This window comes from Podarcis liolepis (genome assembly GCF_965112155.1).
Source record: "Podarcis liolepis genome assembly, chromosome: 7".
Lineage (NCBI taxonomy): Eukaryota > Metazoa > Chordata > Lepidosauria > Squamata > Lacertidae > Podarcis > Podarcis liolepis.
The window spans coordinates 11,148,860-11,270,755 of NC_139561.1; the positions used below are offsets into that span (position 1 = coordinate 11,148,860).

At 46.0% G+C, this 121,896-nt stretch overlaps 3 protein-coding genes and 1 long non-coding RNA gene across 4 annotated transcripts; 2 read left to right on the top strand and 2 right to left on the bottom strand.

Annotated features, from left to right (window-relative positions):
* Positions 1 to 44,750: 44,750 nt before the first annotated feature.
* Positions 44,751 to 63,208, top strand: HTR6 (5-hydroxytryptamine receptor 6). The gene is made up of 3 exons (XM_083514702.1): positions 44,751 to 46,162; positions 61,141 to 61,299; positions 61,772 to 63,208. Exons 1-3 carry the CDS (start codon positions 45,431 to 45,433, stop codon positions 62,180 to 62,182), a joined length of 1,302 nt encoding a protein of 433 aa, XP_083370828.1. The 5' UTR covers positions 44,751 to 45,430; the 3' UTR covers positions 62,183 to 63,208.
* A 1,098-nt stretch (positions 63,209 to 64,306) lies between these two features.
* Positions 64,307 to 107,873, bottom strand: TMCO4 (transmembrane and coiled-coil domains 4). The gene is made up of 15 exons (XM_083514684.1): positions 107,564 to 107,873; positions 99,731 to 99,918; positions 97,682 to 97,856; positions 95,429 to 95,456; positions 93,140 to 93,275; positions 90,562 to 90,659; positions 88,704 to 88,847; positions 85,159 to 85,278; positions 82,617 to 82,781; positions 81,245 to 81,381; positions 79,256 to 79,340; positions 71,968 to 72,085; positions 70,796 to 70,913; positions 65,569 to 66,757; positions 64,307 to 65,134 (listed from the first exon to the last, which is right to left on the bottom strand). The coding sequence occupies exons 2-14, from the start codon at positions 99,904 to 99,906 to the stop codon at positions 66,329 to 66,331; spliced, it is 1,929 nt and encodes a 642-aa protein (XP_083370810.1). The 5' UTR covers positions 99,907 to 99,918; positions 107,564 to 107,873; the 3' UTR covers positions 64,307 to 65,134; positions 65,569 to 66,328.
* LOC310712106 lies at positions 69,672 to 76,971 on the top strand. The gene is made up of 3 exons (XR_014528764.1): positions 69,672 to 70,118; positions 75,011 to 75,079; positions 75,874 to 76,971. It is a non-coding gene; the product is annotated as an uncharacterized lncRNA (long non-coding RNA).
* A 6,635-nt stretch (positions 107,874 to 114,508) lies between the features above and the next one.
* Positions 114,509 to 118,061, bottom strand: RNF186 (ring finger protein 186). The gene has a single exon (XM_083512430.1). The coding sequence runs from the start codon at positions 117,744 to 117,746 to the stop codon at positions 116,706 to 116,708; it is 1,041 nt and encodes a 346-aa protein (XP_083368556.1). The 5' UTR covers positions 117,747 to 118,061; the 3' UTR covers positions 114,509 to 116,705.
* Positions 118,062 to 121,896: the final 3,835 nt, after the last annotated feature.

A 121,896-nucleotide genomic window follows, 5' to 3' on the forward strand; every position in this document is an offset into this window, starting at 1 on the left:
TTCAGGGGATCGTTTGCAACAGTTTGTCACCATTTTTGAGTTAATTGCAGAACGTCAAATTTTTGATGAAATTGTGACCGCGCGGCTTAGGGATTTTTTCAAAAAAAGTTCTTCAGATGTCGAGGGCTAATTCTGTTTCCGATGATAAAAACCCATCTGTTTCCACCGAAAAACCTTTCAGGGGATCACCTGCAATAGTTTGCCAATATTTTTGAGTGAATTGCAGAACGCCAGATTTTTAGCAGGAATTGTCACTGCGCGGCTTAGGGATTTTTTCAAAAAAAGTTGTTCAGACGTTGAGGGCTAATTCTATTTCCGATGATAAAAACCCATCTGTTTCCACCGAAAAACATTTCAGGGGATCGTTTGCAACAGTTTGCGTACATTTTTGAGTGAATTGCAGAACGTCAGATTTTTGCTGAAATGGTGACCGCGCGGCTTAGGGATTTTTTCAAAAAAAGTTGTTCAGACGTCGAGGGCTAATTCTGTTTCCGATGATAAAAACCCATCTGTTTCCACCGAAAAACATTTCAGGGGATCACTTGCAACAGTTTGCCAACATTTTTGAGGGAATTGCAGAACGTCAGATTTTTAGCCGAAATTGTGACCGCGCGGCTTAGGGATTTTTTTTAAAAAAGTTGTTCAGACGTCAAGGGCTAATTCTGTTTCCGATGATAAAAACCCATCTGTTTCCACCGAAAAACATTTCAGGGGATCACTTGCAACAGTTTGCCAACATTTTTGAGTGAATTGCAGAACGTCAGATTTTTAGCAGAAATTGTGACCGCGCGGCTTAGGGATTTTTTCAAAAAAAGTTGTTCAGACGTCGAGGGCTAATTCTGTTTCCGATGATAAAAACCCATCTGTTTCCACTGGAAAACCATTTCAGGGGATCACTTGCAACAGTTTGCCAACATTTTTGAAGGAATTGCAGAACGTCAGATATTTAGCAGAAATTGTGACCGCGCGGCGTAGGGATTTTTAACCCATCTGTTTCCACCGAAAAACATTTCAGGGGATCACTTGCAACAGTTTGCCAACATTTTTGAGGGAATTGCAGAACGTCAGATTTTTAGCAGAAATTGTGACTGCGCGGCTTAGGGATTTTTTTTTAAAAAAGTTGTTCAGACGTTGAGGGCTAATTCTATTTCCGATGATAAAAACCCATCTGCTTCCACCGAAAAGCATTTCAGGGGATCGTTTGCAACAGTTTGCGTACATTTTTGAGTGAATTGCAGAACGTCAGATTTTTGCTGAAATGGTGACTGCGCGGCTTAGGGATTTTTTCAAAAAAGGTTGTTCAGACGTTGAGGGCTATTTCTATTTCCGATGATAAAAACCCATCTGTTTCCACTGAAAAACATTTCAGGGGATCACTTGCAACAGTTTGCCAACATTTTTGAGGGAATTGCAGAACGTCAGATTTTTAGCAGAAAATGTGACCGCGCGGCTTAGGGATTTTTTTTAAAAAAAGTTGTTCAGACGTTGAGGGCTAATTCTATTTCCGATGATAAAAACCCATCTGCTTCCACCGAAAAGCATTTCAGGGGATCGTTTGCAACAGTTTGCGTACATTTTTGAGTGAATTGCAGAACGTCAGATTTTTGCTGAAATGGTGACTGCGCGGCTTAGGGATTTTTTCAAAAAAGGTTGTTCAGACGTTGAGGGCTATTTCTATTTCCGATGATAAAAACCCATCTGTTTCCACTGAAAAACATTTCAGGGGATCACTTGCAACAGTTTGCCAACTTTTTTGAGGGAATTGCAGAACGTCAGATTTTTAGCCGAAATTGTGACCGCGCGGCTTAGGGATTTCTACAAAAAAAGTTGTTCAGACGTCGAGGGCTAATTCTATTTCTGATGATAAAAATCCTTCTGTTTCCACCAAAAAACCTTTCAGGGGATCGTTTGCAACAGTTTGTCACCATTTTTGAGTTAATTGCAGAACGTCAAATTTTTGATGAAATTGTGACCGCGCGGCTTAGGGATTTTTTCAAAAAAAGTTCTTCAGATGTCGAGGGCTAATTCTGTTTCCGATGATAAAAACCCATCTGTTTCCACCGAAAAACCTTTCAGGGGATCACCTGCAATAGTTTGCCAATATTTTTGAGTGAATTGCAGAACGCCAGATTTTTAGCAGGAATTGTCACTGCGCGGCTTAGGGATTTTTTCAAAAAAAGTTGTTCAGACGTTGAGGGCTAATTCTATTTCCGATGATAAAAACCCATCTGTTTCCACCGAAAAACATTTCAGGGGATCGTTTGCAACAGTTTGCGTACATTTTTGAGTGAATTGCAGAACGTCAGATTTTTGCTGAAATGGTGACCGCGCGGCTTAGGGATTTTTTCAAAAAAAGTTGTTCAGACGTCGAGGGCTAATTCTGTTTCCGATGATAAAAACCCATCTGTTTCCACCGAAAAACATTTCAGGGGATCACTTGCAACAGTTTGCCAACTTTTTTGAGGGAATTGCAGAACGTCAGATTTTTAGCCGAAATTGTGACCGCGCGGCTTAGGGATTTCTACAAAAAAAGTTGTTCAGACGTCGAGGGCTAATTCTATTTCTGATGATAAAAATCCTTCTGTTTCCACCAAAAAACCTTTCAGGGGATCGTTTGCAACAGTTTGTCACCATTTTTGAGTTAATTGCAGAACGTCAAATTTTTGATGAAATTGTGACCGCGCGGCTTAGGGATTTTTTCAAAAAAAGTTCTTCAGATGTCGAGGGCTAATTCTGTTTCCGATGATAAAAACCCATCTGTTTCCACCGAAAAACCTTTCAGGGGATCACCTGCAATAGTTTGCCAATATTTTTGAGTGAATTGCAGAACGCCAGATTTTTAGCAGGAATTGTCACTGCGCGGCTTAGGGATTTTTTCAAAAAAAGTTGTTCAGACGTTGAGGGCTAATTCTATTTCCGATGATAAAAACCCATCTGTTTCCACCGAAAAACATTTCAGGGGATCGTTTGCAACAGTTTGCGTACATTTTTGAGTGAATTGCAGAACGTCAGATTTTTGCTGAAATGGTGACCGCGCGGCTTAGGGATTTTTTCAAAAAAAGTTGTTCAGACGTCGAGGGCTAATTCTGTTTCCGATGATAAAAACCCATCTGTTTCCACCGAAAAACATTTCAGGGGATCACTTGCAACAGTTTGCCAACATTTTTGAGTGAATTGCAGAACGTCAGATTTTTAGCCGAAATTGTGACCGCGCGGCTTAGGGATTTTTTCAAAAAAAGTTGTTCAGACGTCGAGGGCTAATTCTGTTTCCGATGATAAAAACCCATCTGTTTCCACTGGAAAACCATTTCAGGGGATCACTTGCAACAGTTTGCCAACATTTTTGAAGGAATTGCAGAACGTCAGATATTTAGCAGAAATTGTGACCGCGCGGCGTAGGGATTTTTAACCCATCTGTTTCCACCGAAAAACATTTCAGGGGATCACTTGCAACAGTTTGCCAACATTTTTGAGGGAATTGCAGAACGTCAGATTTTTAGCAGAAATTGTGACTGCGCGGCTTAGGGATTTTTTTTAAAAAAAGTTGTTCAGACGTTGAGGGCTAATTCTATTTCCGATGATAAAAACCCATCTGCTTCCACCGAAAAGCATTTCAGGGGATCGTTTGCAACAGTTTGCGTACATTTTTGAGTGAATTGCAGAACGTCAGATTTTTGCTGAAATGGTGACTGCGCGGCTTAGGGATTTTTTCAAAAAAGGTTGTTCAGACGTTGAGGGCTATTTCTATTTCCGATGATAAAAACCCATCTGTTTCCACTGAAAAACATTTCAGGGGATCACTTGCAACAGTTTGCCAACATTTTTGAGGGAATTGCAGAACGTCAGATTTTTAGCAGAAAATGTGACCGCGCGGCTTAGGGATTTTTTTTTAAAAAAGTTGTTCAGACGTTGAGGGCTAATTCTATTTCCGATGATAAAAACCCATCTGCTTCCACCGAAAAGCATTTCAGGGGATCGTTTGCAACAGTTTGCGTACATTTTTGAGTGAATTGCAGAACGTCAGATTTTTGCTGAAATGGTGACTGCGCGGCTTAGGGATTTTTTCAAAAAAGGTTGTTCAGACGTTGAGGGCTATTTCTATTTCCGATGATAAAAACCCATCTGTTTCCACTGAAAAACATTTCAGGGGATCACTTGCAACAGTTTGCCAACTTTTTTGAGGGAATTGCAGAACGTCAGATTTTTAGCCGAAATTGTGACCGCGCGGCTTAGGGATTTCTACAAAAAAAGTTGTTCAGACGTCGAGGGCTAATTCTATTTCTGATGATAAAAATCCTTCTGTTTCCACCAAAAAACCTTTCAGGGGATCGTTTGCAACAGTTTGTCACCATTTTTGAGTTAATTGCAGAACGTCAAATTTTTGATGAAATTGTGACCGCGCGGCTTAGGGATTTTTTCAAAAAAAGTTCTTCAGATGTCGAGGGCTAATTCTGTTTCCGATGATAAAAACCCATCTGTTTCCACCGAAAAACCTTTCAGGGGATCACCTGCAATAGTTTGCCAATATTTTTGAGTGAATTGCAGAACGCCAGATTTTTAGCAGGAATTGTCACTGCGCGGCTTAGGGATTTTTTCAAAAAAAGTTGTTCAGACGTTGAGGGCTAATTCTATTTCCGATGATAAAAACCCATCTGTTTCCACCGAAAAACATTTCAGGGGATCGTTTGCAACAGTTTGCGTACATTTTTGAGTGAATTGCAGAACGTCAGATTTTTGCTGAAATGGTGACCGCGCGGCTTAGGGATTTTTTCAAAAAAAGTTGTTCAGACGTCGAGGGCTAATTCTGTTTCCGATGATAAAAACCCATCTGTTTCCACCGAAAAACATTTCAGGGGATCACTTGCAACAGTTTGCCAACTTTTTTGAGGGAATTGCAGAACGTCAGATTTTTAGCCGAAATTGTGACCGCGCGGCTTAGGGATTTCTACAAAAAAAGTTGTTCAGACGTCGAGGGCTAATTCTATTTCTGATGATAAAAATCCTTGTGTTTCCACCAAAAAACCTTTCAGGGGATCGTTTGCAACAGTTTGTCACCATTTTTGAGTTAATTGCAGAACGTCAAATTTTTGATGAAATTGTGACCGCGCGGCTTAGGGATTTTTTCAAAAAAAGTTCTTCAGATGTCGAGGGCTAATTCTGTTTCCGATGATAAAAACCCATCTGTTTCCACCGAAAAACCTTTCAGGGGATCACCTGCAATAGTTTGCCAATATTTTTGAGTGAATTGCAGAACGCCAGATTTTTAGCAGGAATTGTCACTGCGCGGCTTAGGGATTTTTTCAAAAAAAGTTGTTCAGACGTTGAGGGCTAATTCTATTTCCGATGATAAAAACCCATCTGTTTCCACCGAAAAACATTTCAGGGGATCGTTTGCAACAGTTTGCGTACATTTTTGAGTGAATTGCAGAACGTCAGATTTTTGCTGAAATGGTGACCGCGCGGCTTAGGGATTTTTTCAAAAAAAGTTGTTCAGACGTCGAGGGCTAATTCTGTTTCCGATGATAAAAACCCATCTGTTTCCACCGAAAAACATTTCAGGGGATCACTTGCAACAGTTTGCCAACATTTTTGAGTGAATTGCAGAACGTCAGATTTTTAGCCGAAATTGTGACCGCGCGGCTTAGGGATTTTTTCAAAAAAAGTTGTTCAGACGTCGAGGGCTAATTCTGTTTCCGATGATAAAAACCCATCTGTTTCCACTGGAAAACCATTTCAGGGGATCACTTGCAACAGTTTGCCAACATTTTTGAAGGAATTGCAGAACGTCAGATATTTAGCAGAAATTGTGACCGCGCGGCGTAGGGATTTTTAACCCATCTGTTTCCACCGAAAAACATTTCAGGGGATCACTTGCAACAGTTTGCCAACATTTTTGAGGGAATTGCAGAACGTCAGATTTTTAGCAGAAATTGTGACTGCGCGGCTTAGGGATTTTTTTTAAAAAAAGTTGTTCAGACGTTGAGGGCTAATTCTATTTCCGATGATAAAAACCCATCTGCTTCCACCGAAAAGCATTTCAGGGGATCGTTTGCAACAGTTTGCGTACATTTTTGAGTGAATTGCAGAACGTCAGATTTTTGCTGAAATGGTGACCGCGCGGCTTAGGGATTTTTTCAAAAAAAGTTGTTCAGACGTCGAGGGCTAATTCTGTTTCCGATGATAAAAACCCATCTGTTTCCACCGAAAAACATTTCAGGGGATCACTTGCAACAGTTTGCCAACATTTTTGAGGGAATTGCAGAACGTCAGATTTTTAGCAGAAAATGTGACCGCGCGCTTAGGGATTTTTTCAAAAAAAGTTGTTCAGACGTCGAGGGCTAATTCTGTTTCCGATGATAAAAACCCATCTGTTTCCACCGAAAAACATTTTAGGGGATCACTTGCAACAGTTTGCCAACTTTTTTGAGGGAATTGCAGAACGTCAGATTTTTAGCCGAAATTGTGACCGCGCGGCTTAGGGATTTCTACAAAAAAAGTTGTTCAGACGTCGAGGGCTAATTCTATTTCTGATGATAAAAATCCTTCTGTTTCCACCAAAAAACCTTTCAGGGGATCGTTTGCAACAGTTTGTCACCATTTTTGAGTTAATTGCAGAACGTCAAATTTTTGATGAAATTGTGACCGCGCGGCTTAGGGATTTTTTCAAAAAAAGTTCTTCAGATGTCGAGGGCTAATTCTGTTTCCGATGATAAAAACCCATCTGTTTCCACCGAAAAACCTTTCAGGGGATCACCTGCAATAGTTTGCCAATATTTTTGAGTGAATTGCAGAACGCCAGATTTTTAGCAGGAATTGTCACTGCGCGGCTTAGGGATTTTTTCAAAAAAAGTTGTTCAGACGTTGAGGGCTAATTCTATTTCCGATGATAAAAACCCATCTGTTTCCACCGAAAAACATTTCAGGGGATCGTTTGCAACAGTTTGCGTACATTTTTGAGTGAATTGCAGAACGTCAGATTTTTACTGAAATGGTGACCGCGCGGCTTAGGGATTTTTTCAAAAAAAGTTGTTCAGACGTCGAGGGCTAATTCTGTTTCCGATGATAAAAACCCATCTGTTTCCACCGAAAAACATTTCAGGGGATCACTTGCAACAGTTTGCCAACATTTTTGAGGGAATTGCAGAACGTCAGATTTTTAGCCGAAATTGTGACCGCGCGGCTTAGGGATTTTTTTAAAAAAAGTTGTTCAGACGTCAAGGGCTAATTCTGTTTCCGATGATAAAAACCCATCTGTTTCCACCGAAAAACATTTCAGGGGATCACTTGCAACAGTTTGCCAACATTTTTGAGTGAATTGCAGAACGTCAGATTTTTAGCAGAAATTGTGACCGCGCGGCTTAGGGATTTTTTCAAAAAAAGTTGTTCAGACGTCGAGGGCTAATTCTGTTTCCGATGATAAAAACCCATCTGTTTCCACTGGAAAACCATTTCAGGGGATCACTTGCAACAGTTTGCCAACATTTTTGAAGGAATTGCAGAACGTCAGATATTTAGCAGAAATTGTGACCGCGCGGCGTAGGGATTTTTAACCCATCTGTTTCCACCGAAAAACATTTCAGGGGATCACTTGCAACAGTTTGCCAACATTTTTGAGGGAATTGCAGAACGTCAGATTTTTAGCAGAAATTGTGACTGCGCGGCTTAGGGATTTTTTTTTAAAAAAGTTGTTCAGACGTTGAGGGCTAATTCTATTTCCGATGATAAAAACCCATCTGCTTCCACCGAAAAGCATTTCAGGGGATCGTTTGCAACAGTTTGCGTACATTTTTGAGGGAATTGCAGAACGTCAGATTTTTAGCAGAAATTGTGACTGCGCGGCTTAGGGATTTTTTTTTAAAAAAGTTGTTCAGACGTTGAGGGCTAATTCTATTTCCGATGATAAAAACCCATCTGCTTCCACCGAAAAGCATTTCAGGGGATCGTTTGCAACAGTTTGCGTACATTTTTGAGTGAATTGCAGAACGTCAGATTTTTGCTGAAATGGTGACTGCGCGGCTTAGGGATTTTTTCAAAAAAGGTTGTTCAGACGTTGAGGGCTATTTCTATTTCCGATGATAAAAACCCATCTGTTTCCACTGAAAAACATTTCAGGGGATCACTTGCAACAGTTTGCCAACATTTTTGAGGGAATTGCAGAACGTCAGATTTTTAGCAGAAAATGTGACCGCGCGGCTTAGGGATTTTTTTTAAAAAAAGTTGTTCAGACGTTGAGGGCTAATTCTATTTCCGATGATAAAAACCCATCTGCTTCCACCGAAAAGCATTTCAGGGGATCGTTTGCAACAGTTTGCGTACATTTTTGAGTGAATTGCAGAACGTCAGATTTTTGCTGAAATGGTGACTGCGCGGCTTAGGGATTTTTTCAAAAAAGGTTGTTCAGACGTTGAGGGCTATTTCTATTTCCGATGATAAAAACCCATCTGTTTCCACTGAAAAACATTTCAGGGGATCACTTGCAACAGTTTGCCAACTTTTTTGAGGGAATTGCAGAACGTCAGATTTTTAGCCGAAATTGTGACCGCGCGGCTTAGGGATTTCTACAAAAAAAGTTGTTCAGACGTCGAGGGCTAATTCTATTTCTGATGATAAAAATCCTTCTGTTTCCACCAAAAAACCTTTCAGGGGATCGTTTGCAACAGTTTGTCACCATTTTTGAGTTAATTGCAGAACGTCAAATTTTTGATGAAATTGTGACCGCGCGGCTTAGGGATTTTTTCAAAAAAAGTTCTTCAGATGTCGAGGGCTAATTCTGTTTCCGATGATAAAAACCCATCTGTTTCCACCGAAAAACCTTTCAGGGGATCACCTGCAATAGTTTGCCAATATTTTTGAGTGAATTGCAGAACGCCAGATTTTTAGCAGGAATTGTCACTGCGCGGCTTAGGGATTTTTTCAAAAAAAGTTGTTCAGACGTTGAGGGCTAATTCTATTTCCGATGATAAAAACCCATCTGTTTCCACCGAAAAACATTTCAGGGGATCGTTTGCAACAGTTTGCGTACATTTTTGAGTGAATTGCAGAACGTCAGATTTTTGCTGAAATGGTGACCGCGCGGCTTAGGGATTTTTTCAAAAAAAGTTGTTCAGACGTCGAGGGCTAATTCTGTTTCCGATGATAAAAACCCATCTGTTTCCACCGAAAAACATTTCAGGGGATCACTTGCAACAGTTTGCCAACTTTTTTGAGGGAATTGCAGAACGTCAGATTTTTAGCCGAAATTGTGACCGCGCGGCTTAGGGATTTCTACAAAAAAAGTTGTTCAGACGTCGAGGGCTAATTCTATTTCTGATGATAAAAATCCTTCTGTTTCCACCAAAAAACCTTTCAGGGGATCGTTTGCAACAGTTTGTCACCATTTTTGAGTTAATTGCAGAACGTCAAATTTTTGATGAAATTGTGACCGCGCGGCTTAGGGATTTTTTCAAAAAAAGTTCTTCAGATGTCGAGGGCTAATTCTGTTTCCGATGATAAAAACCCATCTGTTTCCACCGAAAAACCTTTCAGGGGATCACCTGCAATAGTTTGCCAATATTTTTGAGTGAATTGCAGAACGCCAGATTTTTAGCAGGAATTGTCACTGCGCGGCTTAGGGATTTTTTCAAAAAAAGTTGTTCAGACGTTGAGGGCTAATTCTATTTCCGATGATAAAAACCCATCTGTTTCCACCGAAAAACATTTCAGGGGATCGTTTGCAACAGTTTGCGTACATTTTTGAGTGAATTGCAGAACGTCAGATTTTTGCTGAAATGGTGACCGCGCGGCTTAGGGATTTTTTCAAAAAAAGTTGTTCAGACGTCGAGGGCTAATTCTGTTTCCGATGATAAAAACCCATCTGTTTCCACCGAAAAACATTTCAGGGGATCACTTGCAACAGTTTGCCAACATTTTTGAGTGAATTGCAGAACGTCAGATTTTTAGCCGAAATTGTGACCGCGCGGCTTAGGGATTTTTTCAAAAAAAGTTGTTCAGACGTCGAGGGCTAATTCTGTTTCCGATGATAAAAACCCATCTGTTTCCACTGGAAAACCATTTCAGGGGATCACTTGCAACAGTTTGCCAACATTTTTGAAGGAATTGCAGAACGTCAGATATTTAGCAGAAATTGTGACCGCGCGGCGTAGGGATTTTTAACCCATCTGTTTCCACCGAAAAACATTTCAGGGGATCACTTGCAACAGTTTGCCAACATTTTTGAGGGAATTGCAGAACGTCAGATTTTTAGCAGAAATTGTGACTGCGCGGCTTAGGGATTTTTTTTTAAAAAAGTTGTTCAGACGTTGAGGGCTAATTCTATTTCCGATGATAAAAACCCATCTGCTTCCACCGAAAAGCATTTCAGGGGATCGTTTGCAACAGTTTGCGTACATTTTTGAGTGAATTGCAGAACGTCAGATTTTTGCTGAAATGGTGACCGCGCGGCTTAGGGATTTTTTCAAAAAAAGTTGTTCAGACGTCGAGGGCTAATTCTGTTTCCGATGATAAAAACCCATCTGTTTCCACCGAAAAACATTTCAGGGGATCACTTGCAACAGTTTGCCAACATTTTTGAGGGAATTGCAGAACGTCAGATTTTTAGCAGAAAATGTGACCGCGCGCTTAGGGATTTTTTCAAAAAAAGTTGTTCAGACGTCGAGGGCTAATTCTGTTTCCGATGATAAAAACCCATCTGTTTCCACCGAAAAACATTTCAGGGGATCACTTGCAACAGTTTGCCAACTTTTTTGAGGGAATTGCAGAACGTCAGATTTTTAGCCGAAATTGTGACCGCGCGGCTTAGGGATTTCTACAAAAAAAGTTGTTCAGACGTCGAGGGCTAATTCTATTTCTGATGATAAAAATCCTTCTGTTTCCACCAAAAAACCTTTCAGGGGATCGTTTGCAACAGTTTGTCACCATTTTTGAGTTAATTGCAGAACGTCAAATTTTTGATGAAATTGTGACCGCGCGGCTTAGGGATTTTTTCAAAAAAAGTTCTTCAGATGTCGAGGGCTAATTCTGTTTCCGATGATAAAAACCCATCTGTTTCCACCGAAAAACCTTTCAGGGGATCACCTGCAATAGTTTGCCAATATTTTTGAGTGAATTGCAGAACGCCAGATTTTTAGCAGGAATTGTCACTGCGCGGCTTAGGGATTTTTTCAAAAAAAGTTGTTCAGACGTTGAGGGCTAATTCTATTTCCGATGATAAAAACCCATCTGTTTCCACCGAAAAACATTTCAGGGGATCGTTTGCAACAGTTTGCGTACATTTTTGAGTGAATTGCAGAACGTCAGATTTTTGCTGAAATGGTGACCGCGCGGCTTAGGGATTTTTTCAAAAAAAGTTGTTCAGACGTCGAGGGCTAATTCTGTTTCCGATGATAAAAACCCATCTGTTTCCACCGAAAAACATTTCAGGGGATCACTTGCAACAGTTTGCCAACTTTTTTGAGGGAATTGCAGAACGTCAGATTTTTAGCCGAAATTGTGACCGCGCGGCTTAGGGATTTCTACAAAAAAAGTTGTTCAGACGTCGAGGGCTAATTCTATTTCTGATGATAAAAATCCTTCTGTTTCCACCAAAAAACCTTTCAGGGGATCGTTTGCAACAGTTTGTCACCATTTTTGAGTTAATTGCAGAACGTCAAATTTTTGATGAAATTGTGACCGCGCGGTTTAGGGATTTTTTCAAAAAAAGTTCTTCAGATGTCGAGGGCTAATTCTGTTTCCGATGATAAAAACCCATCTGTTTCCACCGAAAAACCTTTCAGGGGATCACCTGCAATAGTTTGCCAATATTTTTGAGTGAATTGCAGAACGCCAGATTTTTAGCAGGAATTGTCACTGCGCGGCTTAGGGATTTTTTCAAAAAAAGTTGTTCAGACGTTGAGGGCTAATTCTATTTCCGATGATAAAAACCCATCTGTTTCCACCGAAAAACATTTCAGGGGATCGTTTGCAACAGTTTGCGTACATTTTTGAGTGAATTGCAGAACGTCAGATTTTTGCTGAAATGGTGACCGCGCGGCTTAGGGATTTTTTCAAAAAAAGTTGTTCAGACGTCGAGGGCTAATTCTGTTTCCGATGATAAAAACCCATCTGTTTCCACCGAAAAACATTTCAGGGGATCACTTGCAACAGTTTGCCAACATTTTTGAGTGAATTGCAGAACGTCAGATTTTTAGCCGAAATTGTGACCGCGCGGCTTAGGGATTTTTTCAAAAAAAGTTGTTCAGACGTCGAGGGCTAATTCTGTTTCCGATGATAAAAACCCATCTGTTTCCACTGGAAAACCATTTCAGGGGATCACTTGCAACAGTTTGCCAACATTTTTGAAGGAATTGCAGAACGTCAGATATTTAGCAGAAATTGTGACCGCGCGGCGTAGGGATTTTTAACCCATCTGTTTCCACCGAAAAACATTTCAGGGGATCACTTGCAACAGTTTGCCAACATTTTTGAGGGAATTGCAGAACGTCAGATTTTTAGCAGAAATTGTGACTGCGCGGCTTAGGGATTTTTTTTAAAAAAAGTTGTTCAGACGTTGAGGGCTAATTCTATTTCCGATGATAAAAACCCATCTGCTTCCACCGAAAAGCATTTCAGGGGATCGTTTGCAACAGTTTGCGTACATTTTTGAGTGAATTGCAGAACGTCAGATTTTTGCTGAAATGGTGACTGCGCGGCTTAGGGATTTTTTCAAAAAAGGTTGTTCAGACGTTGAGGGCTATTTCTATTTCCGATGATAAAAACCCATCTGTTTCCACTGAAAAACATTTCAGGGGATCACTTGCAACAGTTTGCCAACATTTTTGAGGGAATTGCAGAACGTCAGATTTTTAGCAGAAAATGTGACCGCGCGCTTAGGGATTTTTTCAAAAAAAGTTGTTCAGACGTCGAGGGCTAATTCTGTTTCCGATGATAAAAACCCATCTGTTTCCACCGAAAAACATTTCAGGGGATCACTTGCAACAGTTTGCCAACTTTTTTGAGGGAATTGCAGAACGTCAGATTTTTAGCCGAAATTGTGACCGCGCAGCTTAGGGATTTCTTCAAAAAAAGTTGTTCAGACGTCGAGGGCTAATTCTATTTCTGATGATAAAAATCCTTCTGTTTCCACCAAAAAACCTTTCAGGGGATCGTTTGCAACAGTTTGTCACCATTTTTGAGTTAATTGCAGAACGTCAAATTTTTGCTGAAATTGTGACCGCGCGGCTTAGGGATTTTTTCAAAAAAAGTTGTTCAGATGTCGAGGGCTAATTCTGTTTCCGATGATAAAAACCCATCTGTTTCCACCGAAAAACCTTTCGGGGGATCACCTGCAATAGTTTGCCAATATTTTTTTGTGAATTGCAGAACGCCAGATTTTTAGCAGGAATTGTCACTGCGCGGCTTAGGGATTTTTTCAAAAAAAGTTGTTCAGACGTTGAGGGCTAATTCTATTTCCGATGATAAAAACCCATCTGTTTCCACCGAAAAACATTTCAGGGGATCGTTTGCAACAGTTTGCGTACATTTTTGAGTGAATTGCAGAACGTCAGATTTTTGCTGAAATGGTGACCGCGCGGCTTAGGGATTTTTTCAAAAAAAGTTGTTCAGACGTCGAGGGCTAATTCTGTTTCCGATGATAAAAACCCATCTGTTTCCACCGAAAAACATTTCAGGGGATCACTTGCAATGGTTTGCCAACATTTTTGAGGGAATTGCAGAACGTCAGATTTTTAGCAGAAATTGTGACCGCGCGGCTTAGGGATTTTTTCAAAAAAGTTGTTCAGACGTCGAGGGCTAATTCTGTTTCCGATGATAAAAACCCATATGTTTCCACCGAAAAACATTTCAGGGGATCACTTGCAACAGTTTGCCAACATTTTTGAGTGAATTGCAGAACGTCAGATTTTTAGCCGAAATTGTGACCGCGCGGCTTAGGGATTTTTTCAAAAAAAGTTGTTCAGACGTCGAGGGCTAATTCTGTTTCCGATGATAAAAACCCATCTGTTTCCACTGGAAAACCATTTCAGGGGATCACTTGCAATGGTTTGCCAACATTTTTGAGGGAATTGCAGAACGTCAGATTTTTAGCAGAAATTGTGACCGCGCGGCTTAGGGATTTTTTCAAAAAAGTTGTTCAGACGTCGAGGGCTAATTCTGTTTCCGATGATAAAAACCCATATGTTTCCACCGAAAAACATTTCAGGGGATCACTTGCAACAGTTTGCCAACATTTTTGAGTGAATTGCAGAACGTCAGATTTTTAGCCGAAATTGTGACCGCGCGGCTTAGGGATTTTTTCAAAAAAAGTTGTTCAGACGTCGAGGGCTAATTCTGTTTCCGATGATAAAAACCCATCTGTTTCCACTGGAAAACCATTTCAGGGGATCACTTGCAACAGTTTGCCAACATTTTTGAAGGAATTGCAGAACGTCAGATATTTAGCAGAAATTGTGACTGCGCGGCGTAGGGATTTTTAACCCATCTGTTTCCACCGAAAAACATTTCAGGGGATCACTTGCAACAGTTTGCCAACATTTTTGAGGGAATTGCAGAACGTCAGATTTTTAGCAGAAATTGTGACTGCGCGGCTTAGGGATTTTTTTTAAAAAAAGTTGTTCAGACGTTGAGGGCTAATTCTATTTCCGATGATAAAAACCCATCTGCTTCCACCGAAAAGCATTTCAGGGGATCGTTTGCAACAGTTTGCGTACATTTTTGAGTGAATTGCAGAACGTCAGATTTTTGCTGAAATGGTGACTGCGCGGCTTAGGGATTTTTTCAAAAAAGGTTGTTCAGACGTTGAGGGCTATTTCTATTTCCGATGATAAAAACCCATCTGTTTCCACTGAAAAACATTTCAGGGGATCACTTGCAACAGTTTGCCAACATTTTTGAGGGAATTGCAGAACGTCAGATTTTTAGCAGAAAATGTGACCGCGCGCTTAGGGATTTTTTCAAAAAAAGTTGTTCAGACGTCGAGGGCTAATTCTGTTTCCGATGATAAAAACCCATCTGTTTCCACCGAAAAACATTTCAGGGGATCACTTGCAACAGTTTGCCAACTTTTTTGAGGGAATTGCAGAACGTCAGATTTTTAGCCGAAATTGTGACCGCGCGGCTTAGGGATTTCTACAAAAAAAGTTGTTCAGACGTCGAGGGCTAATTCTATTTCTGATGATAAAAATCCTTCTGTTTCCACCAAAAAACCTTTCAGGGGATCGTTTGCAACAGTTGGTCACCATTTTTGAGTTAATTGCAGAACGTCAAATTTTTGATGAAATTGTGACCGCGCGGCTTAGGGATTTTTTCAAAAAAAGTTCTTCAGATGTCGAGGGCTAATTCTGTTTCCGATGATAAAAACCCATCTGTTTCCACCGAAAAACCTTTCAGGGGATCACCTGCAATAGTTTGCCAATATTTTTGAGTGAATTGCAGAACGCCAGATTTTTAGCAGGAATTGTCACTGCGCGGCTTAGGGATTTTTTCAAAAAAAGTTGTTCAGACGTTGAGGGCTAATTCTATTTCCGATGATAAAAACCCATCTGTTTCCACCGAAAAACATTTCAGGGGATCGTTTGCAACAGTTTGCGTACATTTTTGAGTGAATTGCAGAACGTCAGATTTTTGCTGAAATGGTGACCGCGCGGCTTAGGGATTTTTTCAAAAAAAGTTGTTCAGACGTCGAGGGCTAATTCTGTTTCCGATGATAAAAACCCATCTGTTTCCACCGAAAAACATTTCAGGGGATCACTTGCAACAGTTTGCCAACATTTTTGAGGGAATTGCAGAACGTCAGATTTTTAGCCGAAATTGTGACCGCGCGGCTTAGGGATTTTTTTAAAAAAAGTTGTTCAGACGTCAAGGGCTAATTCTGTTTCCGATGATAAAAACCCATCTGTTTCCACCGAAAAACATTTCAGGGGATCACTTGCAACAGTTTGCCAACATTTTTGAGTGAATTGCAGAACGTCAGATTTTTAGCAGAAATTGTGACCGCGCGGCTTAGGGATTTTTTCAAAAAAAGTTGTTCAGACGTCGAGGGCTAATTCTGTTTCCGATGATAAAAACCCATCTGTTTCCACTGGAAAACCATTTCAGGGGATCACTTGCAACAGTTTGCCAACATTTTTGAAGGAATTGCAGAACGTCAGATATTTAGCAGAAATTGTGACCGCGCGGCGTAGGGATTTTTAACCCATCTGTTTCCACCGAAAAACATTTCAGGGGATCACTTGCAACAGTTTGCCAACATTTTTGAGGGAATTGCAGAACGTCAGATTTTTAGCAGAAATTGTGACTGCGCGGCTTAGGGATTTTTTTTTAAAAAAGTTGTTCAGACGTTGAGGGCTAATTCTATTTCCGATGATAAAAACCCATCTGCTTCCACCGAAAAGCATTTCAGGGGATCGTTTGCAACAGTTTGCGTACATTTTTGAGTGAATTGCAGAACGTCAGATTTTTGCTGAAATGGTGACTGCGCGGCTTAGGGATTTTTTCAAAAAAGGTTGTTCAGACGTTGAGGGCTATTTCTATTTCCGATGATAAAAACCCATCTGTTTCCACTGAAAAACATTTCAGGGGATCACTTGCAACAGTTTGCCAACATTTTTGAGGGAATTGCAGAACGTCAGATTTTTAGCAGAAAATGTGACCGCGCGCTTAGGGATTTTTTCAAAAAAAGTTGTTCAGACGTCGAGGGCTAATTCTGTTTCCGATGATAAAAACCCATCTGTTTCCACCGAAAAACATTTCAGGGGATCACTTGCAACAGTTTGCCAACTTTTTTGAGGGAATTGCAGAACGTCAGATTTTTAGCCGAAATTGTGACCGCGCGGCTTAGGGATTTCTACAAAAAAAGTTGTTCAGACGTCGAGGGCTAATTCTATTTCTGATGATAAAAATCCTTCTGTTTCCACCAAAAAACCTTTCAGGGGATCGTTTGCAACAGTTTGTCACCATTTTTGAGTTAATTGCAGAACGTCAAATTTTTGATGAAATTGTGACCGCGCGGCTTAGGGATTTTTTCAAAAAAAGTTCTTCAGATGTCGAGGGCTAATTCTGTTTCCGATGATAAAAACCCATCTGTTTCCACCGAAAAACCTTTCAGGGGATCACCTGCAATAGTTTGCCAATATTTTTGAGTGAATTGCAGAACGCCAGATTTTTAGCAGGAATTGTCACTGCGCGGCTTAGGGATTTTTTCAAAAAAAGTTGTTCAGACGTTGAGGGCTAATTCTATTTCCGATGATAAAAACCCATCTGTTTCCACCGAAAAACATTTCAGGGGATCGTTTGCAACAGTTTGCGTACATTTTTGAGTGAATTGCAGAACGTCAGATTTTTGCTGAAATGGTGACCGCGCGGCTTAGGGATTTTTTCAAAAAAAGTTGTTCAGACGTCGAGGGCTAATTCTGTTTCCGATGATAAAAACCCATCTGTTTCCACCGAAAAACATTTCAGGGGATCACTTGCAACTGTTTGCCAACTTTTTTGAGGGAATTGCAGAACGTCAGATTTTTAGCCGAAATTGTGACCGCGCGGCTTAGGGATTTCTACAAAAAAAGTTGTTCAGACGTCGAGGGCTAATTCTATTTCTGATGATAAAAATCCTTCTGTTTCCACCAAAAAACCTTTCAGGGGATCGTTTGCAACAGTTTGTCACCATTTTTGAGTTAATTGCAGAACGTCAAATTTTTGATGAAATTGTGACCGCGCGGCTTAGGGATTTTTTCAAAAAAAGTTCTTCAGATGTCGAGGGCTAATTCTGTTTCCGATGATAAAAACCCATCTGTTTCCACCGAAAAACCTTTCAGGGGATCACCTGCAATAGTTTGCCAATATTTTTGAGTGAATTGCAGAACGCCAGATTTTTAGCAGGAATTGTCACTGCGCGGCTTAGGGATTTTTTCAAAAAAAGTTGTTCAGACGTTGAGGGCTAATTCTATTTCCGATGATAAAAACCCATCTGTTTCCACCGAAAAACATTTCAGGGGATCGTTTGCAACAGTTTGCGTACATTTTTGAGTGAATTGCAGAACGTCAGATTTTTGCTGAAATGGTGACCGCGCGGCTTAGGGATTTTTTCAAAAAAAGTTGTTCAGACGTCGAGGGCTAATTCTGTTTCCGATGATAAAAACCCATCTGTTTCCACCGAAAAACATTTCAGGGGATCACTTGCAACTGTTTGCCAACTTTTTTGAGGGAATTGCAGAACGTCAGATTTTTAGCCGAAATTGTGACCGCGCGGCTTAGGGATTTCTACAAAAAAAGTTGTTCAGACGTCGAGGGCTAATTCTATTTCTGATGATAAAAATCCTTCTGTTTCCACCAAAAAACCTTTCAGGGGATCGTTTGCAACAGTTTGTCACCATTTTTGAGTTAATTGCAGAACGTCAAATTTTTGATGAAATTGTGACCGCGCGGCTTAGGGATTTTTTCAAAAAACGTTCTTCAGATGTCGAGGGCTAATTCTGTTTCCGATGATAAAAACCCATCTGTTTCCACCGAAAAACCTTTCAGGGGATCACCTGCAATAGTTTGCCAATATTTTTGAGTGAATTGCAGAACGCCAGATTTTTAGCAGGAATTGTCACTGCGCGGCTTAGGGATTTTTTCAAAAAAAGTTGTTCAGACGTTGAGGGCTAATTCTATTTCCGATGATAAAAACCCATCTGTTTCCACCGAAAAACATTTCAGGGGATCGTTTGCAACAGTTTGCGTACATTTTTGAGTGAATTGCAGAACGTCAGATTTTTGCTGAAATGGTGACCGCGCGGCTTAGGGATTTTTTCAAAAAAAGTTGTTCAGACGTCGAGGGCTAATTCTGTTTCCGATGATAAAAACCCATCTGTTTCCACCGAAAAACATTTCAGGGGATCACTTGCAACAGTTTGCCAACATTTTTGAGTGAATTGCAGAACGTCAGATTTTTAGCCGAAATTGTGACCGCGCGGCTTAGGGATTTTTTCAAAAAAAGTTGTTCAGACGTCGAGGGCTAATTCTGTTTCCGATGATAAAAACCCATCTGTTTCCACTGGAAAACCATTTCAGGGGATCACTTGCAACAGTTTGCCAACATTTTTGAAGGAATTGCAGAACGTCAGATATTTAGCAGAAATTGTGACCGCGCGGCGTAGGGATTTTTAACCCATCTGTTTCCACCGAAAAACATTTCAGGGGATCACTTGCAACAGTTTGCCAACATTTTTGAGGGAATTGCAGAACGTCAGATTTTTAGCAGAAATTGTGACTGCGCGGCTTAGGGATTTTTTTTTAAAAAAGTTGTTCAGACGTTGAGGGCTAATTCTATTTCCGATGATAAAAACCCATCTGCTTCCACCGAAAAGCATTTCAGGGGATCGTTTGCAACAGTTTGCGTACATTTTTGAGTGAATTGCAGAACGTCAGATTTTTGCTGAAATGGTGACTGCGCGGCTTAGGGATTTTTTCAAAAAAGGTTGTTCAGACGTTGAGGGCTATTTCTATTTCCGATGATAAAAACCCATCTGTTTCCACTGAAAAACATTTCAGGGGATCACTTGTAACAGTTTGCCAACATTTTTGAGGGAATTGCAGAACGTCAGATTTTTAGCAGAAAATGTGACCGCGCGCTTAGGGATTTTTTCAAAAAAAGTTGTTCAGACGTCGAGGGCTAATTCTGTTTCCGATGATAAAAACCCATCTGTTTCCACCGAAAAACATTTCAGGGGATCACTTGCAACAGTTTGCCAACTTTTTTGAGGGAATTGCAGAACGTCAGATTTTTAGCCGAAATTGTGACCGCGCGGCTTAGGGATTTCTACAAAAAAAGTTGTTCAGACGTCGAGGGCTAATTCTATTTCTGATGATAAAAATCCTTCTGTTTCCACAAAAAAACCTTTCAGGGGATCGTTTGCAACAGTTTGTCACCATTTTTGAGTTAATTGCAGAACGTCAAATTTTTGATGAAATTGTGACCGCGCGGCTTAGGGATTTTTTCAAAAAAAGTTCTTCAGATGTCGAGGGCTAATTCTGTTTCCGATGATAAAAACCCATCTGTTTCCACCGAAAAACCTTTCAGGGGATCACCTGCAATAGTTTGCCAATATTTTTGAGTGAATTGCAGAACGCCAGATTTTTAGCAGGAATTGTCACTGCGCGGCTTAGGGATTTTTTCAAAAAAAGTTGTTCAGACGTTGAGGGCTAATTCTATTTCCGATGATAAAAACCCATCTGTTTCCACCGAAAAACATTTCAGGGGATCGTTTGCAACAGTTTGCGTACATTTTTGAGTGAATTGCAGAACGTCAGATTTTTGCTGAAATGGTGACCGCGCGGCTTAGGGATTTTTTCAAAAAAAGTTGTTCAGACGTCGAGGGCTAATTCTGTTTCCGATGATAAAAACCCATCTGTTTCTACCGAAAAACATTTCAGGGGATCACTTGCAATGGTTTGCCAACATTTTTGAGGGAATTGCAGAACGTCAGATTTTTAGCAGAAATTGTGACCGCGCGGCTTAGGGATTTTTTCAAAAAAGTTGTTCAGACGTCGAGGGCTAATTCTGTTTCCGATGATAAAAACCCATATGTTTCCACCGAAAAACATTTCAGGGGATCACTTGCAACAGTTTGCCAACATTTTTGAGTGAATTGCAGAACGTCAGATTTTTAGCCGAAATTGTGACCGCGCGGCTTAGGGATTTTTTCAAAAAAAGTTGTTCAGACGTCGAGGGCTAATTCTGTTTCCGATGATAAAAACCCATCTGTTTCCACCGAAAAACATTTCAGGGGATCACTTGCAACAGTTTGCCAACATTTTTGAGGGAATTGCAGAACGTCAGATTTTTAGCAGAAATTGTGACTGCGCGGCTTAGGGATTTTTTCAAAAAAAGTTGTTCAGACGTTGAGGGCTAATTCTATTTCCGATGATAAAAACACATCTGTTTCCACCGAAAAACATTTCAGGGGATCACTTGCAACAGTTTGCCAACATTTTTGAGTGAATTGCAGAACGTCAGATTTTTAGCCGAAATTGTGACCGCGCGGCTTAGGGATTTTTTCAAAAAAAGTTGTTCAGACGTTGAGGGCTAATTCTGTTTCCAATGATAAAAACCCATCTGTTTCCACCGAAAAACATTTCAGGGGATCACTTGCAACAGTTTGCCAACATTTTTGAGTGAATTGCAGAACGTCAGATTTTTAGCCGAAATTGTGACCGCGCGGCTTAGGGATTTTTTCAAAAAAAGTTGTTCAGACGTCGAGGGCTATTTCTATTTCTGATGATAAAAATCCTTCTGTTTCCACCAAAAAACCTTTCAGGGGATCGTTTGCAACAGTTTGTCACCATTTTTGAGTTAATTGCAGAACGTCAAATTTTTGCTGAAATTGTGACCGCGCGGCTTAGGGATTTTTTCAAAAAAAGTTGTTCAGATGTCGAAGGCTAATTCTGTTTCCGATGATAAAAACCCAGCTGTTTCCACCGAAAAACGTTTCAGGGGATCACCTGCAATAGTTTGCCAATATTTTTGAGTGAATTGCAGAACGTCAGATTTTTAGCAGAAATTGTGACTGCGCGGCTTAGGGATTTTTTCAAAAAAAGTTGTTCAGACGTTGAGGGCTAATTCTGTTTCCGATGATAAAAACCCATCTGTTTCCACCGAAAAACATTTCAGGGGATCACTTGCAACAGTTTGCCAACATTTTTGAGGGAATTGCAGAACGTCAGATTTTTAGCAGAAATTGTGACCGCGCAGCTTAGGGATTTCTTCAAAAAAAGTTGTTCAGACGTCGAGGGCTAATTCTATTTCTGATGATAAAAATCCTTCTGTTTCCACCAAAAAACCTTTCAGGGGATCGTTTGCAACAGTTTGTCACCATTTTTGAGTTAATTGCAGAACGTCAAATTTTTGCTGAAATTGTGACCGCGCGGCTTAGGGATTTTTTCAAAAAAAGTTGTTCAGATGTCGAGGGCTAATTCTGTTTCCGATGATAAAAACCCATCTGTTTCCACCGAAAAACCTTTCGGGGGATCACCTGCAATAGTTTGCCAATATTTTTGAGTGAATTGCAGAACGCCAGATTTTTAGCAGGAATTGTCACTGCGCGGCTTAGGGATTTTTTCAAAAAAAGTTGTTCAGACGTTGAGGGCTAATTCTATTTCCGATGATAAAAACCCATCTGTTTCCACCGAAAAACATTTCAGGGGATCGTTTGCAACAGTTTGCGTACATTTTTGAGTGAATTGCAGAACGTCAGATTTTTGCTGAAATGGTGACCGCGCGGCTTAGGGATTTTTTCAAAAAAAGTTGTTCAGACGTCGAGGGCTAATTCTGTTTCCGATGATAAAAACCCATCTGTTTCCACCGAAAAACATTTCAGGGGATCACTTGCAACAGTTTGCCAACATTTTTGAGTGAATTGCAGAACGTCAGATTTTTAGCAGAAATTGTGACCGCGCGGCTTAGGGATTTTTTCAAAAAAAGTTGTTCAGACGTCGAGGGCTAATTCTGTTTCCGATGATAAAAACCCATCTGTTTCGACCGAAAAACATTTCAGGGGATCACTTGCAATGGTTTGCCAACATTTTTGAGGGAATTGCAGAACGTCAGATTTTTAGCAGAAATTGTGACCGCGCGGCTTAGGGATTTTTTCAAAAAAGTTGTTCAGACGTCGAGGGCTAATTCTGTTTCCAATGATAAAAACCCATATGTTTCCACCGAAAAACATTTCAGGGGATCACTTGCAACAGTTTGCCAACATTTTTGAGTGAATTGCAGAACGTCAGATTTTTAGCCGAAATTGTGACCGCGCGGCTTAGGGATTTTTTCAAAAAAAGTTGTTCAGACGTCGAGGGCTAATTCTGTTTCCGATGATAAAAACCCATCTGTTTCCACTGGAAAACCATTTCAGGGGATCACTTGCAACAGTTTGCCAACATTTTTGAAGGAATTGCAGAACGTCAGATATTTAGCAGAAATTGTGACCGCGCGGCGTAGGGATTTTTAACCCATCTGTTTCCACCGAAAAACATTTCAGGGGATCACTTGCAACAGTTTGCCAACATTTTTGAGGGAATTGCAGAACGTCAGATTTTTAGCAGAAATTGTGACTGCGCGGCTTAGGGATTTTTTTAAAAAAAGTTGTTCAGACGTTGAGGGCTAATTCTATTTCCGATGATAAAAACCCATCTGCTTCCACCGAAAAGCATTTCAGGGGATCGTTTGCAACAGTTTGCGTACATTTTTGAGTGAATTGCAGAACGTCAGATTTTTGCTGAAATGGTGACTGCGCGGCTTAGGGATTTTTTCAAAAAAGGTTGTTCAGACGTTGAGGGCTATTTCTATTTCCGATGATAAAAACCCATCTGTTTCCACTGAAAAACATTTCAGGGGATCACTTGCAACAGTTTGCCAACATTTTTGAGGGAATTGCAGAACGTCAGATTTTTAGCAGAAAATGTGACCGCGCGCTTAGGGATTTTTTCAAAAAAAGTTGTTCAGACGTCGAGGGCTAATTCTGTTTCCAATGATAAAAACCCATCTGTTTCCACCGAAAAACATTTCAGGGGATCACTTGCAACAGTTTGCCAACTTTTTTGAGGGAATTGCAGAACGTCAGATTTTTTGCCGAAATTGTGACCGCGCGGCTTAGGGATTTCTACAAAAAAAGTTGTTCAGACGTCGAGGGCTAATTCTATTTCTGATGATAAAAATCCTTCTGTTTCCACCAAAAAACCTTTCAGGGGATCGTTTGCAACAGTTTGTCACCATTTTTGAGTTAATTGCAGAACGTCAAATTTTTGCTGAAATTGTGACCGCGCGGCTTAGGGATTTTTTCAAAAAAAGTTCTTCAGATGTCGAGGGCTAATTCTGTTTCCGATGATAAAAACCCATCTGTTTCCACCGAAAAACCTTTCAGGGGATCACCTGCAATAGTTTGCCAATATTTCTGAGTGAATTGCAGAACGCCAGATTTTTAGCAGGAATTGTCACTGCGCGGCTTAGGGATTTTTTCAAAAAAAGTTGTTCAGACGTTGAGGGCTAATTCTATTTCCGATGATAAAAACCCATCTGTTTCCACCGAAAAACATTTCAGGGGATCGTTTGCAACAGTTTGCGTACATTTTTGAGGGAATTGCAGAACGTCAGATTTTTAGCAGAAATTGTGACCGCGCAGCTTAGGGATTTCTTCAAAAAAAGTTGTTCAGACGTCGAGGGCTAATTCTATTTCTGATGATAAAAATCCTTCTGTTTCCACCAAAAAACCTTTCAGGGGATCGTTTGCAACAGTTTGTCACCATTTTTGAGTTAATTGCAGAACGTCAAATTTTTGCTGAAATTGTGACCGCGCGGCTTAGGGATTTTTTCAAAAAAAGTTGTTCAGATGTCGAGGGCTAATTCTGTTTCCGATGATAAAAACCCATCTGTTTCCACCGAAAAACCTTTCGGGGGATCACCTGCAATAGTTTGCCAATATTTCTGAGTGAATTGCAGAACGCCAGATTTTTAGCAGGAATTGTCACTGCGCGGCTTAGGGATTTTTTCAAAAAAAGTTGTTCAGACGTTGAGGGCTAATTCTATTTCCGATGATAAAAACCCATCTGTTTCCACCGAAAAACATTTCAGGGGATCGTTTGCAACAGTTTGCGTACATTTTTGAGGGAATTGCAGAACGTCAGATTTTTAGCAGAAATTGTGACCGCGCAGCTTAGGGATTTCTTCAAAAAAAGTTGTTCAGACGTCGAGGGCTAATTCTATTTCTGATGATAAAAATCCTTCTGTTTCCACCAAAAAACCTTTCAGGGGATCGTTTGCAACAGTTTGTCACCATTTTTGAGTTAATTGCAGAACGTCAAATTTTTGCTGAAATTGTGACCGCGCGGCTTAGGGATTTTTTCAAAAAAAGTTGTTCAGATGTCGAGGGCTAATTCTGTTTCCGATGATAAAAACCCATCTGTTTCCACCGAAAAACCTTTCGGGGGATCACCTGCAATAGTTTGCCAATATTTTTGAGTGAATTGCAGAACGCCAGATTTTTAGCAGGAATTGTCACTGCGCGGCTTAGGGATTTTTTCAAAAAAAGTTGTTCAGACGTTGAGGGCTAATTCTATTTCCGATGATAAAAACCCATCTGTTTCCACCGAAAAACATTTCAGGGGATCGTTTGCAACAGTTTGCGTACATTTTTGAGTGAATTGCAGAACGTCAGATTTTTGCTGAAATGGTGACCGCGCGGCTTAGGGATTTTTTCAAAAAAAGTTGTTCAGACGTCGAGGGCTAATTCTGTTTCCGATGATAAAAACCCATCTGTTTCCACCGAAAAACATTTCAGGGGATCACTTGCAACAGTTTGCCAACATTTTTGAGTGAATTGCAGAACGTCAGATTTTTAGCAGAAATTGTGACCGCGCGGCTTAGGGATTTTTTCAAAAAAAGTTGTTCAGACGTCGAGGGCTAATTCTGTTTCCGATGATAAAAACCCATCTGTTTCGACCGAAAAACATTTCAGGGGATCACTTGCAATGGTTTGCCAACATTTTTGAGGGAATTGCAGAACGTCAGATTTTTAGCAGAAATTGTGACCGCGCGGCTTAGGGATTTTTTCAAAAAAGTTGTTCAGACGTCGAGGGCTAATTCTGTTTCCAATGATAAAAACCCATATGTTTCCACCGAAAAACATTTCAGGGGATCACTTGCAACAGTTTGCCAACATTTTTGAGTGAATTGCAGAACGTCAGATTTTTAGCCGAAATTGTGACCGCGCGGCTTAGGGATTTTTTCAAAAAAAGTTGTTCAGACGTCGAGGGCTAATTCTGTTTCCGATGATAAAAACCCATCTGTTTCCACTGGAAAACCATTTCAGGGGATCACTTGCAACAGTTTGCCAACATTTTTGAAGGAATTGCAGAACGTCAGATATTTAGCAGAAATTGTGACCGCGCGGCGTAGGGATTTTTAACCCATCTGTTTCCACCGAAAAACATTTCAGGGGATCACTTGCAACAGTTTGCCAACATTTTTGAGGGAATTGCAGAACGTCAGATTTTTAGCAGAAATTGTGACTGCGCGGCTTAGGGATTTTTTTAAAAAAAGTTGTTCAGACGTTGAGGGCTAATTCTATTTCCGATGATAAAAACCCATCTGCTTCCACCGAAAAGCATTTCAGGGGATCGTTTGCAACAGTTTGCGTACATTTTTGAGTGAATTGCAGAACGTCAGATTTTTGCTGAAATGGTGACTGCGCGGCTTAGGGATTTTTTCAAAAAAGGTTGTTCAGACGTTGAGGGCTATTTCTATTTCCGATGATAAAAACCCATCTGTTTCCACTGAAAAACATTTCAGGGGATCACTTGCAACAGTTTGCCAACATTTTTGAGGGAATTGCAGAACGTCAGATTTTTAGCAGAAAATGTGACCGCGCGCTTAGGGATTTTTTCAAAAAAAGTTGTTCAGACGTCGAGGGCTAATTCTGTTTCCAATGATAAAAACCCATCTGTTTCCACCGAAAAACATTTCAGGGGATCACTTGCAACAGTTTGCCAACTTTTTTGAGGGAATTGCAGAACGTCAGATTTTTTGCCGAAATTGTGACCGCGCGGCTTAGGGATTTCTACAAAAAAAGTTGTTCAGACGTCGAGGGCTAATTCTATTTCTGATGATAAAAATCCTTCTGTTTCCACCAAAAAACCTTTCAGGGGATCGTTTGCAACAGTTTGTCACCATTTTTGAGTTAATTGCAGAACGTCAAATTTTTGCTGAAATTGTGACCGCGCGGCTTAGGGATTTTTTCAAAAAAAGTTCTTCAGATGTCGAGGGCTAATTCTGTTTCCGATGATAAAAACCCATCTGTTTCCACCGAAAAACCTTTCAGGGGATCACCTGCAATAGTTTGCCAATATTTCTGAGTGAATTGCAGAACGCCAGATTTTTAGCAGGAATTGTCACTGCGCGGCTTAGGGATTTTTTCAAAAAAAGTTGTTCAGACGTTGAGGGCTAATTCTATTTCCGATGATAAAAACCCATCTGTTTCCACCGAAAAACATTTCAGGGGATCGTTTGCAACAGTTTGCGTACATTTTTGAGTGAATTGCAGAACGTCAGATTTTTGCTGAAATGGTGACCGCGCGGCTTAGGGATTTTTTCAAAAAAAGTTGTTCAGACGTCGAGGGCTAATTCTGTTTCCGATGATAAAAACCCATCTGTTTCTACCGAAAAACATTTCAGGGGATCACTTGCAATGGTTTGCCAACATTTTTGAGGGAATTGCAGAACGTCAGATTTTTAGCAGAAATTGTGACCGCGCGGCTTAGGGATTTTTTCAAAAAAGTTGTTCAGACGTCGAGGGCTAATTCTGTTTCCGATGATAAAAACCCATATGTTTCCACCGAAAAACATTTCAGGGGATCACTTGCAACAGTTTGCCAACATTTTTGAGTGAATTGCAGAACGTCAGATTTTTAGCCGAAATTGTGACCGCGCGGCTTAGGGATTTTTTCAAAAAAAGTTGTTCAGACGTCGAGGGCTAATTCTGTTTCCGATGATAAAAACCCATCTGTTTCCACTGGAAAACCATTTCAGGGGATCACTTGCAACAGTTTGCCAACATTTTTGAAGGAATTGCAGAACGTCAGATATTTAGCAGAAATTGTGACCGCGCGGCGTAGGGATTTTTAACCCATCTGTTTCCACCGAAAAACATTTCAGGGGATAACTTGCAACAGTTTGCCAACATTTTTGAGTGAATTGCAGAACGTCAGATTTTTAGCAGAAATTGTGACCGCGCGGCTTAGGGATTTTTTCAAAAAAAGTTTTTCAGACGTTGAGGGCTATTTCTATTTCTGATGATAAATATCCTTCTGTTTCCACCAAAAAACCTTTCAGGGGATCGTTTGCAACAGTTTGTCACCATTTTTGAGTTAATGGCAGAACGTCAAATTTTTGCTGAAATTGTGACCGCGCGGCTTAGGGATTTTTTCAAAAAAAGTTCTTCAGATGTCGAGGGCTAATTCTGTTTCCGATGATAAAAACCCATCTGTTTCCACCGAAAAACCTTTCAGGGGATCACCTGCAATAGTTTGCCAATATTTCTGAGTAAATTGCAGAACGTCAGATTTTTGCTGAAATTGTGACCGCGTGGCTTAGGGATTTTTTCAAAAAAGTTGTTCAGACGTCGAGGGCTAATTCTGTTTCCGATGATAAAAACCCATCTGTTTCCACCGAAAAACTTTTCAGGGGATTGTTTGCAACAGTATGCCTACATTTTTGAGGGAATTGGAGAACGTCAGATTTTTAGCAGAAAATGTGACCGCGCGCTTAGGGATTTTTTCAAAAAAAGTTGTTCAGACGTCGTGGGCTAATTCTGTTTCCGATGATAAAAACCCATCTGTTTCCACCGAAAAACATTTCAGGGGATCACTTGCAACGGTTTGCCAACATTTTTGAGTGAATTGCAGAACGTCACATTTTTAGCCGAAATTGTGACCGCGCGGCTTAGGGATTTTTTCAAAAAAAGTTGTTCAGACGTCGAGAGCTAATTCTGTTTCCAATGATAAAAACCCATCTGTTTCCACCGAAAAACATTTCAGGGGATCACTTGCAACAGTTTGCCAACATTTTTGAGGGAATTGCAGAACGTCAGATTTTTAGCCGAAATTGTGACCGCGCGGCTTAGGGATTTCTTGAAAAAAAGTTGTTCAGACGTCGTGGGCTAATTCTGTTTCCGATGATAAAAACCCATCTGTTTCCACCGAAAAACATTTCAGGGGATCACTTGCAACAGTTTGCCAACATTTTTGAGGGAATTGCAGAACGTCAGATTTTTAGCCGAAATTGTGACCGCGCGGCTTAGGGATTTCTTCAAAAAAAGTTGTTCAGACGTCGAGGGCTAATTCTGTTTCCGATGATAAAAACCCATCTGTTTCCACCGAAAAACATTTCAGGGGATCACTTGCAACAGTTTGCCAACATTTTTGAGGGAATTGCAGAACGTCAGATTTTTAGCAGAAATTGTGACCGCGCAGCTTAGGGATTTCTTCAAAAAAAGTTGTTCAGACGTCGAGGGCTAATTCTGTTTCCAATGATAAAAACCCATCTGTTTCCCCCGAAAAACATTTCAGGGGATCGTTTGCAACAGTTTGTCACCATTTTTGAGTTAATTGCAGAACGTCAAATTTTTGCTGAAATTGTGACCGCGCGGCTTAGGGATTTTTTCAAAAAAAGTTGTTCAGATGTCGAGGGCTAATTCTGTTTCCGATGATAAAAACCCATCTGTTTCCACCGAAAAACCTTTCGGGGGATCACCTGCAATAGTTTGCCAATATTTTTGAGTGAATTGCAGAACGTCAGATTTTTAGCAGAAATTGTGACCGCGCGGCTTAGGGATTTTTTCAAAAAAGTTGTTCAGACTTCGAGGGCTAATTCTGTTTCCGATGATAAAAACCCATATGTTTCCACCGAAAAACATTTCAGGGGATCACTTGCAACAGTTTGCCAACATTTTTGAGTGAATTGCAGAACGTCAGATTTTTAGCCGAAATTGTGACCGCGCGGCTTAGGGATTTTTTCAAAAAAAGTTGTTCAGACGTCGAGGGCTAATTCTGTTTCCGATGATAAAAACCCATCTGTTTCCACCGAAAAACATTTCAGGGGATGACTTGCAACAGTTTGCCAACATTTTTGAGGGAATTGCAGAACGTCAGATTTTTAGCAGAAATTGTGACTGCGCGGCTTAGGGATTTTTTCAAAAAAAGTTGTTCAGACGTTGAGGGCTAATTCTATTTCCGATGATAAAAACACATCTGTTTCCACCGAAAAACATTTCAGGGGATCACTTGCAACAGTTTGCCAACATTTTTGAGTGAATTGCAGAACGTCAGATTTTTAGCCGAAATTGTGAACGCGGCTTAGGGATTTTTTCAAAAAAAGTTGTTCAGACGTTGAGGGCTAATTCTGTTTCCAATGATAAAAACCCATCTGTTTCCACCGAAAAACATTTCAGGGGATCACTTGCAACAGTTTGCCAACATTTTTGAGTGAATTGCAGAACGTCAGATTTTTAGCCGAAATTGTGACCGCGCGGCTTAGGGATTTTTTCAAAAAAAGTTGTTCAGACGTCGAGGGCTATTTCTATTTCTGATGATAAAAATCCTTCTGTTTCCACCAAAAAACCTTTCAGGGGATCGTTTGCAACAGTTTGTCACCATTTTTGAGTTAATTGCAGAACGTCAAATTTTTGCTGAAATTGTGACCGCGCGGCTTAGGGATTTTTTCAAAAAAAGTTGTTCAGATGTCGAGGGCTAATTCTGTTTCCGATGATAAAAACCCAGCTGTTTCCACCGAAAAACGTTTCAGGGGATCACCTGCAATAGTTTGCCAATATTTTTGAGTGAATTGCAGAACGTCAGATTTTTAGCAGAAATTGTGACTGCGCGGCTTAGGGATTTTTTCAAAAAAAGTTGTTCAGACGTTGAGGGCTAATTCTATTTCCGATGATAAAAACCCATCTGTTTCCACCGAAAAACATTTCAGGGGATCACTTGCAACGGTTTGCCAACATTTTTGAGTGAATTGCAGAACGTCAGATTTTTAGCCGAAATTGTGACCGCGCGGCTTAGGGATTTTTTCAAAAAAAGTTGTTCAGATGTCGAGGGCTAATTCTGTTTCCGATGATAAAAACCCATCTGTTTCCACCGAAAAACCTTTCGGGGGATCACCTGCAATAGTTTGCCAATATTTTTGAGTGAATTGCAGAACGCCAGATTTTTAGCAGGAATTGTCACTGCGCGGCTTAGGGATTTTTTCAAAAAAAGTTGTTCAGACGTTGAGGGCTAATTCTATTTCCGATGATAAAAACCCATCTGTTTCCACCGAAAAACATTTCAGGGGATCGTTTGCAACAGTTTGCGTACATTTTTGAGTGAATTGCAGAACGTCAGATTTTTGCTGAAATGGTGACCGCGCGGCTTAGGGATTTTTTCAAAAAAAGTTGTTCAGACGTCGAGGGCTAATTCTGTTTCCGATGATAAAAACCCATCTGTTTCCACCGAAAAACATTTCAGGGGATCACTTGCAACAGTTTGCCAACATTTTTGAGTGAATTGCAGAACGTCAGATTTTTAGCAGAAATTGTGACCGCGCGGCTTAGGGATTTTTTCAAAAAAAGTTGTTCAGACGTCGAGGGCTATTTCTATTTCTGATGATAAAAATCCTTCTGTTTCCACCAAAAAACCTTTCAGGGGATCGTTTGCAACAGTTTGTCACCATTTTTGAGTTAATTGCAGAACGTCAAATTTTTGCTGAAATTGTGACCGCGCGGCTTAGGGATTTTTTCAAAAAAAGTTGTTCAGATGTCGAGGGCTAATTCTGTTTCCGATGATAAAAACCCAGCTGTTTCCACCGAAAAACATTTCAGGGGATAACTTGCAACAGTTTGCCAACATTTTTGAGGGAATTGCAGAACGTCAGATTTTTAGCAGAAATTGTGACTGCGCGGCTTAGGGATTTTTTTAAAAAAAGTTGTTCAGACGTTGAGGGCTAATTCTATTTCCGATGATAAAAACCCATCTGCTTCCACCGAAAAGCATTTCAGGGGATCGTTTGCAACAGTTTGCGTACATTTTTGAGTGAATTGCAGAACGTCAGATTTTTGCTGAAATGGTGACTGCGCGGCTTAGGGATTTTTTCAAAAAAGGTTGTTCAGACGTTGAGGGCTATTTCTATTTCCGATGATAAAAACCCATCTGTTTCCACTGAAAAACATTTCAGGGGATCACTTGCAACAGTTTGCCAACATTTTTGAGGGAATTGCAGAACGTCAGATTTTTAGCAGAAAATGTGACCGCGCGCTTAGGGATTTTTTCAAAAAAAGTTGTTCAGACGTCGAGGGCTAATTCTGTTTCCGATGATAAAAACCCATCTGTTTCCACCGAAAAACATTTCAGGGGATCACTTGCAACAGTTTGCCAACTTTTTTGAGGGAATTGCAGAACGTCAGATTTTTAGCCGAAATTGTGACCGCGCGGCTTAGGGATTTCTACAAAAAAAGTTGTTCAGACGTCGAGGGCTAATTCTATTTCTGATGATAAAAATCCTTCTGTTTCCACCAAAAAACCTTTCAGGGGATCGTTTGCAACAGTTTGTCACCATTTTTGAGTTAATTGCAGAACGTCAAATTTTTGCTGAAATTGTGACCGCGCGGCTTAGGGATTTTTTCAAAAAAAGTTCTTCAGATGTCGAGGGCTAATTCTGTTTCCGATGATAAAAACCCATCTGTTTCCACCGAAAAACCTTTCAGGGGATCACCTGCAATAGTTTGCCAATATTTTTGAGTGAATTGCAGAACGTCAGATTTTTAGCCGAAATTGTGACCGCGCGGCTTAGGGATTTTTTCAAAAAAAGTTGTTCAGATGTCGAGGGCTAATTCTGTTTCCGATGATAAAAACCCATCTGTTTCCACCGAAAAACCTTTCGGGGGATCACCTGCAATAGTTTGCCAATATTTTTGAGTGAATTGCAGAACGCCAGATTTTTAGCAGGAATTGTCACTGCGCGGCTTAGGGATTTTTTCAAAAAAAGTTGTTCAGACGTTGAGGGCTAATTCTATTTCCGATGATAAAAACCCATCTGTTTCCACCGAAAAACATTTCAGGGGATCGTTTGCAACAGTTTGCGTACATTTTTGAGTGAATTGCAGAACGTCAGATTTTTGCTGAAATGGTGACCGCGCGGCTTAGGGATTTTTTCAAAAAAAGTTGTTCAGACGTCGAGGGCTAATTCTGTTTCCGATGATAAAAACCCATCTGTTTCCACCGAAAAACATTTCAGGGGATCACTTGCAACAGTTTGCCAACATTTTTGAGTGAATTGCAGAACGTCAGATTTTTAGCAGAAATTGTGACCGCGCGGCTTAGGGATTTTTTCAAAAAAAGTTGTTCAGACGTCGAGGGCTAATTCTGTTTCCGATGATAAAAACCCATCTGTTTCCACCGAAAAACATTTCAGGGGATCACTTGCAATGGTTTGCCAACATTTTTGAGGGAATTGCAGAACGTCAGATTTTTAGCAGAAATTGTGACCGCGCAGCTTAGGGATTTTTTCAAAAAAGTTGTTCAGACGTCGAGGGCTAATTCTGTTTCCGATGATAAAAACCCATATGTTTCCACCGAAAAACATTTCAGGGGATCACTTGCAACAGTTTGCCAACATTTTTGAGTGAATTGCAGAACGTCAGATTTTTAGCCGAAATTGTGACCGCGCGGCTTAGGGATTTTTTCAAAAAAAGTTGTTCAGACGTCGAGGGCTAATTCTGTTTCCGATGATAAAAACCCATCTGTTTCCACTGGAAAACCATTTCAGGGGATCACTTGCAACAGTTTGCCAACATTTTTGAAGGAATTGCAGAACGTCAGATATTTAGCAGAAATTGTGACCGCGCGGCGTAGGGATTTTTAACCCATCTGTTTCCACCGAAAAACATTTCAGGGGATAACTTGCAACAGTTTGCCAACATTTTTGAGGGAATTGCAGAACGTCAGATTTTTAGCAGAAATTGTGACTGCGCGGCTTAGGGATTTTTTTAAAAAAAGTTGTTCAGACGTTGAGGGCTAATTCTATTTCCGATGATAAAAACCCATCTGCTTCCACCGAAAAGCATTTCAGGGGATCGTTTGCAACAGTTTGCGTACATTTTTGAGTGAATTGCAGAACGTCAGATTTTTGCTGAAATGGTGACTGCGCGGCTTAGGGATTTTTTCAAAAAAGGTTGTTCAGACGTTGAGGGCTATTTCTATTTCCGATGATAAAAACCCATCTGTTTCCACTGAAAAACATTTCAGGGGATCACTTGCAACAGTTTGCCAACATTTTTGAGGGAATTGCAGAACGTCAGATATTTAGCAGAAATTGTGACCGCGCGGCGTAGGGATTTTTAACCCATCTGTTTCCACCGAAAAACATTTCAGGGGATAACTTGCAACAGTTTGCCAACATTTTTGAGGGAATTGCAGAACGTCAGATTTTTAGCAGAAATTGTGACTGCGCGGCTTAGGGATTTTTTTAAAAAAAGTTGTTCAGACGTTGAGGGCTAATTCTATTTCCGATGATAAAAACCCATCTGCTTCCACCGAAAAGCATTTCAGGGGATCGTTTGCAACAGTTTGCGTACATTTTTGAGTGAATTGCAGAACGTCAGATTTTTGCTGAAATGGTGACTGCGCGGCTTAGGGATTTTTTCAAAAAAGGTTGTTCAGACGTTGAGGGCTATTTCTATTTCCGATGATAAAAACCCATCTGTTTCCACTGAAAAACATTTCAGGGGATCACTTGCAACAGTTTGCCAACATTTTTGAGGGAATTGCAGAACGTCAGATTTTTAGCAGAAAATGTGACCGCGCGCTTAGGGATTTTTTCAAAAAAAGTTGTTCAGACGTCGAGGGCTAATTCTGTTTCCGATGATAAAAACCCATCTGTTTCCACCGAAAAACATTTCAGGGGATCACTTGCAACAGTTTGCCAACTTTTTTGAGGGAATTGCAGAACGTCAGATTTTTAGCCGAAATTGTGACCGCGCGGCTTAGGGATTTCTACAAAAAAAGTTGTTCAGACGTCGAGGGCTAATTCTATTTCTGATGATAAAAATCCTTCTGTTTCCACCAAAAAACCTTTCAGGGGATCGTTTGCAACAGTTTGTCACCATTTTTGAGTTAATTGCAGAACGTCAAATTTTTGCTGAAATTGTGACCGCGCGGCTTAGGGATTTTTTCAAAAAAAGTTCTTCAGATGTCGAGGGCTAATTCTGTTTCCGATGATAAAAACCCATCTGTTTCCACCGAAAAACCTTTCAGGGGATCACCTGCAATAGTTTGCCAATATTTTTGAGTGAATTGCAGAACGCCAGATTTTTAGCAGGAATTGTCACTGCGCGGCTTAGGGATTTTTTCAAAAAAAGTTGTTCAGACGTCGAGGGCTAATTCTATTTCCGATGATAAAAACCCATCTGTTTCCACCGAAAAACATTTCAGGGGATCGTTTGCAACAGTTTGCGTACCTTTTTGAGTGAATTGCAGAACGTCAGATTTTTGCTGAAATGGTGACCGCGCGGCTTAGGGATTTTTTCAAAAAAAGTTGTTCAGACGTCGAGGGCTAATTCTGTTTCCGATGATAAAAACCCATCTGTTTCCACCGAAAAACATTTCAGGGGATCACTTGCAACAGTTTGCCAACATTTTTGAGGGAATTGCAGAACGTCAGATTTTTAGCCGAAATTGTGACCGCGCGGCTTAGGGATTTTTTAAAAAAAAGTTGTTCAGACGTCAAGGGCTAATTCTGTTTCCGATGATAAAAACCCATCTGTTTCCACCGAAAAACATTTCAGGGGATCACTTGCAACAGTTTGCCAACATTTTTGAGTGAATTGCAGAACGTCAGATTTTTAGCAGAAATTGTGACCGCGCGGCTTAGGGATTTTTTCAAAAAAAGTTGTTCAGACGTCGAGGGCTAATTCTGTTTCCGATGATAAAAACCCATCTGTTTCTACCGAAAAACATTTCAGGGGATCACTTGCAATGGTTTGCCAACATTTTTGAGGGAATTGCAGAACGTCAGATTTTTAGCAGAAATTGTGACCGCGCGGCTTAGGGATTTTTTCAAAAAAGTTGTTCAGACATCGAGGGCTAATTCTGTTTCCGATGATAAAAACCCATATGTTTCCACCGAAAAACATTTCAGGGGATCACTTGCAACAGTTTGCCAACATTTTTGAGTGAATTGCAGAACGTCAGATTTTTAGCCGAAATTGTGACCGCGCGGCTTAGGGATTTTTTCAAAAAAAGTTGTTCAGACGTCGAGGGCTAATTCTGTTTCCGATGATAAAAACCCATCTGTTTCCACTGGAAAACCATTTCAGGGGATCACTTGCAACAGTTTGCCAACATTTTTGAAGGAATTGCAGAACGTCAGATATTTAGCAGAAATTGTGACTGCGCGGCGTAGGGATTTTTAACCCATCTGTTTCCACCGAAAAACATTTCAGGGGATAACTTGCAACAGTTTGCGTACATTTTTGAGTGAATTGCAGAACGTCAGATTTTTAGCAGAAATTGTGACCGCGCGGCTTAGGGATTTTTTCAAAAAAAGTTTTTCAGACGTTGAGGGCTATTTCTATTTCTGATGATAAATATCCTTCTGTTTCCACCAAAAAACCTTTCAGGGGATCGTTTGCAACAGTTTGTCACCATTTTTGAGTTAATGGCAGAACGTCAAATTTTTGCTGAAATTGTGACCGCGCGGCTTAGGGATTTTTTCAAAAAAAGTTCTTCAGATGTCGAGGGCTAATTCTGTTTCCGATGATAAAAACCCATCTGTTTCCACCGAAAAACCTTTCAGGGGATCACCTGCAATAGTTTGCCAATATTTCTGAGTAAATTGCAGAACGTCAGATTTTTGCTGAAATTGTGACCGCGTGGCTTAGGGATTTTTTCAAAAAAGTTGTTCAGACGTCGAGGGCTAATTCTGTTTCCGATGATAAAAACCCATCTGTTTCCACCGAAAAACCTTTCAGGGGATTGTTTGCAACAGTATGCCTACATTTTTGAGAGAATTGCAGAACGTCAGATTTTTGCTGAAATTTTGACCGCACGGCTTAGGGATTTTTTCAAAAAAAGTTGTTCAGACGTCGAGGGCTAATTCTGTTTCCGATGATAAAAACCCATCTGTTTCCACCGAAAAACATTTCAGGGGATCACTTGCAACAGTTTGCCAACATTTTTGAGTGAATTGCAGAACGTCAGATTTTTAGCCGATATTGTGACCGCGCGGCTTAGGGATTTTTTCAAAAAAAGTTGTTCAGACGTCGAGGGCTAATTCTGTTTCCGATGATAAAAACCCATCTGTTTCCACCGAAAACCATTTCAGGGGATCACTTGCAACAGTTTGCCAACATTTTTGAGTGAATTGCAGAACGTCAGATTTTTAGCCGAAATTGTGACCGTGCGGCTTAGGGATTTTTTCAAAAAAAGTTGTTCAGACGTCGAGGGCTAATTCTGTTTCCGATGATAAAAACCCATCTGTTTCCACCGGAAAACCATTTCAGGGGATCACTTGCAACAGTTTGCCAACATTTTTGAAGGAATTGCAGAACGTCAGATATTTAGCAGAAATTGTGACCGCCCGGCGTAGGGATTTTTAACCCATCTGTTTCCACCGAAAAACATTTCAGGGGATCACTTGCAACAGTTTGCCAACATTTTTGAGTGAATTGCAGAACGTCAGATTTTTAGCAGAAATTGTGACTGCGCGGCTTAGGGATTTTTTCAAAAAAAGTTTTTCAGACGTTGAGGGCTATTTATATTTCTGATGATAAAAATCCTTCTGTTTCCACCAAAAAACCTTTCAGGGGATCGTTTGCAACAGTTTGTCACCATTTTTGAGTTAATTGCAGAACGTCAAATTTTTAGCAGAAATCGAGACCGCGCGGCTTAGGGATTTTTTCAAAAAAAGTTTTTCAGACGTTGAGGGCTATTTATATTTCTGATGATAAAAATCCTTCTGTTTCCACCAAAAAACCTTTCAGGGGATCGTTTGCAACAATTTGCCAACATTTTTGAGTGAATTGCAGAACGTCAGATTTTTGCTGAAATTGTGACCGCGCGGCTTAGGGATTTTTTCAAAAAAAGTTGTTCAGACGTCGAAGGCTAATTTTGTTTCCGATGATAAAAACCCATCTGTTTCCACCGAAAAACAGCCGCGCGATCCCTGTTGCAAACTGTTGCAAACGATCCCTGTTGCAAATTGTTGCAAACTGTTGCAAGTGATCCCCTGAAATGTTTTTTGGTGGAAACCGATGGGTTTTTATCATCGGAAACAGAATTAGCCCTCGACATCTGAATAACTTTTTTTGAAAAAATCCCTAAGCCGCGCGGTCACAATTTCAGCAAAAATCTGAGTCTTTCCCAGCCCTACCTGGAGATGCCATTGGGATACGAACCTGAGACCTTCTGCACGCAAAGCAGATGTTCCACCCCTGAGCGACACAAGACTTTCAATTCCACCGCCCTTTATATCCGGACACACATTGGATCCAAATGAACGTCAAGGAGCAAATGTTGGAGCCAAAGGAGAAATAGATTTCTGGGATGTGTGTGGGGCTAATAAAACCCATTTTCTCCCCTCTATGGCCACCAGGTGGCGCTCTGGGACTAGCAAAGGTCCGTGGGATGGGAAAGGGAGTATTTTGTTGATACAAATGTTGATGGAAGGAATCTCTTCTTATTAAGGTCAAGGTGTGTCTCTTGCGAAACACCTGCGTGAAGCCAGGGACGATGTCCAGGGGGCGCAAGAGAGCACAGAGTTACAGGGATTTCTCTGCCTCCCCCCCCCCCCACCTCGCTGGGCATCACAACAACGACTCTGTAAAGAAGTAAAAAAATTCCTTCCAGTAGCACCTTAAAGACCAACTAAGTTAGTTCTTGGTATGAGCTTTCGTGTGCATGCACACTTCTTCAGATACACTGAAAGAGAAGTTGCCAGATCCTTCTATATAGTGAGAAGGTGGGGGAGGGGTATTACCCACCTTCTCACTCTGAGTAATACCCCTCCCCACCTTCTCACTATATAGAAGGATCTGGCAACTTCTGTTTCAGTGTATCTGAAGAAGTGTGCATGCACACGAAAGCTCATACCAAGAACTAACTTAGTTGGTCTTTAAGGTACTACTGGAAGGGATTTTTTTTATTTTGACTATGGCAGACCAACACGGCTACCTACCTGTATCTGTAAAGAAGGTAATGCTAAGAGCGACTGGACCAAGTTCATGGCTAAACTCTTGAACCGAGGGCCTAAAAAATCACGAGGACTTAAGGCAACAGCTTCCTTAGCCTAATAGTTACTGCGGCCCTGCCCTTTCCAAGGTTTCAAGCAGAAGTCTTTCCCAGAGGTTGAACCCGTTTACAAGTCCTCTTCATAGTGTATCTTCTGTTTTTATATTGTGATTTTATTTTGTGAACTGCCCTGAGAACTGCGGGTATACGGTGGTATACAAATTTAATAATAATAATAATAATAATAATAATAATAATAATAATTCAGTTTCTTCCCATGGGTTTGGACCAGGTCCAAGAGAGATGATTATCAGCTCTTTTTAATAGTTCTTTCTATGTATATCTCTTTATTAGAATTACTTTTTAAGGATTATGTTAGTTTTCCGGTTTTATCTGAAAGCCACCTTGACTCCCAGTCCTGGAAAAAAGGAGGCATATGCTATGGCTCTCAATGGTCACTGGATCCTGTATGGGGCAACTGCTGGAGGAGAGGATGCTGTACTCGGGGCCTGATCCTGCAGGGCTTTCTACACACAATCGGGACTCCTCTCCTCCGGAGCAGCCAAGAGGTTCCTTCTGCTTGGCTCCTACAAGTCCTCATCATGAGCTCCCGGAGGCTGCAAGCAGCGAAACAGAATTGCTGTTGCCTGTAGCGAGGGGGAACAAAGGCAAGAAGAAGAAGAAGGGGAGTTTGGATTTGATATCCCACTTTATCACTACCCTAAGGCGCTGTGGGTTAAACCACAGAGCCTAGGACTTGCCGATCAGAAGGTTGGCAGTTTGAATCCCCGTGACAAGGTGAGCTCCCATTGCTCGGTCCCTGCTCCTGCCCAACCTAGCAGTTCGAAAGCACGTCAAAGTGCAAGTAGATAAATAGGTACCACTCCAGCGGGAAGGTAAACAGTGTTTCCGTGCACTGCTCTGGTTCGCCAGAAGCGGCTTAGTCATGCTGGCCACATAACCCGGAAGCTGTAAACTGGCTCCCTCGGCCAATAAAGCGAGATGAGCGCCGCAACCCCAGAGTCGGCCACGACTGGACCTAATGGTCAGGGGTCCCTTTACCTTTACCTAAGGAGTCTCAAGTGATAGCCAGTGTTGTGGCAGAGGCAGCTGGGGCAATAAAGGCAAGCGACTGGTCTAGTTCGGGGAAGGGGAACCTCTGCCCTGTGGTCTCCAACTCCCCACAGCTTCAGGCAGCAGATCCAATGAGAAGTAGGAATCAGATTTGGGAACACCAGGAAGGTCTCAGCTTCACCATCCCTGACGCAGAGGCAGTTCTGGGCTCACTGGGCATAGCTCACTGGGCATTACAGATTTGAAAATAAGGGACCAGCAGCCTTGAAAATAAGGGACCAGCCACCAAAATAAGGGATTTTAGTCAACCAGCTGAAATACGAAGTTAAAAGGGACCAGATAATTTGGGAGAGGTTGCTGCTCAAGACACCTGCTGATGAAACACTGCAATTAAATAACTACAAGCAGCCACCACTTTTCGCACAAAACAAAGTCCAAGCTACGAAGATGCTGCTGCAGTTCTGTATCTTCTCTTGTGATCCATCTGCAGCTCTCAATTCCATCAGGTGGGGCGGGAGGAAGGGGGGGGGAATAGTGCCCGAAGTAAACCCGCAGATTAGACCATCTATGCTAGTCTACCACTACAAATCTATGGGAGAAGCACTTGCGGTTCTTCCCTTGTAGCCCTTGGAACACCTGCCCGGGCCTCCGCCTCCTCCTCTTCCTCCTCTCTCTGAACTGCTTTCTCTATGGTTGCCCTTGCTCTTCTCTCAAGGCTCCTCAGTAATTCATAGGCTATGCTAGGCTGCCCATCTCATCCGGGTCCTTTGGCGGTGCAGCCGCAGTACGGCCTAGTGGGAGCGGGAGTGGTGGCGATGGGCAGAGGGGAGGCCCCAGGCAGAGATGCTCAGTTCGGCGGCCACGAGGAGGATGGCGGCGGAAGGGCCCGAGGCTCCCTCCAGTCCCGGCAGGGAGGGGCTCCTGGGGGCTGAGGCTGGTGAGAGGAAGCCGGAGGGGGGCGGGCCGGGCAGCCAAGCAACACTGTTGGAACTTCCCTCCTCCCTGGCCGGCAGAGAGGGAGGGAGAGGAGCTGCTTCCTTTGAAACCTGGGAAATTTAAGGGACATCATCAATAAGGGACAGCAGCGGGATACTGCGCTGGGATAAGGGACTGTCTCTCCAAATAAGGGGCGCTTGACAGCTATGTCACTGGGCCATTGAGCTTGAGGAGGTTGCCAACGGGGAAGGTTGGCACCTCAGCAGCCGAGCAGGCATCTGCAGCCAGGAAAGGCCCGATTCTAGATGAGGCAGATTCAGTGACGTAGCGTGGGGGGTGCAGGGGGGGCCAGCCGCACCGGGCGCAACATCGGGGGGGGCGCTCGCACTCGCAGCTCTCTGCCCCTACCTGGCTCACTCTCTCTCTCTCACTGCAGTGCTGGCTGTGCGAATCCGATCCGAGCCGCTGGGTCGCCGCCCACTGTGGAGGGGGGTGTGTGTGCCAGGCTTGCGGTGCGGAGAGAGAGCGAGGGACTATCTGGGGGAGGGACAGTGCAGCGGCCGCCCAGCGCAGCGCTGAGCGCGGGAGAGAACCACACCAGACCAGACCAGGCAGCAGCAAGAAGAAGCTGGCAGCGGCGGCAGGTTAGGGGTTAGGGGGCGCAAATTACTTGCCTTGCCCCGGATTAGGGGGCGCAAATTACTTGCCTTGCCCCGGGTGCTGACAACCCATGCTACGCCACTGGGCAGATTTGTTTCTTGGTTACTGCAAGGAGGGAGAGATTTACAAGAGGCCACTGAGTCTGCTTCTCCAGGAAACGGGAGGCCAGAGCCTCAGGGCAGCCCTGGAGCGGTTTGAGCAGGATGCAAAAATCCGAGGAGAGGGCGAGTTAACACAGGTGGAACGGAGGGCAAGAACATCCATAAAAACGGCAGAAGGGCCAAGGCTCGTTTCGTAAGAGCATCATTAACGGCCTTGCCGGATCAGACCAGGCTGCATCCTGCTACGCCAGGATAGGAGAACCCGAGGCCTGACTGTTGGCCATTCCGGCTGAGTCTGGAGTGAGTTGGAGTCCCACCAATGCATGGAAGGTACAGGTCCCCATTTCTGAGCTGGGCCATCACTTGCCTTCGCTGTCCCTAGCTATTCCCCATCACAACTCTGACTTCTTTTAATGAAGGAATGTGGAACTCCTCCAGATATTTTTTGGGGGGTGGGTAGGCAATGACAAACCTAGACAGCATCTTTAAAAGTAGAGACATCACCTTGCCAACAAAGGTCCGTATAGTAAAAGCTATGGATTTCCCAGTAGTGATGTAGGGAAGTGAGAGCTGGACCATAAAGAAGGCTGATCGTCGAAGAATGGACGCTTTTGAATTATGGTGCTGGAGGAGACTCTTGAGAGTCCCATGGACTGCAAGAAGATCAAACCTCTCCATTCTGAAGGAAATCAGCCCTGAGTGCTCACTGGAAGGACAGATCGTGAAGCTGAGGCTCCAGTACTTTGGCCACCTCATGAGAAGAGAAGACTCCCTGGAAAAGACCCTGATGTTGGGAAAGATGGAGGGCACAAGGAGAAGGGGACGACAGAGAATGAGATGGTTGGACAGTGTTCTTGAAGCTACCAGCATGAGTTTGACCAAACTGCGGGAGGCAGTGGAGGACAGAAGTGCCTGGTGTGCTCTGGTCCAGGGGGTCACGAAGAGTCGGACACGACTAAACGACTAAACAACAACAACAACAAAGGCAATGTTGGCTGGAGCTCTGGGGATTGGGAGCCCAGCAAATCTGGAGGGCTGCACGTTCTCCATTCTTGAACCAGACCATCGCTTGCCTTCGCTTCCGCCACCCCCGGTCACAACTCTGCCTTCTTTTAATGAAGGAATGGGGAACTCCTCCAGATTTTTTGGGGGGGGGTGTATGCAATGCTGGCTGGCGCTGTCGGGAGATGGGAATCCTTGGAGAACTTCAGATTTGGAAAGCCTGGTCTATCACACCTCCTCCTTGCAGTGCAGTCCTGTACATTAGGGTCGGGGAACTTGTGTGTCTCCAGACTCACGCAAGGCATAGTTTAGCTATGGAACTCACTGCCACAGGAGGCAGTGACAACCACCAACTGGGATGGCTTAGGAAAAGGAAAGGGCTATCAGCGACCACTGGACAAGTTGGCTAGGTGCTGCCTCCACAGTCGGAGGCAGTGAATATCTGTTGTGGGAAACTGCAGTGGGGAAGGATGAGCTTGTGCTCAGACCCAATCAGGCACCAATGGATTCAAACCGCAAGAAAGGAGAGTCCAACTAAACATTAGGAAGAACTTTCTGAGAGCAAGAGCTGTTTGACAAGGGAAAGCCGAGGGAAGGATGGGATAGCCTTCTGCCATCTGCCAGGGATGCTTTAAAAAATATATATTAAGTTTTCCATATTTATCATTATCACATTCTATTACATAGCTCTGTAACCTGAGACCTTGCTCATACTGAGCAACGACCTCCTTCCCTCCCTCTTTCTGACTTCCAGATATCTTTCCTAGATTCTTAGCATTTCTATAACCACTTTTTAACCTTCTATCTTCTTTTTGTACTTCACCTCATTATATGTAAATCAGTTCCTTATATTCGCATTACAAAACATTTCAACTCAAAGCTACAAACGTTTTCAGATGTTTACAATGCTCTTTCATATATAATACAAATTTGCCCCAGTCCTTTTGAAACAGTTCGTCGCGCTGATTCCGGGATCTTCCCCGTCAGCTTTGCTAACTCCACATATTCCACCATCTTACTCTGCCATTCTTCCAATGTTGGAATTTCCTGCTGTTTCTGTGCCAGAAGTATCCAGCCGTTGTGGCATACATAAACAAATTCACATCTTTTTTTGGAATATCCTCTCCAACTAAACCTAACAGAAATGCCTCTGGTGTTTTGTCAAAATCTGCCAGGGATTCTTCAGCTGTGATTCCCGCATTGCAGGGGATTGGACTAGATTATCCTTGCGGGGGGGGGGTCCCCTTCCATTTCTGGTTGGCCACTGTGAGAACAGGATGTCGGACAAGGTAATAATAATAATAATAATAATAATAATAATAATAATAATAATAATAATTTATTTATAACCCGCCCTCTCCAGCCAAGGCCGGGCTCAGAGCGGCTTACAAGCAATAATAAAAACAAGTTGAATGAATACAACTTAAAAACAAGATTAAAATACAACATTAAAATATTGAAACATTAAAATATTAAAATGCAGCCTCATCGCAGGAGGAGAAGGAAAAGAAAAAAGAAAGAGAGGGAGGGAGGGAATCAAATTGGCTCCAAGCCAAAGGCCAGGTGGAACAACTCTGTCTTACAGGCCCTGCCGAAAGAAATCAGATCCTGCAGGGCCCTGGTCTCATGAGGCAGAGCGTTCCCCCAGGCCGGAGCCAGTGTTGAAAAGGCCCTGGCTCTGGTTGAGGCTAATCTAACTTCCTTAGGGCTCGGGACCACTAGGGTGTTGCTATTTATGGACCTTGAGGCTCTCCGTGGGGCATATCGGGAGAGGCGGTCCGGTAGGTACGAGGGTACTAGGCCATGAAGGGCTTTAAAGGTCAAAAGCAGCACCTTAAACCTGACCCTGTACTCCACCGGGAGCGAGTGCAGCTGGAAAAGCACTGGGTGAATATGCTCCCATGGCAGAGACCCTGTGAGGAGCCTCGCCACAGCATTCTGCACCCACTGGAGTTTCTGGGACAGTTTCAAGGGCAGCCCCACGTAGAGCGAATTACAGTAGTCAAGCCTGGAGCTGACCGTCGCATGGATCACTGTGGCAGGGTTGGGGTAGGCCGTAGGCCTGATCCAGCAGACTCCTGTTACATTCCCTGCTTCTACAAATATTCCGAGGGAATGACTCCAGGATTCTGAAGAGTTTGGAAAATGTTAATTGTGTGTGTTGTTGTTTTTAAACAACAACAGCCCAGTAACTGTTTCTACGCTGCATTGGGCGATTGGAGCCTGAACTGCCCATGAAGGGAAATAAACTCTGCCACACACACAAGTTGGCATGTGGTTCCTGAAAACACCAGCTGCACACTCAGAGCTTCCTTCCCTCCCCACACCCAGCCGAATCTTCAGGGTGAGAAAATTCACATCCTTTGTAGCAACGGAGCAGAGCTTTTGCGAGAGAGAGCGAGAGATAGATGCAGGAGTGGTGGAGAGGCATCGGCGGTGCTGCCAGCCAGCCGCATTCACGGCAGCGGGGAGAAGAGAGAGCGTGCCTCCTTTCCGCTTTCTTCCGCACGCCAGGAGAAGATCTGCAGGGAGCAAAAGTGGGGAGCTGTGGGGGGTGGCAGAGGGCGCTTGGAGGATTGTGGCTTCTGTTGCTCCCCCCCCCCACGACTTTCCCGATTCGCCTCTTGATGGCTCGGAGGCTGCCGACTGATTGATGGGGGTCTCCCTCCTCGCAGAGGAACGCTGTGCAGCTCTGGCTCCCGGCAAAGAGTGGGAGGAAGGAGAGAGGAGGAGAGAAGAGAAGAGAAGCAAGGAAAGAGCGAAAAGGGCACCGAATCCGTTCGCATCCTCCGAACGGCGAGCTGTCGGTGATGATCACCTAGTACCGGCGTCCGGCCAAGCCGCAACCCCCCCTTCTGCCACGCTCTCCTGTCTTGTCAATGGAAGGGGAGCTGGGGGGCAGCAACACCAGCGTGGCCGGTGGGGAATATTCCGCGCCGAGCGGCAGCGCTTGGACGGTTGCCTTCCTCGGCTTCATCGTCCTCTTGACCATGCTGGGCAACTTCTCCCTCATTCTGCTGATCTTCACCCAGCGGGCGCTCCGCAACACCTCCAACTACTTCCTGGTGTCTCTCTTCATGTCCGACCTGATGGTGGGCTCGGTGGTGATGCCGCCGGCGCTGCTGAACCAGCACTACGGCCGCTGGGTGCTGGACGGCGCCTTCTGCTCCGTCTGGTTCGCCTTTGACGTGATGTGCACCAGTGCCTCCATCCTCAACCTGTGCGTCATCAGCCTCGACCGCTACCTGCTCATCATCTCCCCGCTCAGGTACAAGCTGAGGATGACGTCCTGCAGGGCTGTGCTGCTCATCCTGGCCACCTGGACCTTAGCCGCCCTGGTCTCCTTCCTGCCCATCGAGATGGGCTGGCACAAGATGGAGTTCGGCCCGCTTCCCTTCAACGCCACCCTCCAGGCCGAAGAAGAGGGGCAGTGCCGCGTGGCGGTCAGCCTGCCCTATGCCCTCATCGCCTCGGGTCTGACCTTCTTCCTCCCGTCCGTTGCCATCCTCTTCACCTACTGCCGCATCCTGCTCGCTGCACGGAAGCAGGCGCTGCAGGTGGCCTCTCTTACCAACAATGTGTCCGTCGCAGCCGACGAAGTAACTCAACAGGTAGGTCCACGTTGCTCCATGTTTCTAACTGGTTTCTGACAGGCGTCAGGGCTCTGGGCCTGTTCTGAGGCCCATCTGTTGTCTGAACAGTCGTACCTCATGTTACGTCCGCTTCATGTTACGTTCTTTCAGGTTACGTCCCGCGGCGACCCAGAAGTACCGGAAAGGGTTACTTCTGGGTTTCGCCGCTCACACATGCGCAGAAGCGCAAAATGATGTCACACGCATGCGCAGAAGCGGCAAATCGCAACCCACGTGTTCACAGACGCGCCGCTGCGGGTTGCGCTCTTTTCATGTTGCGAACGGGCCTCCGGAACGGATCCCATTCGCAACCAGAGGTACCACTGTACTTCGGGGTGGGGGTGGGAATAAAACTCAAGAGAAGGTCACACAGCTGTGCTGTCAGAGGACTCCCCTCCCAGAGTCCTAAGAAGAGCTTGCTGGACCCAGCTAGTTCAGCGTCCCGCAAATAAAATTCAAGTATTACAATAGTATTATCTCCCTCTGTGGTTTCCAGCAACTGGAATCCAGAAGCGTTACTGCCTCTGATTGTGGACAGCCGTCCACTGACAGCCATCTCCTCCATGAATTTGTCCAATTCTGTTTTAGGGCAATCCAAGTTCTTGTAGCAGGGAGTTCCATAGTTCAACTCTGTGTCGTGTCAAGAAGTCCTTTCTTTTTATCACTCCTGAATCTGCCAACCTTCAGCTTCATTGGATATCCGCAACTTCTAGTGCAAACGAGAGAAGCAGGAAAACCTTTCTCTACTCCTGCATGAGTAGTTTTATAAACTTTTATCATGTCACCTGAAGCCACAGATGCTGGAAGGAAACACCTACTATCGATAGACAAACCTGCCCATTTCAGTCTTTCTCTGTTCCTTGACTTCCCAATCTTAAGCTCACTTTGTAGCAAAAAATAATAAAGTTCTTGTGAAAGTTCACAGCTTTTCAGGGCAATCTCTCCCGAAAGACTCATGACTGTATGCACTTTCCCCTAACGGACACATTCTTTGCAGAACAGAACATTCTTCCTTGGCAGAACACACTTTTCCTTATTATTTTCACAAATGGGTGCATGTTGTGTGCATGCTTTAATGTGATATATGCATTTTTTATATATATTAAACATTACTTGGGTGGTGAAACATGTTGCAAAATTCGGAGAAGTGTGAATTATTATGGATGGCTGAGTTCCATTTTGCAGATTTTAAAACAAATTGTGAAATAGACAGATTCTCCTTTAAATGTCAACTGAATTTAATTTTTTCCCCCCCCCAGCCATTTCCCTCTATTGCTGCAAGGCTTCCCCTGGTCCACTGGTGTGGACATGGGGGACACTCTCCCACCCCCAGTAGTCTTCTTCACTGCCTCAGGAAATGCAATTTCTTAGGCCAGTCAGCCCAGAGCAAGACAGATTAATCCAATCCCCCTATTGTATTATTTGTACTGAGAGTGATCAATCATCCTGCCATGGACACATCAAAATGAGCAGCTCATTGTTTGGGCTTTTTGTCACCTTCCAATCAGCCACTATCACACTATGACAACCAGCATAATTGGTTCTTTCAAGGGGGCTGAGCCTAAGAAACTGCCCGTTGCCTCCCTGTATGAGTCACCGCTGCAAACCTGAAGCCCTGGGAGCTGCTGCCATCCAGTGTAGACAGTACTGAGCTAGATGGACCAAGGGTCTGGCTCAGTGGAAGGCCGTTTCCTATGTTCCTCTGTCCTCCCAACATCTCACTGTAAGTGGTTAAAAAAGGTAAAGGGACCCCTGACCATTAGGTCCAGTCATGGCCGACTCTGGGGTTGTGGTGCTCATCTCGCTTTATTGGCCGAGGGAGCTGGTGTACAGCTTCCGGGTCATGTGGCCAGCATGATTAAGCCGCTTCTGGCGAACCAGAGCAGCACACGGAAATGCCGTTTACCTTCCCACCAGAGCGGTACCTATTTATCTACTTGCACTTTGACGTGCTTTCGAACTGCTAGGTGGGCAGGAGCGCCACCCACATCATTCGTAAGTGGTTTACAATTGTTAATATTAATATTGTTGTCAACTGTCCTGGGACCTGAGGGTGAACGCAGGTAATAAATGATAGTCGTCACTCCTCAGTACTGAGGCAGCCACCCCAAACCACTTAATGATAGGGCCGGCTTGGTGTTTTGTGTGTTATCTCCTGCAAGGAAAACATCTTCCTGCTCAGGAATCTGCCAATATATGCAGGAACCTGGAACCAGTTTAAGAGCAAGATTAACCAGAACGTTCTCTTTTTGGCGGCGATGGTGTTTGGAATCAGCTGGGCCTCTTCTTCGGAAGTCCTGTCAGAAGACAGGTGATAAAACCGCAAATCTGCTGTGACTTGCTAGTTAACGGCTCAGTTTCCTGCTCACAGTCGGGCGCCGTGTTTTCCCCAGATAAGGCCAATTCCTTTCATCTGCCTCCTCCTCTATTTCTCTCCCGGCCGCTGCTTTTGGGTGTCTTTTGTGGGGAAGAGACAATCTCATTATAGAGAGAATGAAGTGTTCTTCGACTAACTTTGGAACGGTTTTACAACAAAGCTTCTCTCAAAAACCAGGCTTTTGTGAGGGGTTTATTTGTCGCTGGTGGTGGTAGAGACACTTCCCCAAGCTTAGAATCCCACATCTGCTGCTAAGGAACTCAGAGGACACCTAGACCAACCCCCGGTTCAATGTAGGATCTGCAGTTCAGGATGCAACTCCTGAAGCATCCATTGGCTGTTGGTGCCCATTGGGGCTGGTGGGGAAGAAGGCAAGGAGCCCCACAGGAGGTGGAACCAGGGCCAATGATTGGCTGAGGCAGAGCTAATGAATGGCAGAGCCAACTCATGACAGTTTTTTTAAATAATATTTTTTATTAATTTTAACATATAAATTATAAAATGTACCACAAAACTTATCACTTATACAATCTTTTTAGACTTCCATCAGCACCTCTGATGATCCACCGTTTTAACCACTTCTTATGCGTTTCTTAACTTTATATTGCCTTTACATCTCTTATCAAATCATCCTCCCCCTTGTCCATTTTTACAATACTTCTAATAATACTCCTCACAAAACTTCTTGCAGCCCTACAAATGTCGTCTGTTCTTCACAATTACTTTTCAAATAGTTCATAAATTTATTCCACTCTTCCGTGAATTTCTGGTCTCGCCGGTTTCGAATCCTTCCTGTTAGTTTATCTAATTCTGCATAGTCCATTAACTTCATCCTCCATCCTTCAATCATCGGTAATTCTTCTTGCTTTCATTTTTGGGCCAGTAATATTCTTGCTACTGTTATTGCATATAAAAAGAGCTTACATTTCTTTCTATTTATATCACTCCCCACAATGCCCATTAAAAATGCTTCTGGTTTCTTTATGAATGTATATTTCAACATTTTTTTCAACTCATTATATATCATCTCCCAGAAGCATTTCACCTTTTTACATTCCCACCACATGTGATAAAATGTTCCCTCTTTTCCTTTACTTTTCTTTCTCTTTAAAAACTCATGACAGTTTTTATCCCATCTTCCTCCTCCCTGTTGAGGTCTACAAGCAACATTGAGACCATGGAGGAGCAAGGTGACAGGTGTGGCCTTTGAATGAGAACCTCCCCAGCTTGTTATTTTCTTTTAATACTTTAAAATTGTCAACAGACTAGAGGGCCTTGGCAGAAAGGCAGTCTAGGAATGCATGCATGAATCCATCAATCAATCAATCAATCAGTCAGTCAATCAATTACTCCACACTTCTTGAAATGGGCGCACAAACAGAAACCCAGCTGAGAACCTTTGAACATCAGACATCTCCAAATTCGGCAATGCCATTCTCCAATCAGAAATGTGTCTGTCAGAGGTAAAGTTGTGCGTATTCTTCTGCAAATAACCTACCCTCATCCCAAAGTGTGATGTTAGGGGGAACTGTTTGCACACAGAGAAAATGTCTAGATCAGGAGAAATGGACACCAGATGGAATTAAAAATGAAGAACTGAAGTGATGCAGTAAGGAGGCAGGCTGAATTTCAGCGCAGAAAATTGAGGAACAGAAAGAAACTGAAATTGATTATGTTCACCAGTTCCTAGCAGCTGAGAGTAGGAAAGAGCAAGCAAAATGCAGCCTTCGATAGTCCCCTCCTCCTCCATGAATCTGCCCAATCCTCTTTTAAAGTTTTCTAGGTTTGTGGCCATTACAGGGACGCGGGTGGCGCAGTGGGTTAAACCACAGAGCCTAGGGCTTGCCGATCAGAAGGCTGGCGGTTTGAATCCCCGCGGCGGGGTGAGCTCCCGTTGCTCGGTCCCTGCTCCTAGCAGTTCGAAAGCACGTCAAAGTGCAAATAGATAATTAGGTACCGCTCTGGCGGGAAGGTCAACGGCGTTTCCGTGCGCTGCTCTGGTTCGCCAGAAGCGGCTTTGTCGTGTTGGCCAGATGAACCGGAAGCTGTACGCTGGCTCCCTCGGCCAATAAAACGAGATGAGCGCCGCAACCCCAGAGTCGGCCACGACTGGACCTAAGGGGTCAGGGGTCCCTTTACCTTTACTAGGTTTGTGGCCATCATTGCCTCCTGTGGGAGAGAGTTCCACAGGGTAACATCACGCTGGGTGAAAAAGGGCTTTTAAAAATCCTTCCTGAATCGTCCAGCATTCAGCTTCCAGCAGTTTGCAGTGTTACAAGGCAGAAGAATTATTCTCCACCCACTTTCTCCATGTCATGTGGAATTTTATAGAGGTCTACCATGTAGGCTCTCACTCGCCTTTCCTCTGAACTGAAAAGTCCCAAACACTGCAATCATAGAATTGTAGAGTTGGAACAGACCATCTAGTCCAACCCCTTGCAATGCAGGAATCTCAGCTAAAGCATCCCCAACAAATGGCCAGCCAACCTCTACCTAAAAACCACCAAGGAGAGCGAGTCCACCACTTTCCAAAGGAGTACGTTCCACTAACTTCATAGGGGAGTCGCTTCACCCCCTGATCATTCTGCTTGCCCTTTACGTGACGCACAGTAATTCCTCCTTATATACTTATATAAGCAGATAAGAAACAGGGGAAGTTGCTTTATTCTGAGTCAGGACGCTTGGTCCACCTAGCTCAGCACTGCCTCCACTGACTGCCAGGATCTATCCAGGGTTTCAGACAGGGGTCTGTTCAAGTCCTACCCGCAGATGCCAGGGATTCAACTTGGGATGCTCTGCAAGCAAATCGAGGAATGCACATTTCTGTTTTGTATAATAATAATAATAATAATAATAATAATAATAATAATAATAATAATATATTTATATCCCGCCCTCCCCAGCCGAAGCCGGGCTCAGGGCGGCTAACAACAATAAAATAATACAACATTCTAAAATCATTTCATTATAAAATTAATTCAAATCAAATTGATGGCAACCATTGGGCTAGATTTCGGTGAAGATTGCCAAAGGAGGGAGTCAGGCTGTGCCCTGACCAAAGGCCTGGCGGAACAGCTCCGTCTTGCAGGCCCTGCGGAAAGATGTCAAGTCCCGCAGGGCCCTAGTCTCTTGTGGCAGAGCGTTCCACCAGATCAGAGCCACAGCCGAAAAAGCCCTGGCTCTGGTTGAGGCCAGCCTAACCTCTCTGTGGCCTGGGACCTCCAAGATGTTTTTGTTTGAAGATTGTAAGTTCCTGTGTGGGGCATACCAGGAGAGGCGGTCCCGTAGGTACGAGGGTCCTAGACCATATAGGGCTTTAAAGGTTAAAACCAGCACATTAAATCTGATCCTGTACTCCACTGGGAGCCAGTGCAGCTGGTATAGCACCGGATGAATGTGATTTCGCAGCAAGGACCCCGTAAGGAGTTTGGGGAGAGAAATCTCCCCCTTTTCTCACACTCTCTTTGTCTCTGACTCTTTTGTTCTCTCCTGAAGAAGATAGCTGAAGCCTCCGAAAGGAAAACAGTGGAGGAGGAGGAAATCTGTCAGGCTCGCTGTTGGAGAATACTGAGGAGCTGCTGCTCATCATGTAAAGCGGGGGGGGGGGAGAAGCTACTCCGGTCCCCTCCGCAACCCGGTGCCATGTGTGAGTGGGCAGCAAGCAGCCGCTGCGCAGGGAAGAAAGAGAGCAGGCAAGGGACATGGAGCAGTGACTCCGAAAGCTCGTTTCCTACGCTCCAACTGTCCCTGTTTACCGAGGGCAACGGCTGTGCACAGCACGTGCCTTTGAAAATGGAGATGACACAAAAGGAGGAGGCAGGAATGAAGCCCAAAGGTTACTAGTCCTCATGATTTCTGAACAGAACCTCCAGGGTCAGAGGCAGCCTACCTCTCTGGGGCTTATCATTGGGGCATTTTGTCGGCCTCTGTGGGGACAGGGTTCTGGATTAGACGGGCTTTTGGCATGATCCATTATTTTATTTTATTAGAAAAAAATATTTTTAATAATAATTATTGCTGTCCTTCCGCCAGCAGATGAAGATGGTTTTATTCCAACAGGGCTGTTCTGTCTTTATCGCTTGTATTTTAACATTTGCTTTTTACGTTGTTTTAGTTCGATTAGAATTCAATTACTTTTTAACGATCGCTTTTTATTACGTTTTCAGCTTTTTGCATTTTATCTGTGTCGGCTTGATTTGTGTGTTAGCTGCCTTCTGGGGGAAGAGGAAGAATATTAATATTAATATAATATTAATATTAATTATAGTTATGATACATTGCCTGCCTTTCATCTTAAGGTCCCGTGGTCAGTTGCGACAATTACAATCGAACAATTAAAATGCAACTGTAAAAAGATTTTAGACCAACTTTTCATTAGGGCGTGTGACTGTCTGTCATGAGCGCAGGATGATCCAACAGAATTCTGCTTTCATTTATACTGTACGGAGGCCCTTAAGCAGGTTCAGCTGAGGGGCAGGAAATAAATTTGAGGGAGAGCGAACAAAGCAGCGTGCAGAGACAATGGCGTAGCGTGGGGGGTGCCAGGGGTGCCGGCCGCACCGGGCGCAACATCTGGGGGGGGCGTGAGTCCAGAGGGCCCAGCCCCGTCATGCCCCCGGCCCGCCCCTATTGTCAGAGTGGCCGGCCAGCCTCCGCCTGCTCCTACCTTGCCCACCCGAGGACTGCGGCAGCGCCCGCCCCCGTGGCCACCTACCCCCGCCTCGCCCATTGGCTTGCCTCCCTCAGCCCCGCCTCTCTCCGATGGCCACGGGGGTGTCCTGCTCGGCGCCGGCGCCTTTTTTCAGGAGGTAGGGAGGCTGGACTGGGAGGTGGGGTCGGAAGCGGGCAGAGAAGGAGGGGAGCTCGTAGCCAAAAGGGCTGCACCAACCGGCAAAGGGACGGGGAAAGTTTGGAGAGGAGAAATGCACCGTCATGATTTCCCGGTGGAAGCGGCAGGATTAGGGATGGCGAAGCGTAATTACGCACAAATTTCGCTGGGTGAGAGCTTCGGGGATCGATCGGCGGAAATGGGAATCAATTGGAATATGAGAAAGAGAGAGAGAGAGGGACCATCATTCATAGGCATAGATTTGTAGGGTTAGGGGGCGCAAATCCACGGGTTAGGGGGCGCAAATTACTTGCCTTGCCCCGGGTTAGGGGGCGCAAATTACTTGCCTTGCCCCGGGTGCTGACAACCCACGCTACGCCGCTGTGCAGAGACACACCAAGCAATTCCAGACTTAGCGGCTTGCAGGTGAACATGGCAGCTGCTCCTACCAGAAAGCATCACGTCTGCAGCAGAGTCTGAACCATTGAACGTGTTATTTATTTATTTATTTGTTTGTTTGTTGTATTTATACTTGCCCTTCCTCTCTAAGAAGCCCAGGCAGGCAGAATAAGATGCACAAATCAAAACATTTCAGAACAGATCAAAACCCTCTAAAAACCAACGACGGTTGAAAACATCCACAGGCAAGAGGTTGCCTCTTATGCTATGCTGAAAGAGACTTAGTGTTAGTTGGACAGCTCTGAAGTGCGCTGAAGTGCACAGTCTGGTGATTTCTTTAACTGTGGTGTGCTAAAGCTGCAATGGGACGCGGGTGGCGCTGTGGGTTAAACCAGAGCCTAGGACTTGCCTATCAGAAGGTCGGCGGTTCGAATCCCTGCGACGGGGTGAGCTCCCGTTGCTCGGTCCTGGCAGTTCGAAAGCACGTCAAAGTGCAAGTAGTACAAAGTGCAAAGGTACCGCTCCGATGGGAAGGTAAACGGCGTTTCCATGCGCTGCTCTGGTTTGCCAGAAGCGGCTTAGTTCTGCTGGCCACATGACCCGGAACTGTACACCGGCTCCCTTGTCCTATAGAGCGAGATGAGCGCCGCAAACCTAGAGTTGGTCACGACTGGACCTAATGGTCAGGGGTCCCTTTACCTTTACCTTTAAAGCTGGTTGAAAAAAGCCACAATGCCCATTTGGGAGGGAGCCCTGCATTTGAAAGGAGGCAGGGGAGAATGCCCAGATTAATCCGCACCTCTCTGGAAATTAATCTTCACAAGGATGTAAATAAGTAAAGCTTGCCAGCCAGCCCATCCTAGCCAGCTCCAGACCCTGCTCTGCTCATGCTTGCCATGTTGGGAAAATCTAATTAACCTCATTGCCAAGTTCAATAAGCACTCCAACTAGCGGGAAATCGGACATGTCAGCAGGGCATTTTTTGGGGGGGGGGGGAGGTGAAGATTGGCAAACCCTGCGATGAATAACATAATCTTTCTCCCGGCATTTGAGGAGGGTGGAGATCAGATGCATCAGTAAGATGAAAAGCAGCCTCCCCGGCGCCACACTTTTCTAATGCCACCCTCTGACAAATGACTAATGTTCTAGGCAAGCGAGATTTAATTTGCCAAGATCATTTAGTCACTAGCGTGCTTGTTAAGGGGAAATGGAGCTGTTCCCAGGGCTCTCTCTCTCTCTCTCTCTCTCTCTCTCTCTCTCTCTCTCTCACTCCCTCCTTCTCTGTGTGTGCTTCAGTTCAGCAGATGTGCAAGATCTTGCTCTGGGAGCAAGGATCCAACTTCCCAAGAATGCCACCTTGAAATAATAAAACACATGTCAAGGTTTTGGTCCTTACAGGTGCAGAATCTAGCTTCTCAGCTTTCTTTTCACTTCCCCATTTTCCTTTAAGTTCCTTGTCCTCGTAGCTTTCCTTCCCTCCCCTAAAAATAAGAGGCAACAGGCTGCAGACAGCTTTCATTCTCCAGCAATCTCATCTATTGACCCCTTGTGCCCTACAGGAGAATGACAGGCCTAATTACCTTTAAATGTTTTGGAGGCGGAAACTTCAAAAACTCGCCATGTCAGGGCCAGACAGGTTCTCAGCTTAGAAATGCTTTTAGGAGAAAGAAGCAGGGGGATCTGGAATCTGGCATTCCAATTTATCCGTAGGGGATGAGGAAGGAACGGCTTGAATTATTTCACTTTTGGACAGTGATCAATACTAGCCAGATACCTGCAGCTTTTACTGCATTACCATAATTAGCGCAATTCCGCCCGCCCCCTTCATTTAAGTAATTGGCTCGGCACCTTTGGTAAACAACCTAATTGCTATGTTCCTCAATAAGTAGCTAATCTCAACTCCAACACCCCATAATTGCCCACCCCATTTATTGCAAACAAACACAAGCTAAAAGGGTCACAGTGATGTTTTGCAACTTACAAAGCCATCATCAAACTTACAAAGCCATCATCAAACTTACAAAGCCATCATCAACCCTTCCATTTGGAATAATTGGAAGAACCAGGAGAATTATGCAGGAAAGGACAGCGAGTGTTGAAAGCTACAATCTCGAGTTGTTTTAATCCGTCCCGTTAAATTGCCTCAATGCAACACTCGGTTGCTGGTGGTTAGCTCAAGGGGTCCAATTCAACCTGATGTTGGATTCCAGCTTCCATCAGCCCCAGCCAGGGATGACCAATGGCCAGGGATGATGAGGACCACAGACCCACAACACCTGGAGGCTCACAGGTTGCCCACCCCTAAATGAACTGAAGGCAGTTGGAGGTAGGTGGTAGCAGCAAAAGCAAGTGGTGGTTTATTTCACCGATGGGCGACCGTTGCTCTTCCAGATACTGTTATCGACTCCAGTTCCCATCAGCCCCAGACACCATGGGCAACAGTCATGGATGATGCGGACTGTAGTTCAACAACATCTGGAGGAGCACCAATAGAAGAAGGCAGCCCTAGTGCTGGAATGTGGACAGAAGAGAGTGACCAAGATGATCAAGGGCCTGGAAACCAAGCTTGATGAGGAACAGTTGAGGGAGCGGAGTATGCTTTGAAGAAGAGAAGACTGAGAGGTGATTGGAGGGCTGTCACATGGAGGATGGAGCAATTTTGTTTCCTCCCTGCTCTGGAGGGTAGGACCCGAACTAATGGATTCTGACTAAACATCAGGAAGATCTTTCTGAGGGTCGAAGCTGTTCAACTGTGGAACAGACTCCCACAAGAGGTTTTTCCTTGGAGGTTTTTAAGCAGAGGTTGGATGGCTATCTGTCATGGATGCTTTAGTTGATATCCCTGCACTGCAGCAGATTGGACTAGAAGACCTAACTCTACAATTCTACGATTCTCTGTTTGCGAATGCTGTTATAGGTCACTGATAGCAATAGACAACATCTTTGCTGCAGGGATAAAAGAGGGACTTCACTTCTCCTCTGCTTCCCAGGACAGGGAAAGAGAAAAGGGAGATGGGTCCTTCACCTCTGCCTGCCATCATTCACTAGTCTAGTCCTCAAGACCATGAAGAAACTCTTGGTCGGTCTCTTCTAGATAGCAGTGCAGGCATTTCAGCACCACGGACAGTGGCCACTGCACCATCAACAGGGAAGGGACGTTGACTGGCAAATCCTTTTAGCCTCAGCCCATCAAAGGGTTTTGAGATGGTTAATGATCTCCCTTTAACAAAGCTTTTAAAATACCCCTGCCTCTTACTCAAACCTCTAAGGCAGCACCTAGTTCAGATGGTGATGCCTGAAACAAGTCAGAGATACCTATAATTTAAGCCACTGGAAGGAAACGATACCTTTAAGGTTACAGCAGCAAAAAAATAAACCCCCAACAGTTATAATCCTAAATGGTGCTGCTGCCCTTAGTTCTCAGATTATAAACTCACAGAGGAAAACTGAATCCCCACCAATCAAGCTTTTGTTGGTTTGTTTAGCAACTAAGGCTCGTGGCTCTTCATAAGTAAAGCTCTCCGCATGTGCCGATTCTGCCCTGGGAAAATTGGAACCCAACTCCTGGAACTCCTTCCAGAAATGAAAAAAACCTTTGCACATCATTTGCAACACCCACCTAGTATATGACTGGCTGCTTTGCGCCAGGCAGTGAATCACAATGCACGTTTGAGATTCCTGGTCTGCCTTGTGATGCGGACTCAAGCTCAGAGCAGGAGACACTAAGGAACGTACATAAGAGGACCAGTATGCTATGTTCTAGAGCTAAGTCCACAGGAAATGCCAACATTCACTTACTGCCAGGAGTTTTCCAGATGCCATAGTCTATACCGACTAAGCAAGGGTCACTACAGCAAACCTCTGCAAGGCTCTACATGCTGAGGATGCCAGAACCTCCACTCAAACGGCCACACACTTTGTTGCTGGGCAACAGCCCTTGGTGACATGGAATGGACGGCCACCGTGCCAAGAGTCTAGGAGAGACAGTGTGTCATAGTAGACTTGGACCTGGGAAAGCAAGGTGAAAAGCCCCGCTCAGCCTGGAGACTCCCTGGGTGACCTCGGGCTAGTCACTCACTTTCAGCCTAAATGGCCTCACCAGATTATTGTGAGGAGGAGGAGAAATATGGACCTTACCTTGAGAGAAAGGCAGGATATACATGCCATAAACAGATCCATAAACCACCAGTTGTGAAGAGCTGACCCATACCATCTGCACAGTATTTCTTCCACGGGATTTTGTACTTGATAGTCCCCTATGCTAGAATGAGAATATCCCTTCCAACTTGCCTGCATTTAGACACAGCCGCAAGATTGAAAATGAAGTAAATTTGGGTTCAAGCAAGACCCGAGGCTTAATGGCTTTACTGAGGCCTCAGAAACAGACTGGGGAAACAGGGGAAAGGGTCTGATTTATATAAACCTCAGCCAGTCCCTGGCAACACCCACCTAGTGCATGACTGGCTGCATTGTGATGTGAACTCAAGCTCAGAGGAGACACTAAGAAACAAGCAAGACCCAAGGCTTGTTTCAAAACGACCTTGACAGATTAGAGAACTGGGTAAAAACAAACAAGATGAACTTTAACAGGGAGAAATGTAAAGTATTGCACTTGGGCAAAAAAAAATGAGAGGCACAAATACAAGATGGGGGACACCTGGCTTGAGAGCAGTACATGTGAAAAGGATCTAGGAGTCTTGGTTGACCACAAACTTGACATGAGCCAACAGTGTGACGCGGCAGCTAAAAAAGCCAATGCAATTCTGGGCTGCATCAATAGGAGTATAGCATCTAGATCAAGGGAAGTAATAGTGCCACTGTATTCTGCTCTGGTCAGACCTCATCTGGAGTACTGTGTCCAGTTCTGGGCACCACAGTTCAAGAAGGACACTGACAAACTGGAACGTGTCCAGAGGAGGGCAACCAAAATGGTCAAAGGCCTGGAAACGATGCCTTATGAGGAACGGTTAAGGGAGCTGGGCATGTTTAGCCTGGAGAAGAGGAGGTTAAGGGGTGATATGATAGCCATGTTCAAATATATAAAAGGATGTGACATAGAGGAGGGAGAAAGGTTGTTTTCTGCTGCTCCAGAGAAGCGGACACGGAGCAATGGATTCAAACTAAAAGAAAGAAGATTCCACCTAAACATTAGGAAGAACTTCCTGACAGTAAGAGCTGTTCGACAGTGGAATTTGCTGCCAAGGAGTGTGGTGGAGTCTCCTTTTTTGGAGGTCTTTAAGCAGAGGCTTGACAACCATATGTCAGGAGTGCTCTGATGGTGTTTCCTGCTTGGCAGGGGGTTGGACTCGATGGCCCTTGTGGTCTCTTCCAACTCTATGATTCTATGATTCTATGAGAATATCCCTTCCAACTTGCCTGCATTTAGACACAGCCGCAAGATTGAAAATGAAGTCAATTTGGGTTCAAGCAAGACCCGAGGCTTAAATGGCTTTACTGAGGCCTCAGGAACAGACTGGGGAAACAGGGGAAAGGGTCTCCTCTGCAACAAATAATTTCGATTTCCTCTTACAAGCAGACTCCCAGCGCGCAATAGCAACAAGATAAAAGAAAGTACTTCTCCACACAACTATAGAATTCACACCTGCAGGAGGCAGCGACAGCCACTAACTTGGTTGCATTAAAAAAAGGGAGTGGACAACTTCTTGGACTCTTTGTCAATGACACAGGGTGTGTGTGTGTGTGTGTGTGTGTGTGTGTTTTCATTACATTCTGTATTCATGAAGTAAACTATTATTGTTCTGGACCCTGGAGATGAAGAAACACATCCCTAAATTGTGCCTCTAGACACACTAAAATAAAAACTTTAATTTGCAAAACAAAATAATATGGAGGAAGCAGGTCCTTGGGGTGTTTTTGCATGCTGGATCCTTTTCGGCAGAGTAACCCCCACCAAAATCAGGGTTTATTTAATTTAGAGTTGATGCAGGGATAACAATTGACTGCTGGGAGAAAGAGAGAGCCTATGATTTGCCAACTGAAATATTCAAGGCTTGGAAAAAGAGAAAGAAATCTAATTAAGAAGCCTCTGTAATCAATAGCAAAAATCTTGTACCGTACGGCTGAGCTGAAAGGTATGATGGATTAATTAGATTTCATGAGTCTGGGTTGCTTTCTATTGAGGGTAGAAGGAACAATGGAATTGTAAAGTTGGAAGAGACCCTAAGAGTCATCTAGTCTATACCCCAACAATGCAGAAATCACCTCAAGAATCCTTGACAGATGACTATCAAATAGCATTATTTAGTTGGAAGAGACTCCAATGAAAATCCTCATTCTTACATATTTTTACATGGCTGTTTATCTGTATATATTTTAAAATTTTATATATGGATGTTTTATGATGGCCTATATCTGAATTAAGGGGCATGGATGGCGCTGTGAGTTAAACCACAGAGCCTAGGACTTGCCAATCAGAAGGTTGGCAGTTCGAATCCCCACGGCGGGGTGAGCTCCCGTTGCTCAGTCCCTGCTCCTGCCAACCTACCAGTTTGAAAGCACGTCAAAGTGCAAGTAGATAAATAGGTACCGCTCCGGTGGGAAGGTAAATGGCGTTTCCTTGTGCTGCTCTGGTTCCCCAGAAGCGGCTTAGTCATGCTGGCCACATGACCCGGAAGCTGTACGCCGGCTCCCTCGGCCAATAAAGTGAGATGAGCGCCACAACCCCAGAGTCAGCCACGACTGGACCTAATGGTTAGGGATCCCTTTACCTTCATATCTGTAATGCCCAATAAAGGTTTGGTGAAGTAAGACCATCAAATCACTTCTCAGTCTCCTCTTCTCCTGACTAAACATACCCACTTCCCTCAACCATTCCTCACAAGGCTTGGTTTCCAGACCCTTTATCATCTTGGCCACTCTCCTCGACACACATTCCAGCTTGTCAATCCTGTATCCTTCTTAAATTGTGGTACAGTCAAACCTCGGTTGTTGAACATAATCCGTTCCGTTCGGCAGCTGAAACATTCGACAACCGAGGCACAGCTTCCGATTGGTTACAGGAGCTTCCTGCACTCAAGCAGAAGAAGCGTCGGACATTCGGCTTCCAAAAAACATTCGAAAACTAGAGCATTTACTTTCGGGTTTTGGGCATTCGGGAGCCGAAACGTTTCAAAACGGAGCCATTCAGGAACCAAGGTTTGACCGTACCCAGAACTGGTACCACTAGGCAACCTAGGATTGCATTAGCCTTTTTTGATGCTGCATCACACTGTCGACTCAAATATAGATTTTGAGAAGGGGAGCTGTGCTCTAATCTGATCAGGAACGAGGAGCACATTTGTGTATGTGTGCCTCTCTTTTCCTCATGCGCCACCTTGCCTTTTCCCTTCATAGGTCCACAGAGTTCACAGCCAATCGGCGGCCATGAGCGACACCCGGAAATTCGCCAACAAGCACAGCAAGAGAGCCCTGAAGGCCAGCCTAACTTTGGGCGTGCTTTTGGGGATGTTTTTCGTGGCCTGGCTCCCCTTTTTCGTCTGTAACGTGGCCCAGGTAAGTCCTGGGGTCCAGGAAATCGGCTCAGCTCTCCAGAACGATGTCTGGTGGTGGAATCGCTTTCCACGGGCTTGTATTCAACTCTATGATTCAGTGCGGCATAGTGATTAGTGTGTTGGGCTAGGACAATCTTCAAAAAAAGAAGTGGGTTTGACTCAGTATGGTCTCGATTTTTATCGTTTCGTTAACAATAGTACAGTTATCTCCCATCTGTCTCAGCCACAGTGGCCACGATGAAGAAATTCCCTTAGCGCTTTAGATTGACGTACACCCTGTGGGTGGGAGATGTATGCAGAATGCAAAAGGTTTTCCAAAAAGCCTGTTTGATGCCCTGCAGATGACTGCATGGAAGACTTAACACCTGCATAGGCATTTGCTTTTGGGATTTTGCTTATGCCTGGCGATGTTTTGCAGGAAAAGAAAAGGAAGTCCCGTAACATTAACCCTGTGTGTTCTTCCTTCCCTCCAGGCAGTCTGCAAGTGTGTATCTGAGGACTTCTTTGACACCCTGACCTGGCTGGGCTATTGCAACAGCACCATGAACCCAATCATCTACCCGCTCTTCATGCGGGACTTCAAGAGGGCCATGGCAAAGTACCTGCCCTGCTGCCGGGGGGCTTGGGACCGCCGCCCCAGCCCCATCTCGCTCTCCATGAGGAACTCAAACAGCGGCCCCCGGCCCGGCACGTCCCTCAAGAACGTCCTGGCACTCCCGGGGGACACGGACTCGGCCGACTCCGTCACCCAAGTCCACGACGACTGCGGTCAGCGCCTGGGGTCCCTCCCAGCCACAGGGGCCGATTCGGTGACGCTTTTCAACCTGGAGCAAGCCACAGAGCAGGAGCTCCGTATCCACCATCTGAACACCCCCATGGACTGAGACGGCCTGTCCCAGCTGCCCTAGACATTCGCAAAGGACCTTGTGTGGTTCAACTATGGAAATTGCTCCATAGGAGGGAGGTGTGGCCAATGACCGGGCTGGCTTTAAAAGAGGATTGAACCAATTTGTGAAGGAGGGTAAGGATGTTCTGAAAAGCAGTTGCTGGAAGCCACCGGAGGGGAGAGTGTGCTCTTGTGCTCAGATCCAACTTGCTGGTTTCTCATGGCGGTTGGCTGCCATGAGAAGAGGAAGCCGGACTAGATGGGCCTCTGGTTTGATCCTGCAGGGCTGTTGTTCTTCAGAGCTCTAGGAAGAAGAATCTGCTGCAGGCAGACATGGTGTTGAGCCGCAGTGGCAAACGGTCTGATGCTCCCGACTCTGTGTGAGGCACAACAGCTAAGCAGAAGCACGGCAGAACGAGGAAACCATCGAGAGATGGAGTTTTTTGAGGGAGGAGGATATAAAGGCAGCAGGAACGGGAGATGTTTCATTTTCGGCTGTATTTTCATGCAGACCTACCAGAGATGTGCTTCTCAAACAAACGTGCAAACTGAAATGCAGTGAATTTTCCAAACTTGCGTCTCTCCGGAGTTTTGAAGCGTAGTTTCTCTCCAACCAAAGATCGGGCGCACGAGTGTGCAGGCATTAGCGTGAAGCGCATGCAAAAAAAACCGTGTACGTTTAGCTAAAGCATACAGGAATGGCATTCCATTAGGGGAGGCCGCTTGCAAGGAAGCATCCATTAGGAAAAAACTGCATTCAAAACCTTTTCTATAGGTGACATGCAATTTTTATAGGAAGAATATGTACTAATCTTCATGCAGACTTTTTAAAAAAACCCACCAACATATGCAGAAATGGAGCAAATCAAACGTCAGATGGGAAAACTGAGACAAAATGAAATTGCCAATCCCTCTTCAAGGATTTATATTTATATCGTTGTGTACGTGAACTGGAAATCTTTCTTGGCAGAACAACATATATGCTCCTCTTCTGACACATAAATTGATCCCAGGGTTCTTGATTCTTGATTTGAAAAAACAAGTAGACTTTATTATTATTTATTTTATTTTTATTTATTTTTTAAAGCCAGGTGTGAGGGAGGCCAGTCTGTGTCTGCACCCTCTTAAGAAACCAGTGTCAGTTCTTGCATAGGTGATATAGCTTGGGAGTTCCTTGCAGGGAATCTGAAATTGCTTGCTTGCTTGCTTCTCTCTCTCTCTCTCTCTCTCTCTCTCTCTCTCTCTCTCTCTCCCTCTCCCCACCCTGCTTCCCCATGATGTGGTTTGCTAACCTTATCTCCTTCAGTTTGCATATCTCTATCAATTTTCAGAAACAGCAGAGTGAGAGGTGTGTGTTCTGTGTTTTAAAAGAAGGAACGCCTAGATCCTGCTAAGAAAAGACCGCCTTAATTTCTGTAAAAGGGCCTCCAAGGAGCTCTGTTTCTCCCCAAATTGATTTGCTTGGTCTTACTTGTCTTCTGGCACTTTCTATCAATTTGAGGAGCATGCTGTATAAAGGTTTAAGCCGCCTTTGTATGGAGCCACACAGATTCAACAAGTTTGTGTATGTGCCAAATTTGGCTGCAGCATGGAAAGACTCGAGAGATTGCTTCTGGCCTGATTTTACCTCCTCCTGCTTCCCAGGAGAGACTGCATCCCGATCTAGATTGCACCTGTGTACAAATTCTCGCCTTCTGCACATGTGAAACTGGCCATATAACCTGGGGGTCCACTTAAGAATGCAGGAAGCAGATGCAGTCATTTTCAGTTGCCCAGTAGGCCACGTGTTTCTCATGATTCACAAAGCAGAACAGAGACCAGCCCTCCTTCTATCCTGGGCCGATGGGACCCAGAATCCCTTTCAACAACGCCCAGTAAAGAGGATTTAAAAACAGCGAGATGCCTGTTTGGATGACAGCTTTCTCATGAAATGAAACAAGACCTAATGGCCAGGCTGGATCTTTCATGTACGGGGGCGGGGGAAACTGGCTTTTGATTGACACTCTAGCTAGGGTGCGAGACCCCGTGACGCATGGGGATATAATCTCAGGTTCATTCCAATACAGCCTTTTCTTCCAAGAGTGTAAAATGATTCAAGACGTTAATTCGTCTAACTCAGAGCCACTGTTTAAAATTGTTATTTATTATACTGACACCTTCACCTTTCTTACATGCGGCGGCGGGGGAGCATTTCCCAGTAACATAATGCCACCCCTGTATCTCTCAGACCCCCAACCCGACCGAGACCTGCTTAGCTTCCTCTGCAAGCTGGCTAAATTCTGTGCCTTCAAACCGTGCCCCTCAGTGGAGGGGGGGGTGTTGCTCATTCTTCCTGAGCAAGGATACCCACAGCTTGAAGGGTTGTGTGAAGCCTGACGGGATACGCAAGGCCAGCCCCTGCAACAGGCAGGGTGAAGCAGCTGCCCTGGGCAGTGGAAGCCCCAAGGCAACACCTTGAAATGGCAGAGATATGGTGCCAATTTCTAGCAAGATGGCACAATCTCGCCGGAACCCGCCATCGCCGTCTCTGCTGCTTCGTGCCGCTGCCACGCTACCTAGGTAAGGGATGTTTCGGTGGCAGTGGCAGGGCGACACTTTCCATTTTGCCTCAAGCAGGGAAACAGGGCACGTCACATCGGGAATACGTCTTGGGAGTTTCCTTAGAGGACTTGCACAGAAATTACTTAAGGAAAAACAAATGGATGTGGTTTGTGCAAGCGGATGTCTGGGGTGGGGTGGGGGTGAAGAAATCACAACTTTTGTCCCTCTCCCCACCCAACCCCCTGTCCTTTCAACCTGTGCAGTTATAAATAAAAGAGGTATATTTATTTTCTTCTTTCCTGTGAAGCTTGCTACGTCTCCAGTGTCCTAGATTGAACCTGAGACTTTCTGCAAGCGCTTTGCCACTGAGCCACGGCTCTTTCTCTAAAAATAGTGCAAGGTTCTAGTCCTCGGATGTCAGGGAACTGACATCAGAGCGAGAGGCGAAGGGGAGGCTCTCTGATGATGCGGGAGAAGGACCCAGCAGCAGGGGGAGAAACAGCCCAGTAGAGGGGGAAGCAATTCAGCGCAACACCAGGGATAGAGGGGGGCTGATGGGGGAATCGGAGAGAGGGCTCCAGGATTCTTCCCTGGACATCAGTGAGGAGAGCCCAGGTCCTCCGCTGCCCACGCCCTCCCTGCGCAGGAGGCTCCCGCGCAGTGAGAGAGACTGGGCGTAAAACAACTTTTATGTTGGAAGAGGTTCAAGAAACGCCCACTGACAGATTCTGCCAGCGACTGAGGCAGCCACGATGAGAAGGGGCTGCGCAGTCAGAAAGGTTTAACAAGGCAAATTAGCCTAGAGAGGCACCAGTTTACACACGAGTAACTCATACCTACTACATCAGCGTTGTGAATAAAGGGGATGGTCTATGAACCTAGGGAGCTGCCTTATATCACTGCGTCCATCTTGCTCAGTATTATCAACACTGACCAGCAGTGGCTCTCCAGGGTTTTAGGCAGGGGACATTCCCACCACTAACCTGGAGATGTCATGGAATAGAGTTGGAAGGGACCCTAATGTTCTGCAATGCAGGAATCTCAACTGAAGCATCCATGACAGATGGCCATCCAAACTCTGATTTAAAATCTCCAATGAAGGCGAGTCCACAACCTCCGAAGGGAGTCCGTTCCATTGTCAAGCATCTCTCAATGTCAGGCTGCTCAGTCACTGTGCAACAGCCCGTCCCCTCAGGAGAGTTCTGGACTGGCAAAAGGGACAAGCTTCCTCATACAAATGTGGAGTTATGGAATGTGAGTTACTGTAAGGCACAGCGATGGGCCCTGGAAGGATGAGTAGAAATTGAGAGCTGTTTGCCATTGTCAAGTAAAGGTGGAAAGCTTCCATCCTACTCACCCACCCGTCCCAGTTACCAAACGCCATGGAAAACAACAACCGTGGACGGATTACTTCCATCACGCTCTGCGGCTGGTGTTCTCAGGGCCGGACGACTGCTGCGGAACAGAGAATCCTAGCAGACTGATCTTTGGTCTTCTCCTGCAAAGGCAAGTCTTTAGTGTTCTTTGGAAACTTCAGCAAAGGGCTGATGGGAAGACGCAGTGCAAACACTACAATAACCATCACGCTGCGGCGCCTCATATGTTATCTGAGAGTCAGAGGGGCGCTTGCGGAGCTGGAAAGTTCTTGGGAATGTGTGGAGCTGGCGGGAAAAGGCTCTTCTAGCCCAGCTGCGTCCTGGTCCCTTGCGGCACTAGAGATTTCACCCTGTCCAGAAACCGCCTCTGCTGGCGGCGGGAGGTCATTTGGGCCCGAACTGTGGCTGGAAACCGGCTCCCAAACCCAGTGGTCATCACCGTTGACGTCGCCCTCATTGGTACCGCCGGGCCCTTCCTCTCCCACGATGCATTGCTCTTCCTGAGCGCCACATGGTACCAGCTCCTGGTCCTCCTCAAGCTCAGTGGAGAGAGTGGCGAGGCTACCCTCCTCTTCCAGGCGGCACTGCTTCGTTTTGACACCCACGGCTTTCAGGATCGTGTCCATCTGCTTCATGTAGTCCAGATGGCCGCTTACCTGGAAAGAAACACAGAGTTTAGGGACATGGGAAGATGCCCAGGACTGAGTCTGACCTATTGGTTCCTCTAGCTGAGCGTAGTCCACAATGACCAGCAGAAAGGGCTCTCCGGGGTTTGAGGCAGATAACTCTTCCAGCCATACCTAGACATGCTAGGGGGATTCAGAGAAACCTAGAGCTGGAAGGTTCCCTCAAGGGTCATCTAGCCCTACCCCCTGCAGCAATAATAATAATAATAATAATAATAATAATAATAATAATAATAATAATAATAATAATTTATTTATATCTTGCCCTCCCCAGCCAAAGCCAGGCTCAGAGCGGCTAAGAACAGTAAAATGATAAAACATTCTAAAATCATTTCATTATAAAATTACAGTGGTGCCTCACAAGACGAAATTAATTCGTTCTGCGAGTTTTGTCGTCTTGCGATTTTTTTCGTCTTGCGAAGCACGGTGTCGGGAAAGTTTTGGAAAAGCTTCAAAAATCACCAAAGTCTTTAAAAACCTCAAAAAAGGCTACCACACCGCGTTCTATGAGTTGCTCCTCGAAGTCAAGTGGCAACTGTATTAACGGTGTTAAGAAAAAGGAAACAAACTTGCAAGACGTTTCCGTCTTGCGAAGCAAGCCCATAGGGAAAATTGTCTTGCGATGCAACTCAAAAAACCAAAAACCCTTTCGTCTAGCGAGTTTTTTGTCTTGTGAGGCATTCGTCTTGCGAGGTACCACTGTAATTCAAATAAGATTCATGGCAACCATTGGGCTAGAGTTCTGTGAGGATTGCCAAGGGAGGGAGTGAGGCTGTGCCCTGGCCAAAGGCCTGGTGGAACAGCTCCGTCTTGCAGGCCCTGCGGAAAGATGTCAAGTCCCGCAGGGCCCTAGTCTCTTGTGACAGAGCGTTCCACCAGATCGGAGCCACAGCCGAAAAAGCCCTGGCTCTGGTTGAGGCCAGACTAACCTCTCTGTGGCCTGGGACCTTCAAGATGTTTTTGTTTGAAGACCATAAGTTCCTCTGTGGAACATACCAGGAGAGGCGGTCCCGTAGGTACAAGGGTCCTAGGCCGTATAGGGCTTTAAAGGTTAAAACCAGCACCTTAAACCTGATCCTGTACTCCACCGGGAGCCAGCGCAGCTGGTATAGCACCGGGTGAATGTGATCTCGCAGCGAAGACCCCGTGAGGAGTCTCGTCCTGGCAGTCTGCACCCGCTGGAGTTTCTGGGTCAGTCTCAAGGGCAGCTCCATGTAGAGCGAGTTACAATAATCCAGTCTGGAGGTGACCGTCGCGTGGATCACAGTGGCTAGGTCAGGGCAAGAGAGGTAAGGTACCTTCCGTGTACCAAGCAGGTGCTGCGTCACTGAACTACAGCCCTTTCCTTAAAAATGAAGCAAGGTCTCTAGTCCCCATGAGGTTGGCTTAGACACATGAAACTGCTTTATTCTGAGTCAGACCTGTTCGTGATCTGCCAGCACTAACTGGCAGCAGCTCTCCGGGGTTTCTGGAAGGGAGTCTTTTCCCAGCCCTACCCGGAGATGCTGCCGGAGGAGATTTTGAACCCAGGACCTTCTGCTTGTGAAGTAGCCTGCTCTGCCACCGAGCCACACCCCTTCCCCAAACAACGCCACCAGTTAGGAACAAAGCTTTAGTGCAGTGGGTCAGGTGCACAGGAGGAGAAAGGATGGAGGAGACTCCCATTGTCTCCATTATCAGCCCTGCCTACTATTTGAAGGTCTACTGCTCAAGGAAATGGAGGCTCTATATAGCTACGGTGTCTAATAGCCCCTGACAACGGACCTATCTGCCTACGCCGCTGAGGTTTTGTCAGGAACACTTTGACATTTGAAGCCACTTAGAACTTGGCACGAACAGCCTGCTGTCGTATTTTTAATCCACATTTTTTTACGAGGCAATCTGCAGCCATATGGCTCAACCGGTCTTTTTCTCTTCCCGGTTTTGGAGAGGTTAGAACTTTTAATTAAAAGGGGCTGTTGAGGGCTTAATGGAAGGAGACTCCAGATGTTGGTGGGGATTTTGAGAAGCGGAAGGTAGGAAGGGCAGCCCTGTTCTCCTCTTTAACCCCGTTTGGTTGCTAAGGAGACAGAAATTAAAAATCAGGCAGAGGGATAAAAGAGGAGAAGAACCCAAGGGTGAGAGGAGGGCAGCATTACTCTTGTGGTACTGGTGCGGCGGCGGCTGTAAGACCTCTCTTTCTATCTTTCTGCATTATGTAGGCCTGGAAGGAGGCAGGCCCAGAACAGCTAATTATGCAGTCATGGCCGCATCTCTACACGGGTAAGCAGTCCAAAATATTCAGTCGTGGGTCACATCTACACATCCACTGAAAGCACATCACTTTTCCCAAAAGAATCCTGGGGGCCACAGTCCATCCTTCATGGTACTACTACTACTACTACTACTACTACAACAACAACAACAACAACAACAACAACAATAATAATAATAATAATAATAATAATAATAATAATAATAATAATAATAATTTATTATTTATTCCCCGCCCATCTGGCTGGGTCCCCCCAGCCACTCTGGGCGGCTTCCAACAAAACACTAAAATACAATAACCTATTAAACATTAAAAGCTTCCCTAAACAGGGCTGCCTTCAGATGTCTTCTAAAAGGTTGGTAGTTGTTTTTCTCTTTGATATCTGGTGGGAAGGCGTTCCACAGGGTGGGCGCCACTACCAAGAAGGCCTTCTGCCTGGTTCCCTGTAATTTGGCTTCTCGCAGTGAGGGAACCGCCAGAAGGCCCTTGGCGCTGGACCTCAGTGTCCGGGCAGAACGATGGAGGTGGAGACGCTTCTTCAGGTATACTGGGCCAAGGCTGTTTAGGGCTTTAAAGGTCAGCACCAACACTTTGAATTGTGCTCGGAAATGTACTAGGAGCCAGAACCCCTGAGCTTATTTTATTTTATCTGGAGCATTTGCGCCCAGCTCTTCGGCTGAGTTGGCTCCCAACGTGGCTCACGTACAATCAGAAAGTGCAAGCCAGTAGGCTTACAAACTATAGGGCACGACACAAAAGGAAAATGGGACAGGGAGGAAAAATCAAACAGGCCACCAACTCTTATTTGGTTGTTCTTCTAATGAGCAGCTGGCACAGTTCAGTGGGAGGTGATGCCTATTGGGGGAGCCAGTCTGTCGCAGCAGAGCTGATGCAGAGAGCCTTCTGCTTTCTGTCTTTCCCACGGAGCCAGTGGGATGGAACGGCTGCTCCCCAGTGACAGATGAGGGAGAGGAGGGCTGAACCCCTGAGCCTGCAGAGATGCATGTGGCAGCTTCGCTATGCAGTTTTTGTCATATACTCCAGTTGCACCTCTTTATCCTGGCCTCTGACACAGAGGTACAGTATGTTTTCAGAACCCATCCTATTCTTGCAATTGTATGTTTTGATCTGTTTTTAAAAGCTGCATTTCAAATTGCTGGGACTCTCCCTGGGGCCTTAGGGTGCAGAGCAAGTGATCAATCAAAATATTGTTGCATGCCACCCTAATCTCTGAGAGGTGAGAGATTCCAGCGGTTCCGATCACTTACTCAGAGTTCGGTTTCCTTTGGAATGAGGCACAGCAGAGACGGTTTAGGATACATGCTTTATTTACACATATACAGAACCTGAGCCCACAATGGAGGGGTTCGCAGCATTAACACCCCAAGCGGGCCTTGCTTCCCCCATAGTCGCAGCCTCAGATTCCAACAGAAATCAGGCATGGCTCTGTCTCCCAGCTGCTCAGCCTGCCAACTTCCAGCTTCCAGCTCATGCAACTCAACTCTCAACTTCTGGCCTTTGTCTTTCTATCTAGCGATGAGCTGAGGGAACACAGGGCTCCCATTTGCCATCTGGCACGGAGCCACTTCCTTTGTTACTTTACTAGCTAGTCCAGGAACTGAGTCCTTGCTTATATTTTAACACTAGCTGGGTCCGGGAACCAGAAAGGTCTCAAAACACAGCCCTCTGGCTTGGGAGAATTCAGCAGCCATCACTGACGTTTACTGCCTGCAGGTCTGGAAAGCGCTACTTACTATCGACGAGAGATCCACGTTCACCATTCTCCTGTCGTCCAGGTTAACCGGCTGAAGTCCAGCGACGTTGAGTTGAACAGAGGATGTCCGGTAGACATATCTCAGCAGCCAGTCTCCCCTGGGAGGAGAAAAAGGAACCAAAACTACTGAGCAGCCATATCATTAAACCGACTGAAGCATATAACCGGATGGGCCACCAAACCCAGGGATCGGGTTCTCATGACTGCAGCCCCATAATCCTGGAACATTGCCCATGTTGGCTGGGGCTGATGAAGTCCAGCTGCACCTAGAGCGCCACAGGTTCCCCATCTCTGAACTAGACCATCACTTGCCTTCACTGCCCCTTTGTTTAACCGTTTACTTGTGTCCGACTCTTCATGACCCCCTGGAGCAGAGCACGCCAGGCACTCCTGTCTTCCACTGCCTCCCGCAGTTTGGTCAAACCCATGCTGGTAGCTTTGAGAACACTGTCCAGCCATCTCGTCCTCTGTCGTCCCCTTCTCCTTGTGCCCTCCATCTTTCCCAACATCAGGATCTTTTCCAGGGAGTCTTCTCTTCTCATGAGGTGGCCAAAGTACTGGAGCCTCAGCTTCAGGATCTGTCCTTCCAGGGAGCTGCCCCTAGCTCCCGCCATCACAACTCTGCCTTCTTTGAATGATGCTGGACCACAACTCCCATCCCTCCTTAGCTGTTTGCCATGCTGGCTGGACAGCTGAGAAAAGCCTGGCGAGCCAGCTCTGCAAGTGAAGGCAAGTGATGGTCCAATTCACGGATGGGAAACCTGGGGAGCTGCAGATGTTGCTGATTAACAACACCCCTCTCTCCTTGGCCATTAGCCATGCCATCTGAATAGCTGATATAAGCTTGGGTCCAGCAACAGCTAGCGAGGTATCACACCCCTGAACTAGACCGTTACTTGCCTTTACTGCCCCTAACTCCCACCATGACAACTCTGGCTTCATTTAACGCAGGACTGGCCCCTCTTCAGTGCCTAACTCTCCTTCCTTCCTCCACACACACAAACAAACACACCTCGCCTCCCAGGAAGACTATCAAGGCAAAGACCTCAGACCCAGCAATCTTTTTCATGAGACCATCCAAACCACACGCTAAATTTTCCAAATGCTTACAGAAAACCAGCCCGGCCACCCTATTTTTAGGACCCTACAGACCTGCAGTAGCCGTTGATGATCCTTCCCGAAACGATCTTGGCAATTTGCTTCCAGTATTTGGCTTCCCCTTCCACTGGTGCCCCTAGGAGGACCACGTCTTCGACGATGCCTCTGCAGTCTGAGAAGAGAGGGAGCCCATCCACCCCGCAAAGGATCAAGGATCAGTGAGACAGCCTTGGAGGATGATGCTCTAGAGAAGTGACGGCTGGTTGCTGCTTTCGAAATGCAGCTTGGGGAATCTGGCATCACAAAACACAACAGTGTGTGTGTGTTTACTCAGAAGAAAGCTGCACTTAATTCACAGGGATTCACTGCCACATAACCATGCATACGGATGCAGTCTCAAAGAGGGATCCAGATTCAATGCATGCCTAGTCTTATCCAGATTCTAGCAAAGGCCAGTGTGGCCTGTTGGTCAGTGTGCTGGAATAGGACCTGGGAGAAACCAGGGTTCGAACGCCCACTAGGCTGTGAAGCTCTCACTGGGTGATGTTAGGCCAGTCACTGCTTCCCATCCTAACCTATCTCACAGGGTCATTGTGGGGATGAAATGAGGAAGGGAGAACCATGAGCACCAATTGGAGCTCCTTGGAGGAAGAGGGTGGGATATAAATGCAAGAATCACACAAGCAAGATGAACACTGAGGGTTGTCTCCAACGAAGGGCACATTCGCACTTTATATTTCAAGCTCTATTATGCTGCTTTCAACAACCATGGCTTCGCACAAAGAATCCTGGGAGCTGTAGTTGGTTATGGGTGCTAAGAGTTGGTAGGAGACCGCCTCCCTTTACATTCCCATCCCAGAGCTACAGTTCCCAATGTTCCCTGGGAAGAGGGATGGACAGTTAGCCACTCTGGGAATTGTAGCTCTGGGAGGGGAATAAAGGTAAAGGTAAAGGGAACCCTGACCAGTAGGTCCAGTCGTGGCTGATTCTGGGGTTGCGGCGCTCATCTCGCTTTATTGGCCGAGGGAGCCGGTGTACAGCTTCTGGGTCATGTGGCCAGCATGACTAAGCCGCTTCTGGCGAACCAGAGCAGCGCACAGAAACACCATTTACCTTCCCGATGGAGTGGTACCTATTTATCTACTTGCACTTTGACGTGCTTTAGAACTGGCAGGTTGGCAGGAGCAGGGACCGAGCAATGGGAGCTCACCCCATCGCAGGGATTTGAACCGCCAACCTTCTGATCAGCAAGTCCTCGGCTCTGTGGTTTAACCCACAGCGCCACCCGCAGCCCTGGGAGGGGAATAGCGGCGCCCTAACAATTCTCAACAAACTACAGTTCCAGGCTGGGAACGTCCCCTACCTGAAACCCCAGGGAGCCGTTGCTGCCAGCCCGTGTTGACAATACTGAGCTGGATGGACCCACGGCCTGGCTTAATATATGGCAGCTTCCTATGTTTCTATTTGAAGTCTTGCCTTCATTCAGAACCATGAGGACTAGATTCTTTGACTCTCTTTCAAAGAAGGACCACAGCTCAGTGGGCAGAGCACCTGCTTTGCATGCAGGAGGCTCCAGGTTCAAATCCCTGGCATCTCCAGGTAGGGCTGTGAAAGATCCCCTGCCTGAAACGAGGGAGAGCCGCTGCCAGTCAGTGCAGACAATACTGAGCTAGATAGGCCAAAGGCCTGATTCATCGTCATCATCAACTTTATTGCACTAGCCAAAGGCCATGGCATCATTCACAACGGGAACAAAAAGAAGAACAACAATATCCATAAAAACATCAGGCACTGCAGATACAATAAACCACGATCAAATCTCCTAAAAATTATTTGTTGCATACAATATAATAGCAAGGGGTTCTCAGGTGGAATGTGCCAGCTTAAATGTCCGAATCACCTGTGCAATTGACCGCTAGTTCTTTTCTCCTGATCTTCTTAGCTGCCAACGCATTTAGTGCTACTTTATAAGTTACGAAGTCATCAGTATCACTCAGCAGCCATTTCACCCTTTCCGCCCTGTTCGAGTGTGTTCCATTCGTGAGCAGGGGTTTTATAAATCGGTCTCTTGGTTCTATATATAGCGGGCATTGCAATAAATAGTGGTACAATTCAGGGTAAGGCAGCTTCTTACATTCCCAGGTGCGAGCGCCTGAATGTCTCCTCGGGAGCAGGTGCCACTGAATTCAATGGACTAAGCAACTTTAATTGTCCGCCCCTCCATGCATAGCAGGCTACAGGGCTACAGGGAACCAGACAGAGGGCCTTCTTGGTAGTGGCGCCCGCGCTGTGGAACGCCCTCCCATCAGATGTCAAAGAGATAAATAATTACCTGACATTCAGAGGACATCTTAAGGCAGCCCTGTTCAGGGAAGTTTTTAATATGTAACGCTGTACTGTTTTTAACACTGATTGGGAGCCACCCAGAGTGGCTGGGGAAACTTAGCCAGATGGGCGGGGTATAAATAATAAATTATTATTATTATTATTATTATTATTATTATTATTATTATTATTATTATTGGACTAGATGACTGTTGGGGGCCCCTCTTCCAACTTTACAATTCTATATTACATGCTTGTACCAATGCTTGGCCTACTCAGAGGAGACCCATCAAAACCAATGGACATGACTAAGTTACGTCCATTTCCTTCAATGTGCTTACTCCCAGTAGGACTTACTTAGATGGAACCTTTGAGATTTACTTATTTTTTCCCCCAACAACCAGTACTCAAGCAACGGGGAAGACAATTCAAAAAAATAAAAAAAACGATTGCAAATAAATATCAAAGCGGCTGCAGGCAGCTCTCAGGAGCAACTCAATTTACAATCTGTGTTCAGATTCTTGGATTTTTTCCTAGAAGGGTCTCTCTTTTTTGTGGGAGGGTGGAAGGGGAGGGGGAGAGTGAAGAGGAAACAAAAAAGATAAGACACTTCCAATTTGTCATTCTGAATGATTTAATTTGGGGAGATTAGGAGACCTATTCTAAGTGCACGCCAGAGAAAAAAGGAGTTGGCGGCGGAGGGGGGGGGAAGCAATATCTGCTGCCCAAAAGGAATTCATAAGCCTGATTTGACTCATCTTAATTTGAACAGCAGCAGGGTTCTTTTGCAGAAGAAGTTCAGATGAGGGGAGGACGGATCCTGAGTGAGCATCACATTCAGGTAATGTGATCATCGTTATTTGCAGCTTGGGGCTTCTGACCTTAAAACCACCCCCTGTTTAAGACTGGAGAGTGGGTGGTAGTGGGGTTGGGGCTGGGGGGAGGAAAGCTCCAGGCTGAATGGGGTGCATTCTGCATGGACCTCACCCACCCACCCACAACTCACAGCCACTGCCTAGCACACTGGATGCTGAAGGAGCAACAGGAAATCAACAGTCACCAGAGTTGCCTGGCAACGTCTTCCTCCTCCCTCCTCCCCATCTCATCTTTCGGCCCCTGGACAGCCACCCAGTCTTAAGCCTCAGTGGCGTAGCGTGGGGGGTGCAGGGGGGTCCGGCCGCACCGGGCGCAACATCTGGGGGTTAGGGTTAGGGGGCGCAAATCCACGGGTTAGGGGGCGCAAATCCACGGGTTAGGGGGCGCAAATTACTTGCCTTGCCCCGGGTGCTGACAACCCACGCTACGCCACTGTTAAGCCTGCATGGTCGAAAAGAGCAGAAGGGGGAAAGGGCTGTGCACGGACGTGCCACTGGGCTAGACTACTGTGGCACAGTGCTTGTGGGGCTGCCTTTGGAGACGGCTTGGGAAAATCACAGCTAGCTCACAACCAGAGAACTCGTCACAGTGGTGCCTTGGCAAATGCACCGGCTCTTGGGTTGAATGCAATTGCTCTTTTTCCTCACTAAAGCTCTTGGTGGTTTGGGTCTAGTCTATCTGCACCCAAGGCTTTTTAAGATCTTAAAAACGTAAGGAGAGCCTGTTGGATCACACTAACTGCCCGTCCTGTTCTTGCAGCGGCCGACCAGGTGCCCCAAAGGAACACCCGCAACAGGATCCGAGCACACGAGCCCTCTCCCCTCCTGTGGCATTTGGAAGCAATGCTGAAGGCCTTCTGGTGGTTCCCTCATTGTGAGAAGCAAAGCTACAGCGAACCAGGCCGAGGGCCTTCTCGGTGGTGGCACCTGCCCTGTGGAACGCCCTCCCATCAGATGTCCAAGAGATAAACAACTACCTGACATTCAGAAGACATCTGAAGGCAGCCCTGTTTAGGGAAGTTTTTAATGTATGAAATTTTCGTGTATTTTTGGTCTTTGTTGGAAGCCGCCCAGAGTGGCTGGGGAAACCCAGCCAGATGGGCGGGGTATAAATAATGAATTATTATTATTATTATTATTATTATTATTATTATTATTATTATTATTATTATTACAAAGGCAGAGCAGAGTCATCATGGCTATTTGCCATCGATAGCCCTCTCTTCCATTAATTCACCCAATCCTTTTCTAAAGCCATCTATCTTGGTGGCCATCAATGAGTCCTTAGAGAATGTCCTTAAGAGGTGCTGAAAAGAGGGCAGTCAAGTCACCTTCCTGGTGCCAAGAGGCAAAGAATCATAGAAGTGTAGCGTTGGGAGGGACCACCAAGGGCCATCTAGTCCAACCCCCTCCAAATGCAGGAATCTCAGCTAAAGCATCCCAGACACATGGCCATCCAGCTTCTGCTTAGAAACCTCCAAGGAAGGAGAGCCCACCACCTCTTGTGGGAGTCTGTTCCACTGTCAAAAGAGCTCTTACTGTCAGAAAGTTCTTCCTGACGTTTAGTCGGAATTTCCTTTCTTGGGACTTGATGCCGACTTGGTTCCAGTCCTCCCCTCCAGAGCAAGAGAAAACAAGTTTGTTTCCTCTTCCAGGGAGTTCCAAAGTGAATGTGCCACAAGGAGGGCAGAGAGCTCTTGCGCTCAGGCGCTGCTTGCAGATTTCCCCACTGGCATCTAGTCGGCCACTGTGAGAACAGGATGGACTAATCGGGGACATTGGCCTGATCCTGATATGTCCTTGAGGCTGAGAGATGAGGCCGGGGGCGGCAGGAAGAAGCAAAGACAAGGAGCGGGCATTGAGCAATTTCAACGAAGCACCCGGAAATATTGGATAGGGTCCCTCCCTTTTCGGTGGGGATGCATCTCGTTATATTAATTGGTACAAATCGTCCCAGCATAACCGTCTGCAGCAAGGAAGACCGGGGGAGGGGAGACACAAACACACGTTGGCGAGCGATCGTGACCATTCGATTCCTCGTTGCCACTGAGTGGAGCTATTAATACAGGGGGGTCGCGACTCATGTTAGCAGTTGGCAGATGGTTTTCCAAGTTAAATAGGAGAACTGTCAGGCGTGGGGGTGGGCAACGGCAGCCGAGAACGGCGACTTTTAAGGAACAGGAGGAAGAAAACAGGATGGCGTGTGAGGATGCGAAGACGGCTCGGGCGGACTTTTAGTAACGGATGCTTTCGTGACGAAAGAGCCTCTGTGGGAGGCTTGGAGGCGATCCCAGGAAGCCTGACGCCACGGCGCTTCGAGGAGGACGGCGCCAGCTTTGTGTAACAAGTTGACTGGTCTGTTATGTACCTGGCCAATAAAAAGCACTGGGCAGGACAGGGCCTCCTGTAGATGCTTTATTTATGATGTATAGGCCTTTAGAGACGCGGGTGGCGCTGTGGGTTAAACCACCGAGCCTAGAGCTTGCCGATCAGAAGGTCGGCGGTTCGAATCCCCACAACGGGGTGAGCTCCCGTCGCTCATTCACTGCTCCTGCCCACCTAGCAGTTCAAAAGCACGTCAAAGTGCAAGTAGATAAATAGGTACCGCTCTGGCAGGAAGGTAAACGACATTTCTGTGCACTGCTCTGGTTCGCCACATGTTGGCCACATGACCCGGAAGCTGTACGCTGGCTCCCTCAACCAATAAAGCGAGATGAGCGCCACAACCCCAGAGTTGGCCACGACTGGACCTAATGGTCAGGGGTCCCTTTACCTTTACCTAGGCCTTTAGTGTGTGGCCTCTGCCTTTTGCAACTCCCTCTTGTTGCATACCAGAACCAGAAGCTGCCTTATACTGAACCGTACTCTTGGGTCCGGATAGCTCAATACTGCCTGCACTGACTGGCAGCAATGGCGCATTCCCAGCCCAACTGGATATGATGCTGGGGATTGAGCCTAGGACCTTCTATAAGCAAACAGGTGCCCTTCGCCTTTGACAGGGTTTGCCACCTGCCCAGGCCTGCAGCAAAACCAGACTCTTTCAGGCGTGCATCTGTAAGTTACATACACCTTTCGCCGGGTCCCTGAATTGACCCTGGCCAATTCAGATGTCCAGGGTCCCTTTGTGGTAAGCCAGGCCCTCTTCTAAGATTATGTGATAATCTTATAATTAAAGGTAAAGGGACCCCTGACCATTAGGTCCAGTCGTGACCGACTCTGGGGTTGCGGCACTCATCTCGCTTTACTGGCCGAGGGAGCCGACGTACAGCTTCCGGGTCATGTGGCCAGCATGACTAAGAGCAGTGCACGGAGATGCCGTTTACCTTCCTGCCAGAGCAGTACCTATTTATCTACTTGCACTTTGACGTGCTTTCGAACTGCTAAGTTGGCAGGAGCAGGGACCAAGCAACGGGAGCTCACACCGTTGCAGGGATTTGAACCGCCGACCTTCTGATCGGCAAGTCCTAGGCTCTGTGGTTTAACCCACAGTGCCACCCGAGTCCCATAATCTTATAATTATGCAATAATAATAATTAGGGTGCATTGCAACCCAAGATCTCAGCATGTCGCCTTTCACCAATTCCTTTGGAGTGAGCCAAGTTGTGTTTTCCCCGGAGTTCTCCTTGTACCTAGCAGAACCTGCGCCCCATTCTCTCGAAACAGAGTTGGAAGGGATCCCTCAAGGTCATCTGGCCCAACGCACTGCCATGCAGGAAGCTCCTTGTGCTTTCAGTGTGCCTAAGGTTCTCAAAATTGGGTCTCCGGCTGTTGTTGGGACTACAGCTCCCATCATCCCTAGCTAGCAGGACCAGTGGTCAAGGAAGATGGGAATTGTGGTGCAAAAACGGCTGGAGACCCAAGTTTGGCCTAAATGGCCGGTTTTGGACCCGCCTCCTTTCATTCCGATTGGCCCCTGTTGGCACAAATGGTGAGAAGACTCCTTTTCAGTGGCTCAAAAGCTCCCCTTTCATGCTGATTGGCTGGCCCTGGGATGCTGGAAGTGGAGACCCTGCTACAAGGGGTCTTTGAGACACACACACAAACACACACCCGCAACCACAGAGCACTACACTGCTGATGAAGAACAAACACTGTCTCAGTTATCTTACGGCCTGACTCCCCAACCTCCCTCCAGCACGCACCTTCCTCCTTGGCCATTTCCTGGAGGCAGAAGTAGATGACCCTGGCGCCAAGACTGAAACCGATCAAGGTAACCGGCCGCTTGCCCTGGAAGGGGAAGGAACAGAATGACAGAACCCAAACAAGCTTAAAATCTCAAGCTCCCTGCCTCAAAAAAGCAGTACAGTGGTACCTCGGGTTAAGTACTTAATTCGTTCCGGAGGTCCGTTCTTAACCTGAAACTGTTCTTAACCTGAAGCACCACTTTAGCTAATGGGGCCTGCTGCTGCTGCCGCGCCGCCGGAGCACGATTTCTGTTCTCATCCTGAAGCAAAGTTCTTAACCTGAAGCACTATTTCTGGGTTAGCAGAGTCTGTAACCTGAAGCATATGTAACTTGAAGCGTATGTAACCCGAGGTACCACTGTAAAGATTATTACGACTTGATAGTGAAAAGGAAAGGATGATTTTGCCTAGCTGGATCATGTCCTGGAAATTCGGTGATGCTTGCCTACATGCAGGGGCTTTTGGCATTTGCAGGGATTGATTGACGCAACAGAGAGACTGTGTTTAAACCGTCTTTTTGTTTTAGTGATGTATTTGCCACCCTGAGCTCCTCTGGGAAGAAATTCATTCGCAGCAACGATTTGCGGTGGGCTAGACCAGATGACCAGTGGGTGCCTTACAACTTGACAGTTCTACGATTCCGTAGTGGCTGCAACCTAGCCTACCATACAGATGTTAAGAGTCTTAAATCCTCACTCAGCCATGACCTAAGGATGGTCACTGCCCCTCTCAGAATAAGCTACCTCACAAGGCTGATTTGATGATTTATGGGTTGGTGGAGAACCGTGCATGCGTAGGACTAACACTATCACTGCAATAAATGTTTCCCCCATGATTCTTTCTACATGATCCTTTAAGTGGCGGATTGCTGTGGACTGGACCTGACCTATTCCTGTTGTTGTTGTTTAGTTGTGTCCGACTCTTCGTGACTCCATGGACCAGAGCACACCAGGCACTCCTGTCTTCCACTGCCTCCCGCAGTTTGGTCAAACTCATGCTGGTAGCTTTGAGAACACTGTCCAACCATGTCGTCCTCTGTCGTCCCCTTCTCCTTGTGCCCTCCATCTTTCCCAACATCAGGGTCTTTTCCAGGGAGCCTTCTCTTCTCATGAGGTGGCCAAAGTATTGGAGCCTCAGCTTCAGGATCTGTCCTTCCAGTGAGCACTCAGGGCTTATTTCCTTCAGAATGGAGAGGTTTGATCTTCTTGCAGTCCATGGGACTCTCAAGAGTCTCCTCCAGCACCATAATTCAAAAGCATCAATTCTTCGGCGATCCGCCTTCTATATGGTCCAGCTCTCACTTCCATACATCACTACTGGGAAAACCATAGCTTTAACTATATGGACCTTTGTTGGCAAGGTGATCTTACGGATAAGCAAATTTACTTACAGTGGTACCTTGGGTTCAGAACTAAATTCATTCTGGAGGTCCGTTCTTAACCTGAAACTGTTCTTAACCTGAGGTACCACTTTAGCTAATGGGGCCTCCCGCTGCTGCCGCGCCGCCGCTGCACGATTTCTGTTCTCATCCTGAAGCAAAGTTCTTAACCCGAGGTACTATTTCTGAGTTAGCGGAGTCTGTAACCTGAAGTGTCTGTAACCTGAAGCGTCTGTAACCCGAGGTGCCACTTTATTTATTGAGTTTCTATTCCACCTCTCCTTCCAAGGAGCTCAAGGTGGCTTAAATGATTCTCTCCCCTTCTTTCATTCAATCTCCACAAGAACCCTGTGAGGTAGGTTAGGCTGGAAGAGTCACGCGGTGAGCTTCATGGGCGAGTCGGGGATCTGAACCCTGGTCTCCCAGGTACTGGAAGTTCCAATGCTCTGCTACACCTCACTGCTCTGCCAACTGAGCCAGGACCCCCTCTACTACAGAGATCCCACAGAGATTTCCCCCAGCTCAGGCACACTTGGACTTGGGATGTGACCGTCAAGCCACCTTCCTACCTGGTGCCGGCTGAGCAGGATCCGAGCCAGGTGTTTGCCGACCTCAGACGAGCGGTGGAGGCACACTCCCCAGGGGTTATCAATCACGCTGGCCACCGTGAGCAGGGAGGCGGGTAATGCGAGCGCCGTGACGATGCCTGGCGGGTGGGGCAGGGGAGAGGAAACAGGACAGCTAGAAATCAGAAAGCTACATACGAATCTAATAGGATTTTTGCCAGTGTCTGCTGTCCCTGGTGAGGCCAGCATCTGCACCGATTCTAGTTCTAAACCGCACTGAGTTTTTATTACAACCAAGCGGCATATAAACCTTTTGAAATGAAGGAAATAAAACAGATACAGTAATACCTCGGGTTACAGTCGCTTCAGGTTGCCAAAACCCGGAAGTACTGGAACGGGTTACTTCCGGGTTTCGGGGGTCACACATGCGCAGAAGCGCTAAATCGCGCATTGCACATGCGCAGAAGCGCTGAATCACAACCCGTGCGTGCGTAGATGCGGCGCAGGAGGTTGTGAACATGCCTCCAGCATGGATCACGTTTGCAACCCGAGCGTCCGCTGTACAGTCCTGCAAATTTCTTCCTTTGAATTTGTTGGGGATTATTGGGTTGTCTTTGCTTTTAACTTTATTACGTATTTTGTGGGGGGGGGGTTGATACTGTAATTTTATGTTGTGAACTGCCCTGAGCAGTAGTAGTAGTAATAATAATAATAATAATTTATTTATTTATACCCCGCCCATCTGGCTGGGTTTCCCAGCCACTCTATACAGGTATGGGACAGCGTACAAATTTTAATAATAATAATAATAATAATAATAATAATAATAATAAGGACTAGGAACTTGATTTTCTTTTTTAAAAAAGAAACGTTAAGTACCGTATTTTTCGCTCTATAACATGCACCAGACCATAACACGCACGTAGTTTTTAGAGGAGGAAAACAAGAAAAAAAACATTCTAAACAAAATAGTGGATATATGATTTTTGTGGTTCATGCTGTGGCCACAGACATGTGATCTGACAGTGAGTTTGGAGTAGCCCAATGCAAAAATCCTGAGGATCCATGTGGATCCATGCTTTGTAACCACGGAGGAGGGAAGGAAGGGGAACCATGGATCCTCTGCTCACGACTGCAGCAGATCCCCCCTGCCACCCGCAGGCATTCGCTCCATAACATGCACAGACATTTCCCCTTACTTTCTAGGAGGAAAAAAGTGAGTGTTATGGTGCAAAAAATACGGTATATCTGGCTAGCCAAGAGTCATGGGATAATTGAGCGAAAGGGCTTCAAATTGAAGTAACAGGCGGAAGGTGGAACATAGAATAATTGTGGGAAAATAATCGCCCAGCGTGGATGACAGCCAACCACTTGCCTGATAAGACAGTGAATTTCAGCGCTTCCTGAGCCACGACGTTGACTAATCCATTCAGCAAAGTGTCAAGCGTGTTGCCCAGTTCCATCAGGTATTTGCTCTCCCAGGCTAAGCAATATTGTTCTTTGGACTGCAGCAGGCTGCTCCAGGGAGCCGTGAAACTCCCTAAAAGTAGGGTGAAAAAGTTGCAGACACGAAGAATTAATAAGACACAGATGGGAAGGGGGCGGTGCAGAATCCATGCAGAATATACACTTCCTGAAGCAGTAAGCGGGCTGAAAAATGCAAGCTGCCTTTCAAATGTCATGCTCTCCTGAATTTTGCAATGCAGCTCTTTAACAAATATTGTGTATACACAGAAAGAAGTGTTATTAGGGAAACATGCACACAGAAAAAGGAATCGGGGGGGGGCATACATAATGCATTATATTATTGGGAGGGGGAACCGGCTTGCAAAAATGAACATATTAGGCAAAACGTGTGTCTTAAAGAAGACTGTTCCCCAAAATGCAGGCAGATTCTGGTGCTCTTTAATAAATGCAAACTGACGCAGGAGTGGGATGTGCTGAAATCAAAGACTGGAAAGGTGAGAAACAGGGAGGAACAGCGGCGTAGCGTGAGTTGTCAGCACCCGGGGCAACGCAAGTAATTTGCGCCCCCTAACCCGGGGCAAGGCAAGTAATTTGCGCCCCCCCAACCCCTAACCTGCGAGTTGCTGCGCAAACAACGCTGCTTGCCCGGAGGAGGATGGAGGCAGAAGCAGCCGCCGCCTGTGGCTGGGCCGAGGGGATGGCGGCGGCGGCGGCAGGGTGCAGAGGCTGCCCGTGCCCGGCCAGGCGTCGGTGGCGGCGTCGGCGCTGCTGCAGCGGCTGCTCCTCCTGCGAGCAGTGAGCGGAGCGCAGCCACAGCGACGGCGGGGGGCGCGCGCGCTAGGGCGCAAGGCTGGCGGTGGCGGCGGGGAGCCCGGCGGAGGAAGGAACTTGTCCCTTCCCTCTGGACTCGCGCCCCCGCCAGATGTTGCGCCCGGTGCGGTCGGCACCCCTGGCACCCCCCACGCTACGCCACTGGGGAGGAAGCAAAATGGGAAGATTCAGCCACCTTCTGATGCAAACAGGTGTTGCATTGTCATGGTCGTGGATAAAATTTTATCTATTTATTTATTATTTAGAGTTTCAGTGCTCTGCTCTTCAGTCCCAAAAGCTCCCAGAGCAGCTTAGGTAAAGGTAAAGGGGACCCCTGATCATTAGGTCCAGTCATGGCCGACTCTGGGGTTGCGGTGCTCATCTCGCTTTATTGGCCGAGGGAGCCGGCGTACAGCTTCCAGGTCATGTGGCCAGCATGACTAAGCCGCTTCTGGCGAACCAGAGCAGCGCACCGAAACAACATTTACCTTCCCGCCGGAGCGGTACCTATTTATCTACTTGCACTTTGAGGTGCTTTCGAACTGCTAGGTTGGCAGGAGCAGGGACCGAGCAACGGTAGCTCACCCCTGGTTCGCGAGATGAGTGCTGCAACCCCAGAGTCGGCCACGACTGGACCTAATGGTCAGGGGTCCCTTTACCTTTATTGAAGCAGGTCTTGAAAGATCATGCCTGCGCTGTGCATATTAGTGCTGGGAGCAGATTCCTCCAAGGGCCAGCAACACTGAGTTGTCAAGTGCTGTTGGGCTCCTCTGCTAAACTTCGAAACCTCTGCAAGAGCACATTAACACCTTCACCCTTTCACCCAGGAGCTTCTCCGCACGGCTCATGGGACGCCGCTTGTTATTCAGAAAATAAACTGGTGTGAAAGGCAAATGGAAATAGACTGTAAAAAAAATATAACGTCTTTGTTTTATAGAGCAAACAGGTTTAATGACAACAGCGTCCTTGCGAGACTTAAATAGGAAAGATTCCACACAAGCAGCAAAGCTAGGAACATTTGCTAAGACAAGAATCTACCCCAGGGGGGAGTGTGTAGGGATCAGAATGTAAGACAAACAGATTCGGGGGCCGCATGTGTTTCCAAATGAAAACAATCCCATCTGTGCACCCAGGAAAACTTCAAATCTGCCATTGCTACTGTGCCAATCTCACCCACAATTCTGCCCCCTGCCAGGCTTCTGCCCTGCTATTGGCCGTGCTGCTGTGATGCCATGGAATCTCTCCCAACGTTGCCGGTGGTGTTGGGGACACCCTCGATTTCTGAGATTCAGGCCGTTACAGATGTAGCCCAAGTGGTTGAGAGGGAGGCAGGAGCCAGAAGGTTTGGGGAGATCCCCAGTGTTCACAAAAGTAAATATTTTTAGGAGGGGAAAGGCTAAGTGTGTATGTGTGGACCGGGGGGACGGGACACCAAAGCAGCCCGACGGGGACTGAGCATGCTCAGTAAGCCGCAGAATGTTGATTTGTTACAGCGGTGGTGGTAAGCAAGAAAGCCAGAGGGGAAATGAACATGCTGAAAGAAGGGATGGCTGAATGCCAGGAATGCTAGACTGGGCGGCCCCACCGCACGCTGCAACATTTTTGCTGCAGCGCTCCCCTTTTGCTTGCCTCTTCCTTACCGTATTTGCCAGTCGTGAGCCAGCCGGTGATGGCTATGGTGAGGTGGAGCTGCCTCCCTTCCGTTAAGGGCAGGAACTCAAACTCTTCAATGGCCCCCACGCGCTTTTTCATCTTGTAACCTGAACAGGAGGAAAAAACAAGAGCCCCTCTTATAGCTTGCCCTTTGTCCGCAGGCCTCCAGGGCAGGTTACGCGACGGCCAAGCTGCATAAATGGACATCGGGCTCAACCAATAAGATCCGTTGCCTGTCAAACCAACCGCTCCCATCTTTACATTGCACAGCGAGCAATTATTTAAGAGGCTGAGCTGCAGGAATAGCCAGACACATCTGAAATAAATAACAGCGAGGAAAAAACATCATGGGGACCCAAAGACAGGGCTTGGGTCACAGATTCACCGCTGCCTGTTGTATCTTTTATTTGCACAGCGACTGTAGACATAAGAGTTCTCTATTTATTTTTAAGTGTGTAAGGCAGGCAGTGCCCCTAGGGGTGGGGATCAAGGACTGGCTTGCCCTCCCCCCCCCCATTTTTTAAAGCAAGGAGCATGGCTTACTAACGTCAATTTTGCATGACCTACTTCTTTTTTTAAATAAGACACACAGTTTTTATGTACTTTTCGTGCTTTTACATTGTAAACTTCCCTGTGAATCTCAGATGAAGGGCAGTATTATTTTTTTAATTTTTCTTGGCATGAGCTCAAATCTCCTAGGAACTTAGGAGTCTGGCTACTGGCCAAAGGGAACTCACTGACTCCAGCACCCTGTTCTCACAGTAGCCAACCTGGTAGACTGTCCCTGGGCATGGAGTTTCTGCTACGGTAAAGGTAAAGGGACCCCTGACCATTAGGTCCAGTCGTGACCGACTCTGGGGTTGCGGCGCTCATCTCGCTTTACTGGCCGAGGGTCATGTGGCCAGCATGACTAAGCCGCTTCTGGCGAACCAGAGCAGCGCACGGAAACACCGTTTACCTTCCCACCAGAGTGGTACCTATTTATCTACTTGCACTTTGACGTGCTTTCGAACTGCTAGGTTGGCAGGAGCAGGGACCGAGCAACAGGAGCTCACCCCGTCGCGGGGATTCGAACCGCCAACCTTCTGATCGGCAAGTCCTAGGCTCTGTGGTTTAACCCACAGCGCCACCCGTGTCCCTTGGAGTTTCTGCTGTCACCCCCCCAAAAGAAGAGCCCTGCTGGATCAAGCCAACGTCCCATCTAGTCCAGCTTCTTGTACTCACAGCAGCCAAACCAGATGCCCCAATGGGAAGCCCAGAATCAGGACTGGAGTGTAGCTGGCATTCAAAGGTCCCGCCCACTTTGCCCCCCCCCCCCCCGCTGCTCTGAAGGTTGCCCAGAAAAGTTCCTTCACCCCTGTTTTACAATGTAAAGAAAAAGAAGGTACCTTTTGTCATATGTGGTGGAATTGCAATGTAACTAAAAAAAATTCTGGGAAATGATATTTAATGAAATGAAAAAAAATGTTTAAAATAACCTTTCTTAAAAAAACCCAGAAGTTTTTTATTAGGAATTATAGGTACCGAGATTCCAAAAGACCAGAGGAAACTATTTATGTATAATGCAACGGCCGCTCGGATGCTGCTAGACCAGAGATAGAACGAAGGGACAACCCCAACCAAAGAAGAATGGCAAATCAAGTTGATGGACTATGCCGAAACGGGAAGATCAGGAACCAAGAAGACAGAAATTTTAAAAAGAATGAGAAATGTTTATCACATATACTGTATTTTTCGCTCTATAAAACACACTTTTTCCCCTTCAAAAATTAAGGGGAAGTGTATGTGCGTCTTATGGAGCGAATGCAGGCTCCTTGGCTTCAGCGATAGCAACACGAAGCCTCCGAAGTGCAGAGGGAGAGCTCCCTCCACACTCTAGAGGCTTCGCATTGCTTTCGCTGAAGCCGCCTGAAGCCCCCAGAGCGCAGCGGGAACTCCCGCTGCGCTCCAGAGGCTTCAGGCAGCTATCCGCAAGCCTTCGGAGCGCAGCAGGAGTTCTCACTGTGCTCCGAAGGCTTGCGGATAGCCATCTGAAGCCTGGAGAGTGAGAAGGGTCGGTGCACACCGATCCCTCTTGCTCTCCAGGCTTCGCTTCGCTGGAGAGGCGCTGCACAGTTTTCCCTCTCTGTGCAGCGCCCCTTCAGTGAAGCGGGAGGAGAAATGGAAGGGGCTCTGTTTCTCCTGCCGCTTCGCTGAAGGGGCACTGAGCAGAGAGGGGGAGAATTTTTCCCCCCTTGTTCTCCCCCTCCTATCATCTGGTGCATCCTATGGTCCGATGCGTCCTATAGAGCGAAAAATACAGTATACAAAATCATTGTAAACAGGTCAAAACATTAGCACGCTTTTAAACACACTTGTAACGTAACAAAATGTATAGATAACTTAGGGAGATGAAATGCTGTATTGTGTTGATATGCAGTTGAAAATAGAGTCAAAAGGACCCATGGAAGGAATGGGGGGAAGTCAGGAGATTCAGAGTAATCTCGATATGTGGATTTTGTATGGTGTTTTGGATGTATGTTTATTTTCTTTTTTCTCTTTCCTTTCCTTTCTTTATTTTTTAAAAATCAAATAAAAAGATTATGAAAATAAATAAATACACTGCTTGGCAGCAGCTCTCCAAAAATTCAGACAAGGTTCCCCCCACCCCCAGCCCTGCCGGAGATGCTGGAGATTGAATCCAGCCCCTTCTGCATGCAACACTCTCCACCTGAAATCCGGGAGAGCTGCTGCCAGTCAGTGCAGACAACACTGAACCAGATAGTTGCAGTTTGCACAACCCACTAAGGAAGGCAATAAAATTCAGTAAACAGTAAATCAAACATTTGTGAAAAATCCAATTAAAACTTTTCAGTTTGATTAATTCAAACTTGATCCGGTGACACCAGTTTTTGGAGCTCTAATAGTCATGGGCACTCAGTTGCCTCCTAGTGCCCCCCGCCAGGTAATCCCACCACCCACACCACAGAGGGGGCTACTGCCCACTTAGGGAACCACTGGGTTAGGGTCCTAAAAGTACATTTCCAAGCACAATTTGGTGGTGACCTTTAAAGTCCTAAACGGCTTCGGTCCAGTATACCTGAAGGAGCGTCTCCACCCCCATCGTCCAGCCCGGACACTAAGGCCAGCGCCAAGGACCTTCTGGCGGTTCCCTCCCTGCGAGAAGCAAAGCTACAGGGAACCAGGCAGAGGGCCTTCTTGGTAGTGGCACCCGCCCTGTGGAACACCCTCCCATCAGATGTCAAAGAGATAAACAACTACCAGACTTTTAGAAGACATCTGAAGGCAGCCCTGTTTAGGGAAGCTTTTAATGGTTAAACAGACCACTATATTTTAATGTTTTGTTGGAAGCCGCCCAGAGTGGCTGGGGAAACCCAACCCAGATGGTCAGGGTATAAATAATAAATAAGAATAATTATTATTATTACTAAACAGATAGGTGGACACACTGCCCCCTGCTTCCCCCTAGAGACCCAGCTGCATAGAAGAAGAGTTTGCTTTGCACCCAAGGAGCACCAAAGAGGTGGCTTACCTGTGAGTCCAGCTCCCGCAGCTCCAAAGAGCGACCCCATGACAGCCATCCCGGCCACCGAACCAAGGGCAGCGGCCCCAGCGCTGCCAATGATCGCCGTCGCTCCCGTTGCCACCAGGGGGGCAGCCAGGCCCCCCGTCAGACCTGAAAACAGAGGGATGCTGTTTCAACTCCTGGCAGAGGGTCAAGGGAAGGGAACCTCAGACCTGATATGATAGCCATGTTCAAATATATAAAAGGATGTCACATAGAGGAGGGAGAAAGGTTGTTTTCTGCTGCTCCAGAGAAGCAGACACGGAGCAATGGATCCAAACTACAAGAAAGAAGATTCCACCTAAACATTAGGAAGAACTTCCTGACAGTAAGAGCTGTTCGACAGTGGAATTTGCTGCCAAGGAGTGTGGTGGAGTCTCCTTTTTTGGAGGTCTTTAAGCAGAGGCTTGACAACCATATGTCAGGAGTGCTCTGATGGTGTTTCCTGCTTGGCAGGGGGTTGGACTCGATGGCCCTTGTGGTCTCTTCCAACTCTAGGATTCTATTACCTGGGAGCAAAGTGCAGATCCCCAGGTTCGGTTGGCAGAGAGTGAGATTCTTTAGTCTCAGGGTTGTGGGTTTGAGCCACACTTTGGGTAAAAGGGTCCTACACTGCAGGGGGGTTGGACCAGATGATTCTTCCAACTCTAAAATTTAGGATCCTATGATTCTCTGGCCCTTGGGAGTGTCTCATTCCCAGGCTGCACACCCTCTCTCCTAAACTGTTGAAGTCATTAATGCTGCAGACCAAAGCTCACAATTCGAAAAAAGAATTTCTACAAAACACAAAGAAACTTTTGTCCAAACTTTTGTTATTAGACTGGGAAACAAAAGACAAGCTTTTTATAGCCTCAACGACACACTGGGCAATAGATATAGGAGACAATACAGATTTTTAACCTCTGGGAAAACTCTGACTTGAAGTTTAAAGCATGTTATTCTTTGAAGAAGAACCACTTGAAAATGATTTGCAGATGGTATTTAACTCCGAGTGGGCTTGCTAAGATGTATAAGACTGAATCAGATAAGTGCTGGAGATGCAAAGAGTTTGAGGGAACATTCTTCATATGTGGTGGACTTGTAAAAGGGGGAAAGAGCGCTGGGAAATGATCCATAATGAATTGAAAAAAGGTGTGATTTCATGTTGTAATTGCCCTGAAACCTGTGGGCATAGGCCAGGGCAATGTATATATTTAATAAATAGTAATTCCATCGTAAAGGGATGCAGGTGGCGCTGTGGGTTAAACCACAGAGCCTAGGACTCGCTGATCAGAAGGTCGGCGGTTCAAATCCCCGCGACGGGGTGAGCTCCCGTTGCTCAGTCCCTGCTCCTGCCAACCTAGCAGTTCAAAAGCACGTCAAAGTGCAAGTAGATAAATAGGTACCACTCCTGCAGGAAGGTAAACGGTGTTTCCGTGCTGCTCTGGTTCGCCAGAAGCGGCTTAGTCATGCTGGCCACATGACCCGGAAGCTGTACACTGGCTCCCTCGGCCAATAAAGCGAGATGAGCGCCGCAACCCCAGAGTCGGCCGCGACTGGACCTAATGGTCAGGGGTCCCTTTACCTTTACTAATTCCATAGTAACTCTGCCTTCTTTTAATGCAGGGACAGGGAACCAGGCATGCTGCTGAGCGATGGTTCCCATCATCCCTAACCATTAGCCATGCTGGCCAAAAGGGGACTGGTGGGAGCTGGAGTCCATCAATATCTGGAGGGCCACAGGTTAACTAGACTGGGTCTGGAGGAGCAAGTGGGTCACAAGAAGGTTAGAAGCCAGCTGCCCCTAGCTGGCGCGGACAACAGATAGGGGCGCGGTGTCACTCACCTATTACTGTCCCCCCACCAACAGTCGCCAAGCCGATCAACAGGTACCTCTTCAACCTCCTGTTTTTCTCTTTCTTCTTCCGCGCAGCTGCTGCCGTCCTAGCGGTGGCAGAAGAGATGGGCGTGAGAGTCGCAACAGGACCTATACTTCGGAACTCCCTGCCTATTGATATCAGGCAGGCCCCTTCATTGAACTCTTTTTGGCACCTTTGCAAACTGGTCCCCTGCCTTCTTTTAAGAAAAGGGCTTTAATAGTGCTGCACTGCTTTTGCCCTCTGTATTTCAACACACTTGGCTTTTTTAATATTATTTTAATTCTATTAGAACTGGATTGCTTTTTAACTATTATCTATTATGTTGTTGTTTTTCCCGGGATGCAGGTGGCACTGTGGGTTAAACCACAGAACCTAGGGCTTGCCGGTCAGAAGGTCAGTGGTTCGAATCCCTGCAACGGGGTGAGCTCCCGTTGCTCGGTCCCTGCTCCTGCCAACCTAGCAGTTCGAAAGCACGTCAAAGGGCAAGTAGATAAATAGGTACCGCTCTGGTGGGAAGGTAAACGGTGTTTCCGTGCGCTGCTCTGGTTTGCCAGAAGCGGCTTAGTCATGCTGGCCACATACATGACCCGGAAGTTGTACGCCGGCTCCCTCGGCCAATAAAACGAGATGAGCGCCGCAACCCCAGAGTCGGCCACGACTGGACCTAACGGTCAGGGGTCCCTTTACCTTTATTATGTATTTTTAGCAACCTGAGTTTTATCTGTGTGGCTTTAACTTGTGTAATCTGGGGTGAAAGATAGGGTATAATAATAATAATAATAATAATAATAATAATAATGCTGCTGCTTACTTTTTATGGCTGAAAACAGAACCAGAAATCATAATGTTAATAAAAGAACAGTACTGGCAACGCTTACCTTGAAAATCCTTCCTAGCGATTTGGCAGCTTGTGTAGTGAAAACAGAAGCTATTAAAATATGTACACAGGCAATTTCCCAGAAGACCAATAACAGCAGATTAAAAGTATTTGTTTAAGGGAACAACCCTGCACCTCTGGCTGGCAGCTGATCTTTCATAGGGACCAGACTTGCCATTGCGCAAGTTTCAAGGACACCTGTGGCAAAGGGGTTCTTAAAACCCTTCCCAGCATGAGGATGTAAACGTTGTGGGTTGTTTGTTTTTTAATGGCTACTAGCCACAATGGCCAGGACGCGGGTGGTGCTGTGGGTTAAACCACAGAGCCTAGGACTTGCTGATCAGAAGGTCGGCAGTTCGAATCCCCGCGACGGGGTGAGCTCCCGTTGCTCGGTCCCTGCTCCTGCCAACCTAGCAGTTCGAAAGCACATCAAAGTGCAAGTAGATAAATAGGTACCACTCCGGCGGGAAGGTAAACGGCGTTTCCGTGCGCTGCTCTGGTTCGCCAGAAGCGGCTTAGTCATGCTGGCCACATGACCTGGAAGCTGTACGCCGGCTCCCTCGGCCTATAGAGCGAGATGAGCGCTGCAACCCCAGAGTCAGCCACGACTGGACCTAATGATCAGGGCTCCCTTTACCTTTTAGCCACAGTGGCCATGCTCTGCCTCTACACAGCTGGAGGCAGCAATGCTTCTGAATACTAGTTGCTGGAAGCTGCAGGAGGGGAGAGGGTTCTTGGGGCGTGATCCCTACTTGTGGGCTTTCCAACTGGGGCATTTGCTTGGCCACTGGGGGAAGAGGATGCTGGACTAGATCGGCCACTGGCCTGATTCCTTGCAGGGCTCTTCGTATGTTCTTACAAAAGATCTCTCCTTCCTCAGAGGTCTTTAAGGAGAGGTTGGATAAAGAGAGGAGATGTCATGGATGCTTTAGTTGAGATTCCTGCATTGCAGGGGGTGGTTGAACTCTAACCCATGGGGTCCCTTCCAGCGCTACGATTCTATGGTTCTATGAAAGCATCTAGAAGGGGAAGAAATGGAGGCAGTGAGAGATTTTACTTTCTTGGGCTCCATGATCACTGCAGTCACGAAATTAAAAGACACCTGCTTCTTGGGAGAAAAGCGATGGCAAATCTAGACAGCATCTTAAAAAGCAGAGACATCACCTTGCCAACAAAGGTCCGTATAGTTAAAGCCATGGTTTTCCCAGTAGTGATTTATGGAAGTGAGAGCTGGACCATAAAGAAGGCTGATTGCTGAATAATCGATGCTTTTGAATTATGGTGCTGGAGGAGACTCTTGAGAGTCCCATGGACTGCAAGAAGATCAAACCTCTCCATTCTGAAGGAAATCAGACCTGAGTGCTTACTGGAAGGACAGATCCTGAAGCTGAGGCTCCAATACTTTGGCCACCTCATGAGAAGAGAAGACTCCCTGGAAAAGACCCTGATGTTGGGGAAGATGGAGGGCACAAGAAGGGGACAACAGAGGACGAGATGGTTGGACAGTGTTCTCGAAGCTACCAGCATGAGTCTGACCAAACTGCGGGAGGCAGTGGAAGACAGGAGTGCCTGGCGTGCTCTGGTCCATGAGGTCACGAAGAGTCGGACACGACTAAACGACTAAACAACAACAACAACATTAAAGCATCTTGGGGAAACAGCCTTACTCAGATTCCTCCTCCTCTTCCTCCTCTTTCAGGCACTCAAGCAGACGCTCCTCCGAAGCTTCCAGTTCTGCCGGGGGAATCCTCAGCAGCCAGGTGATGTGGGAGAGGAGCACCCTTGCCCGGGCATCGTAGGTGCCTGGAAGGCAAGGAAAGAGCCAAAGGCCACCAAATGCGGCCAGTCAGTGTCTTTTCCCCCCTTAAATTTCATTTATGCTTTTCAGATTTTTCATTAATTTTACAATCATTACAACATTTCAAAACTTGACTTCCTTCCCCCTCTTTCTGCGGTTCCTTAGATTTATTTTTAATATCTTCTGCATATCCAAATTAACGTAATTTGCTCATTTCTTCATCTTCTTTAAATATATACTCTTATAAAACTGCAGGTTATTACAATAAACCTGCCAAAGCTCTTATCTCTTTATGATTTATCTGTAAATATTCGATAAACCATTTCCATTCTTTTATTTTAAAAAAAATGTTATCTTGATTTCTTATTATTTCAGTAAGTTTTGCCATTTCTGCATATTCCATAAGTTTTTGTATCCATTCTTCCTTTGCTGGGACTTCTGCTTCTTCCCACTTTGGGGCAAGTAGCATTCTTGCTGATGTAGTAGCATACATGAATAAATTTCTATACAGTTTAGGTAGTTCTGTCCCTATAATTTCCAAAAGAAAAGGTTCTGGTCTTTTTTTAAATAAAAGTTATTTTGAACACCCTTTTCCATTAATTGTATATAACGTTTTATGTGTTTAATATGCCTATATGTTCTGGCCGTTGTAGTAGCATACATGCGTAAGTTTCTATACAGTTTGGGTAGTTCTGTCCCTATAATTCCCATCACTCTCCGTTTGACAGGACGGCATGATGAAATTTCCCCAATGAACTGTTACCAGAATACCAAATCCCCCATACTTACACAGGTTTAGCCCACCCAGGCTTTTGTCTAAGGCAGTGGTAGGGAGCCTTTGGCCCCTGGGACAAACCAGGTCCTGTTTGTTCCTGGACATTTAAGCTAGGACCAAGAACCAGCAGAGAGCCAGTGATTTTTGGGCCACCACCCACTTGGTTCCATAAACTCATCCCCAGTGCACCCTACTCCATCCTTTTTTAAAAAAAAAGCATTATTCAGAATAGCCGTTTTCACAAGCCACTAAGGAAGAAATTCAAAACAATAACAATTCATTGCACATTGATTCAAATCCAATTGAAACTATTTAAGGCAGAGGGCCTACTCAGTAGCCACGCCCACCCTGTGGAACGCCCTCCCATCAGATGTCAAGAAAATAAACAACCGCCTGACTTTTAGAAGACATCTGAAGGCAGCCCTGTATAGCAAAGTTTTTAATGTCCGGTGTCTTATTGTGTTTTAATTTGCTGGAAGCCACCCAGAATGGCTGGTGTAACCCAGCCAATTGGGCGGCATATTAATGCTAATAATAATAGATTAATTCAGCAAAACTGATTAAATTGATGCCAAATACCCAAGGTCTGATAAGTCATTTACACCTCCAGTGCCCCCTTGCAGCTCCCTTGCCTCTTATTGTCTGGCGAGGTAATCCTTATTGCCCTCTACTTAATCCACACTTTGGGAACCATTGGTTTAGAGCACGCATAGGCAAACTCGGCCCTCCAGATGTTTTGGGACTACAACTCCCATCATCCCTAGCTAACAGGACCAGTGGTCAGGGATGATGGGAATTGTAGTCCCAAAACATCTGGAGGGCCGAGTTTGCCTATGCCTGGTTTAGAGTGTCGGACTAGGGCCTGGGAGAGACCGGGGTTCAAATCCCTCCCACCTGGCTATGAAGCTCACTGGGTAACCTTGGGCCTGTCACTGCCTTTCAGCTTAACCTACCTCACAGGGTTGTTGTGAGGATTGAATGAGGAGGAGGGGAACCACGTACAGGGGTACCTCGGGTTACATACACTTCAGGTTACAGACTCCGCTAACCCAGAAATAGTACCCCAGGTTAAGAACTTTGCTTCAGGATGAGAATAGAAATCGTGCTCCGGCGGTGCGGCAGCAGCAGGAGGCCCCATTAGCTAAAGTGGTGCTTCAGGTTAAGTACAGTTTCAGGTTAAGAACGGAACTCCGGAATGAATTAAGTACTTAACCCGATGTACCACTGTATTCCAGTCTGAGCTCCTTGGAGGAAAAGGTGGGATAGAAACGCAATAAGCCACATGAAATCACACCACATTTCCATGAAATCATTTCCGCTTAACAGCTTTATATTTCTGATAACAACTCAGAGGAGAAAAAAGGGCCCTCAAATCTCACTTACCGTCCTTGAGAGAGAAGGACACAAGATCCTAGAACAGAAGGGGGGGGGAATAATGAGAACATATTAAAAAGGGAAGCCCTTTAAGTGCAGGCTTCTGAACGTGCACAGAAGTCTCAATTTAAAATGTACTTGATCTTTGGCATTGATGTGCCGCATAGTGAGCCATAACCCCTGCAACCAACAGCTAATCCCTTCTCTGAGAAAGTGGGGGTATGCAAAACAAAATGAAAAAAGAAGGTTGTGCGCAATTTTATTCTCGTTCAGGCTAGGCTAACTTAGGGTCGGCGGATGCTAAAGTCCTTCTTTGCAGAGTTAAAACTTGCTTCCATAGGAGGTGGTGATGGCCACCAATTTCCACGGTTTTAAAAGAGGACTGGAAGAGAAGGCCTCTAGCCACAATGGCAATATCCTGCCTCTGAATGCGAGTTGGTGAGAACCACATGTGCTATGTTCGGGTCCTGCTGTGGGGCTTCCTGTTGGGGCATCTGATTAGCCACTGTGAGAACAGGATGCTGGCCTGAACGGGTCATTGGCCTGATCCAACTTCCTTGGCATATTAGTGGATACCGAAAGGATCCATTGAAGGTGGAAAATCTGAAATCTGTGGTAGCTCAGGACAGAACAGCTGCTCAATGGTGCATGTGCTAGTTATCTCCAGCTTGGACCACTGCAATGCGTTCTACATGGGGCTACCTTTGAAGGTGACTCAAAACTGCAATTAATCCAGAATGCAGCAGCTAGACTGGTGACTGGGAGCGGCTGCTGAGACCACATAACACCGGTCTTGAAAGACCTACATTGGCCCCCAGCACGTTTCCAAGGACAATTCAAAGTGTTGGTGCTGACCTTTAAAGCCCTAAACGGCCTCGATCCAGTATACCTGAAGGAGCGTCTCCACCTCCATCGTTCTCCCCGTACACTGAGGTCCAGCTCTGAGGGCTTTCTGGTGGTTCCCACACTGTGAGAAGTGAGAATAAAAAAATTCCTTCCAGTAGCACCTTAAAGACCAACTAAGTTAGTTCTTGGTATGAGCTTTCGTGTGCATGCACACTTCTTCTTCACATGCACACGAAAGCTCATACCAAGAACTAACTTAGTTGGTCTTTAAGGTGCTACTGGAAGGAATTTTTTTATTTTGACTATGGCAGACCAACACGGCTACCTATCTACTACTGTGAGAAGTGAGGTTACAGGGAACCAGGCAGAGGGCCTTCTCGGTAGTTGCACCCACCCTGTGGAACACCCTCCCAGCAGATGTCAAGGAAATAAGCAACTATCTGACTTTTAGAAGACATCTGAAGGCAGCCCTGTTTAGGGAAGTTTTTAATGTTTAATGCTGTACTGTTTTTAATATTTGGTTGGTAGCCGCCCAGAGTGGCTGGGGAAACCCAGCCAGGTGGGCGGGGTATAAATAAATCACCATCATCATCATCAGAGGAGACCATTCAGAGTAGTTCAGAAACAAGCTAAGCAACCACTTGGCTTATGCATTGTTAGTCTTAAGTTATTTTGGGGAAAGGCCAGCTTTTTCTAACAAGAGGTCAGAAGCTACATTACTAAAAGTTCGCAGATGTCCATCTTGAATAAAATCAACTGTGTATAGCTGGAAAACTAAATATTTTTTCCTTCTCGCTTTCTCTCTCTTTAAAAAGCATAGCAACTTGTCTGCAGATTACTAAAGCGCAAGTAGGTGGAGGATCTGCACCAGAGATCCTTCGGGTTAAGTCTGGCTCAGCAGCAGCAAATTTTTGCCAAAGAATTATAACCTTTTCTTGACTTGTTCACAGTGGTGCTAAGCAGAGAATGTGGAGATGGAGATGGTGTCTAACCTGTTAGGATATCGTTCCGTTCCACCTTAAGAGGAACAGGCATGACTGTTGTGTGTCACATGCCTGTTTACTTCCAGCACAGGCTTGCTGGGAACTTCCATTTGTATATTGCTTTTTCTTTATCTGCTGTTTGCTTGGACACGAAGGGAAGCAGACATGTTTTCCCTTTGTTCCTGAACTATGCTGAATAAACGCCTGTAAATAATGCTTATACATGTCTCTGTCCGCCACTTTCATTGTGTGAAGATTTATTCATTCTGCTGATAGAGCGTGCCAAGTCTCTAAAGGTATCCGAGGATTGTGTCGCTGCTTGATGCTGTTCCAAGGGAGACCGGAGTTCGCCCGGCTGCCGGCCGGTGGCTGGAGCCAGCTGGGGGCCTGCCTGATGCCCCCGTCTCCCCGGCAGTATCCCAACAGAACCTACCTGTGTGATGATGCTGGGGTCGTCTTTCATGAGCGGCTCCTTCAAGAGGATCTGCGCAAAAGTCTCCGTCCCTTCGCCCCCCAGACCACCGACAAACGCCAACATAGCAGGCAGGACGGCGTCTGAAAGCTGCAGCCATTCCACCAGGCTCTCCACAAAACCCGTCCTGTATGGCCTTCAAAACATACACAACAAAAATGGTTAAGCAAGCAGGGCCCAAGCACAGAAGCAACTCTCCCCTCCTGCCCTTTCCAACAGCTGGTATTCAGAAACAGCATTGTCTCTGACTGCAGATCACAGCAAAAGCCATCCTGGCTAGTAACCATTAATAGACCTCTCATGCTCCATTAATCTTCTTTTAAACCTTGTTTTCCCATGCTCTGGAGGGAACAAGAGATATGTACAGGGAATAAACATCAGGAAGGACTTTCCGACAGCAGGAGCTGTTTGTCAAGTGGAATGGACTCCCTCGGGAGCTGGACCCTCCTTCCTTGGAGGTTTTTAAGCAGAGGTTGGATGGCCATCTGTCACGGATGCTTCAATCGAGGTTCAATCGAGGACCCCTTCCAACTCTACAATCCTATGATTCTATGATTCATCCAAGCTGGTCGCCATCCCTGCCTCCTGTGGCAGGGAGTTCCACAGTTTAACTCTCTGCTGCGCGAGGAAGGGCTTTCTTTCATCAGTCCTGAATCTCCCTACACTGAGCTTCATTGGGGACCCCCCCCCCAGTTCTTGTCATACGAGAGAGAGGCAGATAAGCTTCTCTCTATCCAGTGCTTCTGTAATGCCTATAATTTTCCAAACACACACACAGACATAGACATATATATGTATAGACATATATATATATATATATATATATATATATATATATATATATATATGTGTGTGTGTGTGTGTGTATAATTATTAGTTTTTTAACATACCATTTTCAACAGTAATTAAACATACTTTTACAACTTATTCAATTTTTGACTTCCATCAGTTCTGTCTGAAAATTTTCCAATCTAATCTCTTAGTATACATTTCCTACTTTCCCTATTACATTTAAAACTCATAACCAATATCTCTATTCTTTATCTACTTTGTAACACTTCATATATTTCTCCTTACAAAACTTCTTGTAGTCCTACTAGCGTAATTTGTTGGTTACAACTGCTCTTCAAATAGTTCATATACTTCTTCCAATCTTCTGTAAATCTCTGGTCCCGAAGGTTTCGAATCCTTCCTGTCATTTTGTCCAATTCTGCATAGTCCATTAATTTTGTCTGCCATTCTTCTTTCATAATTTTACAAACTTCTATCATGTCGCCTTTTCCCCGCCTTTTCACTAAACTAGAAAGCCGCAAGCGACATTGAGGAAACAACCTTTCCTCAAAGGAGTCGCTCCATCTCCTCGATCATTTGAGTTGTCCTTCTCCGAAGCTACTTCTCCCCTCATTATTTTCGCAAACCTGCAAAAAAGATGAGGTGCGGAGATGACAATGGCCTCAAGTTCACCTTGGGGAGCTTCCTGGCGGAGTGGGGATTCTCCCCAGCCTATGGCATGGGCAACCAATGCGGTGCCCTCCATTAAGTTGCAGACTACAACTCCCATCAGGGACGCGGGTGGCGCTGTGGGCTAAACCACAGAGCCTAGAGCTTGCCGATCAGAAGGTTGGCGGTTTGAATCCCCGCTACGGGGTGAGCTCCCGTTGCTCGGTCCCTGCTCCTGCCAACCTAGCAGTTCGAAAGCACGTCAAAGTGCAAGTAGATAAATAGGTACCACTCCAGCAGGAAGGTAAATGGCGTTTCCGTGCGCTGCTCTGGTTTGCCAGAAGCGGCTTAGTCCTGCTGGCCACATGACCCGGAAGCTGTACGCTGGCTCCCTCGGCCAGTAAAGCAAGATGAGCGGCGCAACCCCAGAGTCGTCCGCGACTGGACCTAATGGTCAGTGGTCCCTTTACCCTTTAGCTTACAACTCCCATCTTCCCCCTCCATGCCATCAGGAGGGATGAGCACAGAACAGAGCAGAACCTGCAATCTCTCCTTCGCTCGAGGGCCTACCTTTCCTCTTCCTCGGGAAACAATGATGCCAAAGAGACAGCGCAGAGGGCCGCATAGGCAAACTTCCCCGGATCGCCCAGCTGCCGGCCCACGCATTCAGACACCTCCTCCTTCTCCGGCTGTGGCTGCGCCAATCTTCCCCAGGGCCTCCACCGCTGCTGGCGGCTGGCTGCCATTTTCACCAGCTGCTGCAAAAACCAGAGATATGTACAGGGAATAAACATGCAAGAGAATATATATATATATATATATATATATATATATATATATATATATATATATACACACATACAAATATACAGTCGTACCTTGGTTCTCAAACGTAATCCGTTCCAGAAGTCCGTTCGACTTCCAAAAACGTTCAAAAACTAAGGCGTGGCTTCTGATTGGCTGCAGGAACTTCCTGCGCTCTAGCAGAAGCCACAACAGATGTTTGGCTTCCAAAAAACGTTCAAAAACTTACTTCTTGGTTTTTGGCGTTCAGGAGCCAAAACGTATGAGTACCAAGGTAGTTAAAGGTAGTTTTCCCAGTAGTGATGTATGGAAGTGAGAGCTGGACCACAAAGAAGGCTGATCGCCAAAGAATTGATGCTTTTGAATTATGGTGCTGGAGGAGACTCTTGAGAGTCCCATGGACTGCAAGAAGATCAGTGTTCTCGAAGCTACCAGCATGAGTTTGACCAAACTGCGGGAGGCAGTGGAAGACAGGAGTGCCTGGCCTGCTCTGGTCCATGGGGTCACGAAGAGTCGGACACGACTAAACAACACCACCACCAAGGTGTTCGAGAACCAAGGTACGACTGTATCTAAAACTTTTCTCTATCCATGCCACAGATAGAGTCCTGGAGGTGAGGCAACCCTAATACATAGAGACCTCTACTGGGTTGATGCATTTGAGAAGCTGTGGGCCCCCTTTATGAATGCTAATATTACTGGGATAAAGGTGCTGTCCATCTGTACATGAGATTCATTTTTCAGGGTCTTGCTGGTGGAACTGGAATCTGCCTCAACATCAACCCAACGTGCTGTCCACGCTGGGCTGCAAAGGTCTCAAAAAGCGCCCCTGTGCTCCAGAACAGCTATGGGATTACAGAGCCTGTTTTGTACTACGTTGATTGCTTTAAAGCTGTCAATAAACTTTCTTCCATATAGCTGCAATGGAGAAAACTACGCATTGTCTGACATTTTGATAAGGACATTCCTTTATTACACGTATAGTGGAACTGTCAATTCCAAGACAGTCATCGTCACAAGCCTGCCAAATCTGACCATCAATTCACACTAATATTCTTTCTTTATGTGAAGATGACTTTTAATCTCACTGTTTTTCCTTTCATGACCTGGACTTTCTTACTTGATCCAGATGTAACTGTGCTTATTTTAGCTATTCATTTTGTGTGTGTTCATTTCCATCTGTTGTCATAATTGTTCTCTGTTTTATATACATTATAAAATGAAATTTTAAAAACTCTTCACTACCTGCCCACAAAAAACCCAATTTTCCTTTAAAAAAAAAGACTTGTTCCAGGCCAGATCCTAGATCTCATAATTATAGTAGAGCAGATTTTGATTGAATGTTGGCAGAGGCTTCTTGGTGGCTCGAGTATTTTGATGGAACCAGTAACTTTACAGTTTGTCTCATCCTTGGTGGTGGTCTCTGAGCAGAGCTGCCAGACACAGGTTCGTGATCCAATAAATGAAGACTGCAGTGATGTTGGCCCCCTCCCAATCTATGAATTCCAGACAAGATGCTCAGCGGGGTCTTGGCTGACAAGGAAGCATGCAAGCAAAGCATTTTAAAACTGACAGAATGGAACCTACATAGCCCAGCTCAGTCTATCTTCTCCTCTTAACAGGGAGTAAGGTTGTTGTTATTAAAGATTATTATTTCTTAGAAATTATACACCACACAGTTGCAAAAAAAAAAGGTTTACAAAAACAATACAACAATAACATTATCAGCAAGTAAGTTAAAAGATAAAGGGACCCCTGACCATTAGGTCCAGTCGTGACCGACTCTGGGGTTGCGGCGCTCATCTCGCTTTATTGGCCGAGGAAGCCAGCGTACAGCTTCCGGGTCATGTGGCCAGCATGACAAAGCCGCTTCTGGTGAACCAGAGCAGCGCATGGAAATGCCGTTTACCTTCCTGCTGGAGTGGTACCTATTTATCTACTTGCACTTTGACGTGCTTTCGAATTGCTAGGTTGGAAGGAGCTGGGACCGAGCAACGGGAGGTCACCCTGTCACGGGGATTCGAACTGCCAACCTTCTGATCGGCAAGTCCTAGGCTCTGTGGTTTAACCCACAGCGCCACCCGCGTCCCAAAAGTAACTGTAGGCTAAAAACTAGCATCAACTTTTTAAACATCTAAAACTCTGGAGAGCCGCTGCCAGCCAGTGTAGGCAGTACTGAGCTAGATGGACCAAAAGTCTGCTCAGTATAAGACAGCATCCTATGTCTTGAGAGAAGGGGCACAGAATAATGGAGAAGCTCCCAGGTTCCGTCTCTAGGTAAGGCTGGGAGAGACTCCTGCCTGAGAGTCTTGAGAGCTGCTACCAGTCAGTGGAGACCGTACTGTGCTATATGGACCAATGGTCTGAGTCTGCATAAGACATCTTCCTAAATCCACTTCCTCTGCCCAGGTATGCCTCCTTTTACAGACCAACCTTCCTGCTTCCTGGAGAGGGACGACCTTGAGCATCCTGCAAGCTCCTATTTCGTTTATTTTCATTCTCCTCTTTTCTTTTTTAACGACCTCCCAGTTCTTGACATTAGCCTGAAGGACAGCTTTGCGTCCTGATAACGCAAACATCGCCCACAGTAAAAATTAAAAGGTGTGCCGCAATCTCGCCTGTGTGTACACACACACACACCCTTTACAGCATCAAATCCAAACAGAGGGAGTGTTGTGCAAGGACTTGAGACTGACTTTAAGAACCTGCAAAACTCTGTTCCTCCCCTGCTCTACATTTCTCTCCTCCCATTGAAATATTTCCAGCGGTATCTGAATCCCAGCGGGTGCAGACAATGCTGAGATGGACCAATGGTCTAGCTCCTATGCTCCTACGAAATTTGGGGGCTAGGTTGCACAGTTGCCCCCCCCCCCCGCCTTTCAACCAAGCAAATTATAAACCCTTTGGCCTGTTCATCACATCACCGGAGGGAAATATGTGCGATATCAAGGAGCTTTCTTGCAGCTGCACTACCGATTACTAGGGACTAGTCGCATCATTTCGATTTTTTAATTTGGAGTTGCGGAGGAGGCAAACGCCAAGTGGTGGCAGGTGCCCATTGGGCAGATGGCAGGGAGGCCGGAGTTGGCGCCAGGGCCAATGGCAGGTAGAGCAAAAAAAAATCTAGTTCTGTCCCCTTCCTCCAGGCGAACATTGTAAGGGCAATACTGAGATTAAGGGCCCTTTTAAAATCCTAAATAAAATTTTATTTATGTTAAGTGATGAATTAATATGTTTAATTCCATAAGGTGAAGATCTAAGGATGTTAATGTTTAAGTTAAATTTCATAAAAATTGGGATTTGGAAAACCGTTAAAAGGACATGCAATGAAATTCAACCAAGGGGAAGCGAGGAAGTCACTTAACAAAGTCAATAACTGTAATTTTCAATAAGGCTATGATTTTTGTTTGTTTGTTTTGTGTGTTTGTTTGTTTGTTTATAATATTGTGAAAACTAATAATTTTTTTGAGGGGGGGGAGGAGATTAAGGGCCCTTTTAACCCCCAGGGAGCGGGCAAATAAAAGTTCCCTGCCACTATTTAGCTGACCCTAGCAACACAGAAATAACATCGAAAGCTGCCTTATACAGAATACGAACATTGGTCCATCTAGCTCAGTACTGCCTACACTGACTGGCAGCAGCTCTCCAGGGTTTTAAGTAGGGAACATTAACAGACTACAGTGGTACCTCAGGTTAAGTACTTAATTCATTCCGGAGGTCCGTTCTTAACCTGAAACTGTTCTTAACCTGAAGCACCACTTTAGCTAATGGGGCCTCCTGCTGCTGCCACCACGCCGCCGCCGCCGCGCGATTTCTGTTCTCATCCTGAAGCAAAGTTCTTAACCCAAGGTAATATTTCTGGGTTAGGGAAGTCTGTAACCTGAAGCATATGTAACCTGGAGCGTATGTAACCCGAGGTACCACTGTACTGGGAGATGCTGCCCTACCAACTAAGCTACAGCCTTTCCTAGTTTGTCTTGGAGGGAGTTTTTTGATCACCTGCTTTTGAGGCACGAGGGAGGCTATGAGCAATTGTTGTTGTTGTTTAGGCTCCTCATGTGATTTTGAATCCGGATCGGGGCCAGGGGGAAGAGAAGTGAAAGAGGAATGTAGCGATACTGCAAAAGGGGGGAGGAAATCATATAACCTCGTGAAAAATGTCCCATGGCTGCTCGTGATCAGCTGTAATAAATCTGTTCCCATCCTTTAAGGCAGGGGTGCCCAAACTTTTTTCAAAGAGGGCCAGATTTGATGAAGTGAACATGCGTGAGGGCCAACCAAAGTTTTAACCCAAACTTTTTTTAGGATTTTACCCCAGGACGTATCCTGCCACAGGGGCCAGATTAAATCGGATTAGGCCCCCGAAACAGACTTTGGAAATGCCTGCTTTAAGATTAGCCTCTGGAACTCACTCCCACAGGAGGCAGGGGTGGGCACCAACTTGGAGCGCTTTGAAGGGTACTGGACAATTTCACGAACCAGAAGCCACCAGTGGCTACTAGCCGCAATGGCTATGCTCTGCCTTAACGGTCAGAGGCAGCAATGCTTCTAATAATAATAATAATAAATTTTTATTTATACCCCACCCTTCCCAGTTCAAAAACCGGGCTCAGGGCAGCTAACAACAAATTTAAAACACTTTAAAACACTTAATTATAAAAGCAGCATAAAATACAGTATAAAAACATGAATAACAATAAAATTCAAAAATCAATTAGATAATCCCCAGGGCTAGCTGGCTGAATTGGTCCTACTTGGGCCGGCGAGGAGGTCAGGGGAGAATTAGCTGTGGGGTCTCAGAGTGGGTGATCTTCATAAAAGGGAAGGGGGAGGGGAAAGAAGGGAAATAAAAGGCTGAATTCAAATTAAAGGCCAGGCGGAATAGCTCTGTCTTACAGGCCCGACGGAAGGTTAAATCCTGAAGGGCCCTAAATTCTGAACACCAGTTGCTGGAAACCACAGGATGGGAGGGAGCTCTTGCCCTGCTTGCAGGTTTCCCATAATGGGCATCTGGGCATGAGAACAAGATGGTGGACCCGATGGGCCATTGGCCTGATCCAGCAGGATCTTCTTATGTCAGCGGAAACTGACAATGCTTTCCTTTCACCTTCAAACAATATGGAAAAGATACAGTGGGGTGAAGGTGCCTAGACATAAGAAGAAATAGGGTTAAGCCAGGTCAGGATGGGATTGTGCCTGTGGACCATTGCAAAGTGTGGACCAACATCTAGGGAAGACCCTCCAAGCGCCCCTATTTTCCAGGGACATCCCTGATTTAGAGAAGCCATCCCAGTTTCTGATTTGATCCTGGAATGTCCCACTTTTCCTTAGCTTGTCCCTATTTTCATTGGAGGAATGTTGGAGGGTGTGGAGTTATCCGACCCCATAGCCATCTGAAGGCAATCCTGTATAGGGAAGTTGTTTTTTAAAATATTTTTAATGTTTTTATATATGTTGGAAGCTGCCCAGTGTGTCGGGTATAAATAGTAAAATTATTATTTTCATCGAAGAAATGTTGGAGGGTATGCTAAGGCAGGAAGAGTGGCTGGGGTAACCCAGCCAGATAGGTGCGGTATAAATAATAAAATTATTATTATTATTAAGATTGTCTTCTCTGGGGTGCAGCGGTGACGTTCAGAGTAGAGTGGGAGAAACTTACAATTCCCCAAAGGGCGGAACACATCTTAGCTGAAGTTCTAATTACAGGGCTTTAAAATTGTACGTGGGATTTCAGTTATATAGCAGGTAAAAAGGGGTTAGGGGGTGGGGGCTTCTGAGGAATTTATTCTTCATATGACAATAGCAGTGACTGAAAGCACGCTCCTATTTTCAGCGGTGAAAAGTGTGCCAATACCACCACCCCCCGCCCCCAGTCCATGAATCATCCTGTCCTATCCATGCCTTTGTTTTATTTTTTAAAAGATTTAAGAGGGGCATTGTGTCTGGAGCCATCCATCTGTCCATCATGTCCGCAGCAGAAAATGGAAGGGTGGAAACTGAAGGCTCTTTCTTGCCGCAGACACCATATAGTGATCAATAGGGAGTAGTCACATCATATTGCTTTTGTTTGATATACAGTGGTACCTCGGGTTAAGCACTTAATTCGTTCCGGAGGTCCGTTCTTAACCTGAAACTGTTCTTAACCTGAAGCACCACTTTAGCTAATGGGGCCTCCTGCTGCTGCTGCGCCGCCAGAGCACGATTTCTGTTCTCATCCTGAAGCAAAGTTCTTAACCTGAAGCACTATTTATGGGTTAGTGGAGTCTGTAACCTGAAGCGTATGTAACCTGAAGCGTATTTAACCCAAGGTACCACTGTATATATCAATCAACCAATCTTTATTATGGTCCAGAGACCCAACAAATCGTTACAAAGTAATGCACAATTCATTCAGCCTACCTCCAGGTTAAACAAGCATTTTGTTCAAAAGATAGGGATCATTGGTTCTTGCAAACACTGATAAAAACTTTGCCACTGCTAATGTTCTAGCGTTTGTCCGGTCTTCCAATAGAAACCTGACATAGTGAGCCTCTGATTTTCCGAGGAAAGGTACCAGCAAGGGTAATATCAGTTCAGCCCTGGCTTGCTCATATTTTGCACAGTGCAGCAAAATATGTTTTATGGAATCGATGTCTTGAGCACACGCGCAAAGTCTGTCCTGGTAGGGAACTCCTCTCAACCTGCCATCCAACACTGCAGAAGGAAAGACGTTTAGTCTGGCTTTGGTGAAAAGCCTTCGATAATTTGGTACTGTCAGGTTTTTAATGTAAGATGTTAACTTAAAGACATGCCCATATTGTACTCCTACTCCCAGCGGACTACAGACTGTGTGTGATCGAGATTGCAAGTCCCTGTGCGCATTAACCCATAATCTTTGCTTTAACATCTTTAGGGTGCCTTCATAACCCAGGTAATACGGTTTGTGGGGGGGGGGGGATGACAGACGATAGAAGTGGCTTTTCTAGCCATAGTTTTCTGCCATTTGCTGACAAACTCCTCATTGGTCAGGTGTTGGTGCAAACCCTTACCTTGATCAAACACTGAAATCCTGAGCCAATGTTTAATTAAAATATATATATATTGGGGGGCATTGGAAAGAGAAGCTCACAGAGCAACCTGCTGACTTTTGGAGCCTCTTACTATTTATTTTTATTTTATTTTATTTATTTAATGAATTGATATACCGCCCTATACCCAGGGATCTCAAGGCGGTCCGCAGAATAAAATCAAGATACAAAACCACGAAACACATAATAAAAATAAAAACAACAACCCAATAGCCCTGTCAGTGGGAACAGGAATGCTTTTGCATTTACACCAGCATGTCCTGAAATTGATGCAAAAAGAGGGGAGCAAAATTATTGTATTTTTTGTTTTTTAAGCCCCACCAAATGCAATTGGTAAATACCATTTGAAACCCACCAGCACTCCCTTTCTTTATCCATCCTAATATTGGGGGGAGATAAAGTCTACTACAGTCCAACTTTTTGGGGGGGTAGCAAAAAGCCACGCCCCCACCCCTTAATTTTTTAAAAAATGAAGTTTCCCCCCCACTCCACCCCGCGTCTAAATCCTCTCCCCTCTGCCTCGAAACCCCACCTGGCCGCCCTCGAGGTGGAAAACGGCCGCATCCGGACTCCCGACTCGTCCCCGCCTTCCCCGCGACGTCCGCCGGCCGAGCGATCACTCCAGTCCGAGGCTTGTAAAAGCCGGCTTAGGCCCCTCTTACGCCGACAGCTGCGCCAGAGCGCTACTCTGAGAGGGCACTTCCGGCAGGAGGCTGGCGTAAGCGGCACGCGAGGGAGCGGGAGGCTGCGCAAACTTCGTAGCAGCGAACGGAAGGAGAAAGGCTCTCAAATCTGGACTCTAGACTTGGAAGCGCTGACTTTGCCCTCCGATAGTTTCATTTTTGGGTGGGCGGAGCATGCAAAAAAGGCAAAAACCTGCCTCTTATTTCGGGGAAGGGAATTCTCAGAGGGGGTTGCCCAAGATTGCAAGAGTTTGGAAAAGTTTTTTGAAAAATATATTTTAATTGGAAAAATAAAAATAAATTTTAATAACAATGAATATATATATTAAAAATAAATATATAAAACAAAAATTTAATAACAATTTTTTTAAAAAAAATTTCATATGTATTTTAATCTGTTATCTGCAGATTAAGACGTTGCACAGTGCTCCTTATTGAATGTTTATTTAAGGTAATAGCATGTTTTTCAAAAGTATAAGCTGCACGGTGAAAATATGCCTTTACATCGATGCATCACTAAAGATTACTAAATAGTCCCTATACATGTTTAATGTGCTTACGGAAATTGCCGTTACGTTTCCATAACTCATTAATAAATCTAAATATTGCTGTGAAAGTGTTAAATCACAACCTAATCGTTCTTCAGTGTAAGAAAGACTTCTATATTATTTTCCCTTTCTCTCTTCCTTATTTTTTAATTTAAGAAACAAATAATCTATCTTTTTCCTGGGATTTCTTTTTCAATTTATTGCATTAACCGGATTCCAAGTAAAAGGTTAAATACTTAGACGACCTCCCCCACATGATAATAAATAGATAAACAGGGCTCCCTCTTTAAAAACAGCAGTGAGGAACCTTTTTCAATCTGAGCCACATTCTCTTCAGGGGAAGCTTCCGGGGGCCACATGTCAGCAGAGGGAGGGGTAATAATAATAATAATAATAATAATAATAATAATAATAATGTCTTATTTATACACCAACCATCTGGCAAAAGCAGGCCCAGTAAGACAGGCTTGAGGGGCCTCCATTTGTTTTCTGGGCTTGAAGTTTGGCACAGGATGGTGATGTTAATCTAGGGGGGGGTTGTGATGTGCCCATATAAAAACTATATGGAGATATCTCAGGAATAACCCACACAGGTCTGTCCATCCTCTAGCCAGCATTGCTCTTCTCTGGCAGACAGATTTCTTTTTAAAAAAATTCTCATCCTACCATGGTGTGATGTGTCGCATACATTTCTATTTAAATCACAACCATAATTTTAAATTGCTCACCTGCAAATAAAGGAGCGTGTGGAACTTTCTGTGCAAATCTGCCGCCCCACCCCCCATGATGCGATCCCTCATTTTCCCAATGCAGAAATAGTCACCTTGCCTATATACTGTATTTTTCTCTCCATAAGATGCACCTAACCATAAGACGCACCTAGTTTTTTTAGAGGAGGAAAACAAGAAAAAAAAATATTCTGAATGAAACAATGGATGTATGATTTTTGTGGTTCATGCTGTGGCCACAGACATGTGATCTGATGGTGAATTTGGGGTGACCCAATGCAAAAATCCTGAGGATCCATGTGGATCCGTGCTTTGTAACCACATTTTTGCACCATTGCAGCCCCACGCAACAGTGGATGCATGATTATTTTGGTGCAGGCTGTAGCCATGGACATGCTATGTGATCTGATGGTGAATTTGGGTGACCCAATGTAAAAATCCTGAGGATCCATGGGCTTGTACCTCCCCCCTCCCAGGCAGCCTCAGCTAAGTCCCTTATCTCTCTTCCGATCCCACCGATCAGCTGTTTCATTTCCCTCTTGCTTGCCTTAGTGTCTTTTCCTTAGCTGGAGCAGTTTTTTGCTCTTCCTTTTCTTCTAATTTCTCTCCTTACTGCTTTAGTCTTCCTGTTTCCCCCCTTTGCAAATTTGCTCTCTTTTCCTCCCCCCTCCCAGGCAGCCTCCTTTATCTCTAGCGTCCCTTATCTCTCTCCCCGATCGGCAAACAATCAGCGGCTTTGTTTCAACACCCACTTCCCTCTTTAAAAAAACACAAAACCATGATCTGCTTTTTGCCCCTGGGCAATTCGGCTCCAGGGACCATGCATTCGCTCCATAAGACGCACAGACATTTCCCCTTACTTTTTAGGAAGAAAAAAGTGTGTCTTATGGAGCAAAAAATACGGTATGTGGCCCTTCACAGACTCTTCTGTCTATAAACCTCAGCAGAATCCAAACCAGAAAGGTTTGGGGTTTTATTTTGCATGTAGAAGGTCTCAGGTTCAGTTCCTGGCATCGCCATCTGAAACCCTGGAGAGCTGTTGCCAGTCAGTTGCAGGGTGAACCTAATGCGTAGGTGCTGATTGCGGCCCACTGGGCTTCTCCATTTGGCCCTCAGGGCCTTCCCAAGCCACACCCTCCACCCTCCCAGGCCATGCCCTTTTCCAGGCCTGCTTTGACCCTCTTCAAGTGTTTATGCCTGGCTGAAAAGTATGTCAAACTCTGACTGTGCCTCTCGCTTGCCTGGAGGATAAGAGAAGGGTGTGTCAAAACTAAGCTACTGTAAAAAGGTAAAGGGACCCCTGACCATTAGGTCCAGTTGTGGCCGACTCTGGGGTTGTGGCGCTCATCTCGCTTTATTGGCTGAGGGAGCCGGCGTACAGCTTCCAGGTCATGTGGCCAGCATGACTAAGCCGCTTCTGGCGAACCAGAGCAGCGCACAGAAACACCATTTACCTTCCCGCTGGAGTGGTACCTATTTATCTACTTGCATTTTGACGTGCTTTTGAACTGCTAGGTTGGCAGGAGCGGGGACCGAGCAAGGGGAGCTCACCCTGTCACGGGGACTCGAACCACCAACCGTCTGATTGGCAAGTCCTAGGCTCTGTGGTTTAACCCACAGCGCCACCCACGTCCCTTTTAGCTACTGTATAGAGGCCAAATTTGCATTTGTTGCTTCGTCTACTGCTGGCTATGGCCAGGGCCGTCTTTAGCAGATGTGGCACCGGGGTGCAAATATCTGCCCAGCGTCCCCAATTACCACGGATAGTGGGGATGGGGGCGAAGCTGCACACTGCCAGCCATGGGGGGGGGCGCAACTCTCCCCCATGCCGCTGCGGGAGAGCAATCCCTGCGGAGGCTTGGGAGGCAAGCTGCACACCCGCCAGCCATATGATTGATAGGGCGCAGCTAGCGGGCATTCAGGTAAAGGGGAGGCCGCCGGCAAAGCCGCGCAGCTCCCCTACTCACTAGGTGTCCCTCAGAGGTCGGCGCCCTGGCGCAACGCACCACTAAACCCTATGGGAAAGACAGCTCTGGCTGTTGCTCTGCCCATCACTGGCATGCGGCCTTCAGAAACTTAAGCCCGCTTTCTGAATCGCTCCTCGTTTTATGATTCTTTGTCCTAGGGAATCAGGTGCTTAAGTGATGGTTAGCCCTGTCCCTTTTTTTTGACGGAGTAACAGGTCCTTCCTCCTTTGAAGCCTGCGAAGCTCTTTGAAAATGGACCCCCTATTGTTCTTAAGATAAACCTACCCTCGCCCACCGGCTGCCAGTCTTCCCTGCCTCTTCAGAAGCTAAAGCTCTCTGCCGTCTTCCTATTATTATTATTTTTAGTAAGCTTTGCATTGTGACATATTCTGATTCTTTTTTCCGCAGGCATGTGGGAGGGAGGGATGGACTGGCCTGTCAATCCCAATTTTCTCTGTTTCTCATTTCCAGGGCCTTATATTCAGCTCCTCACATCCCTAGAGCAATCCTCAATTTAAAAAATAAAAATAAAAAAGGAAGAACCTCATGAAAATTTGTCAGCACAAGTGTAATTTCCCCCCGATGCAATTTTGCTTAATCTACAGCAGCGGTTCCCAAACTTTTCCAGGTCTGTCTGACCCCTCAGTTCCATAAACTTATCCCCAGTCCTCCTTGCCCTACCCTATAAAAAGCATTATTTATAATAGTGGTTGACTAAGGAAGATAACAAATGTCCGTATAGTTAAAGCCATGGTTTTCCCAGTAGTGATGTATGGAAGTGAGAGCTGGACCATCAAGAAGGCTGATCGCTGAAGAATTGGTGCTTTTGAATTCTGGTGCTGGAGGAGACTCTTGAGAGTCCCATGGACTGCAAGAAGATCAAACCTCTCCATTCTGAAGGAAATCAGCCCTGAGTGCTCACTGGAAGGACAGATCCTGAAGCTGAGGCTCCAATACTTTGGCCACCTCTTGAGAAGAGAAGACTCCCTGGAAAAGACCTTGATGTTGGGAAAGATGGAGGGCACAAGGAGAAGGGGACGACAGAGAATGAGATAGTTGGACAGTGTTCTTGAAGCTACCAGCATGAGTTTGACCAAACTGCAGGAGGCAGTGGAAGACAGGAGTGCCTGGCGTGCTCTGCTCCATGGGGTCACGAAGAGTCGGACACGACTAAACAACTAAACAACAAGGAAGATAACGGCACCATAAAATTCAAAACAGTGACAATTAATTGCACATTTATTCAAAATCCAATAAAAATTATTGAGTTTAATTCATCATTCAATGGAACGAGTGAACTTCATCCAGGGATACCAGCTTTTCAAAGTCTGATGGTCATTTACACCTCCAGTGCCCCCTCCCGCCATCTCCTTGCCTCTTAGCACCCTCCCCCCCCCCCGTAATTCCCCCGCCGAGGAGACAGTGTTGCCTACTTTGGGAACTATTGATCTACACCTTTTTGCTATGCGATTCCCCTTAATACAGTGCATTGTGTGTGTGTTGTTTTCAGTTAAATATGCATTTTTATGCACGCTTTACACCAACACCTGTGGTTTTTGTACAAATTACTTGAGGGGAGAACTGCATTGAAAAAAATCAGAGAAGTGCTAATTTCAAAGGTTGGTTGTGTTTCATTTTGCATATTGTGATAGGAATTTTATGGTCTTAGATATATAGTAATGTTCATAACTGCACATACATAGATCAGCACAGGAAAGCCAACCTGGAACCATTTTGATTCCTAAACTGAGCCAATGTTTCTCTGCAAGGTTAACCTGGAAAAGCCTCCCCATTGTCTCTTTCCTCACAAATCCTGTCTCAAGGATATGTCTGTTTGAATAAGGTGTGAGCCTGTGACCTGGCCCAGGAAATAAGTATTTTACCACTACAAAAGAATGGCCAGGCTCCCCAGGAAATCCAATCAAGTAACCTGCCAGACAGGAGATAAACAAGGACAAGAGAAAAACAACATTTAAATTTCTGTGATGTAGGTGGGATGTATCTGAGGGGTGGTCTTAGGTTACACCCCTTCTGTGATGTATGCATAATGTTTCTGGGGGTGGTCTTGATCTAGAGAATGGGAATTTCAAAGTCTTTATAAGGCCTTGCATGCCATTGTTCTGGGTCCTCTTCCTCTCCTGCGTGTGAGGGGAGTACCCTGTTGCAACAGATCAATAAAGATCAAGCTTACTAGCTGCTTTGCTTCTCAATATTCTCTGGTTGGCCTCTGTTATTTTCTCCTACCAATAGGGAACCTATGTAAGGACTCTATATGGGCTCTTGGATACCCCATAAGGGAAAAGGGCATATTTTTATTTACAACAATATTCTTTCGGAATGTGCAGATTTGGGAGGTTCCCCTCTAAAAGCAAACTTAATCAGTCCCTCTCCTCCCCAAATCCTTCTCCTGTTTTGGCCCATGCAAATTGCCAAAGAACAAATCTTCTGCGTTTGAAATCTTGCTCGTCCCGTTCTAGGAACACAGTTCTGGACTCAGCTACACTGGCAAAGAAAAAGTGCTTTATATGCGTTGTATATGCATATAACACCAGATGGCGCTGTGGAGTTCCGCTTTTGCCAACCTGATTTCTCGCACAAAGTTTACAACGCATTTAACTGGAACGCTTCTTTGGTGTGTCTAGATCCAGCCTCTGTTTCTGTAAAAGCCCATGCTGCTCCTTCTAGAAAAAAGAGAAGTGGGGAAGTTCAGATTTTGTTCTATACAACCCGCCCCCGCCGAAGGCACAGCAAGATGGGCTACTGCAATGCACTCAGCATGGGGCTGCCCTTGGAGAACAGGGAAATTCAACTGGTTCAGAAAACAGAGGGCAGATTATTGGCCTGGGTCCCATTTAGAACTCACAAAACCTTGGCTTTAACCCTTTAGCTGCACCGGAGGCTGGTTTGTCTCTGAGGATGAGCATTTTGGCCCATTGTGTGCCATGGACCAGATTTGTGACCTGCTGCTTCAAATGTATCATCTAAGCAAGAGCACCCCCAAATCAAAGTACGGTAGGCTCTCTATCTTCTCTGTCGCCGACAGAGCGGGGTTGCAAGTGGTCTCAAGCCCAGACAGTACAAGCACGCCATGCATTGGTGGAGACACAAGGCCATATGAAAGTAAGATGAGTCTGCTGAATCAGACCAGTGGTTCATCTAGTCCAGCCTCCTGTCGGAGACTAAATTCGCTGGAGGAAATGTGTCCAAGCAGCGACTGGGAAGTTGGGTGTGTGTGGACACAGAATGTTTAACAACACATGCCTTGTGGAAGTGGAATGAGAGGTCAGTCTAAGACAGGTGTGAGGAACATGTTCAGATGTTGTTGGGCTCCAGGCACCTCCAGTTTTACGTGCATCTAGGGAAATTTCAGCCAGCACAATTGAAGTGGATTGAAGTACTTTCAAGAAACCCATCTTTTATAAAATGAGCTGTCTGCTGTAAGGAAAGTGACCGAGAAATGCATTGGAAAGTGTGGGACGAGCGAAGGATCAATAGGAAGGCTTATAGCCTCCCCACAAGCAAAGGGAAACAAATGCAATCTAGCGTAATCTCCGCATAAGCTTTGGTGTAAGCAAATCAGGATGACTGTTGAATAAGCAGCTCACCTGGAGGAGCCTGACAATGCCTGTCTTTGTCCCTGGGGCAGATGGGAGTTGTAGTCCAATATTTGGGGAGGGCGCAAGTAAAGGAAGCTGGGGACATTATTAGGTGGGCTGTGATAGCTAATGGGAATGCATTGCCCATCGCTGATAAGCAAGCAGGGAGCTCCTCACACTACTGAGCCTTCACTCAGTGGCAGGGCAGTTTATATAAGGCCTCTGGCCAATCAGAAGTTCCCACGACTCAGCCAATCAGGTTTTGGAAATTGTGACAAAGAGTTAGCTACAAATCCTGAACACTAGGCAGTTGAGGACCACTGAACGCAGTTGATTTAAGTGCACCAGATTACTCTGTAAAGTGTAATGGATTCAGCAGAGAAAAGGTGTCTTTGAACATAAGGTTGCCAACTGACCAGAAATAAAAGCTGCTCTGGAGTGCTCTTGTGCCTTTAACAGCAGCTTAGCCTGCAGGCATCAGGCGGTAATGTTCATTGCAGCGTGTGAATTAAGCAATTGTGGGTTAGGTTGAGGATCATGTTGCAGTTAGAGGCATGAGAGCAGTGATAAGCTGTTCCAACAAATCTTGTATGCTCTGCCTCTTCTCCCTTCAACAATGTCTGTGTCACAGCCAGAGATCAACACAGGTAAAGTGCTTTCCTTCCATACAGAATGGGCCAGTTTGGTTTCTACTAACTAGTCACTGGGGAGTAACAGCATATCTTGTTGGTGATGGCAGGTACTTTGTCACATTTGGAGCAGGGAGAAAGAAACAAAAGGACAGAGACAAAAACTCACAAGGCAAATTGTCTATTTATACATATGAAAACCTATTAAATATATACACTATTTTGTAAAAATGAAAACACAGTACATTTTGATAATACTGAGTGTTTCAACTGCCCTTACTGTATTTGCAGAGATACCCGAGTTGCGTTTGTGCTGTATTTGCCATCACAGATCTTTTGTTCATCAGAATCTTTGCAGAAATAACAGGCACACAGGAATAAGCCCTTTTGCATTTTGCATTAAATGGTGCCCATAAAGATCCACCCTTACTTTGCGTTAAATGATACCTGGAGGACTGAGCCTTTTCTGGCTACTTAATCCATGGATGGGGAACTCCAGCTCCCTTCATCATCCCTGACCACTGGGGCTTGGTGGCCGCTGGAGCTCCCTGCTATAGCCAACCTCTCTCACACAGAAAGGTAGAGGAATCTCAATTTCATCTTGATGGAAAAAACACTCTTTAAAAACAAACGCCCAACTGCAAGGACAATCAGGGAAATTAAACAGCAGGTAATCTGCATTAAGGGGATCCTAAGAGAAGCCCTGATGGATCCATCCAAGCCAGGGGTGGCTAACCCATGACCCTACTGCTTTTGTTGGGCTCTATCTCCCATCATCTGCAGTCAACATGACCAATGGTTAGGGGGTGGTGTGAATTTGTGGTCCAGCAATATCCAGAAGACCACAGATGCTCCCCCAACCCTGATCTAGGCCCGTCTAGTCCAGCATCCTGTGGTCACAGCAGCCCGTCAGATGCCCCTGGAGAAGCAGAACATGAAAGCAGCAGCCTTTGCTATTGGCCTTTCAGCATTCACAGGTAGACTGCATGTGCACGTGGAGGTTCTACTTAGTTGACATGCTTAACAGCCACTGACCACGCTCTACGGAGAGGTCCGACTCCGCTTTCTTCAAGCCAGAAGCTCGGTTGCCTTGCAGCGAAACAGAGCCAGACATTCTCCGGCAACAACAAATCATTCAGCGAGGCAGGCGATCTTTGGGTGAAACCACCCGAAACTCAACAGGGAGCTGTGTTTGTGTCTCTCTGTAGGCTCCCGCTGTGGGGCATGCGGGGCTGTGGCTCAACGGGAACAGGCATCAGGGGTTGTGTTAGCAAACTCTCCACCCTCCTCACCCTCTGGTCCAGCGACAGGACGGGCCTCTGCCTGATCTGTACGATGATGACCCAAAGAAGGAAGGCCTCTGTTGGTCCTTCTCCCAGCATCGGACGACAGATGCCCTGGCTCAAGGTCTCCGAGTGAGAAACTTCAACCGCTACGACATTCCCCAAACGCACGGGATCCGTAGATGGGGCCATGCAATGCTCCCGACCCGCGAATAAGGAAACCACAGCATGGCGGTCTTCTCAAGCAACCGGCGCCGCCTGTCTCTCCTTCCACCTCCAGGGAGACCGCAAGAGATCTGGGCAGCTCCAGCTGGGGTTGCAGCAAAGCAGCACCGACATGATGAGCCCCAGGACCACCACAGAGCAAAGCACCCACTTCAACATCCCCGTGTACATGAAGGGGAGGACCAGGACGATAAGGACAGCCACCAGCAGCAAGAGCAGCACCAGCCTCTTGGCCGCTGCCCGGCTTGGTCCCCTGATGGCATCATTCTCAGAGGCGGTGTTGCCATCAGTGAGGCCAGTGCCAGGAGGGTCTGGCGGACATGCGACCTCGGCGTCCAGGCCGGGGCTGCCCAGCCGGCCCACCACGTCCTCCTTGTTGTGAAGGCTGCAGATCAGGCCTCCGAAAACGACGGTGGCCTTCCGGCAGAGCGGGCAGCTGACGACCCAGGTGTGGTCTTCGTTCCTCAGGATGAGCTTCAAACAGACGGCACAGAAGACGTGCTGGCAGGCCAGGACTTTGGGCAGGCGGCAGGCGCTGTACCGGTTGAAGCAGATGAGGCAATCCATCTCGGCCAGCGAGACTTTGGAGGGGTGCGGATGGCACAGGTCGGCCACCGGCGGCACAGAAGTCTCCGTCAAAGCGGGCAGCTCCAAGGGTGCTGAGGGCACCGGTTCTGGAGTGCCTAACTGGGCAGCATTTGGATCCGGGCCTTCCGCGGCAGGGGAACAGCAACCCTTGCCCTCTTCTGTAGGATCAGCCTCATCTAATGGACCACCGTCCTCTTGGTGTATCGGCCCTTTGGATGTCTCCGGCAGGTCCATTTCCGCAGCGTCTTCGCCTTCTGCCATCCCCAGCTGCCCTGTCTCCCTGCCTGGAGAGACAGTTTCGCTCTCAGTATGTAAGTGATCCCCGGAGCCTTCCATAGGAAACAATGGCGGCCTCAGCGACAGCACAGCAGCCCCCTTCAGACTGCATGTGTGCATTTGGAAGCTCCTTTTATAAAGGCGCTTTGTCCGGCCAACACAGAGCGAAGGCTTTGTTTGCTCTCCGAACATCCCGCTTGCTCCGGGAAAGGCAGTGACGTCGTGGTGGTTGTCATTTTTTTAAAAAACAAAAAGCCCAAGGCAGGGCTAGGCGTTAATCAGTAACTCCAACGGTCACAGGGTTTTATGATGCCCGATAACATAAGCTGGGGAATTCTTGCCCTAAAGAGCAAAAGTTTTTTGTTTGTTTTTTTAAACTGAGATCCAAAACATAAGGAGGACGCTTGAGGGTTTTTTTTCAGAGAAGGTGTAGCCAGCATTCAGAATCATACAAGCACAGAGTTGAAAGCATTGTCTAGTCCAACTCTAGGGGAGTGGGTGGCGCTGTGGTCTAAAACACTGAGCCTCTTGGGCTTGCTGATCGGAAGGTTGGCAGTTCGAATCCCCATAATGGGGTGAGCTCCAGTTGCTCTGTCCCAGCTCCTGCCAACCTAGCAGTTTGAAAGCATGCCTGTGCAAGTAGATAAATAGGTACTGCTGCAGTGGGAAGGTAAATGGTGTTTCCATGCACTCTGGTTTCCATCATGGTGTTCCGTTGCACTAAAAGCGGTTTAGTCCTGCTGGCCACATGGCCCAGAAAGCTGTCTGTGGACAAACGCCGGCTCCCTTGGCCTGAAAACCAGATGAGTGCAGCAACCCCAGAGTCGCCTTTGACTGGACTTAACCACCCAGGGGTCCTTTACCTTTACATTTACACTACAACTCTAAGCTGCAGTGCAGTGATTACAGATAAAGAATCCCTGGCCGATGGGCACCCAAGCTCTGTTGAAAAGCACCCACCATCTTCTGAAGGAGTCTGTTCCACTGTCAAACAGCTTGCACTGCCAGAAATGTATTCCTAATGTTTAGTCGGTATCTCTTGTCATATGAGTCAATTGGTTCAAGTCCTAGCCTCTGCAGCAGCAGAAAACAAGCTTCCTCCATCTTCCATGTGATGGCCCTTTAGATATGTGAAGATGGCTATCATATCTCCTCTCAGTCTCCTCTTCTTTCTCCAGGCTAAACATACCCAGCTCCCTCAGCTGTTTTTCATAAGGCTTAGTTTCCAGACCCTTGTTCCTCTTGGTTGCATATTCCAGCTTGTCGATATTCTTCTTAAATTGTGGCACCTACAACTGGACACAGTATTCCAAGTGTCGTCTGACAAAGGCAGAATACAGTGGTCCTCTTACTTCCCTAAATGTTGTTGTTGTTTAGTTGTTTAGTCGTGTCCGACTCTTCGTGACCCCATGGACCAGAGCACGCCAGGCACTCCTGTCTTCCTCTGCCTCCCGCAGTTTGCTCAAACTCACGCTGGTAGCTTCGAGAACACTGTCCAACCATCTTGTCCTCTGTCGTCCCCTTCTCCTTGTGCCCTCCATCTTTCCCAGCATCAGGGTCTTTTCCAGGGAGTCTTCTCTTCTCATGAGGTGACCAAAGTACTGGAGCCTCAGCTTCAGGATCTGTCCTTCCAGTGAGCACTCAGGGCTGATTTCCTTAAGAATGGATAGGTTTGATCTTCTTGCAGTCCATGGGACTCTCAAGAGTCTCCTCCAGCACCAGAATTCAAAAGCATCAATTCTTCGGCGATCAGCCTTCTTTATGGTCCAGCTCTCACTTCCATACATCACTACTGGGAAAACCATAGCTTTAACTATACGGACCTTTCCCTAAATGTATCCAGACACTAAACTTCTGTTGATGCAGCCTAGGATTTCATCACCTTTTTTTTGTTGCTGCATCACACTGTTGACTCCTGTTAAGCTTCTGGTCTACCTAGAAAATAAAATAACTCCAGGCAAACAAGAAGCAATTTCAGAGACTCATGAGTGTTTTGAGGGACCCATCACACACAAACACAAACAAGCAGAGCTGAAAATTCCACACAGACTTCAAATTTGACCCGAAATGACCAGCTCCCTCCGGATATTCCAAACAACTGCATATTTTAGTTGCGCATTCCAGCGTTTAGGGATGCTTTAAGAAAATCATCAAATCTTGCCAATGACTTGAAGGCAATGTCTAAAAATAACCCAAAGTTTCACAGAAACACCTTTGTGTGGGCGTGTTTTGTTTTCGATTAAAAGAAAAAGCCTTGCAGCGTTCTAAATTGGGGGTGGTTGGGAAAACAAAAATCAAAGATATGGGGGGGGGGATATAGGGTGTGGAGGGGATTGTATTCAAATGCCAATACAGTGGTACCTCGGGTTACATACGCTTCAGGTTACATATTGTCAGGGGTTCAGGAGCAGAGACGCAGAGAAGGGAGGAGACAGAGAGCGAGGGGGAGGAATACGAAGGAAGGATGAGTGGGGATGACGACCCGAGATCACCGAGCCTGTCTAGCGAGTCCGAGGATTCCCAGAAGGGAGCGCCAGCAGCCAGGGCAAGGGGGGAGAGCAGGGGGACACCCCAGGAAGAAGGGTCCAGAGAGGGATCAGAGAGCAGCAGTTGGAGATCGGGACCCACGTGCCCAGCTGGGAGCAGCGGGGAGAAAGGGGACCAGATATCGGGTTCCGGAGACTTTCAGAAGGAGGGAGGGCATGAGTCAGGAGTAGTCACGCCCACCTCGGGGAGCGATGAAACTATCAAGAGGAAAGTGGAGAGTTGGGCGCGCGCGCCAAGTTCAAATGTAGCGGAAGCTGGCGCAGTCAGCAGCCCAGAGAGTGAGCCGGGTCCCAAAGCCCGCCGCAAGGAGGCGGAAGGGTCAGGGGGGTCCGCGTCAGAAGAGAGTAGGAAGGGAGAGACCCAGGGGGGCAGAAGGACCCAGAGACGGAAGGAAAGGCGCAGGAGGTGGAGCAAGGCTAGGGTATTAAGCTGGTGCGCTAGAGGCGGAGACTCAGACGGGTCTTCGTCGTTCTGACCTAGAAGAAGTAGGGCTGCACATTGCAGTTTGGAAATGGAACCTGTAATCCAATAAAGACTCTTTGAAACTGAACGCTGGCTGACTTGGTCCTATGTGAGCTGGGACTGGGTGGCAGCCCTGACAGTAAGACCCGTCTCTTAAGCTTCTGACACCTGATATCTCGCAGCGGAGACAGAAGCAGCTGGAGGAGGGGATCGGTGTTTGGGAGCAAGCTCACGACAGTTGGCAAAGATGACGGAAGCAGAGAAAGTTTCAGCGCTGCAACAGGCAGTTACCCAATTGAATGCGGAGGTACTGGCATCCAAGAAAAGGGAGGAGGATGCGGCAGCCGCCTACCGAGATCTCCACGCCAGGTTTGAAGCATGGGTTAAGCACGGGCAGCCGGGACCCAGACCGGAGGGGGTCGGGTTGGCACGGAGAGCAGGAGGGCTTGTGGCTCACTTCGATGGGAATTTACAACAGTACCCCAATTTTCGAGCAGATGTAATGTGCGCACTGCAACTGCTGGCAAAAGACTTTAGAGATGAGGAAGAGAAAGTGGGGTTTATACTATCCCATTTGCATGGGGATGCTAAAGCGTGGCTACGCAATTTGTGGAGGGATAAAGATCCGGCGCTTCAGAGTGCAGATGCCTTTATCAAAGCAATGGATGCGTGTTTTTTGTCTACCATTGATGTGGATCTTGCCCGACGGGAGATTCATGGACTGAAACAAGGGAGGGCGAGCGTACGGCAGTACCACGCCCGCTTTTTTGCGCTTGTCAGTGCCTTGGAATGGGACCGGGATTCACCCCCAGTCAGGGACCTGTTCTGGGAGGGTCTAAGCCCTGCTGTTAAGGATGAAATTGCGAGGGGGGAGAGGCCCCGAAGCACGCAAGAAGTGGTCCAAAGGGCGCTGACTGTGGTGGTGAGGCTGGAAGAACGTCCATGGTGCAGAGATGAAGGACGTGGAGGGCGCGAAGCAGCGAGAAGTTTCTCTTTCGTTCCAAGGGAAGCAGCGCGTGCGCAATCCACACCTCCGCCAGGAGGGGGGGTGGAACCTATGGAGGTGGGAGGCGCCAGGGCTCAGTCAGCTACCAGAGCCTCTGCACCGATGGCAGTCAAGACTAAACCTCCTAGAGGGACCCGGAAGTGTTACATATGCGACAGCTCTCAACACTTGGCGAAAGAGTGTCCCCAGAGGAGCTCCAAGCACACTGCAGCCTCCGCAACGGTGAAAGCGGCCACGCAATACAGCGAAACTCAGCAGGGAAACGACGATGTCTGGCTGGAGACAGAGGCACTGGGGCCCAGCCAGACGCATCAGTGAAGCAGTCCC

Bases quoted from the DNA above. Each gene is read 5' to 3' on its own strand.
- HTR6 (XM_083514702.1), top strand. From the start codon at position 45,431: ATGGAAGGGGAGCTGGGGGGCAGCAACACCAGCGTGGCCGGTGGGGAA. The intron at 46,163-61,140 runs GTAGGTCCACGT...TTCCCTTCATAG, and splicing joins CCGACGAAGTAACTCAACAG to GTCCACAGAGTTCACAGCCA. The intron at 61,300-61,771 runs GTAAGTCCTGGG...CCTTCCCTCCAG, and splicing joins TCGTCTGTAACGTGGCCCAG to GCAGTCTGCAAGTGTGTATC.
- TMCO4 (XM_083514684.1), bottom strand. From the start codon at position 99,906: ATGGCAGCCAGCCGCCAGCAGCGGTGGAGGCCCTGGGGAAGATTGGCG. The intron at 82,782-85,158 runs GTAAGGAAGAGG...CCCTACTTTTAG, and splicing joins GCTCACGACTGGCAAATACG to GGAGTTTCACGGCTCCCTGG. The intron at 72,086-79,255 runs GTGCGTGCTGGA...CTCTCTTCTCAG, and splicing joins GGAAATGGCCAAGGAGGAAG to ACTGCAGAGGCATCGTCGAA.
- RNF186 (XM_083512430.1), bottom strand. From the start codon at position 117,746: ATGTTCGGAGAGCAAACAAAGCCTTCGCTCTGTGTTGGCCGGACAAAG.